Source organism: Thamnophis sirtalis, unplaced genomic scaffold (genome assembly GCF_051295495.1).
Source record: "Thamnophis sirtalis isolate CommonGarterSnake01/CBP01778 unplaced genomic scaffold, rThaSir2_p1.2 scaffold_15, whole genome shotgun sequence".
Lineage (NCBI taxonomy): Eukaryota > Metazoa > Chordata > Lepidosauria > Squamata > Natricidae > Thamnophis > Thamnophis sirtalis.
The window spans coordinates 38,086,665-38,230,843 of record NW_028261395.1 but is presented as its reverse complement, the minus strand read 5'-3'; positions in this window follow the sequence as shown (position 1 = coordinate 38,230,843).

The window sequence follows — 144,179 nt, the reverse complement described above, 5'->3', positions numbered from 1 at the left end:
ATCTTTCTTTCTACCTACCTACCTGCCTACCTACCTACCTATTATCTATATCTATATCCTCTATATATCATCTCTTTATCTATCTATCTATCTATCTATCTATCTATCTATCTATCTATCTATCTATCTATCTCTAATCTATCTATATCTATTATCTATCTATATCTGTATCCTATATATATCATCTATCTATCTATCTATCTATCTATCTATCTATCTATCTATTATCTTTCTTTCTACCTATCTATCTACCTACCTACCTACTTGTCTGTCTGTCTGTCTATCTATCTATTTATCTACCTACCTACCTACCTTCCTACCTACCTACCTATTATATATCTATATCCTCTATATATCATATCTATCTATCTATCTATCTATCTATCTATCTATCTATCTATCTATCTATCAATCATCTTTCTTTCTACCTACCTACCTACCTACCTGCCTACCTGCCTACCTACCTACCTATTATCTATATCTATATCCTCTATATATCATCTCTTTATCTATCTATCTATCTATCTATCTATCTATCTATCTATCTATCTATCTATCTATCTATCTATCTATCTATCTATCTCTCTATCTATCTATCTATCTATCTATCTATCTATCTATCTCTCTATCTCTAATCTATATCTATTATCTATCTATATCTGTATCCTATATATATCATCTATCTATCTATCTATCTATCTATCTATCTATCTATCTATCTATCTATCTATCTATCTATCTATCTATCTATCTATCTAGCAATAGTTAGGCTTATATACCGCTTCATAGGGCTTTCAGCCCTCTCTAAGCGGTTTACAGAGTCAGCATATTGCCCCCAACAACAATCTGGGTCCTCATTTTACCCACCTCGGAAGGATGGAAGGCTGAGTCAACCTTGAGCCTGGTGGGATTTGAACAGCCAAACTGCTGAACTGCAGTGCTGCATTTAACCACTGCGCCACCTCGGCTCTCTATCTCTATATATCATATCCCTACCTACCTACCTACCTTTACTTTGGTTTACTTTGTATCTATTGTTTGCCTGTGTATTATTGCGGTTGAAGATGAAGTTGTCGTTGACAGGTAGGACGTTGTAGCAGACAATTTTGTGTATTATGTTTAGATCGGACTTTAGTCGCCGTAGTTCCAGGTTGTCCAAGCCCAAAATTTCAACCCTGGTGGCATAAGAGATTCTATTGTGAGCAGAGGAGTGGAGGACCCTTCTTGTGAAATACCTCTGGACTCGCTCAATTGTATTAATGTCCGATATACAGTGTGTGGATTCCAGGCACTGTATTCGAGGCTTGGTCTGGCAAAGGTTTTGTATGCCCAAGCTTGCAGGGCAATGTTACAGGAGAAGAAGCTTCACAAAATTCCACAAAATTTTGTAGGTCCAAATATGCCTGTGGCCTTCTGAGGCCTCCATTTCAGTGCAGAAAATATGACATAAAAATGGAGGTAGGCCACAGAAGGGCCCAGCTCCTGCTCCTTTAAACTATTATCACCGAATTGGGGGGGCCACCAAGGCCATCTAGGCTACCCCCACCCCCTCCGAAATGTGTGCAAGCCGCCTGGATGAAGCGTACGTCGTGCGAGCCTTCCGATCGCTTAAAATATTTCCTTTTCGCGTAGCTGTTGGCTTCTCTGAATCTTTCACTTGAAATGAGTAATTTCCCCCCACAAATTTTGGGCTGACAGTTCGAGACCTGCCTCTTTATGGCCGGCTATAAATTATTTTAGCGAGACCCTCGTGCAGATCGTGATAACTTTGCCACCGCTGCCATTATTTCAAAATTTTTCTCTTAATTTGATTAAGCGTGGGCAAGGGTGGGGTGGGAGAACGATTAAGTGCTTAAGAAGGGATTTAATTAAGGGGCCTGATCTTTGCAGGCGAGCGAAGAGGGGGATAGGCCTTGCCTGTCTTTGAGGGTGGGGGTCTTGAGGGGTTATAAAAGGTCCCCCCTTTCCTGAAAATCATTGCCCCAGCTGTTTTGCTGCAGATCGGAGGAAGATGATCCAAAAGTAACTTTTGCTGGCAAAAAGAGTAAAATGCCATTTAAAAAAAAAACTTCTTCACAACAAGGAAGTATCTATCTTGGCTAACAGGATACCATCCTGAGAATATTTGGGGGAGAAAAAAATCTCATTTTCTCAAGTTTCATCAAATAAAAACAGAACAGAATAACAGAGTTGGAAGGGACCGTGAAGGTCTTCTAGTCCAACCCCCTGCTTAGGCAGGAAACCCATCACTACTTCAGACAAAGTGTTATCCAACATTTTAAACACTCCTAGTGTTGGGACTTTCACAACTTCTGGAGGCAAGTTGTCCCACTGATTAATTGTTCTCACAGTCAGGAAATTTCTCCTTAGTTCTAAGTTGCTTCTCTCCTTGATTAGTTTCCACCCCGTTGCTTCTTGTCCTGCCCTCAGGTGCTTTGGAGAATAGGTTGACCCCCTCTTTTTGGTGGAAGCCCCTGAGATATCGGAAGACTGCTATCATGTGGTGAGATTGTTGATCAGAAGGTTGGCAGTTCGGCGGTTCGAATCCTTAGCATTGCGTAACAGTGAGCTCCCATGTCAGCTTCTGCCAACCTAGCAATTTGAAAGTAAAAAAATGCCAGTAGAAAATAGGAACCACTTTTGGTGGTGTTGGAAGAAATGTCCTTCTGGGTTCGGCTCCAAGTGGGGAAAAAGACACTGGAGACATGGAGGCTGCTTGGAAAGATGGTTTTAATGGTGGACAGGACCACATGGCTTGAGTCCTGAACAGAAAAGGTGATCACATGCTTCACTGTTGATGGAGAAGAGAAGAGAAGAAGAGATGCTGAGTCCCTGGTTTGTCATCTCTGGCCTTTGATCTTGATCTTGTATTCTGATTGATTGTCAGACTCCTATGGGCCCATGCAGGGGCAACTCTCTAGGCTGCGTTTTGAATCCAGGTTTGGTTGAGTTCTCAGATGCCATGTGACGAGTTGGGAAAAGTGCCAATATTATCATGCCTTAATCCCATCAATCAGCAGCTGAAGGGGAGAACTCTTTATTATGTAAAGTGGACTAGCACAGGCTTTAACGGCTCATTGACAAAGGAAGCTGTAGGGAGCTATTCTGTCTTTTAAAACATGTTTCTTCCTTTTCACATCCAGAGAAATATTCTGCCTTTTCAATATTTCCTAGAATATTTCATTTTTTCTGGGAGAGGGCTGGGTGATAACTTCCTACAGTGGGAAGGGAACAGCGTTGAAACGGAGAAGAGCAATGCCCCCTAAAGTCGGGAACGACTAGCACATACGTGCGAGGGGAACCTTTACCTTAAGATGATGGCTCACCGAGGAAAGACCGAGGGACCCAATTTATCTTGATTTGAGAGAGGCTTTTTAGCCTGCCCAGCCATAGGGAAGAGCTTTCCTCTCTCGCTGATTGATTCTGATCAGGCAGAAAAGGAACATGGGCCGGTCACAGACCCCATTGTGCCAACTGGGGATAAAATCGGCTTTCAAGTGACCTTTTGTTTTCCCTTATCTCTTGCTGCCAAATTGGGCGGAAAGTCTGCCCTTTGAATGCCAGAGGCTTCCATAGGGGTTCTGGCGCAGAGGGGGTGTAACCAAACTATTGAGGACTTAAAAGGGTTTAAAAGTGGAGTTTAAGCCCAGAGTGGCAGGCTCTGAATCTGGAGTTTTTTGCCTCTTAAGATCTGCCTGCTTTCTTCTCTTCCCAGGGAGAACATGTTTAACAAAATAAGTCATATTTCACTGCTGTTTATTTTTCTGTTCCTTCCCTTCTCTTTCTTTCTTTTTCTCTTCCTTCCTTCCCTGCCTTCTCTTCTTCCTTTTGCTCCTCTTCTTTCCTTTTTTCTCTTCTTGCCCTTCCTTTCTTCCTTCCTTCCTTCCTTCCTTCCTTCCTTCCTTCTCATCCATCTTCCTTTTGCTCCTCTTCTTTCTCTGCGTTTCCTCCTCCTTCTCCCCTTTCTTCCTTCTCCTCCTCCTCTTCTTCCTTTTGCTCCTCTTCTTTACTTCTCTTCTTACCCTTCCTTTCTTCCTTTCTTTTTTCTTCCTTCCTTCCCCTCTTTCTCTTCTTCCTTTTGCTCCTCTGCTTTCTCTCCTTTTCCTTCTTCTCCTCCTCCTCCCCTTCCTTCCTTCTCCCCCTCCTCTTCTTCCTTTTGCTCCTCTTCTTTTCTTCTCTTCTTACCCTTCCTTTCTTCCTTTCTTTTTCCTTCCTTCCCCTCCTTCTCTTCTTCTTTTTGCTCCTCTTCTTTCTCTCATTTTCCTCCTTCTCTTTCTCCTCCTCCCCTTCCTTCCTCCTCCTCCTCTTCTTTCTTTTCCTCCTCTTCTTTCCTCTTTTCTTCCCTTCCCCTTCCTTCCTTTCTTCCTCCCGCCCTCCCTCTTAGCCTCATTTTTATCCTTATCTTCATCCTTTTTTCTATTTTAATCCCACTTTCCTTTCCTCTGATTCTGAATAGGCCCTGATGAGCTGCATCACAGAAGGCCCGTTCCATTCCTCACCATCCAGTCAGAGCTGAAGAAGCTTCTCGGATGAGAAGCGAAACGTCTTCGAAGGAAAAACAAGGAAGCCCAATTGCCTCCCGAGAAAGCACCTTTGGGACAGAAGACTTGTTGCATCTGCTGATTCCAAGGAAGGAATTTTCCTTTGTTTAGAAGATCTCTGAGGGACTTTTCATGGACAACCATCAACAGCCACCAGGTAAGATATAATTAGCAATTGGTGTTCCTTCCGCAGACTTTTGCGACACGATATTTAAATTAACCATTGACACAGTGGTAGTCAACCTGGTCCCTACCGCCCACTAATGAGCGTTCCAGCTTTCATGGTGGGCGGTAGGGGTTTGCTGTAACTCTGCTTTATAAATTTTATAAAGTAAAGTTACTTCCCTAAGGGGAAAGGAAGGAGAGAAGGAGAAAAGAAAGGAGGGAAGGAGGGAAGGAAGGAGAGAAGGAGGGAAGGGGAAGGAGGGAGGGAAGGAAGGAGGGAAGGAAGGGGAGTAGGAGAGAAGAAACGAGGGAAGGAAAGAGGGAGGGAGGGAAGAAGAAGTAGGACCGTTGTAAGATGGATCTATGGGATGTTAAGAAAGCAATCTTCAAGTATATAGTCAACTGTAGGGAAAAATTGTTATAAATACATATTATTAATAACAGTTATGAGATCATATAATTGTGAATGTATATATGTAATTGATAAAATAAAATAAAAAAATAAAAAAAGTTACTTCCCTACTTTATAAATCACCATTACTATGGAACTCAGTGGGCGGTTAGAAAATGTTACTACTAACAGAGATACAAAAGTGGGCAGTAGGTATAAAAAGGTTGACTACCCCTGCATTAACAGAAAACATTAACAGAATAACAGAGTTGGAAGGGACCTTGGAGGTCATCTAGTCCAACACCCCTCCCAAGCAGGAGACCCTATACCAGGGGTGAAATGCTACCAGCCACAATCAGCTGTGTCACGGAACTTTTTTTTTAAAAAAACTTTAACACATTTTTTTACTACCTATTCGCCCAAACTGATAGCAAAAAAGTGCTAAAAAAAAGTTTAAAGAAAGTTCCGAAGATCAGCGGTGCAACAATCAGCTATGCCTGATTGTTTGTGAGGTTCCTGCTTGTTGCGGAGTGGGGGCTTTTGTGTGAAGTCCAGCTGCTTTTACATTGTGCGCGAGTCGGTTGTGTGGCTTTTGTGTTATTTTTGTGTAAAGTGTGATGGTTTTTCAGCTCTCTGTGAGGTTTCTACTTGTTGCGGGGGGGGGGCACTTTGCGTGAAGTCCAGCTGCTTTTACGTTGTGTGTGTGAGTCTGTTGTGCAGCCACACATACCTGGTGACATGACCACCAAGCCACGCCTGGTCACATGAGAGTCACAGAACCGGTAGGGGAAAATTTTGAATTTCACCACTGCCCTACACCATCAGAAAGTAGTAACTGTGAGAGGAATCTTGGAGTCCTAGTGGACAACCATTTAAATATGAGCCAGCTGTGTGCAGCAGCTGCCAAAAAAGCCAACACAGTTCTAGGTTGCATCAACTGAGGGATAGAATCAAGATCACGTGAAGTGTTGATACCACTTTATAAGGCCTTGGTAAGGCCACACTTGGAATATGGCATCCAATTTTGGTTGCTATGATGTAGAAAAGATGTGAAGACTCTAGAAAGAGTGCAGAGAAGAACAACAAAGAGGATTAGGGGACTGGAGACTAAAACATATGAAGAACGGTTGCAGAAACTGGGTATGTCTAGTTTAATGAAAAGAAGAATTAGGGGAGACATGATAGCAATCTTCCAGTATCTCAGGGGTTGCCACAAAGAAGAGAAAGTCAAACTATTCTCCAAAGCACCTGAAGGCAGAAGCAATGGGTGAAAACTAATCAAGGAGAGAAGCACTTTAGAACTAAATTTCCTGACAGTGAGAACAATTAACCAGAGAAACAGAAGTTGTGAACGCTCCAACACTGAAAGTTTTTAAGAAGATGTTGGATATCCATTTGTCTGAAGCGGTGTAGGTTTTCTGTCTCGACAGGGGGTTGGACTAGAAGACCTCCAAGGTCCCTCCCAACTCTGTTATTCTATTCTATTCTAAACCATACCTTCTGAAGAGTCATTTCAACGGATGCTTTATGAACTTGTAAATTGTGCCTTTTTCACCTCCTGTGCGGAAATATTGAATTTCATTTCAATTCCGCGCAGCAGCCTTCTGCGGCCGCCGGCTAGATGAATTCCTTGATCCTGCCTGCGTGTGGCGCTGTGCTATGAGCAAAGCTGATGAGTGGCTCTTGGAGGGTGGACGTAGGGGGGAGGGGGGGGAGAGATACTGCAGAGGAGAAATAGCCAGAAATTATTAGTCTAATTACGCTTCCCTTATGCAGCTGACCTTAGCTGTATGGCAGCGCGTCGATCAAAGCTGCAAGGGCCCCAACATTATTGGAGTTTTAATAAGAGTTAATTGGCGAGAGGCAACTCTGAAGCTGGAGCCTCAGCATGCGCTCTGGACTTCCATTGGATGGATGGGGAGAGAGGAGGCTACAGTAATATGGATGTTATTATGGGTAGTTAGCTTCCGGAAGTGTTTCCGTACTTCGGCGGCCACGAGAAAATCCGCCTTGGGATGCGGCTCCGATGGCTTCCATTTCTTCTGCAGAGGGAGAAAATTGACACGGTTTATTTCAACATCTGCTCATCCCTTTCTCATTTTCCCTCCTCCTTAAAAAGGGATTCTTGCAGGAATCTGAAATGAGTGGGTAGGTTTTGCTGATGTTGTGGCCCACCAGTGGACAGTGGAGCTGGGAGCAGATTCGGACAGTGAGAAGGTTGGAGAGGAACATGGGCCGGTCCTGGAGTCTGGGGAAGGCTCTGATGAGGGCTCTGTGTCGGAGGCAGAGAGGGGGCCAGGGCCGTCTGACAGTTATCAGCTGCCTTCAGAGTCGGAGATCAGTGAGGCAGAAGAACAGCTGGAGCCTGTTCCCAATGTGCACATGCGCAGAGTTGCCAGACGAAGGGAACAGCTAAGGAACAAGGGTCGACTTGGGAGTAAGGCCACAGGTGGACGATGAGTGGCCCCTCCCAGAGGACATAAAAGAGGAGCGAAAGGGGAGTGGAGTTTGCAGGAGACAATGAGTTCATTCCTGCATTCTTGCCAAGTATTGCGGCATCTGAAAAATATCGTCCCCTTCCCCTTTTGCCCTCTATCATTTCCAGCATGGGGCTCTTCTCAAGGGAGTCCTTCTTCCTTCTCATCAGGTGGCCAAAGTCTAGTGGTCATGTGACTAGATGGGCGTACCCAACTCGATGTCACTCACGTCAAGGGGAGCCTCGTCGGCCTCTACTCGCCCCTCTCCTGTCAGTCACTCCTCGATTTGAGTTTCTTCTTCAGGATCTGGCCTTCTAAAGAGGAGCCAGGGTTGATCTCCTCTAGGACTGACCAGTTGGATGGCCTTGCAGTCCAAGTGACTCAATGCAGGAGTCTTCTTCTCCAGCACCAGAGTTCAAAGGCCTCCATTCTTTGACACTCAGCCTTCCTTATGGTCCAACCTTCACAGCCGTCCATTGCAACTGGGAAAACCATCGCCTTGAAGAGAGTAGCAGCTTCTTAAATACCGAAGAGGGGGCTCGAAACGTGGCCACTTTCAGACCTGTGGACTTCAACTCCCAGAATTCTCCAGCCAGCCAGGGGAATTCTGGGAGTTGAAGTCCACAGGACAAATTTGGAGATTCCTGACATACAACAGGGAGTAAATACTTTTCCTTGATTCTTTCCCTTGGGGGGTTCAATTAGGCAACCGTATCTTTTCTCCTTTCTTTGTTTTTTCCCCTGTAGTCTTTTTTTTTTAGCCTTCCACATAAAAGACACACAATCTCTCTCACACATATCTTTGTGCCTAAATCATGCTGTTCCCCAGACACTTCAGATCCTTTATCTTTCTGCTTAATGAGATTAATTATATTAGAGATTTTTGTCTCCTCAGTGGCATTCTGTAACTTCCGGCCAGAGATTGGGAGCCTTTATTTAATTATTTTAAAAACTTCCTTCTTCTTGAGCTGAGCTTTACAGGGGAGGGAATTCTGAGAATTTCCCCACAGGTAGTAGCGCCTGAGGAGGTGTCTAGCTGATGGAGCCTCCTTATCCAGAGGCAGTGTATCTTCTTCTAGCAGTTTTAGTAGATCAGCGGCTCTGATTTGTTGTTCCATATATAGACTTCCGTGCATATATATATATATATATATTCCATATATATTTGTGTGTGTGTGTTTATGTATATATATACTCACACACACACAAACACATCTGCTTGGGACACTGCAACCGTCCTAAGTACATGCCAGTTGCCAAACATCTGAATTTTGATTACATGACCATGAGGATGCTACAAAGCTTGGGCATCCTAAGTCCCCTTTTTCAGTGCCGTCGTGAACGGTCGCTAAATGAACTGTTATAAGGCGAGGACCAGCTGTACGGCTTTCCTACAATGCACGGAGCAGGGGTATTGCAACACACTGCTTCAGAGGTAGCCCTCAACTTACAAGCATTCATTTAGCAACCAAGGTCGTAAAACCGGGCTTGACTTACTTTGCAACTGCCTTGGCTTGCCCCGCTTGTGGCCGTAAGCCGAGGACTACCTGAAGTATCCCCCTGAAAGGCACACCTGTAAAAGCAAAACCTTTTGGGTGTTAATTAAGTCCGTCTTCTTCGTTATCCAAAGTGCGACCTTATCGAATGCAGCTTCTGTTCATGCCATTAAATTCTCCTTGCAATATGACTTTCCCCATAAATTGATTAAATTACCTCTCGGGGAAGTTGATATGCCGCCTTATCTGATGCTGTTCTTCCTGCCATCTCTGTTCCCCCCCCCTTTCTCTCTCCCCCCCCTCCCGGTTTCTGTTTTATCTGTTCTTAATGGAGCGTCACATTGATCGATCAGTTTGGTTGTGGTCCTGACGTTCCCCCCCCCCACTGATACGATCACAGCCAAGCGCGCTTAAAATTCAGGCCTTGGCGCTGGCGTCTCTTTTGGAAGCCGATTTCGTGGCTTCCAGTAGAGCGTATCTTTTCCTAAAAATCTCTCTTTGGAGATGTCACGACCCCAGGAAGGAGCAAAGGCTGATCCAGAAGAATACAGAATGGAATGCAGAATGCAAGGGAATGGAATGGAATAGAATAGGAGAAAGAATGGAATGGAATGGAATAGAATGAGTAGAATAGGAAAAAGAATGGAATGGAATGAAATGAAATGGAATAAAATGGAATAGAATAGGAGAAATAATGGAATGGAATAGAATAGAATAGGAGAAATAATGGAATGGAATAGAATAGTAGAAAGAATGGAATGGAATGAAATGAAATGGAATAAAATGGAATAGAATAGGGGAAATAATGGAATGGAATGGAATAGAATAGAAAAGAATAGAATAGGAGAAAGAATGGAATGGAATGGAATAGAGAGAATGGAATGGAATAGAATACAGAATGGAATTGAACAGAGAGAGAGAGAATGGAATGGAATAGAATAGGAGAAAGAATGGAATGGAATGAAATGAAATGGAATAAAATGGAATAGAATAGGAGAAATAATGGAATGGAATAGAACATAATAGAATAGGAGAAAGAATGGAATAGAATAGAGAGAGAGAATGGAATGGAATAGAATAGAATAGAACAGGAGATAAATAGAATGGGATAGAAGATACGAGAATGAGAATGGAATAAATAGAATAGAATAGAGAACAGAACAGCAAATGGAATAGAATAGAATACAATAACGAGAGACCATAACAGAACAGACTGGAAGGGACCTTGGAGGTCTTCTAGTCGAGCCTCCTGCTCAAGGAGAAGAACCTATACCATCTCAGACAAGTGACTGTCTAGTCTCTTCTTAAAAAACTCCAGTGATGGAGCTCCCACGATTTCTGAATGCAAAAATTATATGTCAGGGCCTTGGCTCAATGGGTCCAGGGCTGGGCCTCCACTTGGGAAGACTCAGGTGTGTGCTCCCTTCCCACCCCATGGATAAACCCCAGACCTTCAGACCTTCTAGCAGATCTGAAGCCCCCTCCTGTCATTCCCTTTCGTTCAACCGTTGGCCCACTGAGCTTACAAACAGCCACAAAAGTCATAAAACAACAACGGCCACCTTCTTTCAAGAAGATTCAGTGGAGGTTTCTCCCAACCCTACTTGAAAGGGATCGATTGAACCGGGGATCTTTTGAATCTGGTGGCTGACCTCTAGATCCTCTTCTAGAAAATCTAGAACTCGCCCTGGCCAGGTTGCATCTTTAAGGGGAGCTCAAGGCTGGTTATGCAGCCGCACTAACTGCACTATTTAAAATTACAGGTAGTTCTCAACTTACAAACATTTAAAAAGGGGCGTAACGTCGTTTTTCACTCTTACGACCGCTGCAGAATCCCCACGGTCAAGTGATTAAAATCCAGATGCTTGGCCACTGGCTCACATTTACGACGGTTGCAGTGTCACGGGGGTCAAGCGACCCCCTTTTGCGACCTTCCGATGTCAACGGGAAGCCAGATTCACTTAACATCTGTTGCTAACTGAACAGCTGCAGCGATTCACTTAACAGCAGTGGCAGGAAAAGTCGTAAAATGGAGCAAAATTCACTTACATAAATGACAGTTATTTGGGGCTCACTTGTAGTCATAAATAAAGGACTACCTGTGTTCCTTAGGATGGGGAGAGGTCCCCCTGCATGGCGCTTTGAATTCCCCTTTTCTGTTGTTGGTTCCCCCCCCCCTCATTCATTCATTCATTCATTCATTCATTCATTCATTCATTTATTTATTTATTTATTTATTTATTTATTTATTTATTTATTAGACTTATATTCCGCTTCATAGAGCTTTCAGCCGTCTCTAAGCGGTTTACAGATTTTTTAGCAAATTGAGTCAGCATATCGCCCCCATAGTCTGGGTCCTCATTTCACCCACCTCGGAAGGATGGAAGGCTGAGTCAACCTTGAGCCGGTGAGATTTGAACCGCTGAACTGCAGATAACACAGTCAGCTGAAGTGGCCTGCAGTACTGCACTCTAACCACTGCGCCACCTCGGCTCCTCCATTCCTGTAAACGTTGCTTTCCACGGACTTTGAACTTTTCTAAAGATGAAACAGCTGTTTTCTACGATGAGAATGATTATTATTGTGGCACTTTTTACAAGAAAGGTTTAATTTGTAAAGCCACCCAGGGAATGTGTCATTTTTTTTGCAAGGAGTTGTGCGGCCTTGATGATACCAAATCCATCGAAAGCGGTTGTCACCTGTTCTGAACTAGGCTTCCCAAAAAGCAGGAGGCAGAGTCCTGGTCCCCCTTTATTAAAACAAATGGAATTCCTCTTCTTCACGTTCAGCAAAGGCCTGGCAAACAGTCTTTACTTATGACCACAGACCTTATCTGTCTTGGAAAGCTGCCATGTCAATATTTTTTCCCAAATGAGGTGCTGTGCAAGGAAAGACTAGGCACAGAGTCTCTGAGATTCACGGACAGATCTTCACACTCCTGAAATGAATCTAAGGAGCGAATTAATGAATTGTTTCCTGCAAAAGCCCACTCCCCTTTCACTCCTCTTTTATTCCCTATGGGAGCGGCCAATCACCTTCCACCTGTGACTTTACTCCCGAATTCTCCCTGATTTCTGAGTTGTTCTTTTCTTCTGGCAGCTCTGCGCATGTGCACACTGGGAACAGGCTCCAGCTGTTCCTCTGCCTCATTGCTATCTAGCTCCATAGGCACCTGATCACTGCCAGAGGGCCTCGGCCCTGTCTCTGCCTCCCGACGCAGAGCCCTCATCCAAGCCTTCCCCAGCCTCCAGGACTGGCCCATGGTCCTCCCCAACCTCCTCACTGTCCGACTCGGCTGCCACTAGCAGGCCACAACATCACCTGTATAGTATTGCAGATGGAGAATTGCACCCACCTCCCTGGAGCTCTCCCCCTGCCTGCTCCCCCCCCAACTCCCATTTTTTTTCTGTTAAGACCTACGCAGAAATTCACTCCCCCCCCCAAACAATCACCTGTAGAAAAATACACTGTGGTCGAAGGACCACAAGGCAGCATAGCATCCGAATTTTAATTTTGATTCCTGAATGCAGCATTCAGGATGTTTTATTCATGATGTCTAACTTTGGCTCTAACAAATCTTGGTCTATATATAACACAGTTAATCACTGTTGACTCCTCAAGGGGGCTTGGATCCCTGATTAGCCATGCCGAAAAAGGTGTATGTGTGTGTGTCTGTGTGTCTTTGTGTGTGTGTGTGTAAAACCCTCTTTGGAAGCTGAGTGCTTTAGAATCTTTAGAACAGAATAGAGCTGGAAGGGACCTTGGAGGTCTTCTAGTCCAGCCCCCTGCTCAAGTAGGAGAACCTATACCATCTCGGACAAGTGACAGTCTAGTCTCTTCTTAAAACTTCCAGTTAATTATATTAGCTATTAATTCATTTTCTATATTTTACACAACATCTTGTTAGTATTAATTCTTATGTCTATTCTCTAACCATCGGTAAAATGATTCCCAAATTGTATAATAATCAGCTTGTTCTTCCTCTTGGATAGCCAGTGTCAATCTATTCATTTTTGCACATTCCAGTATTCTAGTATTAATGGTAAAAGAGGTTGTATAAAGTATAGAAAATGTATTAATAGTTAATATAATTTACAGTGTTAAATAAATCATGATAAGGATCGTTATAGTATCAAACATTTAAGGTATTGAAAATTAAGCTAAGAATAGATTAAAGAATGTTTAATTGTTGCCACAAAATACACTATATTGCCAAAAGTATTTGCTCACCCATCCAAATAATCAGAACCAGGTGTTCCACAGGTGTATAAAATGAAGTACCCAGGCATGCAGTCTGTTTTTACCAACATTGGTGAAAGAAGAGGTCGCTCTCAGGAGCTCAGTGAATTCCAGCGTGGAACTGTGATAGGATGCCACCTGTGCAACAAATCCAGTCGTGACATTTCCTCGCTCCTAAATATTCCACAATCAACCATCAGCTGTATTATAAGAACGCGGAAGTGTTTGGGAACGACAGCAACTCAGCCATGAAATGGTAGGCCATGTAAACACGTCCAACATCAGTGTGTGACCTCACAAATGTGCTTCTGGAAGAATGGTCACAAATTCCCACAAACACACTCCTGAACCTTGTGGACAGCCTTCCCCAAAGAGTTGAAGCTGTTATAGCTGCAAAGGGTGGACCGACGTCATATTGAACCCTATGGATTAGGAATGGGATGTCACATACAATAAGTTCATATGCGAGTAAAGGCAGGTGAGCGAATACCTCTGGCAATATAGTGTATTTGTACCCACAGGACACACTGTTTAATGGAAAATGGATTGCTTATATATAAAAAAAAAACCTCTAGTGATGGAGCGGCCACAATTTCCAATGGCAAGCTGTTCCATTGGTTAATTGTCCTCACAGTTAGGAAGTTTCTCCTTAATTCCAAGTTGCTTTGATCAGGTAGTGTCAAGCTGTTCAGGATAGAATATACAGAGAAGGTGCTGAGGCTGTACAACTGGAGGCTGAAAGATTGGATTTTGTGTGAAAAGGCAGACAAAATGGGTGCTGTTTAGAAATATCTAATTATGGCTTCCTTTTTTTAAAAGTCCAGCCTACCCTTTGCCTAACTGGCGTGTTTTGAGGAGTTATAGAAATGCACGAGGGACACAGTGGCTCAGTGGCTAAGACGCTGAGCTTGTCGATCAGAAAGGTTGGCATTTCGGCGATTCGAATCCCTAGCGCCGCGTAACGGAGGGAGCTCCCGTGGCTTGTCCCAGCTTCTGCCAGCCTAGCAGTTCGAAAGCAGGTTAAATAATGGAAGTAGAAAAATAGGGACCACCTTTGGTGGGAAGGTAACAGTGTTCCGTGCGCCTTTGGCGTTGAGTCATGATGGCCACATGACCATGGAGACATCTTCGTACAGCGCTGTCTCTTCGGCTTTGAAAAGGAGATGAGCACCGCCCCCTAGAGTCAGGAACGACTAGTACATATGTGCGAGGGGAACTTTTACCTAGAAATGCACATATTTTTATGGAAGTGAGTGTGACCTTGAGTTACTTAGATGAAAGTGATACATAAACGAATAAATAACATTGGTCACCTGTTCCAGGCCTGGATGTCCTTAGTGTTCCTTAAGTCCATTTAAGGATGTTGCATTAGTGATGCTCACACATAGCAACCGTCACAGCATGAGATCAAAACTGGCAACTGGCATTTATTTATGAGGGTGGCAGTGTTGCCACTTGTGACTTCCGGCAAGCAAAGTCGATAGGGGAATCTGGATCTGCTTAACAACTGTGTGACTCACTGAATGTCCACTGTAATTTACTTAACAGTCACAGTGATAAAGGTAAAAGTTCCCCTCGCACATATATGCTAGTTGTTCTAGGTGCTCATCTCTGTTTCAAAGCCGAAGAGCCAGCGCTATCCGAAAACGTCTCCGTGGTTATGTGGCTGGCATGACTCAATGCCGAAGACACACGGAACACTGTTTACCTTCCCACCAAAGGTGTTTCCTATTTTTCTATTTGCATTTTTACATGCTTTCGAACAGCTAGGTTGGCCGAAGCCGGGACAAGTCACAGGAGATCACTCCGCGGTGCTAGGGATTCGAACAGCCGAACTGCCGACCTTTCTGATCGAAAAGCTCAGCATCTTAGGCACTGAGCCACCACGTCCCACTAGCGGCAGTAATACAGGTGGTAAAATCGAGTGCCATTCAATCCCACTGCTTAATACCTGTACGGATTTGGGGAACGAGACTCGAATTTGCATTTGTTTCTACAGGTGATAGGTAACGACGCAATTTGAACGTCTCATTCCCCAAATCCATACCGGTAGTCCTCAATTTACAACCTTCTCTTCTTCTCTTCTCCCTTGCTCTGAGCCTTCGTTCCACCTTATCTGCTGCCTGGATCTTATTAGCCGTGTTTACATGGCTGGATGTCGACTGATTAATTTTTAATAGCTCGGCTTATTGCATGTTTGAATGGTTTATTGAGTAATTCCCGCATCTTAAGATTAATTCCCCCTTGAGTTTGGGAGGGCTGGCAGGCCCCTCATTAATCAGCCTTTCTCAGCACCCCGGAGGGGAGGGATCAATCCATTGCCCCTGTCAGGCAAAGGTGTGTTTAAAAGCCTCAGGTGTGACCAGGTGAAGGAGTAATTAAACCCTGGTGGAAACCACACACATTGGAGATGGTGTGGCCATACACGGCTGCCTTTCTCCATGCTCCAGGTGTGAATTTGGGGGATCTGCAGGATACCTGGGTCCTAGAAGGGGGGGCAAAGAGTTTCACGCAGCTAGCAGAGCTGACACTCATAGAAAAGGCTGTTTGTATTTGCACGATTACAGATTAACCAAGTTGGAAGGGACCTTGTTGGTCATCTAGTCCAACCCCCCACCCAAACAGGAGACCCTACATCATTTCTGACCGATGGCAGCCCAGTCTTTTCTTGAAAGCCTCCAGGGATGAAGCTCCACCAACTTCCGAAGGCAACTTCTGTTCCATTGGGTTGATTGCTCTCCTTTTGAGCTCTCAGCAACCGACTTACGACCGTCACAGTGTCCCAGGGTCACAGGATCCCCTTTTGCGACCTTCTGGAAAGCAAAGTCAATGAGGGGAAGCCAGATTCACTGAACAACGTGTTGCTAACAACTGCAGTGATTCGCTAAACAACTGTGGTAAGGAAAGTCATAAGATGGGGCAAAAACTCACTTGCTTAGACATGTAACTTTTAGGACCAATCGTGGCCATAAGCCGAGGATTATCTCTGTGTCAGGGAAGACGCTAAATGTTTTCCTGACAGATTAACAGAGTTGGAAGGGACCTTATAGGTCATCTAGTCCAACCCCCTCCTGCCCAAACGAAAGACCCTACACGATTTCTGACGAATGGCAGTCCAGTGTCTTCTTGAAAGCTTCCAGTGATGAAGCTCCTACAACTTCCGAAAGCAACTTCTGTTCCATGGGTTGATTGTTCTCCCTGTCAGGAAATTCCTCCTTATTTCTAGGTTGAGTCTCTCCTTGGTCAGTTTCCATCCATTGTTCCTTCTCTGGCCTTCGGGTGCCTTAGAAAATAGTTTCACCCCCTTCCTCTCTGTGGCAGCCCCTCAAATATTGGAAGACTGTTATCCTGTCTTCCCTGGTCCTTCTCTTCACTAGACTAGCCATGCCCAGTTCCTGCAACCGTTTTAACCTCCAATTCCCCAATCAACCTGGTTGCTCTTCTCTGCACTCTTTCTGCACTCTTTCTAGAATCTCAACATCTTTTTTTATAGTGTGGCAACCAAAACCGGATGCAGTACTCTAGATGTGGCCCTACTAAGGCTTTATAGAGTGGCATTAGTACCTCCCTTGATCTTGATTGTATCCCTCTGTTAATGCAATTTGGGATTGCGTTGGCTTTTTTGGCTGCCCTGCACACTGCTGGTTAGCGAGAGAGACTCCCTGTTCTCTGTTTGCACATAATTTTAATCTTGAGGTCCTTTGAAACAGTTAGGTCTTCAACTCATGCCCGTCTATGGGTGGATGGTTCTGTCAGAAAATTTCTCCTTATTTCTAATCTCTCCTTGGTCAGTTTCCATCCATTGTTCCTTGTCTGGCCTTCAGGTGCTTTGGAAAATAGCTTGAGCCCCTTCCTCTCTGTGGCAGCCCCTCAAATATTGGAAGGCTGCAATCATATTTCCCCTGGTCCTTTTCTTCACTAGACTAGCACAGTTCCTGCAACCGTTCTTCGTATGTTCTAGTCTCCAGTCCCTTCATCATCCTGGTTGCTCTTCTCTGCACTTTCTCTACCTTCTGTTGTAGCACCTCTTGCTCATTTTAAACTAGGCTGAAGATCACAATGTACGCTCCCCTGCATGGCAAAACCAGGTTAAACATGTTGCACACGGACCAGCCCTTTCCGCTGCCCATCAAACTGGTTTAATGAGGGGTTCAACCAATCTGAACCGTCATGCACCTAAGGGATGTGTCTTGCATTAAGGAGAGATTCAACCTGGAGTTAAGGAGAAACTTCCTAACAGTGAGGACAATGAACCAATGGGACAGAAGTTGCCTCCAGAAGTTGTGAATGCCCCAACACTGGAAGTCTTTAAGAAGATGTTGGATAGCCATTTGTCTGGAACGGTATAGGGTTTCCTGCCTAGACAGGGGGTTGGACTAGAAGACCTCCAAGGTCCCTTCCAACTCTGCTATTTTATTATCACTGAAGGCTTTTAGGAAGAGACTGGACAGGCACTGGTCTGGAATGGTATAGGGCCTCCTGCTTAAGCAGGGGGCTGGACTAGTACAGGGGTCACCAACCTTTCGGACCTCAGGGACCACTAAATTTATAATTTTAAATCCTGCGGACCTCTAATATGATCTGCCTAATGAGCGGTTGGGTGGGCATGACTAGTGGTCATGTGACTGGATGGGCGTAGCCAACTCGATGTCACTCACGTCAAGGGGAGCCTCGTCGGCCTCTACTCGCCCCTCTCCTGTCAGTCACTCCTCGATTTGAGTTTCCTCTTCAGGATCTGGCCTTCTAAAGAACAGGGTTGATCTCCTCTAGGACTGACCGGTTGGATGGCCTTGCAGTCCAAGGGACTCAGTGCAGGAATCTTCTTCTCCAGCACCAGAGTTCAAAGGCCTCCGTTCTTTGGCGCTCAGCCTTCCTTATGGTCCAACCTTCACAGCCATCCATTGCAACTGGGGAAACCAGAGCCTTGACTAGACGCACTTTTATTGGCAGGGCGATGTCTCTGCTTTTTAGGATGTTGTCTAGATTTGCCATAGCTTTCCTCCCCAGGAGGAAGCCTCTTCTAATTTCTTGGCTGCAGTCCCCATCTGCGGTGATCTTGGAGCCCAGGAAAGTAAAATCGGTCACTCCCTCCATTTCTTCCCCATCTATTTGCCAGGAATTGAGAGGGATGGATGCCATGATCTTAGTTTTTCTTAATGTTGAGTTTCAAGCCAACTTTTGCACTCTTCTCCTTCACCCACTTGAAGAGGCTCTTCAGTTCCTCTTCACTTTCTGCCATGAGAGTGGTGTCATCTGCATAGCTGAGGTTGTTGGTATTTCTCCCGGCAATCTTAATGCCAACTTTTGATTCGTCTAGCCCTGTCTTTATGGCTCCTTAAACTCCCCCCCCCCTTTTTTTTTAAAGTTGTGTTTAATTTTGGCTGCAAAACAAGCTGGCCCTTTCTTAGTAGAGAGGAGAAATTTTCCCCCCCTGTTTTGCAGAGGTTTATTAACTCATCTTGATGGGCCCAGGTGTGTGTCCAGAAGTACCTCTGTTTTCTCGCTTATTAAAAATACGGCGCTTAACCTTTCGCGTCTAAGTGTCGACTTGAGATAATCTCGTCTATAATTAAGAGGTTGTATTTCGGAGCTTCAAATTGCTTCGCTGTGTCACGCCTATTTTTGCTCTTGACTTTCCAATTTAATTTCCACTTACTGTTTCCTCGACTGCAGTGAGGGTCTGCGCCAGGTATCATATTTATTATTATCTTTTTGGCCCCCCTCCTGCTGCCGAGATCTACCGATGGGGGAAGATGGTGAATTTATCCCCCCTTTTTTTCCTCCGTAAGGATTTGTCGTAGCCAAATCTTTGAACAAGATTTTCTGTAATGAAGCCGGCGTTGATTTAAATCGCTGGGGTGTCTCACTTGCTCCCGGTTGGCAACCAAGAGAGAAGATTGCTGTGCTATCTGATTTTATTTAATTGGAAATAAATAAAACGGAGGAAATTCTGGAGGGCAGGCAGAGGAGGTGGACTTCTCTGTTAGTTGTCCACCGCCGAAGACACTCCAGAGGGGGGCTCCCTGTGGTGCTGAGTCCAAGAAAATACATTTTCTGAGAATTTTCTCTGCGGGAGAATCAGTGCTGAACTGACCCACTTTAAACTCTGATTCATCACGTTTTTTAACTAATGTGAACCTATAGTCACCACAGTATAAAAAAAGACGTTGAGACTCTAGAAAAAGAGCAACCAGGATGATGAGGGGACCGGAGGCTAAAACATAGGATGAACAGTTGCAGGAACTGGGCCTGGCTAGTCTAGAGAAGAAAAGGACCAGGGGAGACAGGATAGCAGCCTTCCAATATTTGAGGGGCTGCCAGAGAGAGGAAGTGGTCAAGCTATTCTCCAAAGCACCTGAAGGCCAGAGAAGGAATAATGGATGGAAACTAATCAAGGAGAGAAGCAACTTAGAAACGAGGAGGAACTTTCGGACAGGGAGAGCAATCAACCCATGGAACAGAAGTTGCCTTCGGAAGTTGTGGGAGCTTCATCACTTGAGACTTTCAAGAAGAGACTGGGCTGCCATCTCTCAGGAATGGTGTAGGGTCCCCTGCTTGGCTGGGGGGGGGTTGGACTAGATGACCTATAAGGTCCCTTCCAACTCTGTTAATGTGTCAGGGAAACATTTAGTGTCTTCCCTGACAAAGAAGATAATCCTCGGCTTATGGCCACAATTGGTCCTAAAACTTCCCTGTCTTAAGCAAGTGAGTTCTGCCCCATCTTATGACTTTCCTTACCACAGTTGTTAAGCGAATCACTGCAGTTGTTACCGACACGTCGTTCAGTGAATCTGGCTCCCCCTCATTGGCTTTGCTTTCGTCGCAAAAGGGGATCCTGGGACACTGCGACCGTCGTAAGTCGGTTGCCGAGAGCTCGAATTTTCACAAACTGACCATGGGGAATGCTGGAATGCTAATAAGTGTGACCATTGGTTACAATTCACTTTTTTCTCAGCGTCGTCGGAGTTTGGAACGGTCACTAAATGAATGATTGCAAGTTGACATTTAAGAGTTCATTTAGTGACCATTCAAAGTTGCAATGGCACTGAAAAAAAAGTGAATTACGACCCTTTTTCACACTTACGACTGCTGCAGCATTCCCCACGGTGACGTGAGTTACTTTCAGATGCTTGACCATTGACTCGCATTTACGACAGTCGCAGTGTCCCGGCGTCATGGGATCCCCTTTTGCGACCTTCTGACAAGCAAAGCTGATGGGGAAGTCAGATTCATTTAACAACCGCGTTACTAATTTAGCAACTGTAGTGATTATGAGCCGAGGTGGCGCAGTGGTTAGAGTGCAGTACTGCAGGCTACTTTTGCTGCCTGCCGACTGCCTGCAATCTGGCAATTTGAATCTCACCAGGCTCAAAGTTGACTCAGCCTTCTGTCTTTCCGAGGTGGGTCAAATGAGGACCCAAAATTGTTGGGGCCACGAGGCTGACTCTGTAAACCAATTAGAAAGGGCTGTAAAAGCAACTGTGAAGCGGTTTATAAGTATAAGTGCTCTTCCTTCCTTCCCTCCCAATGGCTAGAATGCAGTATTGCAGGCTAACTCTGCCCACAGCCAGCAGTTCGATCCTGATCAGTTTCAAAGTTGACTCAGTCTTCCATCCTTCCGAGGTGGATAAAATGAAGACCCAGATTGTAGGGGGGCAATAGGCTGACTCTGTAAACCGCTTAGAGAGGGCTGTGAAGCATTGTGAAGTGGTATATAAGTCTAAGTGCTATTGTTATTTTTCCTTCCTTCCTTCCTTCCTTCCTTCCTTCCTTCCTTCCTTCCTTCCTTCCTTCCTTCCTTCCTTCCTTCCTTCCTTCCCTCCCTCCCTCCCTCCCTCCCTCCCTCCCTCCCACCCTCCCGTCCCAGTGGTTAGAATACAGTATTTCTGGCTAACTCTGCCCACTGCCAGCAGTTCGATCCTGACCTACTTCAGGTTGACTCAGCCTTCCATCCTTCCAAGGTGGGTCAAATGAAGACCCAGATTGTTGGGGGGCAATAGGCTGACTCTGTAAACCACTTAGAGAGGGCTGTAAAGCATTGTGAAGCGGTATATAAGTCTAAGTGCTATTGTTATTTTTCTTTCTTTCCTTCTTTCTTTCCTTCCTTCCTTCCTTCCTTTCCTCCCTCCCACCCTCCCATCCCAGTGGTTAGAATACAGTATTTCTGGCTAACTCTGCCCACTGCCAGCAGTTCGATCCTGACCTACTCCAGGTTGACTCAGCTTTCCATCCTTCCAAGGTGGGTCAAATGAAGACCCAGATTGTTGTGGGGCAATAGGCTGACTCTGTACACCGCTTAGAGAGGGCTGTGAAGCATTGTAAAGCGGTATATAAGTCTAAGTGCTATTGCTATTTTCCTTTCTTCCTCCCTCCCTTCCCTCCCAATGGCTAGAATACAGTATTGCAGGCTAACTCTGCCCACAGCCAGCTGTTCGATCCTGATTGGGCTCAAGGTGGACTCAGCCTTCCATCCTTCCGCGGTCGGTAAAATGAGGACCCAGATTGTTGGGGGCAAGAGGCTGACTCTGTCAACCGCTTAGAGAGGGCTGTAACAGCAACTATGAAGTAGTATATGTATCAGTGCTACTGCTATTCACTTAACCAATTCACTTAACACTTTACAAATGTCTCACTTAGCAACCTATGTTCTGGGCTCAATTGTGGTCATAAGTTGAGGACCATTTGTTATTTTAGACCCTTGGCAGAGAGATGCTAAGATGAGGTTCTTTCAAGAGAACTCGCCCATAAGTGGCCTGCGGTAGTATCAGCTTAATTAATTTTTATCCCTTTTCTTTTTTTGCAGACTGGAATCTGCAAAGAAATCTCCATGTTGGTTTAAGCTGGGCCTTGGGAACAAAATCAAAAAAAGAGAGAGAGAGAGAGAGATTCTTTTCTTTGTATCTCCGGAGAATGCCTGTACTAGGTAAGCTCCCATAAAAAGGTCATAAATTAAAAGGGCTAAATTTATTCATTCCTGTGCATGTTTTTTTCCCCTTCCTAATTTAAAGAAGACTTCATTTAAAAAGCAATCTCTTTTTTTAGTGAGAGGCATTAAAACCTGGCCTCAGCCACATTCATGAATCTTTTCATGCTCTCCTGCAGAAGGAAGGGACTTGATTTATTTTCCTTCCCTGCCTCTTGGATCGGGGCGCTCGGGAGAGATGGGTCCTACAGATCTGAATCCCCGCGTGGCCTGGGGATAATGGGAGCTGGAGTCCACCTGAAAGGACCCACGGATGTTCGTAATCCGAGGACGGCCAGTGTCTGTTGGACTGCATTAAATTCCCTGTGGAGAAAGTTTCCATGACTTTTTCAAATCATTCTGATCGGTTGACTCAGCCTTTCGTCCTGCCAAGGTGGGTAAAATGAGGACCCAGATTGTTGTTGGGCAAGAGGCTGACTCTGTAAACTGCTTAGAGAGGGCTGTAAAAAGCACTGTGAAGCAGTATATAAGGCTGTGCCCTTCCTCCTTCCCTCCCTCCCTCCCTCCCTCTCCTTCCTTCCTTCCTTCCTTCCTTCCTTCCTTCCTTCCTTCCTTCCTTCCTTCCTTCCTTCCTTCCTTCCTTCCTTCCTTCCTTCCTTCCTTCCTACACTGTGCCCCTGCCAGCAGTTTAATCCTGATTGGGCTCAAGGTTGATTCAGCCTTCCATCCTTCCGAGGTGGGTAAAATGAGGACCCAGATTGTTGTTGGGCAAGAGGCTGACTCTGTAAACTGCTTAGAGAGGGCTGTAAAAAGCACTGTGAAGCAGTATATAAGGCTGTGCCCTTCCTTCCTTCCTTCCTTCCTTCCTTCCTTCCTTCCTTCCTTCCTTCCTTCCTTCCTCCCTCCCTCCCTCCCTCCCTCCCTCCCTCCCTCCCTTCCTTCTGGTTAGAATGCAGTATTGCAAACCACTGCCAGCAGTTCAATCTTGTCTGACCAGCTCCAGTTTGACTCAGCTTTCCATCCTTCCGAGGTGGGTAAAATGAGAACCCAGATGGTTGGGGGCAAAAGGCTGATTCTATAAACCGCTTAGAGAGGGCTGTAAAGCGCTGTGAAGCGGTATATAAGTCTATTCTATTATTCTATTGCTTGCTTGCTTGCTTGCTTGCTTGCTTGCTTGCTTGCTTGCTTGCTTGCTTCCTTCCTTCCTTCCTTCCTTCCTTCCTTCCTTCCTTCCTTCCTTCCTTCCTTCCTTCCTTCACTGTGCCCCTGCCAGCAGTTCGATCCTGATTGGGCTCAAGCTTGACTCAGCCTTCCATCTTTCTGAGGTGGGTAAAATGACGACCTGTATATGGGGCAATATTCTGATTCTGTAAACCTCTTAGAGAGGGCTATGAAGCACTGTGAAGCAGTATATAAGTCTAAGTGCTATTTGCTATTCTCTTTTGTCCACAGACAATTTAATATAACCCAACCGATATCGGTCGTCCTTGACTTACGACCATAGTTAAAGCTTGAATTACAATTGTAAGCCATTGCCGTCGTAAGTAGCTGTGGGTAGGTCCGTTGTAACACTGAACAACTGTAAGTCAAAGACTATCTGGACATGAAGGAAGATGCCCTCAAAATAGCAAGCTCTATTGTACAACCAAGATTTCCTTCATTTTTTTTCTTTTATTAAATTTATTTATAGAATGTATAGAATAACAGAGTTGGAAGGGGCCTTGGAGGTCTTCTAGTCCAACCCCCTGCTCAGGCAGGAAACCCTACACCACTTCAGACAAATGGATATCCAACCTCTTCTTAAAAACCTCCAGTGTTGGAGCATTCACAACTTCTGGAGGCAAGTTGTTCCCCTGACTAATTTTTGTTTAGTTTAAACGAATAAAATTTATTTATTTGGATAGTAGAATGGGGCTTCCGTGCCTCCCTCCAGCCAGTGCTATTCACTTTGCCCCAATGCAGAACTCTTGACTACGCTCAGAGGCACTCTTTTCAGAGCCAGCCCTGTTGGATTGGTGGGAGGAACCAATCCGACATTACACCTCCCGTTGGCCTCTTCGCTCTGCATTCATAAATGCACTGAAAGACAAACTACTCCCTATAAAAAAGAATTTAATTAGCTTGTTATGCGAGACTAACTAGCCACCAAAGATTTGGTTTTTCTGGATGGTTGTTTTTCTTTTCAGCAAAAAATTAAATTAATTAATAAGTGCCAAAAAAAGGGAGAAGAGTGATGACCCACCATTAAAATTAATTACGTTTCCTTCCACTTAATTACATTGTTCTTTAAATAGGACGGCCTGGCTTTTCAGCCGTAAAAGGAGGAAACAAGCTGCACAAGCTTTGGGGGCATCAAAGCCATCGGAGACAACGCTGGGCAAGGAAAGTGGGCATGAATCAAGGTATTTGGTGCCCCTTTAGATCTGTGAACTCTGGTGGAGATAGATGCCTGTTCTGAACCTGCTCCCCAAACACAGCAGACCCTCTGACATGAACTCAAAATATTAGGCGCGCCAGCAGCCTTGGCAAAAAAATTATCTTGCCGGCTAACAAGTCCATCTGTCCGGAAGATGAATAGTTGTCTGCCACATCAATTCATCTCCGCCCCCTGCCTTTTATCCCCAGAGCTAGGGTGGGGCTTCGCTAGTAGCAGTGGCTCTTCCGTCCTGAGGACCGGCCCATAGATTTCCACTGCTCTCCTCTCCTCTGCCTTCTGCGTATCCGCACGTCAGGCTCAGCTATTCCTCCTCTTCCTCATTAGCCACTTTCAGACCTTGGGGTTGTTGACTCCACCTGAGGGCTGACGGATGGATGGCCCAGGCTCTGCCTCAATGTCTCTCTCTGTGTCTCTCTCTCTCCCTCTCTCTCTCTTCCTCTCCCTCTCTCTCTCTGAAATCATTTGACATCTCACTTCTACATGTGAAAAAAATGGCCTGGATGGAGGCCAACCCATGCCCTAAACCCAGCCTGGCACAGTGATGCCCTTGCTTAACTGACAAAATCCCCCAGTGCAGAAGGTGAAACGAGAGATTAAAAATTAAATCTTCCTTCCAGGCGGTGCCCCAGGGCGGTCCCCATAACTACGTTAAATACAAAGTTTGTGAAAATGTTTTATTTATTTAACATAAAACAGCAGTAAGCCTGCTTAAGCACATTATTTACCAATTAGGGCAACAGAAAAAAAACAACAACAACAACCACACAGAATGTCAAGAAGCAAAATTGTTAGAAGGGAAACCGTGCGAACAGAAAATGTGCTATAAAGTAAAGATGATTAAGGGAATGAAAGTAGGTGATATGTATGATAACTAGGTGATACATCTCCGGCGCAACCTTGATGCCCTCAACCTCAGTGGTTAACCCATGATGGGCAGGGCTAACCTGCTTGTTTCTCTTTCTCACAACCCCATCACGCAATGGAAGAAGGTATAAAAATTAGGAGGACTCTCTTGAGTTTTAGAAGATTGAAGAACTCAGTCCTTTATTGATGACTAGATGATAACCTTGGGTATTTATTTTATAGGGGGGAAATATCCGGACTAAATGCAATTTCTAATATTGGAGTTTCCCCCTTATTAGAGGAAGCCCCCTTGTGGAGTACTGTGAAGCCATTTCTATGGCAACTCCACTGCGCTGTATAGTAGAAGCCATTTTACGGCAGTGCAGTAGAAGCCATTTGAAGGCACAACAAGCTGTATCTTAACAGAACACATACCCCCGAGGGGCTTTAGGGGTGCCTTACCCCCACAGTATTTATTTCCAGAGAGTACGTCATCTGTGTACCAAGTTTGGTTGAAATTGCTCGAGGCGCTCTAGAGGTATGCTGGAACAGACACACACACATTTACATATATTTATTGATTTCATTAAAAGAAGGTCTCTGGGAGCTTTGAAGTCTTTTGTTTACATGATGGGCTAAGAATCCATCGCTTTGATAAAGTAGGAATGGTCTCTCTCACCTGGTGATGAATTGTATCTGCAGAAGGTCCCTTTCCACTCAAGGACCCTCAAGAGGAATCAAAACGGAGGGGATGTAACAGCCCATGCCATCCCTTCCCTAACCCGAGTTAGCAATTTAAGAAAATGACTTAGGAAGGTCCTTAAGAGCTTGTGTTCCCCATCCAGATCAGGAGTTGTATTCACTTACTTTCCCTACCGGTTCGCAAATGTGATCCCCCGCGCGCTAGTTTTGCTCGCACCCGCCCTGTCCATGCAGGTACTCAGCCTTCCGCTCATGCGCTATGATCACGCGTGCAGCTTGAAAACGTGTCTAAATAGGACTGCTTAGAGCTGGGCCAAGTGGGCAGGCGCACCCATGATTTCCGCTACCCGTAACCGGCTGAAAACCACCTCTGATACAGATGTTGCACCAAGGTGGATAAATTCCTCGGTTGCATCCTTGAGGAACAACGAGAAAGGATTTCTTGCGCGTGGCTAACCAATTACGATACCTCTCTTTTTTCTGCAAATTCCTTTTGGGTCTACAATCAAACTCGGCCAATAAAGAATTCTATTCTATTTAAATCAGGAGAACGGGGGGGGGGGGGGGCAGGGCAGGGGCATCGGAGCTCAGTTTCTCCCCCTCCTCTATTCAGCCGGTTCTCCATCCCTGCTTCCTAACTCACCCCCCCCCTCACACACACACACACACCAGTGCTCACCTGCCCGCCTTTGGCTTAAGTTACTTTGCCATCCCTGCGATGGATGCCAAAGCCTGCAGGCTTTGAGCCTTAAATCTGCCAACGGGCAATAATTAATAATAGTTCCAGATAGCAATGAGAGTAAAAACATGAAATGTGCTTGATAATAAATATTTCACGAAAGAGAAACTGATAGATGGGCAGCGCAGACTTGCCGGGGTGCCTATCAGTAGATGGTTTTTGAAGGGTTTCTGAAACGACAAATCGGATTTGGAAATAATATACCTTTTATGCTACCTCCAAGTCTTGTACGGAATGGAGGGAACACGGCTTTAGATGTTCTCGTTGCTTTATTGATATCTCGCTATCCTTTACACTTTTTTTGTCCTTTGAATATTCTTGCATGCCGGTATGGGGTGTATTCCCCCCCCCCCCGCTGCCTCCTGCCTGCATCCCACATGTTCTTTTCATGGGTGGGCCCCTTCAGAATGATCTCAGAAGGGTGGTTTGATATTGGAGGTTGCCCTGATAAATAGTCTTCATGTGCTGCCTTCAGCCGTGCAAGCTGCATGAAATTTTGAAGGTGGGTTCTCCATCACAAAGCCATCTCCTTGGATTTCTGTGATCCTAACTTGCAAACCTTCTCCAGATCTTTTCGAGCGACCAGAGACTTGGATTGGTAGGAGATGTCATCCATGGCTGTTTTGTATCCTCAAATTGAAGCAGTTGCTTTCAAAGCCATCTCCTTCAATTTCTGTGATGCTTACCTGCTTTTCCTGCCAGGCAAACCTTTTACAGAATTTTTGAAGGACCAGAGGCTTAGATTGGTAGGAGATGTCATCCATGGCTGTTTTGTATCCTCAAATTGAAGCAGTTGCTTTCAAAGCCATCTCCTAAAATTTCTGTGATGCTGACTTGCTTTTCATGGGAGGCAAAACTTCTCCAGAACATTTGAGGGACCAGAAACTTGGATTGGTAGGAGATGTCATCCATGGCTGTTTTGGATCTTCAAATTGAGGCAGTTGCTTTCAAAGCCATCTCCTAGAATTTCTGTGGTGCTCACTTGCTTTTCCCATGAGGCAAACCTTCTCTAGAAAGTTCAAGGGATTAGAGCAGGGGTCGGCAACTTTAAACACTCAAAGAGCCACAAAGGCCCTAACCGGAAACCCCCTGTTCAATCTGGAGCCAACCGGAAGTCCAAATCCCCCATCATAGAGTTTCCTTCTAGCATGGCATCCTTTTTCCTCTATCTGTCCTAACCGAAAGCCCTATCAATTGTGGAGTCGACCAGCTACAGGGAGTTGCAGCAGAGGGATGAAAGAGCCACATGCAGCTCCAGAGCCACAGGTTGCCGATCCCTAGACTAGAGACTTGAATTGGTAGGACATGTCTTCCTTGGTTATGTTGGACTCGTAAATTGAGGCAGTGGCTGAGCAGGACAGGTTCCCATTCCTGCAGAGACAATGCGTCAAATTTGCAAATGGCTGCACCCAAGCTAGCGCCTAAGTCGTCACTTTGGTGGCTAAATGAGAACTACCTGTACTTAAACCCCATCTTATCCAAAGCTTAAAGGAAACAGAACGGGTTACATTGCACCGAAGAATGCTTTTTCCCCTCAACTATCCAGGGGAAAGATGGGAAAATGACTGGCGATGGTGGCCAGGAGTCTCCAAGAGATCTTTCATTTGTGGTGGCTCCACTGTTCATGTTTGGAGATCCCAGCTGGTGAAATCGGTCCTCCTTCAGAGGCTGGCAGAGAGATCCATTCTGAATCCAGAGAAGGTTGTGAGTTCAGTTCAGTGTGTCCAGTGCATAGAGCCAGCCAGCAACAGAATAACAGAGTTGGAAGGTGTTAGAATATTCATGACTGGGAGGGACATGGGAACAAGGACAGCCAATGAATAGGCCTAGCAACTAAGTCAGCCAATGGCAGCTTAAACAGATCTGAGTCTGTGCAGAGAATTGAAACAGAAACTTAAGAAGAAATCAGTCTGCTGCTCTGAGAAGTAAATTAGCAGTCAGTCTGTCTGGGCTTGTCTGCTGAAATGAAACTAACTATTTGTGTCCGCCTGTAACTCTCCTGCCTTGTGTTTACTTGGAAGAATCATCTGTTGGTATTGTTCATTTATTCATCTATTCTTATGTATATAAAGAAGTTAATGAATCCTGCTGCATCAGTTATCTGTCTGTGCTTTCTGGATTTGAATTTATACAACAATCTCTGTCAGAAGGGACCTTGGAGGTCTTCTAGTCCAAACCCCTGCCAAAGCAGGAAACCCTATATCATTTCAGACAAATGGTTGTCCAATCTCCTCTTAAAGAACAACCTCTACCCACAACTTCTGAAGGCAAGTTGTCCCACGGATTAATTTTCTCACTGTTAGCAAATTTATCCTTAGATCATAGAATCATAGGCCTGGAGGGGACCTCTTGAGGTTTTTTAGGTTAACCCCCTGCCCAAGCAGGAGACCCTATGTCATTTCAGACAAATTGTAGTGCACTCCCTTCTTGTAAACCTCCCGTGTTGAAGCACCCACAACTTCTGGAGGCAAGTCCTTCCACTGATTAATGGTTCTCATTGCCAGGAAATTTCTCCTTAGTTCTAGGTTGTTTCTCTCCTTGATTGGTTTCCATCTGTTGTTTCTTGCACTGCCTTCAGATTCTTTGGAGAATCTCTTCTCTGTGCAGCCCCTCAAAATATTGGAAGACTGCTATCATGTTTCCCCTGGTCCTTCTCTTCACTAGATTAGCTATAATTCCAGAAACCGTTCTTTATATGTTTTAGCCTCCAGTCCCCTAATCATCTTTGTTGCTCTTCTCTGCACTCTTTCCAGAGTCTCTCAACATCTTTTTTACATCGTGGCGGCCAAAACTGGATGCAATATTCCAAGTGTGGTCTTACTTAGATGATGAGGACTCAAACATATGATGAACGGTTGCAGGAACGGGGCCTGGCTAGTCTAGTGAAGAGGAGGACCAGGGGAGACAGGATAGCAGCCTTCCAATATTTGAGGGGCTGCCACAGAGAGGAGGGGAGGTCAAGCTATTCTCCAAAGCACCTGAAGGCCAGAGAAGGAACAATGGATGGAAACTGACCAAGGAGAGATTCAACCTGGAAATAAGGAGGGATTTTCGGATAGTGAGAACAATCAACCCATGGAACAGAAGTTCCCTTCAGAAGTTGGGGGAGCTTCATCAGTTGAGACTTTCAAGAAGAGACTGGGCTGCCATCTGTCAGAAATGGTATAGGGCAGTGATGGTGAGTCTTTTTTGGCTCCCGGGGGAGCTCATGGGGGGTCTTGCATGGCCGTGACCTATCCATAATGCTATGCACGCAACCACCACTACCCCATGCCCATGACCAGCCCCTCCCTCGCTTTTGGCATCTTTTTTTCGCCTTCCCGAGGCTGCAGATATTTTCTAGGCTTCCCTAAAGGCTCCGGAGGGCAAAAATCGGCCTTACGAGCAATAGGTCCGTTACTATAGGCCCGTTTATCCTAGGTCCGTTTATCGCCCTACGAAGGCTCTGGAGGGCGAAAAATGGCCCTCCGAAGCAAGCAGGAAATCCATTTCCAAACTTCCAGTTTGCCCATAGGGCCGGTTTTTCATACTTCAAGGAAGCCTCCGGAGGGCGAAAAATGGCTTCAAAAGAAGGCCGAAATCAGCTGGCACTTGTGCCATAGGTTTGCCATCATGGGTATAGGGTCTCCTGCTTGGGCGGGGGGTTGGACTAGATGACCTACAAGGTCCCTTCCAACTCTGTTAATCTGTAAAGGTGTTATAAAGCGCTACTAACACTTTGTGGTCCTGTTCCTGTTAATTCAGCCTAGGATTGCATTGGCCTTTTTGGCATTTGCAACACACAGTTGGCTCATATTTAAGTGAATCAGTAGAACAGGATTTCCCTCCAGAAGCTGTGAATGCTCCAACACTGGATGTTTTTAAGAAGATGTTGGATAACCCTTTGTCTGAAGTGGTGTAGGGTTTCCTGCCTGAGCAGGGGGGTTGGACTAGAAGACCTCCAAGGTCCCTTCCAACTCTGTTATTCTAATCTATTCTAATCTCCCAAATCAAATTGCTGCTCTTGAGCCAGGTGCCACCAATTCTATACCTGTATACATTTAGTTTTTCTTGCCCTAAGTGGAAAAAAAACCCTTACTTTTCTCACCTTGGAATCCGCCAGCTAAACGTTTGGCTGGATGTCTTCCATCTCAGAAGGCAGAAGCGGGCCAGAGGCAAATTCAGTGTACATGTCACGCTCCTTAGGAAATAGATTCTCCAAGAAGTAAACCAGCCGTCTGGAAATCATTGCCTTGCTCACAGTTGTAGCCCTTGTGACCCACCCCGAAGGCAGCTGCGCATCGCATTAGTTCGATGCAGGCATCTCTTTTAGGGCCAAAGACATCTGCAGGGGAGTGGGGTAGAGAGGGAGAGAAAAAAACCTCCCAAATCGAGCCTTTTTAATATATGTTTTCGTAGATTTTCACGGGGGTAGATACGCTGGTCGTGTTGTAATCGGGTCTTTTCCCATGTAAGATTGAGATTGTCTTGGCAATGATTCAGCGAGGTCTCACTCATCATCTTCAAGCTGGATTTTGGGCTTAAAGTGTGATCGGAGCTGCCGTCTTTGTATAAATCATGGTGGGGGTGTGTGGAGTGCTGCCTTTGTTTTAGTAAGTGGAATGATTGGTTGTGTGGTTTTATCATGATTGGTGCTGATTGGTGCTGGCTGTGTGTCTGTTGTTGTTTCGTGTTGTAACGGCCTGGGTGGTGGGTGGGGCTTGCAACAAACAACACGTTACAACACGAAATTAATTTCTTGTAAATTTCTTATATAAAAATAAAAAATTTCTTCGTTTTGTATCACAATTTCAATCTTTACAATACTCCAGTATTGCTTTATCTCATATGTACATACAGGTTATTTACATTATTCTTCCTTTCCTTTTTTTTAACGTACGTATCTATACAGTACGCCATTATTATAATCACATCACTATATATGCTACATTTTTGTCACCTTAATTTACTTTCATGTTCTTGATCTTTCCTTCTATTCTCTACAGTGGTGGGTTTCCATTTTTTTTTTACTATCAGTTCACTTGTGCATGCGCGCAACAACTGGGCACATCTGCAGAAGCATCCCAGCAGGTGGGCGCAGCCTCCCGCCGCTGCCATTACTTGTTCGCCCGATCTGGGCCAAACCAGCAGAAACCCACCTCTTTATTCTCTGACCAATTATACCATGTGTTCAGGGGTGGGATACGGCACTCACTACTGTTGGTTCGCTTGTGGGTGTGCCCTGTGTGCGTGTGCGCTTTGATGTGCGCTGTGCGGGCATGCACAGTACAATACAAATTGCTCTGCGCATGCGCAGAAGCAAAACACAAGATGGCGCAGCCTGGATGACTGGTTTGGGCGGCGTAGCAGGCCTGGGTCACTGCTGGTTCCAGTGACCCAGGCCACCAAACCACTACCAGTTTAGCTGGACTCAGCCAAACCGGTAGGAACACACCACTGCATGTGTCCCAGATCAAATAGTATTCTGTTTCTCCTCTTTCTTTTATTTCCATTGTTAGCCTATCCATCTCCAAACATTCTAACACTTTTTTAATCACCATTCCATCCGAGGGAAAGCTATCGTTTTCCCCAGTTTTGTTCCTGTGCGATTCTGTCTATATATCTGTAACATGATATATTGCAGGTTTTTTAAACAGTAATTTCCTCTTAATATAGCGAATAAAAATAAATTCCGGTTTTAAATCTATTTGTTGTTTGGTAATTTCCTCTAGCCATTTTCTTACCATTGTCCAAAATTTCTTTGCTTCGGGGCATGTCCACCACATGTGAAAATATGTTCCTTGCTTCTGTTTACATTTCCAGAATTCCGCTGGACTTTTTGGGAACATTTTCGCTATTCTTGCTGGGGCCAGGTGCCAGCGGTAAAACATTTTACATAAATTTTCCAGTGGTGAAATTCAATTTTTTTTTACTACCGGTTCTGTGGGCGTGGCAGGGGAAGGATACTGCAAAATTCCCATTCTCTCCCCACTCCTTGGGGAAGGATATTGCGAAATCTCCATCCCCACCCCACTCTGGGGCCAGCCAGAGGTGGTATTTGCCGGTTCTCCGAACTACCCAATATTTGCGCTACAGCAGGTCAGAACCTGCTGAATTTCACCCCTGAAATTTTCTTTATATGCTGCCGACATTGTTAGTTTATCATTTCCCCCCACAGTTTTTCCCGAATCGAGCCTTGAAGCAGGGGGGATAGGAGCTGATCTTTAAATCGCCACGGAGTGGAGTGGTGCCTCTCGTAGCGATAATTCAGATTTAAAGGAGAAAAAGGGCAGATTTCTTTCAGAGCAGATGGCGAACGAGCTTGAGAAATCCAAGAGATGAGTCAAAGGAGGCATAACCTCAGCGCAACTCAACAGAACCGGGGAAAAAAGAAAGAAGAAAGGAACATCTCCCCTACCTATTTCATCTCTGAGTCTCTTTGTTTGAGTTTGTCCTACGGTGTTTTTTCCCCCGATGACTCCTGCATACAGTGTCACAAAACCATTAATCAAGCCTGAAAGCAACCTGTGCTTTCTTTCTTTCTGTAATTCTGCTTTTTTTTTTTTTAACCACGCTTGGCAATTTCAGTAATAAAACAGTATCCGTTCCCCAAATCTCGCTGAATGGATTTCACACCCGAGGATGTGAAGGACTCTGACCGTCGTCTGATGATGGGCATCAGCATATTGGATTCTTTTTTCAATTTTTCCTGCCTGCCGGATGTGGCAAACACACACACACAGAGACACAGACACACACACAGACACACACGCACATACACAAAGAGAGTAAATTTCTCAATGGTTTTAACTCCACCAAGGTTTTTAAATAACACCCTGGAAAATTAAAGCTCTCCATTAACCTTGAAGAGGCAACCTCAAAATAACAGAACAATGTTAAGTGATGGACTTAAATACACACACCGAGCGGGCAGAGGTATTGAAAGGCGAAAATAGAGGAGAGGAAAAACCTTTTCTTTTTTTTTTAATTTATGCCACAGGACTTTAGGATTAAAACGTAGAATCAACGAGATAAGTGGGGTGAAAAGGGGGCAGTGGAAACTACCTGTTAACCCCATAGAGGATAATGCAAAACAGCCATAATTGTCTGTAGGGTTTATATAGCTAGCTAACTAGCCGATAACCCGTATATTCACAGGGGGGAAACGTCCGGACCAAACGTAATTTCTAATGTTGGATTTTCCCCCTTGCTAGAGGGAGCCCCCTTGTGGATTACTGTGAAGCCATTACCATGACAACTGCACTGCGCTGCACAGTAGAAGCCGTTTTACAGCAGTACAGGAGAAGTCATTTTAAGGCACAACAGGCTGTATCTTAACAGAACACACACCTTGAGGGGCTTTAGGGCTGCCTTACGCTGACAGAATTTGTTTCCAGAGAATAAGTCATGTGTGTACCAAGTTTAGTTGAAATTGCTCGAGGCGTTCCAGAGTTATGCTGAAACAGACACACAGCCATTTTTATATATACAGAAGAAGAAAGAAGGAGGAGGAAGAAGAAGAAGAGTGAGGAGGAGGAGGAAGAGGAGGAGGAGGAAGTGGTGGTGGTAGAGGAAGAAGAAGAGGAGGAGGAGGAGTTGGTAGAAGCGGAAGGAGGAAGAGGAGGAAAAGAAGGAGGAGGAGGAGGCTACCTTAAAGGTCCCACTGTTTGTAAACCATGTTACATGTAAGACAGATGAGGAGAATTGATTAGGGTCACAGCTGTCTGAGTTGAAGGTCAAGAGGGAAAACCATTGATGTCAAGATATGTCCTCATCTATGACGGTGCAGATAGTTCTCGACGTACGGCCACAATTGAGCCCAAAATTTCCATTGCCAAGTGAGGCAGTCGTTAAGTGAGCTTTGTGGCCTATTTTTTCTGCCTTTCCTGCCACAACTGTGAAGCAAATCCCTGCACTTGTTTTGTAACACGGTCGTTAAGTGAGTCCGGCTTCCCCGTGGATTCTGCTCGTCAAAGGGGATTGCGTGACCCCGGGGGCACTGCAACCGTCGTAAATATTGGGTCAGTGGCCCAAGTGTCTGAATTTTGATCACATGACAACGGGGACACTGCAACGGTCGTAAGTGTGAAAAATGGTCATAAGTTGCTTTTTAAACGGTGGTTGTAACTTTGAATAGCCACTAAACAAACCCTTGTTAAGTCAAGGGTTACCTTTAAATGGTAGCTGCGGGCATTGGGCCTGTATCCTTGTCTTACCTAAGGCAGGATTGGCAGTTCTTTGGATTTTTTTTTTTAGGAGTGGTGGAATGGAAACCTCGGGCAGGACAACTTTGAAAACTTTCCTTGGTGAGTTTAGGGCCACCAACTGTCAATCCTCAGAAGCATCCTTCCATCCTCAGAAGCATCCTTCCATCCTTCCACCTTTTTTTTCTCGGAAGAAAAAAGAGTTTTCTGCCTGAGCAGAGGAAGGATGGAAGGCTGAGTCAACCTTGAGCCAGTCAGGATCAAACTGTTGGCAGTGGGCAGAGTTAACCTGCAATACCGCATTCTAACCACTGGGAGGGAAGTAAGGAAGGTAGGTAGATAGGTAGCAATAGCACTTAGACTTATATACCGCTTCACAGTTGCTTTCACAGCCCTCTCTAAGCGGTTGACAGAGTCAGCCTCTTGCCCCCAACAATCTGGGTCCTCATTTGACCCACCTCAGAAGGATGGGAGGCTGAGTCAACCTTGAGCCTGGTGAGATTTGAACTGCCGAACTGCAGCTAGCAGTCAGCCTGCAGCTCTAACCACTGCGCCGCCTCGGCTCTTTAGAAGAAGACCTTCTAAACCTTACATCCTGATGGGGCCACCTTGGAAGGCCTGAAGCTCCAGAGCAAAAGTGAGACTTCCTAGGTGTCTGGAAGTGGTGGTGGTGGGGAAATGTCTGCCCCCTTTTTCCGTGCCATCCCCATGGATGGATGCCAGGAGGCTGGCTTTGAAGGCCACCATTGATCGGGCCTTTCCTTCTTCCCCTTTCTTCTCCTCCTCCAAGCTGTCTCCCTCCTCTTTAAGTTTCACTTTTAATGAAATTATTCAGGACTTTGAGGCTCTTCAAAGCGGGAGAGGAGAGATGAACAAGCAGAGGAGGGGGGCTTGTTTCCATGCTCCTTTATGGCTCCCCTGGCTTTTATCTTCCCTTCTCTCCACAAAGCCTTACGCTGAGCGTCCCCAGCTGTAGCCGCTGCTCTTGAACTTGCAAAATTCCGGGATGTAATTTCTTGAAAGGCAGTTCTGTATGTCTCTGAGATGATTAGATCAGAGATTCTCCCCCCCCCGCCCGCTTTTTAAAAAAATTCTCTCCTCTTTTGACCCATTCCTTCGGGGAAGGAGATGATTTTTCCAAAATGCTCTTCTTTATCCTTGACTAGAGTTTGTTGCAGCATCACATCCCGAAAGCACGCACAGCAGGGGTGGTATTCCACTTACCTTCCCTACCGGTTCGCAAATGTGAGCGTGGTCCCGCCTTCTGTGCATGCGCTTTGCCTACAAAAAAGGGCCTAAATGGGACGCCGTAGAGCCAGGAGGTGGTGGCTAAGGGCCACCTGCGATTTCCATTACTAGTTCGGGCGAATGCGTCAAAATCGGCAGAATAGCATCTCTGACACCCAGGTAACTGATTCAACAGGATTCATTAATTTCTCTTTATATACAATATAATACATGGAATAAGTATGCATTACCCAAAATAGGTTTTTCCAACCTGGTAGCAAATACAAGCACAGGCCGAAGGAGGGAACAGTTTCCGTTTCAGTTCAGAGCAGCAGACTAGTTTAGAGCTCAGCACAGACTCCGAGCTTGAGTACAGAACAGTTGAACTAAGCCACGCCCAGGCTCCTTGTTGCTCCCACAGCAAATACTGTTTCAGTTTCTAAACAGCCCTCATTGGCTGCCCCAGTTGCCATGTCTATTCCAGTCTATGAACATTCTCTGACATATTTCCCTCTTCCTGCGAACGAGACGGGAAACTCTTGCTTCGTGGGTGCCATCATCATGTGGGTCGCTTTGCCACAATACAAGGAGTCCTCGACTTACCACCACAATGAAGCCCCAAATTTATGTTCTTAAGTGAGGCATTCATTAAGTGAGTTCCCCTCACTGGTAGTCTTGCCACGGTTGTTAAGCGAATCGCTGCAGTTGTTCAGTTAATAACACGGTTGTTACGTGAATCCGACCCCGGGGCACTGCAGCCGTCATAAATATGAGTCAGTTACCGAGCGTCTGAATTTTGATCACGTGATCAGGAGGAGGATGCAGTGGTCATAAGCGTGAAAAACAATCGTAAATCGCCTTTCTCGGTTCCATTGTAACTTTGGGCGGTCACTAAATGGACTGTTGTAGGTGGAGGACTTGTGGTAAAATTAGGTGAAGGTTTTCTTGGTGGTTCCTAGCTGAGCTGCCTTTTAACAGATTAACAGAGTTGGAAGGGACCTTGTAGGTCATCTAGTCTATCCCTCCCGCCCAAGCGGGAGACCCTGCACCAGGGGTCGGCAACCTTAAACACTCAAAGAATCATTTGGACTCATTTCCCACAAAACTCTTCCCATGCCTGACTATTTCCTAAGTGGCCCCAAAACTAGTTTATATGCAGTTGAATTAAACATTCTATTTGTTTCTGAAACTTTGCTTTTCTTGGATTTAATCATTCGTCAAGAAATCACGTGCCAGCGAGTCTCGCACATTGGTGGCCTTGACAAAAAGATCTCGACAAACTTGAACCATGGGCCCTATCCAACAAAATGAATTTTAATCTGGAGAAAAGCAAAGTTTAAACGTTTAGGTAGGAAAAACCAGAGATACAAAGTAGAGATTCGGTGAGAAGGACCTTGGAGTCCTAGTGGATGATCATTTGAATATGAGCCAGTCGTGTGTGGCAGCTGCCAAAAGAGCTAATAACAATCCGGGTTGTATAAACAGAGGCATAGAGTTATGTGAAGAATTAGTACCGCTTTATAAAACCCTAGTAAGGCCACACCTGGAATACTGCGACCAATTTTGGTCACCCTACTGCAAAAACAGATGTTGAAACTTTGGAAAAAAGTTTCAGAGAAGAGCAACTAAGGTGATCAAAGGCCTGGAGATTAAACCATACGAGAAGAACGGCTGCAGGATTTGGGTCTGGCTAGTGTAAAGAAAAGAAGAATTAGAGGCGAACATGATAGCAGTATTCCAGTACTTGAGGGGCTACCACAAAGAAGAGGGGGTGGGGGTCAAATTATTCTCCAAAGTACCAGGGAATAATTTGACCTGGAGGGCAGGACAAGAAACAATGGTTGGAAACTAATCAAAGAGAGTAAGGAAGTAAGGAGAAACTTCCTAACAGTGAGGACAGTTAGCAATAGCAATAGCAGTTAGACTTATATACCGCTTCATAGGGCTTTCAGCCCTCTCTAAGCGGTTTACAGAGTCAGCATATTGCCCCCAACAACAATCCGGGTCCTCATTTTACCCATCTCAGAAGGATGGAAGGCTGAGTCAACCTTGAGCCGGTGAGATTTGAACCGCCGAACTGCAGCTAGCAGTCAGCTGAAGTGGCCTGCAGTACTGCACCCTAACCACTGCGCCACCTAGGCTCATTAACCAGTGGAACAGAAGTTGCCTCCAGAAATCGTGGGCGCTGCATCACTGGATGTTTTTAAGAAGAAACTAGACAGACACTTGTCTGAAATGGTAGAATTCTCCTGCTTGAGCAGAGGGCTGGACTAGAAAACCTCCAAGGTCCCTTCCAGCTCACTCTATTCTAATCTAATCAGTTTGGAATAATGAGTGCTGGAGATGGTTGTTTCAGCCTTTCCTGGAGATATTTCTTACTTGCTTGAGGTCAGAAGTAGCCGATAAGCCTTCTGTAAGCGTTTGAGAGTCATTTGGGTATAGGAATAGTGATGTTAGGTAAAGAACAGTATTTTCTTCTGCTAAACCATAATGACGCCCAGTGGTTCTTCTGGAGCGCAAAATAAATCCCGTTCTCTCTAATTCTAGCACATGTTTCAATCCCATGCGTCCGCCTGGCTTATTTCTGTTCCTGGTCTGAGTTGGGAAGTGATTAAGTTCTCAAAAAAATGCCATGCGTGATTCGCAGAGGTGGTATTCAGCAGGTTCTGACCAGTTTTGGAGAACCGGTAGCGGAAATTTTGAGTAGTTTGGGGAACCGGTAAATACCACCTCTGATTGGCCCCACCCCCATCTATTCTCTGCCTCCCAAGTCCCAGCTGATTGGGAGGGATTGGGGATTTTGCAGTATCCTTTCCCTGGAGTGGGGAGGGAATGGGCCAATCCTGGAGTCTGGGGAAGGCTCTGATGAGGGGGTCAGATCCGTCCGACAGTTATCAGCTGCCTTCGGAGTCTTATATCAGTAAGGCGGAAGAACAGCTGGAGCCTGTTCCCAGTGTGCGCATGCGCAGAGTTGCCAGACGAAGGGAACAGCTAAAGAACAGGGGTCGACTTGGGAGTAAGGCCACAGGTGGACGATGAATGGCCCCTCCCAGAGGAAATAAAAGAGGAGCGAAAGGGGAGTGCAGTTTGCAGGAGACCATTAGTTTGCTTCATTGGTTCCTGACTCTCCGAGACTCCTGGCCAAGTTCTGCAGATATCGGCCTGGCAGCTCTCCAAGCCAGATAAGGTCTGTGACTGTAAATCCTCCCTCCAAAGACTTTGCTGGATGTGAATGAGGAGAATTCACAGTCAATTAATAAAAGGGTTTTTTGTCAGGATGAGGAGTTTGCTTCAGGCTCTTGGGAAGCCTCAGTCAGAACATCCTGAGCTACTAATATTTTCCCTTATTAAAACCAGCAACCTTATCCTCACTCAACTTTGGTATGTTCTCTGCCTTTAGCTCTACCCTTCCGTTCACACAATCCATTCCTTTTTTTGGTTCAAACATGACCTGCATTCCTCCTCCTGATTTCGTGTCTTGCCTTTCTGGTCCCACAACAACCCATTGAGGATGTTCCTTACAACAGAAGGACGGCTTCTGACAACCATTGAGCCTCCCGAGCAAAGAAGCGTGCAGTATTTTGTGTGTCTCTGGAGAAAAGACAGGAGGGCAATTGAAGTGTGAGACACAACCTGAGGACCATCATGGGATGAGCTGTATGACACCCTGGGCGTCGAACAACACAAAACAGGAAACTGCAGCCTGGGGAGGCCATCTTCTTGATTTGCAACCTGTTATTGACGAGGTTATTGGCAAGATACTTCCAAGAGGGATTTGGGAGAGTGTGTGTGTGTGAGAGAGAGAGAGGGAGAGAGAGAGAGAGGGAGAGAGAAAGGGAGCAGTCTTCCCACTGTAACGTCTGTGCAGGAAAAGGAAGATGGACTCGTTGCACTGCTGCCAGAATCAATGGCTTTTAGGTCTAATGCCCCCTCATTTCCTTGTCAGAGTGGCAAGAGGTTGGGTTGGGAAAACAGCTGGCAGCTGTACAACCCAGCAGGGTATGTGCTCTTTAGGTGGCCCCCAAGCTGCGTCTGTCAGGAGAGGAGGAAGACCCACTTCTATCACCATACTAGAAGCTCTGGCAGAGCAGAAAAGAGAAGAGGAGGAGGAGGAAGAAGAAAGGAGGAGGAAGAATAAGAAAAAAGAGGAAGAAGAAAGAAGAAAAAGGAAGAGGAGGAGGAGGAGAAGAAAAAGGAGGAAGAAGAAAGGTGGAGAAGAAGAAGAAAAAGGAAGAAGAAAAAGGAGGAAGAAGAAAGGAGGAGGAGGAAGAAGAAAAAGGAGGAAGAAAGGAAGAGGAGAAGAAAAAGGAAGAAAGGAGAAGAAGAAAAAGGAGGAACAAGAAAGGAGGAGGAGGAAGGAGAAGGAGAAGAAGAAGAAGAAGAAAGAAGAAGAAGAAGAAGAAGAAGAAGAAGAAGAAGAAGAAGAAGAAGAAGAAGAAGAAGAAGAAGAAGAAGAAGAAATGATCCTCCTCTTCCGTCTCCCAGGACATTTTCCTATTATCTCAACGGGGCAGTTCACGTTCTCATCTCAAGAGATGGACATCTACCATGAAAGATGGTCCTTCCAGAGCAGATCTGGAGTGGAGGGTCCTCTCTTACTGGGGACCTAAGGAGTGTCTTAAAGAGAGAGGATTTTATCTCCTTTTTGGATGAAGAATGATTTCTACCGTCCTTTTGAGTCCATGTCTTTATGGAGACTTTCTACTAAGATGTTCCTCTAGGATGCCATGACCCCAGTCAGGATGTTCTTCCTAACTGGATGAAGACTCCTGACAACCAGTGAGTCTTCCTTCCTCCAGCCAAGAAGCTCGCAATGTTTTGTGTGTTATCTGGAAAGGAGAAGGAGGGGATTTGGGATGTGGGACAATAACCCCAGGACCATCACAGAATGAGCAAAATTCTGGGGGAGCTAAATCTTATCTATCTAGGAAAGAGACTTTGCACGATTTCTGTGCTCTCCTTTGCAACAAACGATTTGTGAAAAGGGTGTGTTGTGGCCCTCCAATGGCCAGCAGAGCTGGCAGCAGAGTCGGGCAGTGAGGAGGTTGGGGAGGACCATGGGCCAGTCCTGGAGGCTGGGGAAGACTCGGACGAGGGCTCTGCGTTAGAGGCAGAGAGAGGGCTGAGACCGTCTGGCAGTGATCAGGTGCCTATGGAGTTAGACAGCGGTGAGGCAGAAGAACAGCTGGAGGCTGTTCCCAGTGTGCACAGGCGCAGAGCTGCCAGAAGAAAAGAACAACTCTGAAATCAGGGTCGACTTGGGAGTAAAATCACAGGTGAATGTGAATGGCCCCTCCCATAGGGAATAAAAGAGGAGCGAAAGCGGAGTAGGCTTTTGCAGGAAACAATTCGTTCGTTCTGTCGTTAGATTCATTTCAGGAGCGTGAAGATCTGTCCGTGAATCTCAGGTACTCTGTGCCAAGTCTTTCCTTGCATAGCACCTCATTTGGAAAATATTTACATGGCAGCTTTCCAAGACAGATAAGGTCTGTGGTCATAAATATTCCTTTGAAAGACTGTTTGCCAGGCCTTTGCTGAATGTGAAGGAGAGGAATTCACATTTGTTTAATAAAAGGGGGACCAGGACTCTGCCTCCTGCTTTTCGGGGAAGCCTAGATCAGAACAGGGTATCCCTTCCCACATTCAGATGGGGAGTGCTGAATGAAGATGGGTGTCTCTTGAACACTGATTTTCCTCCCTACCCTATTTTGAAGCAGAACCGACCTCTGAAGGAAGTTGAGGCTTCAAGTCTCGAGAATAGATCTGCCCTGCTGTTGTGTTTTTTAAAATTAGAAAAAAAATATGAATGGGGCTGCTGATCACAGACAGCTTAATAAATATTTATGCCACGGTGAGAATTCATGACGGAAATAAATAGCGGTTATTTTCCGCGCTTAGGACAGAAAATGTTTCTGAAGTGGAATTAAATGCGTGATTTATACATCCAAGAAGGATGTAATTGGATTTATAATAAACAGGTGTTTACATCGTTATCGGCAGTGTAATGATGTCATAACAAGGGAGCGGAGGCAGCCAAGATGTCTTAGGATTGCAGTCGTAATGGGGACCTGGTGGAACGTATGGCGCGATTGTCATTCCAGGCGAACCGGAGAAGCAGCTGCATAAACTTTGACGGAGAGCAGCAAGACGTAGAAGGAAAGGCTCTCCGGCAGCGCCTCGGGGTTCAGAGCTACAGTTCCCCCCCTTTTTCGGCTGCAGGCAAGGATTTATAGTGCAGTGTGTGGATCGCTTGGGAACCTCCCTGAAGCCAAAAAAAAAAAAAGGACTCCATGCAATAATGTGTGGTATGCAGGCATTCATTCCTGGAGCTGTGGATCAAAAGCAGGGGTGAAATTCAGCAGGTTCTGACAGGTTCTGGAGAGCCAGTAGCGGAAATTTTGAATAGTTCTGAGAACTGGAAAATACAACCTCTGGTTGGGCCAAGAGTGCGGTGGGAATGGGGATTTTGCAGTATCCTTCCCCTGGAGTGGGGAAGGAATAGAGATTTTGCCGTATCCTTCGGTTGGAGTGGGGACAGAATGGGGATTTTGCAGCATCCTTCCCCTGGAGTGGGGGGTGGGTGGGTAGAGATTTTGCAGTATCCTTCCCCTGGAGTGTGGAGGGAATGGAGATTTTACAGTATCCTTCCCCTGGAGTGGGGATTTTGCAGCATCCTTCCCCTGGAGTGGGGGGGGGAGAGATTTTGCAGTATCCTTCCCCTGGAGTGGGGAGGGAGTGGAGATTTTACAGTATCCTTCCCCTGGAGTGGGGATTTTGCAGCATCCTTCCCCTGGAGTGGGGGGGGAGAGATTTTGCAGTATCCTTCCCCTGGAGTGGGGAGGGAGTGGAGATTTTGCAGTATTCTTCGGCTGGAGTGGTGAGGGAATGGAGATCGGGAGGGAATGGGGATTTTGCAGTATCCTTCTCCTGGAGTGGGGGGAGGGAATGGAGATTTTGCAGTATCCTTTCCCTGAGGTAGGGAGGGAATGGAGATTTTGCAGTATCCTTCCCCTGGAGTAGGGAGGGAATGGAGATTTTGCAGTATCCTTCCCCTGGAGTAGGGAGGGAATGGAGATTTTGCAGTATCCTTCCCCTGGAGTGAGGACAGAATGAAGATTTTGCAGCATCCTTCCCCTGGAGCAGGGAGGGAATGGAGATTTTGTAGTATCTTTCCCCTGGAGTGGGGAGGGAATGGGGATTTTGCAGCATCCTTCCCCTGGAGTGGGGACAGAATGGGGATTTTGCAGCATCCTTCCCCTGGAGTGTGGGGGGGGAGAGATTTTGCAGTATCCTTCCCCTGGAGTGGGGAGGGAGTGGAGATTTTGCAGTATTCTTTGGCTGGAGTGGTGAGGGAATGGAGATCGGGAGGGAATGGGTATTTTGCAGTATCCTTCTCCTGGAGTGGGGGGAGGGAATGGAGATTTTGCAGTATCCTTCCCCTGGAGTAGGGAGGGAATAGAGATTTTGCAGTATCCTTCCCCTGGAGTAGGGAGGGAATGGAGATTTTGCAGTATCCTTCCCCTGGAGTAGGGAGGGAATGGAGATTTTGCAGTATCCTTCCCCTGGAGTGGGGACAGAATGAAGATTTTGCAGCATCCTTCCCCTGGAGTAGGGAGGGAATGGAGATTTTGCAGTATCCTTCCCCTGCCACACCCACCAAGCTATGCCCACAGGTCCAGTTAGTAAAAACATTTGAATTTCACCACTGATCAAAAGTGACAACAGCCACCATCCCAACCGGTGGATACGGCAGATGTGCATTTATGGCTGGGACTTGGCAACTTGCAGCTGTGCATCACTTTATAGGACTTCATCCTAAATTGCGATGGGTTGCACGGTTCAGAAGCCGCTGAGATGACTGTGCTCAATTCTTCCTCGTTGCTAAGACTGGGGGTCTCCATCCACAGGCCCATATTAAAAGATGAGCGTCGAGGTTGGCCAATAACTCGCGTCTCATATTCTCCACCCCGCAAGGAAAAGAAAAGAGAGCATTCAAAATACAATTGCAGTTTGATTTATCAGTGGATTTTCCTACCACGCCGTCTCTCTTTAAGTTTCGCCCATTTCCTTTGAGCGGTTTTTCAACTTCGTTTTTCCTACCAACTGTTTGAAAATTGCTCGGAGCCCCAGCAGGCCAGCCAATAAACGGTTTTGGGGCCGTTCTGCAAATCAAAGCAGCCATTCTGCTGAAATAATCACACTTCTGCTTCTCGGATGCGATGGAAGACCCCATTCGGCAAAATCAAGTTGAGTTTTTGTCAGGCCCAGCTTTTGCAAAGGTCTCTCGTCCTCAGGGGTGGGAAAATTAAAGGGGAGGGGGGGGAATACCATATTTTTCAGTATATAAGATGCACTTTTTTCCCTCCCAAAAAGAGGGTGAAAATCTGGGTGCATCTTATACGCTGATTACAGCATTTTTGGCCTACCAAAATCCTGCCCCCTTCACCAAAATGGACGTGCATAGCCTTATGGAGGCTTCTAGAGTTCCTGGAGGCTGGGGAGCGCAGAAATGAGTGACAAATGACCAGTTTTTGCTCAATGTTGCCCCCCAACCCCCAGGAACACTCTATAAGCTTCCTAAAGGCTATCCATGGCCTTTTTTTGGACAAAAAACAGGACTTTTTTGCTCATTTCTGCCCCCCCCCACACCCAGAAGCATTCTACAAGCCTGCTAAAGGCTATCCATCCTTTTTTTTTTTTTTTTTGAAAAAAAAGGGCCCATTTTTGCAGGAAATGGGCCGTTTTGGGGATGTTTGCAGAGTGCAAAAACATTTTTTTTAATTTGCCTCTTCAAAACCTTGGTGCATCTTATGCTCTGAAAAATACAGTACCTTCCGCATTACTGCTGGGGAGGAAAACAGTTGCGGTGCGGCAATTTACTCTGCTGCACAACTCAACTGAGAAGATATAGGTGAGTTAAGCGCAGGGGCGCACCAGTTCGCTCCCAGATGATGATTGGAGCTACTGATTTGCCCGAACCAGTCCGAAGTGGTTGAATCCCACCTCTGGGTTTCAGAGAAGATGTGGGAGAACTTGGGAGACGATGTATCTTCAGCCCAGTGTAAAGTCCTCTGTTTGGAGCTCTCCAAGGTGCTGAGCTCAGAAATTCTCCTTGGTACCAAAAACTTTATTTTATGGGTCAAAGCTGGAGGGAAGTCCCAAACATCTGCATCTCTGCTGGTATCTCATCACACCTCTGATGTCTTTTCCCTTGCATCTAATATTGGTGTGCTAGATTCAGTGTCAATTCCAGTGCAGTTGATACAGGAACCCTTTTGGGATGCGGAGATGGATACCTTCCCCGATGTTCATTTTTAATTTGGAGACCCTTTGCCCTTGAACATTGACATTCTCAAGAGTTGGGTGAGTTAGAATAGAATAGAATGACAGAGTTGGAAGGGACCTTGGAGGTCTTCTAGTCCAACCCTCTGCTTAGGCAGGAAACCCTGCACCACTTCAGACAAATGGCTATCCAATCTCTTCCTAAAAACTTCCAGTGTTGGAGCATTCAAAACTTCTGGAGGCAAGTTGTTCCACTGATTCATTGTTTCTAACTGCCAGGAAATTTCTCTTTTGTTCTAAGTTGCTTCTCTCCTTGATTAATTTCCACCCATTGCTTCTTGTCCTGCCTTCAGGTGCTTTGGATAATAGTTTGACTGCCTCTTCTTTGTGGCAGTCCCTGAGGTATCGAAACACTGCTATCATATCAAGGTATATAAGGGTAAAATGAGGAGCCAGATTGTTGAGGGACAAGAGGCTGACTCTGTAAACTGCTTTGAGAGAACTGTAAAGCACTGTGAAGTGGTATATAAGTCTAAGGGCTATTCCTTCCTTCCTTCCTTCCTTCCTTCCTTCCTTCCTTCCTTCCTTCCTTCCTTCCTTCCTTCCTTCCTTCCTTCCTCCCTTCCCTTCCCTTCCCTTCCCTTCCCTTCCCTTCCCTTCCCTTCCCTTCCCTTCCCTTCCCTTCCTCCCAGTGGGTAGAATACAGTATTGCAGGCCAACTCTGCCCACAGCCAGCAGTTCGATCCTGATCGGGCTCAAGGTTGATTCAGCCTTCTGTCCTTCCAAGGTGGGTAAAATGAGGACCCAGATTGTTGGGGGCGAGAGGCTGACTCTGTAAGCCACTTAGAGAGGGCTGTAAAGCACTGTGAAGTGGTATATAAGTCCAAGGGCTATTGCTATCCCTTCCTTCTTTCCTTCCATCCATCCATCCATCTATCCACCCATCATGCACAATGGTTAGAATACAGTATTGCAGGCTAACTCTGCCCACTGCCAGCAGTTCGATCCTGACCAACTGGCTCAAGGTGGACTCAGCCTTCCATCCTTCCGAAGCTGGGTAAAACAAGGACCCAGATTGCTGGGGACAACAGGCTGACTGCTTAGAGAGAGCTGTAAAGCCCAGTAAAGCGGTATATAAGTCTAAGAGGTGTTGCTTTCTGTCGCAGACATCCATGTTTTACGTGGAGCCAAAGAGGTTGGCCTAACCCTTTTGTGGTTGTTGCGTTTCCTCCCCAGAGCGATGTTAAGGAATACAGACTTTTAAAATTCTGTACATTTCTTCCTTAGCAGAAAGGGAGAATTCATGTTGAAACAGGGTTAATGACTTGCAAATCAGGTCAGCAGGAGCTTCCAATAACCCTTCTCTAATTCTCTGTGCTGTGTCTTTCCAAGCTGGCAAGACCCCGGCACAGGTCGTTAGAGCTTAATTGCTGTTTAAGTGGTTTCATTTGTTCTCCTTGCCGCCATCCCCCTCCCCGGCACCCCCGTCAGTGCGAGGAACAGGAGCAGAGGGGGCAAATCGTTGGGTCCAGCCAAAATCTCTTTTCTCTACCCCACCTCTCTTTGCCTTGAAAGAGCACCAGGGGTCAACCGCGGCTCTTTCGGAGTCAACGGTGTCCTGTTGTCCTTTTCTCTGGCGCTCCTGATTGATGGCGACGCCGTCCTCCCCCGTTTAGCATGCAAGCGAGATACCCCGGGTTTAGCAAGAGCGAGATGGCTGTTCTGCTGGAGGAGCAAGATACCAAGCGCAGTCATGGGAACGTGCCAAGACCAGAGGAAGATAACGGGCCCAGGCTTAAGGAGAAGGCGGCTTGATAAATTATTCATTGGGTATCATTCTTCCTGGGTAGAACCGTTGTGGCATGCATCAGCAGCGGGGTGGAGTAGTAGAGCCTCACCTTGGAGTAAGTCCTTAGCTTCAGGCTGCAGGTATGGACCAGAGGCACGGGGCTGTTGCGTTCTCACAGCTCGTAAAGCAGTGGTGGGATTCAATTTTTTCCCCCACTACCGGTTCTGTGGGCGTGGCTTTCTGGATGTGGCTTTGTGGGCGTGGCTGGGGAAGGAGACTGCCAAATCTCCATTCCCTCCCCACCCCACTGTTCTGCCACCCATTTAGCCTGTTCCAAAACTAAAGTCACACAAAGCTTGCCAAAAGAAAGCCTTTATCAGTCTCGGCTCACGCTGGCTGCGAGCCCAAAATAAACATAGATAAAGTCTCTGGCAACAAGGCTTACGCAGGAGAATGCAGAAACAAAACTCTTACAGCACCAGGTTTTCAGGAAGCAAAATCACTTATCCAAGTGTCTCACAAACTCAAACAGGAACGGAACTGAATTCTCCATAAACGAACAACGAACCACGAACGAACGTTGACTTCTGCAACCAGGGCGTGGCACCATCCGTCCTTTTATCTCCAGAAGACGACACTAACGAGCTGCATTGTTATTCCTGCATCCCGACTCAACTCACAGCAAACTTCTGCTTAGTCACAACACCCCACTATCCTGCTTTCCCGCTCCGTTCTCCTGTGCAGGGCAACAAAAGAAGATTGGCTGGGAGGTAGCGGGGGCGTGGCCAGCCTGTCAGCTGTTTCTCTGAACTACTCTAAATTTCCGCTACCGGTTCTCTGGAGCCTGTCAGAACTGGCTGAATGCCACCTCTGTCATAAAGCATAAGTGAGTCAGTGGTCTTGTCATTGTACAACACCATTTTGGCTGGTTGAATTCATTGTGAATCCAAGGATTTGAGTCATAGAACATAGAATAATGAGCTTGGGAAGGCCGTGTGTGTGTGTGTGTGTGTGTGTGTGTGTGTGTGTGTGTCGACTAAAGGTAAGTCTCAGGACCCCAATTGAGCCCCAAATCTATGTGACTGCGTGTGAAATGTGCTTGGTGAGTTTTGCCCCATCTTATGACTCTACTCGCCACCGTTGTTGAGTGAATCGCTGCAGATCTTGAATTAGCAATATGATTGTTAAGTGGATCCAGCTTCCCAGTGGTCAGGTGGTCGTAAAAGGGGAATCACACGACCCTGTCGTAAATATGAGTCAGTTGCCAAGCATCTGAATGTAAATCGTGCGACCATGGGGTTGCCGCCATGGTCGTAAGTGTGAACAATGGTCATAAACCACTTTTTTCAATGTCGTAACTTCGAACGGTTGCTAAACAAACTGTCGTGAATCGAGGACTACCTGCAATCCAACACACACACACACACACACACACACACACACACACACACACATCCCTTGTTCATGCACAATATACCATCCCGGTCAAATGTTTTTGAAAACCTCCAGTGATGGAACACCCATAATTTCAAGTGGCAAGTAGTTCCCCTGATTAATCGTTCTCACTGTCAGGAAATTTACTGTTTTTCGCCATCCACAGGCTCCGGAGGCTTTCCTGAAGCCTGGGGAGGTTGAAAACGGTCTCCCCTCACCCTCCGGAAGGATGAAAATCAGCCGGCCAGCACACGCATGCCTGCTGGAGCTGACATAGGGCAATGCCTCGTGTGCCCACAGATATGGCTCACGCGTGCCATAGGTTCGGCATTACAGGATTAAACCTACCCAGTTCCTCAGTTGTTCAATAGCCTTTATTAATCATAATAGCAATAGTACTTAGACTTATATACTGATTCTCAGGGCTTCACAGCCCTCTCTAAGTGGTGTACAGAGTCAGCCTCTTGCCCCCAACAATTTGGGTCCTCATTTTACCTACCTTGGAAGTATGGAAGGCTGAGTCAACCTGGAGCCTGAGCAGGATCAAACTGCTGGCTTGCGGGCAGAGTTAGCCTGCAATACTGTATTCTATCAGGAAGGAAGTTCTTTGTCTCTTGGTGAAGGCAGAACCCCAAATTCCTCCCACCTGGTGGATCTCAGGAATTGCCATCCAACGGATATACCGTATTTTTCAGAGTATAAGATGCACTTCCCCCCCCTAAAAGAGGGTGAAAATTTGGGTGCGTCTTATACAATGAAAGTAGCCCCGCCAACCAGCCCACCCGCTGGCCTCCACTCTTTGGCTTCTGCCTCCCAGCAACTTGCCTCCTTGCAGCAAACAGCAAACAGCCTGTTTCAGCTTCAGCACAGCCTGATTAGCACAAGCAGCTGATTGTTGGTTGGATCTGCCTCCCGACCATCAGCTGTTTCAGACTGCAGGGATTGCCATTGCCTATTGCCACCTCTGTGTGCCCCTTTTTTGACCTTCGCGTCCCATTTTTAGCCTCTGTGTGCCCCATTTTCGGCCTCCGTGCGCCCCATTTTCATCCATTCTTCTCCATACTGCCTGGAACAGGCGGAAAATGGGGCACCCGGAGGCTGAAAAAGGGATGCGTGGGCCGAAAATTTAGTGCGTGGAGGCGGTAATAGGCAATGGCAATCCCTGTAGCCTGAAACAGCTGATCGTGGGAGGACGATCCAACCGACAATCAGCTGCTTGTGCTAATCAGGCTGTGCTGAAACTGAAACGGACTGTTTGCTGTTTGCTCCAAGGAGGCAAATTGCTGGGAGGCAGATTTTTTCCCCTTGCTTTTTTCCCCAAAAGCTAGGTGCGTCTTATACTTCGGAGCGTCTTATACTCTGAAAAAATACGCTAGTTGTCCTTCTTGCATCGTTCACCCGGAATTATTTAATCAGGCCCAACTATTTTCTAAGCGATGTTTTCGGTTTGTAGGTAAACCGGGGAAGGTGGCAGCTTGTAATGAATAATCTTCCAATTGTAGGAGAAGAGATTAGTCTTGGGTGGCTGAAAATACGGGGCTGTTTCCCCCCCTCCCCTGCTTTTCCTCTTGCCGCGTGAGAGTCGGTGAGTGTGTGCTTCTGCACGACCGACATAAATGTATTTTGTCACTCCTTGGACAGCGTGATGAAAGGCGATCAGGAGGAGAGGCACTGGAGATATATTTCTGCAGACGGAAGGAAGGAAGGAGAATGTGCTGGGGAGAAAAAGGGAGAAAGATTGATGCTTTCTTGGCATCGTGATGTGAAGCCCTAGATTCCTTTTTTTTGGGTACGTGGAAGGCGGATTTGCCAACTGAATAAAGAACGAAATGAAGGAATTAGAAGACCCGATATCAGCAGAGGCGGTCCTTGACTTACAGCATTTCGTTTAGTGACCATTCCAAGTTACAACGGCACTGTAAAAGTTGACAGGATCGTTGCACTTCCCCATGCTTGCGGGATCAAAATTCAGATGCTTGGCAACTGACTCATATTTATGGCGGGGGGATCCTGGGATTCCCTTCTAACAAGCGAAGTCAACGCGGGGAACCAGACTCACTTAAGAAATTTTGGTGGCTCGCTTAACATCTGTGGCAAGAAAGGTTGTAAAACGGGGCAGTGCACGCTTAACAAATGTTTTGATTAGCAATATAAATTTTTGGACTCAATTGCGGTCGTAAGTCGAGGACTGCCTGTATACAAGATTGGGGGTACCCTGGTCCTTAAAAGACAAGGCTGTTTCTTTTGAAACTTTTATTTGGATACAAGTAGTCCTGGATTTACATTTGGCGAACATTTGAAGTTACAGCGGCAGAGAAAAATGACTTGCGACTGGTTCTCGCACCTATGACCATTGTAGCATCCTCACGGTCCACAGGATCGAAATTCGGGGGCTTGGCCACCAGCATTTGTGATAGCCATTTCTGATCTTTCTGACAAGGACACTGGGAAACTCTGCTGTTCTGTCCCAGCACTCCAAACACGACAAAGTTAACTCAATGATTCCTTTATGAGGAGCGCCGGCAGCCCTGGCAAAAAGTTTCTCTCTCAACGCAGGCTAACAAGTCTGTCCGGCAGGGAGATGAATAGTTGTCTGCCACATCTATTCATCTCCCCCCCCACCTGCCTTTTATCCCCAGAGCTAGGATGGGGCTTCGGTAGCAGTGGTGGCTCTTCTGTCCTGAGGACCGGCCCATAGAATTCCACTGCTCTCCTCTCCTCTGCCTTCTGCGCATTTGTGCGTCAGGCACTGGACTCAGCTTTCCTCCTCTTCCTCATCAGCCACCTCCAGACCTGGGGGCTGTTGACTTTCCATCTGAGGGCTGATGGACAGCCCAGGCGCCGCTTCTCTCCCCCTCCCTCCCTCTCTCCCTCTCTGTCCCTCTCTCTGTCTCTCTCTCTCCCTCCCTCCCTCTCTCTCCCCCTCCCTCTCTCCCTCTCTCTCTCCCTCCGTCTCTCTCCCCCTCCCTCTCTCTCCCCCTCCCTCTCTCTCTCTCCCTCCCTCTCTCCCTCTCTCTCTCCTGCTCTCTTCCTCTCCCTCTCTCCCTCTCCCTCTCTCCCTCTCCCTCCCTCTCTCCCTCTCCCCCCTCTCTCTCCGTCTCTCTCTCTCACTCTCTCCCTCCCTCTCTCCCTCTCGCTCTCCCTCCCTCTCTCCCTCTCCCCCTCTCTCTCCGTCTCTCTCTCTCTCACTCTCTCCCTCCCTCTCTCGCTCTTCCTCTCCCTCTCTCTCTCCCTCTCCCCCTTCTCTCTGCCAGCTCCATTCCCTCTTCCCCCTCGAAGGTCCCAGGTTGCCTAACTCCCAAACTTCCTCCTCTGATTTGGGGCAGGCCACAACACCAGGCTCGCTTAACAACTGCAGGGATTCGCTTAACAGCCGTGGGGGGGAATGGTCGTAAAGTCAGGCGCAGCTCACGCATCCACCGCTTTGCTCAATAATGACAACCAACCCCCCTTCTCCAAGCCCGTGTGCGGATGTATTTGGCTTTGAGTCTTCCCACCCAAGGCAGAGGCGTCTGTTGTGAAATTTTTGTGCTTGTCTATCTTGGATATTTCTCTCTTTTTCAAAAGCTCCAGCTATAAATAACCACCTAGACAACAGACTGATTCACATATATTCATTCCCTCCCCCTTGTTATAATTTAAAAATCCTCCTTCTGTTGCTGCTGGATTCCTTCTTGTCTTCTTCAAGTGTCCCAGGAGTTTCTCTTTTGGGGAGGGCGGGGGTGCTCACCCAGAAAAACACACGCTGAAAAGTTTGCATTATATTTGGTCGCCTTTTGAGCTGGGAGAAGAATCGGTCCTTAAAAGAAGGGGGCTGCAAGGGGTAGGGGTCCTTTTGTGCCCGGCTTCTTCCTAACTTTTCTCAAGCTGGTGCCCTCAAATATGTTGGACAAGCCTTCTCATCGTCCCCAGCAAGGCAGGATCATGGGTGTTCTCAGTACCTACGCAATTCAGTAGGTGCGCCTTGGTGATTCTGCAGGATTTTAGATAGAGGCAAAAGTTCCCCTTGCACATATGTGCTAGTCGTTCCTGACTCTAGGGGGCGGTGCTCATCTCCCTTTCAAAGCCGAAGAGCCAGCGCTGTCCGAAGACGTCTCCGTGGTCATGTGGCCAGCAGGACTCAATGGCTGAAGGCGCACAGAACATTGTTCCCTTCTCACCAAAGGTGGTTCCTATGTTTCTACTTGCATTTTTTTTACGTGCTTTCGAACTGCTAGGTTGGCAGAAGCTGGGACAAGTAAAGGGAGTTCCCTCCGTTATGCGGCGCCAGGGATTTGAACCGCTAAACTGCCGACCTTTTTGATCAACAAACTAAGCGTTTTAGCCACTGAGCCACCACAACTTGATGATTCTGCAGGATCTTACTTTTCCCATGTATTGTTATTCCTGGATTAGAAATAAGATTTGGAATCTAAAAATGCCACACATTTCTCCAGTTCTTTATGGGTTCTTCAGCGGCCTGGTGCAGAGTGGTAAAGTTGGTAGGTCTCCCTGAGGTTGTCTAGTCCAACCCTCTATGGTGTATAGGAATCTAAGCAAGCACAAGACAGTCTCTGTGGAAACAAGATTAAAAAGATTAAGTTGGCGGGACCTTGTAGGTCATCTAGTCCAACCCCCCGCCCAAACAGGAGATCTTTCATCATTCCTGAGAGATGGCAGTCCAGTCTCTTCTTGAAAGCCTCCAGGGATGAAGCTCCCACAACTTCTGAAGGCAACTTCTGTTCCATGGGTTGATGGTTCTCCCTGTCAGAAAATTCCTCCTTATTTCCAGGTTGAATCTCTCCTTGATCAGTTTCGCTGCGTGCGCTGCGTGCATGCATGTAGGGGACGCCGGGCCCCGTTGCGCCGTACCGGTTGCACCGGGATCCGGAATCCACCACTGTCGCACACCCACACCCACAGCAGCCTCTGGGTGAGCCCAGTCCAGCAAAGCAAAGAAACGGAGGAGAAAGGAGTCCACGAAACAAGGAACAAACAATGAGCCCGCAAAGCCACAACGGCAACTTTTCGTACCGCCACACCAAACTCTACCAATTCAGCACTTGTTCCCGACAAACGCCCCTCCCGACAGCGGCTCCTTTAATCTCAGTCCCCAGGTGTGCCTTGTGAAGGGCAGCGGGATGCTCTCCTCCTGAGTTGTCGGGTCTGCCTGCACTATTCCTGTCCCGAGTTTTGTTATTTGGGCAGCATATCCAATTGGCACACAAATAAAAATGAACTTCAGCAAGATTCAATTATATATAAGAAATGTTCTTTCTATACAGTATGAAATCACAGGATTCAGCATGCAATATCAGGAATGCAGAAGCAATATTCATAGACGCAAGTTATTACAGAGTAGAGAGATACAGAGGCCTATATTACACAGAGACGGAGGTAAAGTTACAGAGGCCGAAACCGACTTATATATACAGTTCAGCAAGTCTAAGCTACGCCCAGACTTCAAATGGTCTCTTATGGCCCCATACAAACAAATAGCGTATTTTTCAGAGTATAAGACCCTTTTCCCTCAAAAAATAGGCTAAAAATCTGGGTGTGTCTTATACACTGAATACAACACTTTTTGTCTCCTGAAACCCTGCCACCTTCACCAAAATGGCTGTGCAGAGCCTTTAAGGGGCTTATAGAGTGCTCCTGGGGGCTGGGGAGGGCATGAATGAGCGAAAAACGAGGCATTATTTTGCTCAATTCCCCCCCCCCCTCAGCCCCCAGGAGCACTCTATATGCCTCCTAAAGGCTATTCATGGCCTTTTTTTTGAAGAAAAAAAAACCGAGGTCTGCAGAGTGCAAAAACTTTTTTTTAATTTGCCTCTTCAAAATCTTGGTGTGTCTTATACTCCGGTGCATCTTATACTCTGAAAAATATGGTACTATGTTTCAGTTTCCAAACAGTCTCCATTGGCTGACCTGTTCCTATGTCTATTCCAGTCTATGAATATACTCTTGACAGTTCCCACCTTCTCTCCACTCTCCATGCTTGGGGATCAGGAGGAGGCAGTCCTTGCTCATTGCCTGAGCTCCATCGCGTCTCATGTCCACTGCTTGTCCTCTCTGGGTCATCCTGTCTCCATTCCTCCCTGCTAACAAGCCGTCTGAATCCTGATAGGTTCTGGACTGCCCCAACCTGTTCCTCCCCACATTCCTCCGAAGGCAACGAAACCGCCCCCTCAATCTCCATTGGCTCCAGCTCCGGATTCAGGCTTCGACAGGGGCATGGCACAACCTGTAGGTCAAGAGCCCATCTATTCTCCATGCCAAAGGCTAAGGGATAACCACCGAGGAAATTCTGTCCCTTGATTCTCTGGATTCTCACCTGTTTAGCTATGAGCTCAAGTCTTCGGCTGCTCATCTGTACCATAAATTGCCAGGAGAACATCTGGAGCATCTAAACCGCTTTGCAACATTGCCAGACAATCCTTCAAGAGGTCCATCCTAACCATGACCGGGTCCTTCTTTGGCTTCAGCCTACAGGAAGGACGCCGGCCTTCCTCTCTGCTCAAGACCTATAAAACCAGATTTACATGGCTTGAGCTGACAAGTGATGAATCACCTGACCCAGGTTGTGTTTGACAGCTCTGTAAAATATCATGATTTCTAGCCGGGGTGAGACGGTCGTTCTTTCTTCTGGATGGCAGAAATGTGGACACACGAAGAAGGAGCTTCTCTCAGCTCCCTCCAAGGTTGGAGGGTTGCTCGGCTGATTCAGGCCTGATCTGGCGCCTTGCTTAAGAGATAACAGAGTTGGAAGGGACCTTGAAGGTCATCTAGTCCAACCCCCAGTCCGAGCAGGAAACCTTAGACCATTTCTGACAAGGGGCAATCCAATCTCTTCTTGAAAGCCTCCAGGGATGAAGCTCCCACAACGTCCGAAGGCAACTTGTTGATTGTTCTCCCTGTCAGAAAATTCCTCCCTATTTCTAGGTTGAATCTCTCCTTGGTCAGTTTCCATCCATTGTTCCTTGTCTGGCCTTCAGGTGCTTTGGAACATAGCTTGACCCCCTCCTCTCTGTGGCAGCCCCTCAAGTATTGGAAGACTGCTATCCTGTCTCCCCTGGTCCTTCTCTTCACTAGACTAGCCATGCCCAGTTTCTGTAACCATCGTTCATCGTATGTTTGAGCCTCCAGTCCCCTCATCATCTTGGTTGCTCTTCTCTGCTCTTTTTCTAGAGTCTCAACATCTTTTTTACAGTGTGGGGACCAAAACTAGATGCAGTACTCTAGCTGTGGTCTTACTTTATAGAGTAGTGTTAGAACCTCCCTTGATCTTGATTGTATCCCTCTGTTAATGCAACTGAGGATTACATTGGCTTTTTTTTTGCTGCCGTGGCACGCTGCTGGCTCCTATTTAGCTGGTTGTCCACTAAGACTCCAAGATCCCTCTCACAGTCTCTGCTATTAAGCCTGGTTTCACCCAGTCTGCAGTTTTTCTTATCTAAGTGTAGGACTTTACTTTTCTCTACATTGAATTTCATTTTGTTAGATAGGGCCCAGTGTTCAAGTCTGTGAAGATCCATCTGGATCTTGAGCTTATCTTCTAGGGTGTTGGCTATTCCTGCCAGTTTAGCATCATCTGCAAATTTGGTAAGTTCCCCTTCTATTCCCTCATTTTTGCTGGAGGGCACAGGTTTTGAAACTCACAGTCATTTGAAAAAAATAATCACGCAGAATGCTGTTTTCCAGCCTCTAATCCCTTAATCATCCTGGTTGCTCTTCTCTGCACTTTTTCTAGAGTCTCAACATCTTTTTTTATAGTGTGGTGACAAAAACTGGATGCAGTACTCTAGGTGTGACCTTACTAGGGCTTTATAGGATGGTATTAGTCCCTCCCTTGATCTTGATTGTATCCCACTGTTAAAGCAACTTAGGATTGCATTGGCTTTTTTGGCTGCCTCCTGCACACTGCTTGCGACTTTCCATGCGTCTGTTATATTCCCTCAAGAGTTTTTGGTCCTGTCGCCCAAGGGGATTTGAAGGTGGGATATCTTGCAAAGCTCTTTTTTTTCCCCTTCCCCTTTTTCTTTTCCTCCAGCTGGCTGGAGATGTTGGGTAATAAAATGCAAGTCACTTCCCGTAATGAACTGCTGGGAGAACTCACTTTTTCTATCGCTCCTAGCAAATTAGATTTGGATTATTGGAGCAACGAGAATTGAATGATCGGCGATGTTATCAACAGAGAGTCGGGGACTCGTTCCCGCGCCTGGCGGCCCCAAGCTGCTTGTGTTTAATTACCTGGCATTAAACGACCCCCTCCCTCCCCGACGGAAGAAGCAAGCGAACCCAAGAACAACGGCGCAGAGCCACGTCAACGCCGGGGACGCCAGAGGTGTCTTTTCTCCCAGCTGGGAACCAAGGCAGGAAGGCAGCTGGAAACCTTGGTGAAAAGGGTCAGGTGAAAAGGATGTCCATTGGCTTGGGGAGGAGCCACAAACCAGGTTACATTACAGTTTCCCATTAATTTGAAAGAGGGGTCCTTGGCTCGCTTTGCAGTAGAATAGAATGACAGAGTTGGAAGGGACCTTGGAGGTCTTCTAGTCCAACTCCCTTCTTAAGCAGGAAACCTTCCACCACTACAGACAAATGGATATCTGGCATCTTCTTAAAAACCTCCAGTGTTGGAGTATTCACAACTCCTGGAGGCAAGCTATTCCACTGTACCTCAGGTACTTTGGAGAATAGCTTGACTCCCTCTTCTTTGTGACAGCCCTTGAGATATTGGAAACCTCTAGTCTTTCTTTAGAATAGAATAGAATAGAATAGAATAGAATAGAATAGAATAGAATAGAATAACAGAGTTGGAAGGGACCTTGGAGGTCTTCTACTCCAACCCCCTGCTCAGGCAGGAAACCCTACACCACTCCAGACAAATGATTATCCAACATCTTAAAAACCTCGAGGGTTGGGGCATTCACAATTTCTGGAGGCAAGTTGTTCCACTGGTTAGTTGTTCTCACTGTCAGGGAATTTCTCCTTAGTTCTAGGTTGTTTCTCTCCTTGATTAATTTTCAACCATTGCTTCTTGTCCTACTCTCAGGTATTTTGGGGAATAGCTTGACTCCCTCTTCTTCGTGACATCCCTTGAGATATTAGAAACCTCTAGTCTTTCTTTAGAATAGAATAGAATAGAATAGAGTAGAATAGAATAACAGAGTAGGAAGGGACTTCGGAGGTCTTCTACTCCAACCCCCTGCTCAGGCAGGAAACCCTGCCCCACGACAGACAAATGGATATCCAACATCTTCTTTAAAAACCTCCAGTGTTGGAGCATTCACAACTTCTGGAGGCAAGTTGTTCCAGTGATTAATTGTTCTCACTGTCAGAAAATTTCATCTTAGTTCTAGGTTGTTCTTCTCCTTGATTAGTTTTCATCCATTGCTGCTTCTTCATCAATGATCAAACACGTAGTTGAATCAGCAAAAAATAGGAGTTTTCCTTTGTCTCTTAGGCATCCCTCCTCCCTCCACCCTGTAAAACAGGCCACTAATGCCACTCCTGCACACAAAATATATGCAGTCCTCATAAGAGCCGAGGTGGCGCAGTGGTTAAATGCAGCACTGCAGGCTACTGCTAGATCAGCAGTTCAGCGGTTCAAATCTCACCAGCTCAGGGTTGACTCAGCCTTCCATCCTTCCGAGGTGGGTAAAATGAGGACCCAGATTGTTGGGGGCAATATGCTGACTCTCTGTAAACCGCTTAGAGAGGGCTGAAAGCCCTATGAAGCGGTATATAAGTCTACTGCTATTTAGCAATTAAGGGACACGGTGGCTCAGTGGCTAAGACGCTGAGCTTGTCAATCAGAAAAGTCGGTAGTTTGTCAGTTCGAATCCTAGCGCTACGTAACGGAGTGAGCTCCCGTGACTTATCCCAGCTTCTGCCAACCTAGCAGTTCAAAAGCACGTAAAAATGCAAATAGACAAATAGGAACCACCTTTGGTGGGAAGGGAACAGCGTTCCATGCACCTTCAGCATTGAGTCATGCCAGCCACATGACCATGGAGACGTCTTTGGACAGCGCTGGCTCTTTGGCTTTGAAACGGAGATGAGCTCCGCCCCCTAGAGTCAGGAACGGCTAGCACATATGTGCGAGGGGAACCTTTACCTTTACCATTTAGCAGCCGCAATTGGGATTCAGTCAACTTGGCTGTTAAGCCAAACCAAGACTGCGCCAATGCCCTTACCCCAGTTCTCCCTTTGCTTTCCGAGACCTGCGTAGGTCATAAACGCGAGGATCGGTTTCAAGTTGTCCTTTCTTTCATCGTGTGAAGAGCTGCCGAATGCGGTGATAACTAAACAAGGATTACTGTACATCCAAGAACTTTGCTCCTGTTTATAAGATGGAAGCCTAACTTTTTAATATTCTTTTTTTTTTTTTGGCTGTGTCTTATCCACCTCCTCAATATTGTCCTTGAGCTTTCACGGATCTCTTTGAACGCCTGATACTCATCTCTCTCTCTCATCTTCTTCTCCCTTCTCACACCCCCTGTCCCCCCCCTTTATGGTTGCATATATTTTGCTAATTATGCCGCAGTGCTTTCTTTTTTTAAGTAAGTGTCACCGCGGAGAGGTGAGTTAATTTTTCCACCCTGTCCCCTCTCTTCTTCCGAACTGATGTATTCCTAAGTGGCCATGAAAAGTTAAGACAAACAATGTAGTTACAGGTTCATTTCCCTCCCCCCCCTTTCTTTCTTTCTTTCCAATTTGGGAAGGGTTTTAATCAATTCTGTACGGGGCGTACACTGATTAAGCCCCGTGGATGCGGCTCACGCTGTGAACCGAGATGAATTCCTGGAGAGACAACGGTGTGTGTGTGTTTGTGTGTTTTGTGTGTCTTGTAATCAGAAATGAGTTGGGGGGCTGTGCCTGGCATCCCCTTGCAGTTCCGCCCATTTTCTTTTAGCTCCTTGGCCCAAACTGTGCTGAAGACGCACCTCTGCCCAGAATAAATGCTTCTGGAGGTACCCTCACCTTTTTAAATATTAAAGCCAGGAAAACATACCGGACTAATAATAATAATAATAATGGTGAAGATATATAGTCCAAATAACATCATCTGCACAAAGCAGAATTGATGCAAATGTGGCAGCTTGGTGGCACAGATACTGTGAGAAAGGACAAGAAAGCCCACGAAAGCCATGGAGTAGAGCCTCCATATTCAAGAGCAGACACCTTTTGGATGCTTGTTGTAGCGAGATAATTTCAGTTGATGTTGCTTTCTTTTGCATTTTCGAATTCTCCTTACTCTTCCGTTTTTAAAAATAGATTGGATTAGATTGACAGAGTTGGAAGGGACCTTGTAGGTCATCTAGTCCAACCCCCCCCCCCAGCCAAGCAGGAGACCCTACACCATTTCTTACAAATGGCAGTGCAATCTCTTCTTGAAAGCCTCCAGGGATGAAGCCCCCACAATTTCCAAAGGCAACTTCTGTTCCATGGGTTGATTGTTCTCACTGTCAGAAAGTTCCTCCTTATTTCTAGGTTGAATCTCTCCTTGGTCAGTTTCCATCCATTATTATTCCTTGTCCGGCCTTCAGGTGTTTTGGAAAATAGCTTGACCCCCTCCTTTCTGTGGCAGCCCCTCAAATATTGGAAGGCTGCTATCTGTCTCCCCAGGTCCTTCTCTTCACTAAACTAGCCATGCCCAGTTCCTCCAATCATTCATCGTATGTTTTAGTCTCCAGTCCCCTAATCATCTTGGTTGCTCTTCTCTGCACTCTTTCTAGCATCTAAAAATACTATTTGCCTTTCAGACAATTCCAGGAAGTTTCCTCCGATTCAGACAGAATTGGTATAAATTGGATGCCTGGCAGAAAGTTACTGAAACTTGTAATCTTTTAATTTGTCTGTTCGGTGGCCTTTGGGGGAAGGCGAGTGGAAAGATTTATGCAGACACCACCTTAAGATTACAAAAAGGATGCATATCCTGCAGTCAAAATTGAGTTTTCTATGGTGGGAACAGCAAGGCTGGCTCCTGTCTTGGATTAAGGATCAGATGGGAGACTACCAAAGAGCCGAGGTGGCGCAGTGGTTAGGGTGCAGTACTGCAGGCCACTTTAGCTGACTGTTATCTGCAGTTCAGCGGTTCTAATCTCACTGGCTCAAGGTTGACTCAGCCTTCCATCCTTCCGAGGTGGGTGAAATGAGGACCCGGATTGTTGGGGGCGATATGCTGACTCTGTAAACTGCTTAGAAAGGGCTGTAAAAGCACTATGAAGCGGTATTTAAATCTAAGTGCTATTGCTATTTTCCTTTCTTCTGTCAGCATTCCAAATATCATCCAGAATTAAATCAGAGTCCAAGACATAGCTTTCATTAAAGTTCCAATTTAATAAGAAAGACATGTCTTGGACTCTGATTTAATTCTGGATGATATTTGGAAAGCTGACACCTTCCTTCCTTCCTTCCTTCCTTCCTTCCTTCCTTCCTTCCTTCCTTCCTTCCTTCCTTCCTTCCTTCCTTCCTTCCTTCCTTCCTCCCCCGCCCAGTGGTTAGAATGCAGTATTGCGGGCTGATTCTGCCCAGTGCCAGCAGTTCAGTCCTGACCGGCTGCAGGTCGACTTAGCCTTCCATCCTTCCGAAGTGGGTAAAATGGGGACCCAGATTGTTGGGGGGCAAGAGACTGGCTCTGTAAACCGCTTAGAGAGGGCTGTAAAAGCACTATGAAGAGGTCTATAAGTCTAAGGGCTATTGCTATTCTGATGTTATTGCAGAAATGCTTAACTTTATTCAGCACTGTTCTTGCTAGAGTTAATTTATGTTAATGCAGAGTCAGAAGTGATATGGGCGGAAGAAAAAAATTGGATAACTAACGAAATAAGAATAAAATGCAACCCCTAGGACCTTTTTCTGTATGGGGAAACGCTTTGGGGTTATGCCCTCTCCGTTTCCAAGATGTGGGGCTCGGAAATTGGAAGCTTTGGAGGAGACAGGGCTGCCCCCCCCCCCCGGCAGCCCGTTTTGGAGCCGGGTTAGACAGTTTTTCCTCTGCTCTTAATTGCAGCTGAAAATTGAATTTTTGCAACCAGTCGTGGCTTTAGCTCCTGCAGGGAAGTTTTATCTGCCTGCCCCTCCTTTGAGCTTGCCAACGGGGTCTGGAAAACTGATTTAAAATCCTGCCCTATCGGCAGAGAACAAACAGGTTTAATTAAACATAACCTTCCCCTTAGCAACAAAATAAAACACGTCCTCCTGATAAAACAATTAGGATTTACCACCCAGGCCCCTCACTTTTTTTTAGGTCCCCTGTCCTCTGCCCTTCCAACCCCACCTAATGTGGCTTCATTTACTGCAACAGGGCTCAGGTAGTCCTCGACTTAGGACACCAAGCGAGACTCCGGATCTTCCTTGACAGGTGACATCTCAATGCTCTTCCTGCATTTTATTTTTGACTTCTGGTTTGTTCCCTGGAGTCAGGCCTCTAAGTTTCTTCTTCCCATATTTTGTTCTGACCGAGGCTTCCCAAGAGCCTGAAGCCAACTCCTGGTCCTGACAAAAAACCCTTTTATTAATTGACTGTGAACTCTGCTCATTCATATCCAGCCAAGTCTTTCGAAGGAGGATTTCCAGTCACAGACCTTATCTGGCTTGGAGAGCTGCCAGGCCGATATCTGCAAAACCTGGTAAGGAGTCTCGGAGAGTCATGAACCAATTAAATGAACTAATTGTCACCTGCAAACTCCACTCCCCTTGCATTCCTCTTTTATTTCCTCTGGGAGAGGCCATTCATCATCCACCTGTGGCTTTACTCCCAAGTCGATCCTTGTTCTTTAGCTGTTCCCTTCGTCTGAAAACTGTGCATGCGCACACTGGGAACAGGCTCCAGCTGTTCCTCTGCCTCACTGATGTCTGACTCCGAAGGCAGCTGATAACTGTCAAATGGCTCTGGCCCCCTCTCTGCCTCCGACACACAGCCCTCATCAGAGCCTTCCCCAGACACCAGGACTGGCCCATGTTCCTCCCCAACCTCCTCACTATCCGAATCTGCTGCCAGCTCTGATGGCCACTGGCGAGCCACAACACATTTTCAGATTGTTTCTAGCCAAGGAATTGTTTTATTGCATTATACGATGCAAACAAGGCGTGACAGAATACAAACATTAGCTGGTGCACAGAGATGTTCGTGGAGTACAAGTATCCCTTGACTTAGGACTGAAGCCCAAAATTTCTGTTACTAAGCAAGACAGTCGTTAACTAAGTTTTGTCCCATGTTACGACCATTCTTACCATGGTTGTTAAATTGAGAACACGGTTGTTAAGTGAATCTGGCTCCTCCATTGACTTTGCTAGACAGAAGGACGTAAAAGGGGAACATGTGACCCCGTGGCACTGTGACCGTCATAAATATGATTCAGGGACTTGATCTGGCCTGCGGGGCGCTTAGATCTGGAAACAGTGAAGGACCGGAACACACAGTGCCTCTGACAGCAAAAAATGGAGTTCCGGAGGGCCTCAGACGGCCCATCCAGGCAGGGATGGTGGCTTTGAATTGCCATCTTATTTCACTTAATCCAGACTGCATTTTGCGTTTGCTCATTTCTTTTTAACGTGTGATTTTTCTCCCAGCTGCTCCTGATTATTAATAGAAAGACGTTGCGCTTGATGTGTTCCACATTGGGAATCGTTGTGCCTCTTGCGGCGTTTCTCAACATGTGTGTACTCCAACGCCCAGAATTCCCCAGCCAGTATGAATCCTGGGAGTTGAAGTCAACTCCTTCTGGCAGGAGATTTCTGGCCGTTGACGTCCACTCTTCTTAAAGACGCTGATGAGATTGATCCGCGTAAATATTGGCTTAACTGCACTTAGCTGGTAATCTCATCTGAGAATTTCAGTGGGGTTGTTTTGGTAATGCAGCATTTTCCAGCGTTCAGCCAGTTCTCCAAGTGAAGGAGGAAAGAGAATGGAGTTTTATAAATTTGGGGGACCCCAGAGAGCCAGCTTGGGGTGACTTGAGACAATTTAGCGGTCAATTTTGTAGCACGCCAAGAATTGTTGTCCCTGCGAACTCCAATCAGCAGCATCTCAGACAGTGATAAAATTCAATGTTTTTACTACAGGTTCTGTGGGCGTGGCTTGGTGGCAGGGGAAGGATACTGCAAAATTTCTATTCCCTCCCCACTCCAGGGGAGAGATACTGCAAAATCTCCATTCCCTCCCCACTCCAGGGGAAGGATACTGCAAAATCCGCATTCCCTCCCCACTCCAGGGGAAGGATACTGCAAAATCTCCACTCCCTCCCCACTCCAGGGGAAGGATACTGCAAAATCTCCATTCCCTCCCCACTCCAGGGGAAGGATACTGCAAAATCCGCATTCCCTCCCCACTCCAGGGAAGGATACTGCAAAATCTCCATTCCCTCCCCACTCCAGGGGAAGGATACTGCAAAATCCCCACTCCCTCCCCACTCCAGGGGAAGGATACTGCAAAATCCCCATTCCCTCCCCACTCCAGGGGAAGGATACTGCAAAATCTCCATTCCCTCCCCACTCCAGGGGAAGGATACTGCAAAATCTCCATTCCCTCCCCACTCCAGGGGAAGGATACTGCAAAATCTCCATTCCCTCCCCACTCCAGGGGAAGGATACTGCAAAATCCCCACTCCCTCCCCACTCCAGGGGAAGGATACTGCAAAATCCGCATTCCCTCCCCACTCCAGGGGAAGGATACTGCAAAATCCCCATTCCCTCCCCACTCCAGGGGAAGGATACTGCAAAATCCCCATTCCCTCCCCACTCCAGGGGAAGGATACGGCAAAATCTCCATTCCCTCCCCACTCCAGGGGAAGGATACTGCAAAATCCCCACTCCCTCCCCACTCCAGGGGAAGGATACTGCAAAATCCGCATTCCCTCCCCACTCCAGGGGAAGGATACTGCAAAATCCCCATTCCCTCCCCACTCCAGGGGAAGGATACTGCAAAATCCCCATTCCCTCCCCACTCCAGGGGAAGGATACGGCAAAATCTCCATTCCCTCCCCACTCCAGGGGAAGGATACGGCGAAATCTCCATTCCCTCCCCACTCCAGGGGAAGGACATAAATTTCCACTACCGGTTACCCAGAACCTGTCAGAACCTGCTAAATTTTACCCCTGATCTCGGGGCCACCTTTGAACCAACCTCCTTGAAAATGGAAGACATCATTGGAGGAAGAGAGGGGTGGTGGGAGCATATATTTTTTCTTCACAAGACAGAAAATTGGGAGGGGGGAGGAGAAAGGTTGAGGGGGGTAATTATGCTGTACAAAGTTCAGCAGGCCACCCCCCCACCCCCCCGAGGCTCAACAGAAGCAGTTGTGCCAGGCTGGGCAGAGCACCAACCGTCGCCGTTTGCTTGAACGTGATTTAAAATACAACCTGAATGGGAGCTGCTGTCCGTCTGCCTTTCTTTGCAAGGAGGGGAGCGGCCTGGATAAAATGCTACCCCTGAGTGTGAAAGTGAGGGCACTGACTGGGAGCTAAACCTTTTCTCCTCATGTGCCGAAATTGCACACGTGCCCACACCAATAACAGCCTGCCCCCTGTGTATGTGCATATGAGCCTCCCATGCACATGCATGAGCCCCCCGTGCTGCCCCGTGCATGCGCATGACCCTCCTGCGCCCTATCTTGGGCCTAGCAGGCCTCCCTGAAGCCTCCTGAACTACAAAATGGGAAGCGTGGGAGTGTTGCACTCCCCCATGGCCTGTTTTGGGCCTAGCAGGCCTCCCTGAAGCCTCCTGAACCAAAAAATGGGGAGCGTGGGAGTGCTGCACTCCCCCATGGCCTGTTTTGGGCCTAGCAGGCCTCCCTGATGCCTCCTGAACCAAAAAATGGGGAGCATGGGAGTGCTGCACTCCCCCATGGCCTGTTTTGGGCCTAGCAGGCCTCCCTGAAGCCTCCTGAAACCAAAAATGGGGCACTGAGTGTGCTGAACCCCCTCATACCCCCTCATACATATGCGCCCCCCTGTGCATGCACATGTGCCCCCTGTCCCTCCCCCACATGTGCACACATCTCCCGCATGTGCGGTCAAAGACCCAAAAATCAGCTGGCCCCTGGGAGGCGTGCACGTGCATGCGCGGTGTAACTGTGCTGGGCAATGGCTTGTCCTCTGTCCCACCAGGGATTTGGCAAGCTTGTTGAAGGCCAGCGAGGTCTGCTTCTCCAGAGGCCAAGTCGCCTCTCCAAAATTTGAGAGGCTCTTTTCCCATCTTCAGTCAAAGGGGCTGAAGACCCCCTAGCTTCCTGGGTTTTTCCTTTTCAAAGGAGGAAGCAAAATACCTTTGCCAACCAAGCGCCAGCTTCAAGCATCTCCTTTAAGAAAAAAACATCCTTCTGAGTTTCATCAAAGTACCAACCTCTTGCCAGAAAGTTTTTTAAAATGGGCTGCTGCGTCGGCCTTCATCTGATAGAGGAAAAACAACTTAAAAAAAAAAAAAGCTAACCCAAACTCAATTGTCCTTCATATGTCCTTGTTTCAAGCCAACGTTCTTGAAAAGGCCTGCCGATTGACAAGCAGAGAATTCGAGACACTGCTAAACTTGGTTCTTGGGTACAAAGAGGCTTTGGAAAATAGCTTGACCCGCTCCTCCTCTCTGTGGCAGCCCCTCAAATATTGGAAGGCTGCTATCCTGTCTCCCCTAGTCCTTCTCTTCACTAGACCAGCCATGCCCAGTTCCTGCAACCATTCATCATATGTTTTAACCTCCAGTATCCCTCATCATCTTGGTTTCTCTTCTCTGCACTTTTTCCAGAATCTTTTTTATAGTGGGGGACCAACTAGGTGTAAGGCCACACCTAGTGGGGACTAGGTGTGACCTTACTAGGGCTTTATAGAGTGATATTAGTACCTTTGATTTTATGTTGATTGTTTGTATGTCAGACAAATGGCTGTCACATCACTTCTTGAAGACCTCCAGTGATGAAGCACCCACAACTTCTGGAGGCAAGTTGTTCCACAGCTTAACTTTTCTAACTATCAGGATATTTCTCCTTAGTTCTAAGTTGCTTCTCTGCTTGATTAGTTTCCACCCATTGCTTCTTGTCCTGCCCTCGGGTGCTTTGGAGAATAGCTTGATTCTCTCTTCTTTGGGGCAGCCCCTGAGATATTGGAAGACTGCTATCATGTCTCCCCTAGTCCTTCTCTTCATTAAACTAGACATACCCAGTTCCTGCAACCGTTCTTCATATGTTTTAGCCTCCAGTCCCCTCATCCTCTTTGTTGCTCTTCTCTGCCCTCTTTATAGTCTCCACATCTTTTTTATAGTGTGAGGATCAAAACTGGATGCAGTACAATAGGTATGGTCTTACTAGGGCTTTATAAAGTGGTATTAGCACTGCCCTTGATCTTGATTGCATTTGTTGATTTTATTTGATGTTATGCTGATTGATTGTATTTCAGACAAATGGCTGTCATTTATCTTCTTGAAGACCTCCAGTGATGAAGCACCCAGAACCTCTGGAGGCAAGTTGTTCCACAGCTTAATTGTTCTCACTCTCAGGAAATTCCTCCTTAGTTCTAAGTTGCTTCACTCCTTGATTAGTTTTCACCCATTGCTTCTTGTCTTGCCCTCGGGTGCTTTGGAGAATAGAATAGAAAACAGAGTTGGAAGGGACCTTGGAGGTCTTCTATTCCAACCCCCTGTTTAGGCAGGAAACCCTACCCCACTTCAGACAGATGGATATCCAACATCTTCTTAAAAACGTCCAGTATTGGAGCATTCACAGCTTCTGGAGGCAAGTAGTTCCACTGATTAATTGTTCTCACTGTCAGGAAATTTCTCCTTAGTTCTAGATTGCTTCTCTCCTTGATTAGTTTCCACCCGTTGCTTCTTGTCCTGCCCTCAGGTGCTTTGGAGAATAGCTTGGCTCCCTCTTCTTTGGGGCAGCCTCTTTTGGCTCATGGCCTTGGCTTAAATTTCTGTCTTGTTTTGGCTTTTCAAGTCATTTAACAGATGGAATTCCATTTCTGTTCTTGAGAGGTAACCCTATTGAGGAGGCCCAGCAGCATCGCCTTCCATCTCTCTTCCTGAGGGACAGCCCTATAGAGGAAGGAGGCCCATGTGCCTATTCTAAACTTACACCGGTGTGATAGGCAGCTGAACAAAACCCGCCAAGCTTTTTAGCATCCCTGTCTTTCAGATCAGCGGTTCCCCATTTTCTCCGGCACAAAAAAAAAAGCCCCCCCCCATAATCATGTTATAATTATAACTTAATTAAAGCCGAGGAGATCAAAGCCACTTTAGACAGATTAATGATATGCCCAATGCCATGGATTTTACCGGCGTGCGCATTAGCGTCAGTGCCGGTTCGTTTGTTTTTATTTTATATTTCATTTTCAAAAGCTTGTCAATGCCTTTTGCCTTTCATTTCCCTTCTCTCTCTTTTTCTTCGCTTCTCTTGACGGATGAAGGATTTTTGAAGCCTAACAGCTGTAGGGATTTGTGTGCAGAGGAAAAGAAACATTCCGAGGGATTATCAGGCGGAGGGGGTGAAAAAAATAATAAAGAGAAATCAACATACACACACACATACACACATATATATATATATTTTAAAAAAGGAGAAGATTGGATGTGAGAAGCAAAAGATCCACGAAAGAGTCAAAGCTCTAAATTATAGGACAAAAAGGAGCCAGCAGAAAACTGTTTGAGGGATGGTGGGGACTTTTATACATTTTTCTTAGCTGGTGTGTGTGTGTGTGTAGAAAATAATTCAGGAGATACGTTGAGTTAGACGACTGCAAATTCTAATTATTAATATTTTAAAATCTAGTGGTAGAAACACCTGAAGCCATGTTCTTCCATCTCCATGATGGTGGTGCTATGGGAAAAAGAGAGATAAAATAGCTCTCTCTCTCCAAAAGAGAGGTGTGTGTGTGTTTTGTGTGTGTGTAAATGTATGCAGCTTCAGTTGTTCCAATTCTGTTTCCCCAACTTGAGGCAGCCTCATCTGCATATTATGTAAAAACGTTTGATAATTAAGTGCACGTTGGTCTTGCTTGGCATGGGGGGAAAAATGTATTTTCTTTTTCCAGAAGTGCTTTAGAACCTCGCCTGCCCAAATTCTTAAAACAATTGTTTAGTGGAGGAACAAAGTGGCAGGAAATTCTCCCGTTCCTTCAATTTGCTTTGCCTGCTTTTGGACCTGTTAAGGCCGTGATGGGGGAACCTATGCCACGGCAGGCGTATTGCAGCTGGCACGCAGAGCCCTCTTGGCAGGCACGCCAGTCGTCCAGAGGTGGGTTTCAGCCAGCGTAACTGCCGGTTCGCACGCTACATGTGCGTGCACAATTCAATGGAAATTGTTCTATGCATGCACAGAACTAAAAATAAAATAAAATATGGCGACGGCAGCAACTGGGGAAACCAGTTTGGGGGCGTGGCCAGCCTGGGTTGCTGCTGGTTCTGCAACCGAGGCCGCCATACCACGACCGGTTCGGCCGAACCGGTAGGAACCCACCTCTGCAGCTGTCACCCCAGCCCAGGTAACTGTGCATGCACACACACCTCCTGCTGGTCAGCTGGTCTTTGGGTCTCTGACATGCATGCACGGGGGTGGAGCCTACCCCCACTCCGCAGTTCCTCCCCCCCGCATACCCTACCATTCTTTCCCCCGCAGCCCGCCCTAGCTTTCTCCTGCATTTCTGCTGCCCGTGCCTTCCCCAAACCCCTCAGGTGCCACCCTCCACAGGTGCCTCTCCATGGCAGGAATGCAGGAGGAAGCTAGGGCGCGCTGGGGGGAGAAACTATGGAGATCATGAGCCCACCCCCCCACCTCCTGTTTTGTTTGCCTGAAAAGCCTCCTGAACCAACTTGGAAGCCAAAACAGGGGCCAGGGTTGTGGGGCTAATGCGCAAGGGGGCAGGGAATGTGCGCGTGGGGGGGATGCGCAGAAAAGTGCTCGCATTGCATTTTGGGTGTTGGGGCATGTGCATTCGTGCATGTGTATTTTGGCCACTCGGCGGCAAAAAGGTTAAATCATCCCTATGCTAAGGTGAAATGTTTTTCCTTTAAGAGTGAAAACGGGGCAATTGCGCCGCGGATAAATTCAACACGTTTGACGTCCTCCGCCCATCGGTTAAACCCCAAGAAAGGGGCGAACGGCCTCTGCACGACATAATGAGAAAATCACCAGAGAATTTATTTTTATTTTTCTGCAAACTGGTTATCTTTTTTTTTTCCTAGTTAGGAAGGAAAAGAAAAAAGAAAAAAAACCCCAACCAACCAGCTCAGCAGTTTTCAAGAGAGGGAAAAAGGGCTCTTGGTTAAAAGACGGGGAAAAAAACCCCTGAGTTAAAGCTTTGCAAAGCTGTTTGAAGCAGTTTTATTAAGGGCAAGTGGGAATAATGAACAAATACACGGAAAAGCGCACATCGGATGTCTGTGTGGTAGATAGGAGTTGAGAAAATTGTACGGAATTGGGGAGGAGGGCTTATTGGAGGAGGATGGGCAGAGGGAGCAAGATTCTCCTTTGTTAGGAAGACGGGGATAGTTATATTTACGTTAACCCCCTACATTATTATTTTTTTCAAGATAAGCTTTTCTTCTGAGGAGAGGCCGCCTGTCAGGCCTGCAGCCCTCTTTTCTTTTGGATCTTTGGCCTGCCACACTCTATTATTCTACTTTGCATTTTCTATGGTGGATTGTAGGAGTGAGATGCGATGTGGCCATAACAAAATTCTTTTTAGAAAGCCAAGGTCATCCTTTGTATTTGCACCTCTGCACCTGACCGGAACCGGATGGGTGGAAACTGCCAGAATGGCAGTGGAAGATTGGACCATGTGATGGGCTTGTGGGTGTGGGGGGCAACATTGTGAACTTTCAACTGGGTGGGGGAAAACCGGGAAGCTTTCCGATTCGGTTTTCCCAGATGTGTCAACATGGCTCTCTTAATAAATTGGAACTCTGAGCAATACTTTTGCCTTGGACTCTGATTTACTTTTGGATGCTATTTGGAATCCTGAAATGTATGACACACACAAAGGTGTTTGCGTGTCTGTGTGTCACCCCCCCAATGATCTAACTTCTCACCTTTGGAAGCATGCTGCTGTAATTTAGCAGTTTCCGGGGTGTGGAAATGTTCAATTGCTTGGAAAGTGGAATAAAAGGAAGGTAGAACAAAAGGAAGAGAAGAAGGAGAATCTGAGAAAGGTTCCAAGAATCTAAGTGGATTGCAAAATCCCACTTCTCCTTCAGAAGATCTTCTCCAAGCTTCTTTCACCTGTGCTTCCAGCTTAATATTGGTTGGCTTTAGGGCAGTTTAGGTGTTCAATCACACCTTCTAAGGAAGCATCTGGGGAAGGATGGCAAAACTATGGCATGCGTGCCAGAGGTGGCACACAGAGCCCTCTCTGTGGGGGTGTGCGCCATCGCACCATCTGGTTTTTGGCATGCATGCTGGCCAGCTAGTCTTTGTGGGCGCCGGAGCGCTGGAAAACAGCCTGAAAATGGCCTGAAAAACGGCTGTTTTCAGGCCATTTTTCGGGCTGTTTTCAGGACATTTTTCGGGTCATTTTTAGACCGAAAATGGCCTGAAAATAACCAGGAGAACAGCCAGAAAACAGCCTGAAAAATGGCCACAAACGACCAAAAAAACAGGCATCTGTGTGCTGGCCAGCTGGACTTTGGTTTTCCAGTGCTCTGGCACACACACATGGATGCGCGTTCTGGTTTGAGCTCTTGGTGCCAAAAAGGTTCGCCATCACTGAAAAAAAGGACTAGGGGAGACATGATAACAGTCTTCTGATCTCTCGGGCTTCCACAAAGAAGAGGGAGTCAAGCTATTCTGCAAAGAACCTGAGGGCAGGACAAGAAGCAATGGGTGGAAACTAACCAAGGAGAGAAGCAACTTAGAACTGAGGAGAAACTTCCTGACAGTGAGAACAATCAAGCTGTGGAACAACTTGCCTCCAGAAGTTGTGGGTGCTTCATCACTGGAGGTCTTCAAGAAGAGATTGGAGCATCATTTGCCTGGAATGGTATAAGATCTCCTGCTTGAGCAGGGGGTTGGACTAGAAGACCTCCAAGGTACCTTCCAACTCTGTTGTTCTATTAGTCTTGGTAAGGATTTCTCGTAAGGAATTACATTTCCTTTGTCTCCCTAGTAACATTTTCTGAGTTCTCCTGACACCAGTTCTTCTCTAGATTTAAAGAGGCTGGAGATCTAATTTATTTATCAAATATACAGAGCTGCCCATGGGGACATGGTGGCACAGTGGCTAAGATGCTGAGCTTGTCGATCAGAAAGGTAGGAAGTTCAGCAGTTCAAATTCCTAGCACCGCGTAACACAAGCGAGCTCCCATTACTGGCAGGGTTCCAAACAGCATCCAAAATTAAATCAGAGTCCAAGGCAAAGTATTGCTCAAAGTTCCAATTTATTAAGAGAGTCATGTTGGCACATCTGGGAAAACCCAAATCTGAAGCTTCTTCTGTTTTCCCCACCCAGTTGAAAGTTCAAGATCCTGCCCCCCAACACTCACAAGTCCATCACATGGTCCAATCTTCCACTGCCACAAAGGCAGTGTCCATTCATCCAGTTCCGGCCAGCTGCTGAGATAAAGGATGACCTTGAGTTTCTAAGAAGAATGTTGTTATGGCTACTTATCACCCAACTCCATGTAATCCCCCCTTCCATTTCCCCACAGTAGAAAATGAATAGTAAGAAGTGTGGCAGGCCTGAAGTCCAAAAGAAAAGATGTCTTGCAGACCTGACCAGTTACTTGTGCCAGCTTCTAGCCAAGCTGGCAGTACGAAAGCACGTTAAAAAATGCAAGTAGAAAAAGAGGAGCCACCTTTGGTGGGAAGGTAACCGTTTGTGCACCTTTGGCGTTGAGTTATGCCGGCCAAATGACCACGCAGACGTCTTCGGACAGCGCTGGCTCTTCAGCTTTGAAACGGAGATGAGCACCGCCCCCTAGAGTCAGGGACGATCCGCTGGAATAAAAGAAAGTCCTTTTTACTGGTTGAGACCCACCCTTCATTTTTTCCCCAGCTCCTTTAAGGAAACTATTTTCCAGCCCTTCGTAGAAATACGAAGAATTGAAATTTGGGCCAGCAGAATCTTCTGCTGGAGACTGATAACGTCAAGAGGATCCGGTTATTGTCCCCCTTCTCCAACAGCTAGGGAGGTCCTTTTATCTCCTGGCACATTAAAGTGGACGCCTCATTCAACATCTTGTAGACTCGGTGGAAGGGAGGCTCAAAAAGGACCCCTTTGTTTCTCCTCCCTGCCTCCAATCAGCCACCGCGGGAATCAATACATCAGCATGAAATATGGAGCACAATCATCCATTGACTTATGACAAGGGGGTAGAAAATGAGTCGATATACCCCAGGATACCGCGGCAAGCATTGACGTACGTAGGGAGAACAATGGAGCCAAAGGGAAGAATGGAAGAGAACTTTCTCAGCTGGGTCGGTGCGAGTTTTTGCCTGCTTTGATTCAGCTTGGTACTCCTCCTGGTCGATGCCAACTTAGTAGCATTACAGAATAACATGGTTGAAGGAGATTTTGGAGGTCTTCTCGTCCAATCCCCTGCTGAAGCAAGCAGGAGACCATATACCATTATGGACAAAAGACTGTCCAATCTCTTCTTAAAAACCCCCAGTGATGGAGCCGTTTTGACCTTGGCTTCCCGAGAGCCTGAAGCAAACTCCTGGTCCCGACAAAAACCCCTTTTATTCGTTGACTGTGAATTCTGCTCATTCACTTCCAGCAAAGTCTTTGGAGGGAGGATTTACAGTCACAGACCTTATCTGGCTTGGAGAGCTGCCAGGTTGATATCTGCAGAACTTGGCCAGGAGTCAAGAGAGTTATGAACCAATGAAGCGAACTAATGGTCTCCTTCAAACTCCACTCCCCTTTCGTTCCCCTTTTATTTCCTCTGGGAGTGGCCATTCATCGTCCACTTGTGGTCTTACTCCCAAGTCGACCCCTGTTCTTTAGTTGTTCCCTTTGTCTGGCAACTCTGCGCATGCACACAGTGGGAACAGGCTCCAGCTGTTCTTCTGCCTCACTGATCTCCGAGTCCGAAGGCAGCTGTTAATTGTCAGACGGCCCTGGCCTCATCTCTGCCTCCAACACAAAGCCCTCATCAGAGCCTTCCCCAGACTCTAGGACTGGCCCATCTTCCTCCCCAACCTCCTCACTGTTTGAATCTGCTGCCAGCTCCATTTCAGAGGAGTCCAAGGGCCCCTTCCAGTTAATTCAAGGCGCTGCCACACCCTGGCTCTGCTCACTGTGGCTTCCCATCACTGCCTACGTCTCCGGTGTATGTGTGTGTGGGTGTGTTGCTGCACTGTGCCATAGCCGTCTCTGTTCCCCATCCAGCCTTTGCGACGCGCCTGGAATGAATGAGCAAAGCTTAAAATACCTGACCTAATTTTCTTTGGATCTGCTTCCCACCTAAACCCACCTTGCGTGTGGGGGTTGCGGTTGTTGTTGTTTTTTCACATCGTGCACCTCAAAAGCTGAGAGAGGGAGAGGCATCGTTCGGGCTCAGGTGGAAAAGGTGGAAAGATGGAGAGATGCTGGGCACAGTGAAGCCGAGACCCTCTATGGCCACGATGGCGAATCTATGGCATTGCCTGTTGCTTTTCCGGTTTCCGGCACACACATGTGCTCTTCGTGCATGTGGGAGCACAGCACACCGGGAGAGCATCTCCCTGGCACGCATGCGCCCCTGGGAACCTGAGTATCATCCAATGCACACATGCGCCATGGCTAGATGGCTTTCGCACATGCGGGAGCTCTGCAAACCAGAAGAGCAGCTTCCTAGTGCACATGCGCCCCTGGGAACCTGAGTTTCCAGCACACACATGCACCACGGCCAGCTGGCCTTTGCTCACGCAGCATGACGGAAGGCAGAAGCTCAGCTTCCTGGTGCGCGCATGCCTGGAAACTGCTCTTCCGGTTTCTGGGGCTCTCCCGCGTCCGCACGCTCCCGTTTCGGCACTCTATGGGGAATGCTTGGAAGGAGCCCCACCCCTTTGGGGGGAAGGACAGGCGGTGGGGCTCAGCTCTTGGTTTGTGAGTAGAGGGACCGTCCCCTCTGGCTTGTCTGCAGGGTGGAAAGGGAGCAGAACACAGGGTCTCCCATTTGTGGCGAGTTGGAGATAAAGCCTCCATGCTCTGGAGTAGTATACCCCTGCATAATAGATGCAGAGAAACAACACCCTGGGGAAGGCTGCCTTTGTTTCTCGATTGAGGGTGAATTCTGGTCCCAGGGAGCTCATTTTGCTCATGTCCTTATGCCTCTGTGTCTCCTCCTCCTCCTCCTCCTCCTCCTCCTCCTCCTCCTCCTCCTCCTCCTCCACCACCACCACCACCTCCTCCTCCTCCTCCTCCTCCTCGCCTGGCTGTTGTCATTGAGACAAAAATAGTCTGTGCCTCTGAATTTCATATTGGGAAGAAGCAGATGGTTTTATGCATCATTGCTAATGCTCCCTTCCTTCCTTCCTTCCTTCCTTCCTTCCTTCCTTCCTTCCTTCCTTCCTTCCTTCCTTCCTTCCTTCCTTCCATTCTTCTTTCCTTCCTTCCTTCCCTCCCTCCATCCTTTCTTCCTTCCTCTTCATTTTCCTTCTTCCCTATTTTTTTCATTCTTTCTCACCCTTCCTTCCTTCCTCCCTTCCTTCCTCCCTCCATTCCCTCCTCCCTCCCTTCTTCTTTCCTTTCTTTTCCTCCTCTATTTTTTCTTTCATTCTTTTTCACCCTCTTTTTTCTTTCATTCGCTTTCCTACTTACTTCCCTTCTCCTTCTTTTCCTTCTGTCCCTCCCTCCCTGAATCTCTTTGTCTTTCTTCCTTCCTTCCTTCCCTCCCTCCCTCCCTCCCTGAATCTCTCTTTGTTTTCTGTCCTTCCTCCCTCCCTCCTTCCCTGAATCTCTCCTTCCTTCCTTCCTTCCTTCCTTCCTTCCTTCCTTCCTTCCTTCCTTCCTTCCTTCCTTCCTTCCTTCCTTCCTTCCTTCCTTCCTCTTCATTTTCCTTCTTCCCTATTTTTTTCATTCTTTTTTTCATTCTTTCCTACTTACTTCCCTTCTCCTTCTTTTCCTTCTGTCCCTCCCTCCCTGAATCTCTTTGTCTTTCTTCCTTCCTTCCTTCCCTCCCTCCCTCCCTCCCTCCTTCCCTCCCTCCCTGAATCTCTCTTTGTTTTCTGTCCTCCCTACCTCCTTCCCTGAATCTTTCCTTCCTTCCTTCCTTCCTTCCTTCCTTCCTTCCTTCCTTCCTTCCTTCCTTCCTTCCTTCCTTCCTTCCTTCCTTCCCTCCCTCCCTCCCTCCCTCCCTCCCTTCCCAGGCCAAAAAGCCAGAAAGGAAATGTCCTTTGCAAAGTTTTTCTCCGTGGGTGGCAACCTAACAGTGTCTCCCTCTCCTCTCCTCCTCCTCTTTCTTTCTTTCTTTCTTTCTTTCTTTTCTTTCTTTCTTTCTTTCTTTCTTTTTTTCCTTCCTTCTTTTTCTTCCTTCCTTCCCTCCATCCCACCCTGAATCTCTCTTTGTTTTCTGTCCTGCCTCCCTCCTTCCCTGAATTTCTCCTTCCTTCCTTCCTTCCTTCCTTCCTTCCTTCCTTCCTTCCTTCCTTCCTTCCTTCCTTCCTTCCTTCCTTCCCTCCCTCCCTCCCTCCCTCCCTTCCTTCCTTCCCAGGCCTAAAAGCTGGAAAGGAAATGTCCTTTGCAAAGTCTTTCCGTGCGTGGCAACCTACCAGCGTCTCCCTCTCCTCCTCCTTTTTCTTTCTTTTCTTTCTTTCTTTCCTTCTTTTCCTTCCTCCCTCCCTCCCTCCCTCCCTCCCTCCCTAGGCCTAAAAGCCGGAAAGGAAATGTCCTTTGCAAAGTCTTTCTCCGTGCGTGGCAACCTACCAGCGTCTCCCTCTCCTCTCCTCCTCCTGGAGATCAACACCGTGTGGATAGATGTGCATTTAATCCGCGCACAGCTGTCTTTCCGGCGCCTCCACCTGTTCTCTGTGCCAGTCAGCCGGTGGGTGCTGCGTTCCTGCGACCGAAAGCCAGCAGGGCAGGTTTCCATGTCGGCCAGGGTGGCGGTGATGTGCCAGCCGCTTGGCAAGGCTGGCATCTCCTCACAGACCCAGAGGAACAAAGAGGCAGCATATGGCCACCAGGTTGTTAAACACCCAAAACGAACCCTGGAAGCAGGGAGGGCTTGTGATGTTTCCAACATCAGTGCGGCTGTCTCTGTTTTTGTAGATAAAAAACGGAAAGGACATTTTTTTTTTCCTTTCTCCTCCAGGAATATTTCATGGCCAACCTAGGTGCAGAAAGAAAGGGGCAAAATTTCAGGACAGGTATAAAAGAAAAACTCTTTTGCATGCCTTTATAAAATTGCATGCCTTTCAAAGAGAGAGAGAGAGAGAGAGAGAGAGAGAGAGAGAGAGAGAGAGAGAGAGAGAGAGAGAGAGAGGAAAGGAAGGAAGGAAGAGAAAGAAAGAAAGAAAGAAAGAAAGAAAGAAAGAAAGAAAGAAAGAAAGAAAGAAACCGGAAAAAAAGAATTCTATCCACAGTTTAAACAGTTTACAAAACTTTACAGATGCTGGCTCAGTGGCTAAGATGCTGAGCTTGTCAATCAGAAAGGCTGGTGGTTCGAATCCTGAGCACTGTGTAACAGAGTAAGCTCCTGTGACTTGTCCCAGCTTCTGCCAACCCAGCCGTTCGAAAGCACATAAAAAACTGCAAGTAGAAAAATAGGAACCACCTTTGGTGGGAAGGTAACAGCGTTCCCTGTGCCTTCGGCGTTGAGTCATGCCGGCCACATGACCACGGAGACGTCTTCGGACAGCGCTGGCTCTTCGGCTTTGGAACGGAGATGAGCACCGCCCCCTAGAGTCGAGAACGACTGGCACATATGTGCGAGGGGAAACTTTACCTTTATAAAAGAAAAACTCTTTTGCATGCCTTTATAAAATTGCATGCCTTTCAGAAAAAGAAAGAAATGATGAACTGGGGGGGGGGGGGAAGGATTCTGTCCACAGTTTGCAAAACTTTGCAGATGCATTTGTGGTGTCCTCCTTCTGTCCTCTGTGAAAGGGCAGCTGTAATTATTAAAATGTTCTCATTTTCCTTAAGAAAATGCTGAAATGAGACACTGGAATTTCTATCCAGGGGATGGAAAGGCAGGCTTGTTTCAAACCACGTGTTGGGGAGAGATTAGCTGAGCCGGCGGCATTCAGAAAGTCATAGGAAAAGTAGAAAAAGAGAGGATCTAAGAAATACATTCATGGAAAAAGAAATATTTCCTATAGGGGGCGCCCTTTGCTTTTCAGGTCAGCTGTGGATTAAGTCTGCCCCAGAATTGATTTGAAAGGAGGGGCATCCATTTTTATGGTTATTGTACCTCTCCTGACCCACATAATTGGTCCGCACAAGATGCTTATTAAACTCATCAGTTCCCCAACTTGGCTTGTCTTAGGTTGTTCAAGGTAGGCTTAGTGTGATGGGCTGATCTGTAGGTGGTGGAATATTTTAGAAGCCAACCAAGGGGATTATTCAGTCGCTAGATGAAGAATATCATCTGAATGCAGTGTATTTCTGGGACTTCTCCTCTTCCTCTTCTTCCCTTTTCTTGTCCTTTTCCTTCTCCTTTCCTTCTCTTCTCCATCTCCTCTTCCTCCTCCTCCATTACGCCTTCTCTTTCTCCATCCTCTCCTCTTCCTTGCCTACTCTTCATCCTCCTCCTCTTCCATCACACCGCCTCAATCTTTATCACTTCCACCTCCTCCTCCTCCATCCTCTCCTCTTCCTCACCACTTCTTCCATCACACCTCCTCTATCTCTATCATTGCCACCCCCTCCACCATTACACCTTCTCTTTCTCCTCCTCTCCTTCTCTTTCTCCTCCATTACACCCTCTTTCTCCATCCTCTCATCTTCTCCTCCTCCTCTCCTTATCTTCCTCCTCCATTATGCATTCTCTCCTCTTCCTTCTCCTTCTCTTTCTCCTCCTCCTCCTCCTCTTTCTCCTCCATTAGACCCTCTATCTCCATCCTCTCCTCTTCTCCTCCTCCTCTCCTTCTCTTCCTCCTCCGTTACACCTCCTCCTTCTCCATCCTCTCCTCGTCTCCTCCTTCTTCTCTTTCTCCTCCTCCTCTCCTCCTCTTTCTCCTCCATTACACCCTCTTTCTCCATCCTCCTCCTCTTCCTTCTCCTCCTCTCCTTCTCTTTCCCTTCCTCCTCCATTACACCTTCTCTTTCTTCCTCCTCTCCTTCTCTTTCTCCTTTTCCTCTCCTTCTCCTTCTCCATTCTCTTCTCCTCTTTCTCCTCCTCTTTCTCCTCCTCCATTACACCCTCTTTCTCCATCCTCTCCTCCTACTCTTCCTCTTCTTCTCCTTCTCTTCCTCCTCCAGTACACCTTCTCTTTCTCCATCCTCTCCTCCTCCTCCTCCTCTTCCCAACCATTGCAATGTCAGAGACTCAGGAAAACGGTGCCCCATGTGAAATTATGTGTCACGACAGCCCCAAAGGTAGTTTTTCCTGGCTGATAATGCTTCTTAGCCCGCTGCCGCTGTTTCGCATCCTGCCTCAGCAGTATAGAGAAATCATCCTCCGTGAAAGTTGCCGGGATCAACAATATTTCTATCTGCTCTCCTTCCCTCGCCCAGCGATAGAGCCATCCTTCACCGCATCCTATTTTATGATGTTTGGGGACGTGTAAATCAACCGAGCTGAAAGCCTGGTTGGCTGATTTCCACATCCCAGCTGCTGGGGGCTCAAGCTTACATCTTTCGGCCGGCTGTGTTGCACGTTCGGTATGGCACACCCACCCATCCCACTCGGGATAATGATTCACACCTTCTCCGCACGTGCCCCAAGAGGAGTTATTTTGTGCTGCTGAAAAAAAGCATGTTTTCCTGCAAATCTTTTGCCTCTCCTGGGACCAAGCTGTGATCCTAGACTCATAGGGCTGGAAGGGACGTTAGAGGTCTTCTAGTCTAACCCACTGATGTCTGTTTGCAGGACTGAAATGGCTTCACTTTAATAGCACCTCCTTCAACCCGCAGTTGAGGTGCACCTTTAAGATATTTTCTTAGTGTCTCTCATTACTTTAGGATTTAGCATCTTGCAGGGGACACGGCGGCTCAGTGGCTGAGATGCTGCGCTTGTCGATCAGAAAAGTCGGCAGTTTGGTGGTTCGAATCCCTAGCGCTGCGTAACGGCATGAGCTCCCGTTTCTTGTCCCAGCTTTCCCAGTGGGGAAAAAATAAAGGATGTTGGCTATAAACCTGGAAAGATGGTTCAAGAGCGGTCAATAAAACAAGGAAGGTCGAAGGCTAGATGTGATGTTGTTTTGGGGATCTGCCCCTTTCCCAATTCGATAGGATGGGTGGAGAGTTCAGCTCCCTTTTTGGCACATGCTTTGTTCATTTGCAAAGCTGTGGATGATGGGACCTACGAAAGGGCCACTGAATTCATTTGCATCAAAATCACTTCAGGGGTCAGCCGAGTTGACCTTCAGAGGTCCCTTTGGACCCTCTGCTGAGGGTCAGTTAAAACCTGGATGGCTGCATTTAGTTAACTTGCTTTGTGGGGGGGATGACTTGACACCCCCCTTCAAATTGTCCCATTCCTGATGGGCTTCACCCACCCCCCAGCCAAAAACAGGCTGAATTCCCCCCCCCCAAAAAAGGGCAAAGAGCATTGTGTAAATAACAACATTTTTTAAAATTTTACTAGATTTTTTTCCCCAAATAAAAATGCAACTATTAAATTCACTTTTGCGATGAGCCCCCTAATGGGGTGATGGGAGGGGGGATGATTTGGAGTCCAGGTGAGGAGGAGGAGACGTCACCCGAGTGACAGCCCCTTTATGCAAATGCTGGGCTCCATTCCAGCCAATGGGAAGATGGTGCCTTGCAGGTCTAGGGCTCCTACTGGCCAGCGAAGCCCCAGGTGGGCAGCCTCAGGGCTCATTAGCCACGTTTTGGCGGGAAAAAGAAGGGCAGCCGCTGAGGGGAGATGGTTGAGGGGGGATACCTGAGGCGCGAGGGGCAGAGGGCAACCTTGGCCTCGCCCTTTAGGTTCGGGACTCCGCAGGTGCCAACCTGCCATGCCAACCTGTCCTGCACCCTCTGCTCTCCACTGCTCTGGCTTTGCGTGAGCCCCACAGGCAGCGCCCCAGAGAGGCATCAGCGCCATTTTTCCAGCCAAAGACGAGGAGGGCATGGCAATGGCGGCCTGAGGGGAGATCCTGCCCTCTTCCTTTCCTCCCAGGCCGGACTTTGAAGATTGCTTCTCCAAAAGAGCCCCGGTTGGCCTCAGCTGCCTCCATGGCAGAGCTGGCATAGAGCGATGTGACAATAAACAAAGCCGGGAGCATTAATAACTCATCAGCACGCGCCTTCTTCGGAGGTGGCGCGGCGAGACATTTTTAACCAATGCTTCTGAAATGAGCGATCGCCCAGCCCATTAGGCCTACACGGGGATCTATTGATTACTGGGGCCGCCAGCGTTATTTAAACATCGCCACTGAGGCAGGGAGGGAGACGGGCAGCCGGCTCCTTGCAAACGGCTCCGAACCAGCTTTCTTTTTGTCCATCTTGCTGCAGTGCAGAGAGGAAGATGAGCTGCGGACAGGCCAAAGAGAAGCCCACCCCTCCCGCCTTCTTTCCGACTTTCATAGATGTTTGATTCGGTGGGAAAATGCCCCTCAAAACGTTTTAATAATAGAAAAGTGTAAATGCCACTTTACAAGGCCTTGGTAAGGCCACACTTGGAATTCTGCATCCAATTTTGGTCGCCACGATGTAGAAAAGATGTGGAGACTCTAGAAAGAGTGCAGAGAAGAGCAACAAAGATGATTAGGGGACTGCAGGCTAAAACATAGGAAGAACGGTTGTAGGAACTGGGTATGTCTAGTTTAATGAAAAGAAGGACTAGGGGAGACATGATAGCAGCCTTCCAATATCTCAGGGACTGCCACAAAGAAGAGGGAATGAAACTATTCTCCAAAACATCTGAGGGCAGGACAAGAAGCAACGGGTGGAAACTAATCAAGGAGAGAAGCAACCTAGAACTGAGGAGAAATTTCCTGACTGTTAGAACAATTAATCAGTGGAACAGAAGTTGCCTCCAGAAGTTGTGAATGCCCCAACACTGGAAGTCTTTAAGAAGATGTTGGATATCCATCTGTCTGAAGTGGTGTAGGGTTTCCTGCCTAAGCAGAGGGGTTGGACTAGAAGACCTTCAAGGTACCTTCCCACTCTTGTTATTCTATTCTAAATGAAAGACACTCCTCAAAAGGAGAAGTGTGGAAAATTTAGAAGCATCCTTTGCCCTCCCTCTGAATTGGCTTTGTGACTTCGACCTAAAATCAAGGCAGATAGGTAACGCCTACTGTGATGCCACCACGCTGGACCTTCAGGATGTCTGATTAGCTGCACTGTCTAGTTGACATTCTTAAGAAAAGTGTTAAAAACAACCTGAAAATGCCCCATTTTTCAGGTCTTCCCCGACAATTTTGAAAGTGCTTAGCTGCTGTGGCTTTCTCTATCTTTAAGGCAGAAGGTCCAATGGACCAGCATTCACCAACTGGTGGTCCGTGAGAAAATGTTGGTGGTCCACAGAAAAGTTATTTGAATTTTTTATATTGCACTAAATCAGGGGTCCTCAAACTATGGCCCCGATACGGCCCCTGGGACGGATACGTGCAATGAATGCTTGTGTTGCTGCAGAGAGTCTCCCCCTTCGGGGTCTTTTCGTGCAGGTCGGAGGGGGGCAGAAATTCTGATTTGGGGTCTGCTTTGGCTTCCTGGTGTGGGGCTTTGGGCGAAGGCTGGAGGGAAGTGCCGCTGGTGGCAAAGAGCCGGAGGGCCTCGTTCCAGTGGGGCTGCATCATGGCCTGGAACTGGCTGATCATCTCAGCCTGCTGAGCCTCCAGGCGCCGGTCCCTGGCCTTGCACTCCCGCAGGTCTTCCCTCTGCTTGGAAAGCCTATGCTCCCAGTCCTCAGTGAGGTGCTTCTGCTGAGCCTCCTTCTTGGCCAGATCCAATTTGAACTGAGCTGTTTTGCCAACTCTTTCTCCTGGTGGCTGCTTAACTCCAGCAACTGCTTCCTGTTGGAGCTCTAAAGAGCCCGGGCAGGTAAGCGAGGAGTGGGTGGGAGGGGAGGGGCAAGAAGAGGCTGGCGAGGTGCCCCTCGACGTGAGTGACATCAAGTTGGCCACACCTACCCAGTCACACGACCACGTAGCCACGCCCACCCAGCCTGTCATTAGGCAGATCATATTAGTGATCCATGGGATTTAAAAGTATGAATTTAGTGGTCCCTGAGGTCCGAAAGGTTGGGGACCGCTGCTATTGACTGTCCTTTTAGATGGTTGGGTTGAGGAAGACTCTTCAAGAGCAAATTGTGCAAGATGGAATCCGTGGTATGTAGGACCATGCGGGAGCTTCTTATAAAGTGGAGTCCATGGTAGGTAGGAGATGTAGAAGTTCCTCGATCTTGAGAAGTCTCATTTTGGTGTCTTAGACATTCCTCAGATACTTCGACTCGAAAGGATGTGCCACACCACCATCCAAAAATATATATTTTTTACAAATATTTGGGGGGGGGGAAGCTTGATGACTTCCTCCCTGGAGGATGAGGCCACGCCTCAGAACTTTCACTAGTTTTAATCCAGAGGAAGGTTGATGGATAAATAAATTGAGATGCCTGAGAGTCCCTCTGTTCTCGTGTTTCCCTGTTCTTCCCTTTTTAATTCTCCCCTCTCACAAACACATTTGTGGTGGCTAAACAAGAATTGATGAATGTGCAGCATCTCTGAATTTATTGCTTTATCTACCGGGTGTGTTCAATGAACTGAGATATCTATCTTGCTGCGCTGGGATTGCTACTGGTAACAATCAAACCGAGGTAGTCTGATCTCCCTCTGGCTCTAGTTCAAACCCAGCTCCCCAAATAAATTAGGAGTAAATCTGGGGGGTGGGGTCCCTCCCTTTCCCCCTAGGACCAACGCCTCTGATTCCTTCTGCTATCCTTTGCAAATTCTACTTTTTAAAGCCTAAAAGTCTAAATCCAGGATTTTTTCGGTCATTGTAAGCCTTGCTCATCCCTGAAAATTGCAAGCAGGAAAAAAAAATCTTTCCTTTTCAAAAACGCATTCCCCTAAAATGTAGATCAACAGAGTTGGAAGGGACCTTGTAGGTCATCTAGTCCAATCTCCCCCCACCCAAACAGGAGACCCTACAACATTTCTGACAGATGGCTTCATCCCTGGAGGCTTTCTTCTTGAAAGCCTCCAGGGATGAAGCTCCCACAACTTCTGAAGGCAACTTCTGTTCCATCCATTGATTGTTCTCACTGTCAGAAAATTTCTCCTTGTTTCTAGGTTGAATCTCTCCTTGTTCAGTTTCCATCCATTATTCCTTGTCTGGCTTTCGGGTGCTTTGGAAAATAGCTTGACCCCTTTTCTATGTGGCAGCCCCTCAAATATTGGAAGGCTGCTATCCTGTCTCCCCTGGTCCTTCTCTTTACTAGACTAGCCAGGCCCAGTTCCTGCAACCGTTCATTGTATGTTTTAACCTCCAGTCCCCTAATCATCCTGGTTGCTCTTCTCTGCACTCTTTCTAGAGTCTCCACATCTTTTTTATAGTGTGGTGACCAAAATTGGATGCAGTAATCTATTTGCCTGTCTGAAGGTCGCAAAAGGGGGAATCACATTATCCTGGGACACTGCAACCGTCATAAATGTAAGTCAGTTGCCAAGCAGCTGAAACGCTGACCACGTGGCCATGGTGGATGCCTCAACGGTGTGAGAAATGGTCCTAAGTCGCTTCCCCCCCCCAGTGCAGTTGTTAACTTTGGTCACTAAATGAACTGTTGCTAAGCCTGGGCTGGTCTGCGCTTCCATCACCTCAAAGGAACTGTAGTTTTAACTCACTTTGCAGATGGCTGGGCCTGAGAACACAGTCATGGCAAGGAAGCAACACACACGCACATACACAGTCACACACAGACACATTTCCGTCCCGCCCCTATCTTTCTTCTCTTACACACACAGTTCAGCATGCCTTGAGCTTGCCCTGCAAGTTTTAGAAAAGGGAGATTGATTCTGAAGCCCCTCGAACAAGGAGACCATTGCTTGGTACTGATGGGAAAGAGAGCTATATTTGAAAAGTGGTGAAGTTCAATTTTTTTTTACTACCAGTTCTGTGGGCATGGCTTGGTGGGCGTGGCAGGGGAAGGATATTGCAAAATCCCCATTCCCTCCGCACTCCTGGGGGAAGGATGCTGCAAAATCCCCATTCCCTCCCCACTCCAGGGGAAGGATACTGCAAAATTCCCATTTCCTCCTCACTCCATGGGAAGGATACTGCAAAATTTCCATTCCTTCCCCACTCCATGGGAAGGATACTGCAAAATTTCCATTCCTTCCCCATTCCTGGGGAAAGGATACTGCAAAATCCCCATTCCCCCCACCACTCCTGGGGAAGGATATTGCAAAATCCCCATTCCCCCCCACACTCCAGAGGAAGGATATTGCAAAATCCCCATTCCCTCCCCACTCCAGAGGAAGGGTACTGCAAAATCCCCATTCTTTCCCAACTCCTGGGGCCAGCCAGAGATGGTATTTGCCAATTCTCCGAACTACTCAAAATTTCCGCTACCGGTTCTCCAGAACCAGCTGAATTTCACCCCTGGTATTTTCCCAAATGAAGAATACAGCATCCGTTCCGTTCCCATGGCTAACCTTCCTTTCTCGCTGGAGTCAGAAACCTCCTGATGTCCTGTGGTCAACCTTGTCCGTTCTCCCTCCAAGCGCTTGTAAATCTCCTTGAAAGCCATTAACGGGATCTTGCAGCCCTGAGACAAATTAAGAGAAGGCCAAAAAAGAAAAAAAAAAGAAAAAAGAAACCGGGAAGATCAATGCTGGATTTGTTTTTTCCCTAAGTCACATTCATATTTTTCCCCCTATTCATTTAATGGCAAAATCAATGCAAATCTTTGTGAGTAAAATGGGGGTAGGAATATATTAAGGGATGCATCTATCAAGGGGAGGAATACACTTGTTTTGAAGGCTCTTAAACGGCGAGGGACCATGCTATTTATAATTTCGTTTTCGTAGTGCTTGTGGCTGCGTTTCGGTGCTTGGTGCAATCAATCGTTTTGTGGGTTTTTTTGGTGCACTTTTTCAAACTTGCTTGTTCCTTGGCTGGTGTTCTTGGTTTATATTTATAGACCACTCACGTAGCATGTAACATTTGTTTTTGCCTATCGTCTGGAAATGAAAGTGGTCTTAAAAGATAGCGCCTAAAATTCTCAAATAAGGTCAGGTCAGTTTTCTCCTTGTTTCTCCTGATCTTCCTTGACAGGTGACATTATCTCATTCTCATCCTGCGTTTTATTTTTGACTTCTGCTTTGTTCCCTGGAGTCAGGTCTCTTAAGTTTCTTCTTCCCATATTTTCAGAGGGTTTTTTTTTAAGCCAAGGAATTGTTTTATTGCATTATATGATGCAAACAAGGCATGATAGAATACAGATATTAGCTGGTGCACAGAGGTATCCGTGCAATGCAGGTAGCCCTCGAATTTTCTGTTGCTAAGCGAGACAGTTGTTAAGTAAGTTTTGTCCCAATTCTTGTCACGGTTGTTAAGTGAACCACCACAGTTGTTAAGTTAGTCACATGGTTGTTAAGTAAATCTTGACTTTGGCAATAGAAATAGCACTTAGACTTATATATCACCTCACAGTGTTTTACAAACTTACAGTTGTTTACAGAGTCAGGCTCTTTTCCCCCCAACAATCTGGGTCCTCTTTTATCCCACCTTGGAAAGATGGAAGGCTGAGTCATCCTTGAGCCTGGTGAGATTCAAACTGCCAAACTGCTGGCAGCCGGTGATCAGAAGAAGTAGCCTGCAGGACTGCACTCTACTACACTCTAACCCAGTGTTTCTCAACCTTGGCAATTTGAAGATGTCCGGACTTCAACTCCCAGAATTCCCCAGCCAGCGAATGCTGGCTGGGGAATTCTGGGAGTTGAAGTCCGGACATCTTCAAGTTACCAAGGTTGAGAAACACTGCTCTAACCACTGCGCCACTGTGGCTGACTTTGCTGGTCAGAAGGTCGCAAAAGGGGATAAAATGACCCTGGGACCCTACAACCATCATAAATATGATTCAGTGGCCAAGTGTCCGAATTTTGATCATGTGACCAGGGGGATGGTGCAGTGGTTGGTTGCAAGTGTGAAAAACAGTCATGTCACTTTTTTAATGCCGTTGCAACTGTGAACAGTCACTAAATGAACAATTGTAAGTTGAGGACTACCCCAGAATACAAATATTAGAGGGGTACAGAGATATTCATAAAATAAAATAAAACATACAGTAAAAATTGTGAATGCTATGGGGTTTAGACAGCTTAAACCAGGGGTGTCAAACTCAAGGCCTGGGGCTTAGATCTGGCCTGCGGGGTCACCTTGGAAACAGCAAAGGACCGCCCTGTTGTGCCTCTGCCAGTGAAAACGGAGCTCTGGAGGGCTGCATTGCAGGAGGCCGTCCCAGCCGAAAACAGAGCTCAGGAGCCTGCTTTCACTGGCAGAGGGCTCAGGCCACCACAGGCATCCCCGACATGAGTGACATTGAGCTGGCCATGCCCACCCTGGCCCCCTGAAGTCAAACACAACCCTGATGCGGCCCTCAATGAAATTGAGTTTGACACCCTTGGCTTAAACCTTTAAAAATAAGGAGAATATCGCTTATAATTTCTAAAACCCATTGTTGTGGCCCACTAGTGAGGAGGTTGGGGAGGACCATGGGCCAGTCCTGGAGGCTGGGGAAGACTCGGACAAGGGCTCTACATCGGAGGCAGAGATGGGGCTGAGGCCATCTGGCAGTGATCAGGTGCCTCTGGAGCTAGACATCAGTGAGGCAGAGGAACAACTGGAGCCTGTTGCCAGTGTGCGCATGCGCAGAGCTGCCAGAAGGAAAGAACAACTCAGAAACCAGGGTGAACTCGGGAGTAAAGTCACAGGTGGAAGGTGATTGGCCGCTCCCATAGGAAATAAAAGAGGAGTGAGAGGGGAGTGGGCTTTTGCAGGAAACAATTCATTCGTTCATTCATTAGATTCATTTCAGGAGTGTGAAGATCTGTCTGTGAATCTCAGAGACTCTGTGCCAAGTCTTTCCTTGCACAGCACCTCATTTGGGAAAATATTTACATGGCAGCTTTCCAAGACAGATAAAGTCTGTGGTCATAAATATTCCTTTGAAAGACTGTTTGCCAGGCCTTTGCTGAATGTGAAAGAGAGGAATTCACATTTGTTTAATAAAAGGGGTTTTGCTGGGGCCAGAATCTGCTTCGTGCTTTTTGGGGAAGCCTAGTTCAGGACACCCATGCCTTCTGATTCTAACCTCCCAAATCTCTTGAAAATCCCCTCCTATCGGGATGATAATATTGATACGGCTTTTATGGCTTCTTGGTACACCGCCCAGAGTCAGTGCAGTATCTAAAATGTGATAAATAAATTATTTAATTAAGATAATTTAATTGAGAGACTTAGCAACGTAAATTCACAGGCTTGTAAGAGTGCTGCATGGTTCAACTCTCCGGTTACCGGTGGGTCGATGATGGCTATAACCTATTAATTAATTCCCTCCCTTCTCTCTCTTGTTTATTTTTAATTAGATATTGATAATGAACGCAGGTGGGAGAACCTCTTGAGCGGGCAGGGATCTGCAAATCAGCAGGGAATGAAGAGAAAACATGATCAAGGTAAGATCCGTAAAATATATTGTCCATACAGAAGTCTATGGAGGTTCTCAGTCATCCAGATCATGGTTGGCCCAAAAGTGTTTTTTTTCAATTGGCCATTGGACTTGTTTTTGACATTTCGTTCTCATCCAAGAAGCTTCTTCAGCTCTGACTGGATAGTGGGGTGTTCTGACCCCCCACGTTCCACACCAAAGCACGTTCCGAGCCAAAGATAAGTTACGGCATTTAATTAACAGACAGACAGGTCCTTGGCAGCAAACCGGCACAGGCAAACTTGGGCAGCAATAAACACAGATAAGGCTTGGCAGCCTTCCAGCCTGCCAAGCTCATAACAATGTTATCCAACATTCGTTCCTGCGTTGACTTCTGCAAGAAGGGTGTGTGCACAAGTAGTCTTTTTATAGTCCGGAGAGGAGCCTAATGACCACCAGCTGAGTGCAATTACCTCCAGTAACTGTGCAATTGTTCCTGACGCCTATTAGCTCTTTGGTGCCGTGCATCCAGGAACAACTCACTGCTGGCATCCGGCTCACTCTCCCTTGTCTCCTCCCCACTGGTCCAAGGCTCAGGCGCCTCCTGGTGGCCAACCAGCCTCTCTGAGCCCTGCTCGAAATCGGAACCCTGTCCAGGGTCTTCCACATCCTCCAGAGCCTACTCATCGGGCCCCTCGCTGTCGGAGTCTGGTGGCAGATCCAACGGCTCCTGCTGGGCCACAACAGTGGGGGATGGAAGGATTTATATTCCTTGCAGACCGCTGGTCATTGGCATCCTTTTAGAGAGCTGTTGAGGCCACCTGGAGGTTTGTCTATGTCCTCAGGGTCACCTGAATGGTGCAAATGGTTGCACTTTTCCCCTCTGGAAATCCACCCCTACTCCCACACCATTCCAAGGGTCTTCATCCCAAATTGTATAGCTAAAGGTCTGTAGAGCTTCTCAAGTCATCTAGGTCGTGGTTGTCCCAAAGGTGCTTTTTTCAGGAGGCAACTGGACTTTTCTTATTTTTTTGTTTGTCTGTTTGTTGCCTCCTTGCCTTTTATCCCTGTGAACCCGCTTTCCATCATCCCCCCCCCCTTTATACACAGCTGTTCCTGAGATACTCAGCTCAAGAAATTTTGGTCAGCTCCTTTCTGGTTGGGATCTGCACTGGTTTCACTTAGGGGCAGTCAGGCATAACACAGGTTACGTAGACAGTAAACACGGGGTCAATCAAAATGGACTCAAAATGTCTATACACCAATGCACAGGGTATGAGGAATAAACAGGGTGAATTGGAAATTCAAGTAAAAGAGGGCAGATGCGATATTGTTGTCATTACAGAAACTTGGTGGGATGAAACCGACAAATGGAACATACAGGTAGAAGGATTTAAATTCTTTAAAAGAAATAGACCAAATAAAAGGGGAGATGGAGTTGCACTATATATAAGAAATAACTACATCTCTACAGAAATAGAGCACAACAATGATGAGAACTAGCTTGAATGCATTTGGGTCAATACTAAAGGTTTGGGGGAAATGACATTGCCATAGGTCTATACTACAGGCCACCCAACCAAGCAGAGGAAGTAGATGGACTTTTTGCTAGTCAGCTAACTAAGGTATGTAGGAAGCATACCACAATAGTAGTGGGGGATTTTAACTACCCTGACATCAACTGGGAAACAAATTCTGCACCGTGGAAGATCCAACAGGTTCCTAACAAACCTAGCGGACATCTTTGTTTCCCAAAAATTAGAGAAGGGAACAAGGGGATCGGCCATATTGGACTTAATTCTCACTAACAGAGAGGTAATGATAGAAGGTGTTGAAACCACAGGAACCCTGGGGGCAAGTGACCATTCCAATATTGGAATTCAACATTATGCAAACACAAGTAGTAGAACAAAGTCAAACTAGAGTCTTGGACTTTAAGAGAGCTAATTTCAATAAACTTAGAGAGAGCTTGGGAAGAATTCAATGGATGCGAATCCTCAAGGGGAAAACAACTCAAGAAGCTTGGAAAAATTTTGAAAAATGAGATTACAAAAGCCCAGTCTAACACAATACCAATGAAGAAGAAAAATAGCAGCTCCCAAAAGAAACCAGCATGGCTGCATAAAGAACTCTCTGACAAATTGAAAGGCAAAAAATATGTCTAAAAAGTGGAAAGAGGGGGACATAACTAAGGCAGAATATCAGTAAATAGCCCGAGCCTGTAAAGATGAAGTGAGGAAAGCTAAGGCTCACAATGAAGAAAGGCTTGCCACAAAAGTAAAAAATAATTTAAAAAGCTTCTTCCAATAGGTCAAGAACAAAAAAAAAAGGTTAAGGAAACATTTGGTCCATTGCTGGGAGAAAGTGGCAAGAAGGTGACAAGCAACAGGGAGAAAGCAGAACTATTTAACTCATTTTTTGCATCTGTCTTTTCACAAAGGGATAAAACAGTCCAATCTACCAAAAACAGCACCACACAAATCAGATTAGGAACACAAGTTGAAATAGGGAAGAAAATGGTAACTGAGTACCTGTCTACCCTAGACGAGTTCAAATCACCAGGACCGGATGGATTACACCCCAGGCTTCTGAAGGAATTGGCAGATGAGATCTCAGAACCACTGAACTATATCTTTCAGAGATCCCGGAGCACAGGGGAACTGCCAGAGGACTGGAAAAGAGCTGATGTGGTTCCCATCTTCAAAAAAGGGGGAAAAAATAGATCCAGGAAACTATAGACCTATCAAAGTTTCAAAGTTTAATAACATTTGTATGCTGCCCAATCCCGTAGGACTCCGGGCGGCTAACAATACAAATAAATCAAAAGGAATAGAAGAAAGAAAAGATAGATTTAAAAACACACCATGCACTCCATTCCAAGTGGGGCTGGACCATATTTTGGGGTCAACAGCCCCAGGCCTACCAGAACAGCTAGGTTTTAGTGGCCTTACGGAAGGCTGAGAGAGTGGGAAGGGTCCGGATCTCTGCGGGGAGATCATTCCACAGGGGCGGAGCAGCTACAGAGAAAGACCTCCTCCGAGTAGTCGCCAACCGGCATTGCCGGGTCGACGGTACCCGAAGGAGGCCCGATCTGTGAGATCGTATAGGTTGTTGGGAGGTATGTGGCAGGAGGCGGTCCCGTAGGTATCCAGGTCCTAAGCCATGTAGGGCTTTAAAGGTAACGACCAGCACCTTGAAGCGCATTCGGAGACCGGTGGGAAGCCAGTGCAGCTCACGGAGGATAGGTGTAACATGGGTGTACCTAGGTATACCCGATATCGCTCATGCGGCTGCATTCTGGACCAATTGTAGTCTCCGAACACTCTTCAGGGGCAGCCCCAAGTAAAGCGCATTACAGTAATCAAGCCTAGAGGTGACGAGAGCATGAGTGACCATTTGAAGTGCCTCCCGGTCCAGGTAGGGCCGCAACTGGTGCACCAGGCGAACCTGGGCAAAAGCCCCCCTGGTCACAGCCGACAGATGGTATTCTAATGTCAGCTGAGGATCCAGGAGGACACCCAAGTTGCGGACCCTCTCTGAGGGGCGAAGGGTTTTGCCCCCCAGGCTAAGAGATGGAATATCTGGTTTGTTCTTGGGGGGCAACATCACCAGCCACTCGGTCTTGTCGGGATTGAGTGCCAGCTTGTTTACTCCTATCCAGACCCTAACAACCTCCAGGCACTGGCACATCACTTCTACCGCTTCGCTGAGTTGGCACGGGGCGGACAGATACAACTGAGTATCGTCTGCATATTGATGATATTTGATCCCATGCCGACGAATGATCTCACCCAGCGGCTTCATGTAGATGTTAAATAGGACGGGGGACAGGACCGAGCCCTGAGGCACAAGGACTAGGGGAGAGATGATAGCAGTATTCCAATATCTCAGGGGTTGCCACAAAGAAGAGGGAGTAAAGTTATTCTCCAAAGCACCTGAGGGCAGGACAAGAAGCAATGGGTAGAAACTAATCAAGGAAAGAAGCAACTCAAAACTCAGGAGAAACTTCCTGACAGTGAGAACAATTAATCAGTGGAACAGAAGTTGCCTCCAGAAGATGTGAATGCTCCAACATTGGAAGTCTTTAAGAAGATGTTGGATAGCCATTTGTCTGAAACGGTATAGGGTTTCCTGCTAGGCAGGGGGTTGGACTAGAAGACCTCCAAGGTCCCTTCCAACTCTGCTATTGTATTGTATTGCATTTTGCCTTAAAGGGAATGAATCTAGGCAGCCGTCAAAACGAGGATCCATAAATCTCATTTGAAAACCAGGGAAGGGGAAAAGAAAAGGCGTGAAAAGTATTTTTGTGTACTATACACACACACACACACATCACCTTTACCTTTCTGAGTGAGGTTGTGTGGTTCCCCCCCCCCCGCTTCCTCCTTTCCCTAAGCAAATTTCCCAAAACAAATTTTAAATAAAACTCGCAGAGAAAAAAAACCCCACAGTTCGGTGGTTCTAACCAAAGAGAGACGTGCCTGGGTGATATTAAATTCGTTCTCAGCAGAATGAGTTTCATTTCGGCTCTGAATTGGCACAAAATCAAGTTTTGAAGTGTAACCGGTTTTCCTCCTCCATCCTCTCACTCACAACTCCATTCGGACAACCAGCGTGAAAGTTTAATTTTCTTCGGTTGTACCAACAGTCACTGCTGCAACCCAGTGAAATCTTTATTTTCAAATGAAGGGACTGCCAGAAAGCGCTGGCAGCTCTGGGCACCAAATCTTTACTTGCAAGCCTCCTTGTGAGCCAAATCCATATTCTAAATTAATCCATTTTTGGGGGGTGGGTGGGTGGAGAACTAAACATCATCTATTCCTCCTTTTTTTTACAACGAAAAGCATATTCAGGATTAGAAACACGCTTCTTTCACAGCTAGAGAAAAAAAAACACTTTTTAAAGAAAATAACTGGAAAAGGTGCAAAACCTTTGGTTAAAATGACGAACTATCTGCCAAATGTATTTTAAACATACATTTTCTTGTATATGTTCTGACCGAGGCTTCCCAAGAGCATGAAGCAAACTCCGACAAAAACTCCATTTATTAATTTACTGTGAATTCTGCTCATTCACACCCAGCGAAGTCTTTCAAGGGAGGATTTACAGTCACAGACCTTATCTGGCTTGGAGAGCTGCCAGGCCGATATCTTTGCAAGGAGTCTCGGAGAGTCACGAACCAATTAAGTGAACTAATTGTCTCCTAATTCGCTCCTCTTTTATTTCCACTCCCCTTTCGCTCTCTTTTATTTCCTCTGGGAGGGGCCATTCATCATCCACCTGTGGCCTTACTCCCAAGTCGACCCCTGTTCCTTAGCTGTTCCCTTCGTCTGGCAACTCTGCGCATGCGCACACTGGGAACAGGCTCCAGCTGATGTCTGACTCTGATAACTGCTGATAACTGATAACTGGCACCTGCCTCACTGATGTCTAACTCTGAAGGCAGCTGATAACTGGCATACGGCTCTGGCCCCCTCTCTGCCTCCGACACAGAACCCTCACCAGAGCCTTCCCCAGACTCCAGGACCGGCCCATGTTCCTCTCCAACCCCCTCACTGTCTGAATCCACTGCCAGCTCTTTTGGCCACTGGCAGGCCACAACAGTATGTTTCTAAAAGAAGAGGAAGAAAAAACATGTAATTTTTCAATTTAGGAGTGAGGTGAGTGGGCAGATAATAGAATTTGATAATATTCTTTAGGGTGGGTGAGAAGGAAAATTGGGTAAGTGTTTCCCTTTGCATTAAGGAACCTTACAGGGATATTAAACTACACTTCCCATCGTCCTTGTTCAACATCATTGTCAATGGAATTATAGCTGAATGCATCTGGAAAAGAATGCTTTTAGGGAAAGCTTTTTTTTTTTTTCCAAACGTCCGTTTATGAAAACAGGCCATTCTACCTCAGAAACAGTACTCTTTCCACTGTTTTATTAATTACTTATTTATTAAGCAGATTTATATTTTTTATTCATTTATTTGCACCGTTCATTGACCCAGCTGGGCCTCACTTCTCCATGTAGATTATTTTATCCCTTTTTTTTTTTTAGTAGGGTTGCAATGCATCCTTTGAGGCCAAGAATGCGGGGGAAGGGTTAGACGTGAGTTTTAAAGATCAGGCTGCATTCGGGATTTTCTTGGTGAATTGCAGGCAAACCATGCTTGTTCTATTCCACAGAATAATAGAATTGGAGGGGACCTTGGAGGTCTTCTAGTCCACCGGCCTTCAAGGTTCCCCCTCGCACATATGGGCTAGCCGTTCCCGACTCTAGGCGGCAGTGCTCATCTCCGTTTCAAAGCCGAAGAGCCAGCGTTGTCCGAAGACGTCTCCACGTGGACGGCATGACTCAACACCGAAGGCGCACAGAACGCTGTTCCCTTCCCACCAAAGATGCTCCCTATTTTTCTACTTCCATTTTTAGATGCTTTCTAACTGCTAGGTTGGCAGAAGCTGGGACAAGTCACAGGAGCTCACCCCATTACGTGGTGCTAGGGATTCGAACCGACAAACTGCAGACTTTTCTGACCGACAGGCTCAGCGTCTTAGCCACTGAGCCTCTGCATCCCTCACTGGCCTTCAACCTTTTGGGCACCAGGGACCAGTTCCGTGGGGAAAGGTTTTTTTCCCACCGACCGGAGGGGGCGTAGTTTTGCATGCTGCCTACATCCCACGGATGGGGCTTCGCTTGTTTGCATGGGCCAGTTTCTGGCATGCCACGGCCTGGTGCCAGTCCACGTACCAGGGGTTGTGGACCCCTGTTCTAATCCAACCCTGCTCAACAAGGAAACCATGTTCCATTTCAAATAAATATGCCACTTCAGACAAATTCCAGCGTTCATTGCAACCGAAGCTTCTTGTCGTGAAAACGAGGATCACAACGGGTCTCACTTCTTGTCCATTAGCGTATGTCTTACCAGAGTTGCCCACCCCCATATCTGGAAATGGGGCCAAAGAATGGAGGCCTTTGAACTCTAGTGCTGGAGAAGAAGACTCCTGCACTGAGTCCCTTGGACTGCAAGGCCATCCAACCGGTCAGTCCTGGAGGAGATCAACCCTGACTGCTCTTTAGAAGGCCAGATCCTGAAGAGGAAACTCCAATACTTTGGCCACCTCATGAGAAGGAAGAAGGGCTCATTGGAGAAGAGCCTCATGCTGGGAACGATGGAGGGCAAGAGAAGAAGGGGACGGCAGAGAAGGAGGTGGCTGGATGGAGTCTCCGAAGCAGTGAGCTTCAGTGGACTCCGGAGGATGGGAGAGGACAGGAAGGCCTGGAGGAACATTGTCCATGGGGTCACCATGGGTCTTCGCAACTAACAATAACAACAATCTCTGGAAATAACGGGCTCCTTGCCGGGGACTTACCCAGGTGGCCATCTCTACGTGATGGAGCCCTGATGGGAGACCACGGAAGGAAAAGCGAGAGGTTTGCAGCCGCTTCCAAGAAACAACATTAGCAGGCTGTGCAAATTGGGGGGGGGGAAGTGTTAGTGATACAGATGAAAGATGCATGGGGCTTAGCCTTTAAGTGGTGCCTTAATGCATTAGCAGCAGCCGCTCTGGAGAAAGCCAGCACGAAATGACATCGGCTTAATGTAATCTTCGTGATGTGGTTGCACTGTGCCAGCCGCTGTAAAATTATTGGCTGTCGTTTTGGGGGTGACCTCCTCTTCCTAGCTGCTCTGGGCTCTTCGCTTTGATATTTTTAAAAGGGCCTTAAGAAGGATCATCTCACACCTATTTTAGGGTCTTGGCAGCCAGCAGGCTTTCTCTTGTCACACACACATGCACACACCAAGGTTCTAGTCCTCAATGTTAAACCCTACCTCTGTCCTTTCATTCCTCTCACTGAATAATAACAATGATAGGTGGATAAAAATACCAAATCTGATCAAAACATCTGGCTGACTGAGCAACTCATCATCATCATTATCATCATCACGCGATTATGGATGAAATATGTAACAATGATGCGCATTGTCATTGGGGCACTAGGTACCATGTCCAAGAATTTTACAAAATACATCAAGAAACTGCAGCTTCCTGCAATAGCAACAGCAGAAGGGCAAAAAACTGCACTACTCAGAACATCGTACATCTTAAGAAGGTATTTGGTTGATACCTAGGATGCTGGCAAAAACCCGTGTCAACCATCAGTGCCAGTCAATTTTTGATGCATTTTTAAATGTTCAGTTGACTGAGTTTCATGTAATAATATATATATATATATATATATAAACAGCAAGAAAAAATCATAAAGTACCAGGACTTGCAAATTGAAGTTGAGCAACTGTGGAAAAAGAAGTCGTGTGTTATCCCGATTGTAATTGGAGCCCTTGGAGCAATACCTAAAGGGCTACCTCGCTATTTGGAAATTTTAAATTGATCAGACTTGAACATTCTGACTCTACAAAAAACCACCCTACTTGGAACAGCTTATATCCTCCGACGTTACCTTAACAGTTCCTAGGTCCTTGGTTAGGACTCGAGCCGTTGAGCTACCAACCAGCCCCAAAGGCTATGAATCTCACCAAAGATTAACCATATAATAATAATACAGACGGATTGTCATTTGGAACACAACACAGCAGATATTACAGTTATAGAGGGCCGAATTTTACAAAACACATCAAGAAATTGCAGTTTCCTGCAATAACACCAACAGAACTGCAAAAAAACTGCGCTACTCAGAACATTGTATATTTTAAGAAGGTACTTGGTTGATGCCTAAGATGCTGGCAGCAAACCGTATCAACCATTAGCACCAGTCAATGGTATTTGTGACACATCTTTAAATGTTCAGTTGGCTGAGTTTCTTGTTTAATGAATAAAGGATAATAATAATGATGTTGGGAGCAGCTTACATCTTGTGATGATACCTTTAACACCATCAAACAACCACATCTGTCCACCCCAGGTCCATGGGAAGAACTCAGGTGGATAAAAATACCAGTCGAAACATCTGGCTGACTCTGCGGTGAACCATAGTAGTAACTTATTAAATTTACATGCTGCCCGACTCTCAGCAACTCTGGGCATAAAGAGGTTGCTTTTCAGCAGAATAATAAAACAATCAGCTTTTTCATTTTTATACTTTTTCTGTCAGCTTTAGGAGACCTGGAAATGGGAGGTTTTAACCTTTCTTTTTCCCTCGGACTCTGAAAATAAAAGACAGCACACCTGAGCTTGCATAATAATGTAAGTGAGCTATGAGTATTTCAAAACACATACAGATGGTTTCCATGAACTCTGAGTGGTTAGAAACTGATCTGTTTTTATTTTGCTTGTTTGTTTATATGTGAAATTTAGAGACGCCCCACTCCCTGTCATTCAGAGAATGTTGATCTATGCTTACGTAATTAACACTGGGGTTTTTAAAAATTAAGGCTTAGCGTCTCTCCTTCTCAAAAAAGAACGTGTGCCATTTGGGATAGTTTAAAGGAACATTTGTATACCCAATCTGTGAAGGTTACAGTATTTACGACAGAATATCCTTTCCTTCCATTTTTGGCTTCTTGACTATAAAAAAAAAATAGCATTTTGGAATTCTCCTTTCTAGGTGAAAAGAAAGCATGGAAGATTACAAACGAAGAGACGCCCATGCTGCTGGGGACCATGATCACCAGGCGAGGATACGCCACGTGTGAGGACAGTGAGGTAAGCGAGGACAGAGGCAACACACTCACCATCACAAGCACAGCTGTTGAGTTTCTAATGGAGAAAATACCACATTTTTTTGGAATATAAGATGCACCTTTTCCCTCCCTAAAAGAGCTTGGAAATGTTGGTATGTCTTATACGCTGAATACAGCTATTTTGCCCCCACCGAAGCCTCACCCCCGCATCCCATTTTTGTGAAGAATGGGCAAAAAACGGACTGTTTTTTGCAAAAATGGGGGCGTTTTTGCCTCCCCCCCCAGAAGCACTCTGTAGGCTTCAGCAGAGCTGGGGGAAGGGAAAAACGTCCCCGTTTTGGTGAAAGACAGGCAATAAATGGGCCATATTTGCCTCCCCCCCACCCCGGAGCACTCTGCAGGCTTCAGCAGATCTGGGGGAAGGGAAAAATGGCCCCATTTTGGTTTTCCTGACTTACCCCTTTGAAATCTTGGTGCGTCTTATAGTCTGAAAAATATGGTAATTCTCGTGATGCCCAACTTGGAAACATCCGTCTTCGTTGGGTGAAATGGGCCTCATGAACCTTTCAGTATCCCCAGCAAACCTCTTTTTACGCGACAATATTATTGGTCCTTGATTTATGACTTCAATTGAGCCCAACATTTCTATTGTTAAGCGAGACATTTGTTAAGGGAGTTTTGCCCCATTGTACGACTTTGCTTTCCACGGTTGTTAAGTGAGTCACTGCAAACGATAAGTCAGTAACATGGTTCTTAAGTGAATCTGGCTTCTCCCTTGACTTGGCTTGTCAGAAGGTTGCAAAACGGGATCACGTGACCCCGGGGCGCAGCAGCGGTCGTAAGTGTGAACCAATTGCCAAGCCTCTGAATTTCGATCACATGGTAACAGGGATGCTGCACATGCTACATTATATATCAAAAAAGTTAAGTTTAGAACGAATTCCAAATGATTTTTTTAAAGTTTCTAACATCCATTAAAATGTAGCTTTTTTACTAAAATGTAAGAATTTTTTTTTTTTTAAAGTAGCATCTAAACAAGACAAATAAAACAAACCGGAATGAAAAAATCTACAGGTGTCATCCCCCAAGGTGCAACTGGACTTCCTTGTTTTTTTTCTTCCTTTTGAAGACATTTCGCTTCTCCTCCAAGAAGCTTCTCCAGCTCTGACTGGTTGAGGGTGGGGAAAGGAAGGATTGATCCTCCTTGCAGACAAATTGCAGACAAATCCTTCCATTCCCCACGATCCTGTCAGAGCTGCAGAAGCTTCTTGGAGGAGAAGCGAAACATCTTCAGAAGAAAAAAACAAGAGAGCCCAGTTGCCTCCTGAAAAAGTATAGAGTATAGAATATAGAAGTTTATTTGTATGCCGCCCTTTTCCCTGGGGGGACTCAGGGCGGCTCACAACCCAAAAGGGAGGGGGAGACAAACTTTTAACATATAAGACAATACATAATTAAAAACACAACATTCATACCATTCGGGCGGGTTACAGTCTTAGCCCCAGGCCTGACGGGATAGCCAGATTCTGAGGGCTGTGCGGAAGGCCTGGAGGGTGGTGAGGGTACGAATCTCCATGGGGAGATCGTTCCAGAGGGTCGGAGCTACCACCGAGAAGGCTCTCCTCCGCGTAGTTGCCAGTCAGCATTGACCGGCAGATGGGACTCGGAGGAGGCCTAATCTATGGGATCTAATAGGTCGCGTGGAGGTAATTGGCAGTAGGCGGTCTCTCAAGTACCCAGATCCACTACCATGTAGGGCTTTATGGGTGACAAGTAGCACCTTGAAGCGTACCCGGAGATCGACAGGTAGCCAGTGCAGCTCGCGGAGGATAGGTGTTATGTGGGTGAAGCGAGGTGCACCCACAATCGCTCGCGCGGCCGCATTCTGGACTAGCTGAAGTTGCCGAATACTCTTCAAGGGCAGCCTTGACCTGGATGACTGAGAATCTCTACAGACTTTGAGCTACACAATTTGGGATGAAGACCCTTGGAATGGTGCGGGAGTAGAAATGGATTTCCAAAGGGGAAAAATTAAGACTACGGGAACCATTTGCACCACTCAGGTGACCCTGAAGACACGGACAATCCTCCAAGTGGCCTCAAGGACTCTCTAAAAGGATGCAAATGACCAGCTGTCTGCAAGGAGGATCAACCCTTCCATTCCTCCACCAGCCATTCAGAGCTGAAGAAGCTTCTTGGATGAGAAGCGAAACGACTTCGAAAGAAAAAACAAGGAAGTCCAGTTGCCTCCTGAAAAAGCACCTTTGGGGACAACCAGGACCTGCATGACTTGAGCATCTTAGCAGTTAGACTTAGCAGTTAGACTTATATACCGCTTCATAGGGCTTTCAGCCCTCTCTAAGCGGTTTACAGAGTCAGCATATCGCCCCCACAGTCTGGGTCCTCATTTCACCCACCTCGGAAGGATGGAAGGCTGAGTCAACCTTGAGCCGGTGAGATTTGAACCGCCGAACTGCAGATAGCAGTCAGCTGAAGTGGCCTGCAGTACTGCACTCTAACCACTGCGCCACCTCGGCTCTTACAGACTTATACAAGTCACATACAATGGGGGCTTAAGAAGGAATTGTGGGATGTCTTCCAACACAATATAACATCCCACACTCTATACTCTGCTCCATTTTCTAAAAAGAGACAGCTTTAAAAAAAAAAAAAATAGAGCATATAGACCTTGCCACAGTTAATGACATCCATTATTTCAAAAGGATTGTGTTAATTTCAGGAAGCAAAAATACACCTTTCAGGGTTACAGCGAACGCAACACGAACCCCACAATTAATGCTCTGATGTATTGCATCGTTGTTGGGTGTTTTTTTTTTTCTTTTCAAAATGCACCTGATTGACGCGACATCATTGGAAAAGACGGTGTGTCTCGTAAGAGAATTAATTTGTCGGAAGCTTAGCGTGGGTACTGTATTTCTCCTGGCACACGCAGACACATCAAAGGTGAGGAGAAGGGCTGCGAGTAATTTTTGCATTAATCAATCTCTTTCTTAACGAAGGCACCAGCCGAAAGGACACCCCAAGGCCATGGAAGAAAGGAAATCTGCCACTTTCTCCTGCCGACAGCATTTCTTTTTTTCTTTTGCAAAGAGAGGTGCGCTCCAAAATTCAGGATGAAATACTTTTAAGATACATAGTTATCATGATTAATGTATGGCAGTTTAGAAATACGTCCCTCAGCATTGCATGGGGCTTAACTGCTAGGTAAGCAAGAATAGGTTTCTTAGCATCTTTATCATTGCAATTTGAGACTTGAGTGTGGTTGCCTGTGTTCAGTTGAACCCTAAAGTGACGAAACCCACACCCAGGAAAAAATAGCTATTCTGTTGGAGATGTGCTGATTACTTACCTGAAACAGAGAATCCTAGCAATTTCTATTTATTTATTAAGAAAATTGTAGGGACGTGGTAGCTCAGGGGCTAAGACGCTGAGCTTGTCGATCAGAAAGGTCAGAAGTTTGGAGGTTCGACTCCCTAGTGCCGCGTAACGGGGTGAGCTCCCGTTACTTGTCCCAGATTCTGCCAACGTAGCAGTTCAAAAGCACGCTAACAATGCAAGTAGAAAAATAGGAACCACCTTTGATAGGAAGGTCAAAGCGTTCTGTGTGGCTTCGGCGTTGAGTCATGCCAGCCACATGACCACAGAGACGTCTTCGGACAGCTCTGGCTCTTCGGCTGTGAAATGGATATGAGCACCGCCCCCTAGAGTCAGGAATGACTAGTAGATAAGTGCAAGGGGAACCTTTACCTTTACCTATTAAGAAAATATACACAACCTCCCAACTCATTCACAGTGACTACAGGGTAGCTTATGGAAACAACACCCCATATATAAAACCCAATGCCAACCCCTGGGTGGCAACAATCAAATCAATCACAATGGGTGCCTACCAACCTGGAGGACCCAGGCCCACTGGGAAAATCAGGTGTTGTGGTCCACCAGCACCCTGCAAAGCTGGCAGCAGAGTTGGACAGTGAGGAGATTGGGGAGGAACGTGGGCCAGTCCTGTAGTCTGGGAAAGGCTCTGATGAAGGCTCTGTGTCGGAGGCAGAGAGAGGGCCAGGGCCGTCCGACAGATATCAGCTGCCTTCAGAGTCAGACATCAGTGAGGTAGATGAACAGCTGGAGCCTGTTCCCAGTGTGTGCAGGTGCAGAGTTGCCAGACAAAGGGAACAGCTAAGGAACAAGGATCTACTTGGGAGTAAGGGCACAGGTGGACGGTGAATGGCCCCTCCCATAGGGAATAAAAAAGGAGCGACAGGGGAGTGGAGTTTGCAGGAGACAATTCGTTCATTCCTGCATTCTTGCCAAGTATTGTGGGCGTCTGAAAGATATCAGCCTGGCCACTCTCCAAGCCTGACAATGGTCGGTAATTGTGAACTATCTTGAAAGACTGTGGGAGAGGAAAGACTTTGCTGGAAAGGAATTCACTGTCAATTAAATAAAAGGGGTTTATCGGGACGAGGACTCGGCTTTGTGCTGCTGTGGAAGCCTAGGTCAAAACACAAGGCCTTGAAAAGGGTGATAAGGTGGGATACAATCTTATCTACATGGGGATGATGTTCCACAGGGAGAGAGCCACCACAGAGAAGGACCTCCTTCTTGATCCCATTAGATAGACCTCTGCAAATGTGAGGAGTCATAGCATAACTTGTCTCCCTGCACTGATGGGTTGGGATGATGTAACTGGGAAAACACCATCCTTCAAGAAATCTAGCCCCAGGTTTAATTCACACCAGAGGTCTACCTCATGTAGTTGGTCCCATTTCCAACGAAGTCAAGGGGTGCTCACAGTTTTCCTTTCTGGAAACTCTGTTGATGTTTGGTAGAATCATGTTGGAGCAATCGAAGTTGGTCGCGATAACAAATCCAAACCAGGCCAAGTTTTAGGATCATCCATGAGGGGAAGCCAATGTGGAAACCAAATAGGGAGAGGTTCCTTCAGAAGGGTTTGTGATACAAACCAACAAGATTTATAGGGTGATTGAAAAAGGAGTGGTTTGTTTTTGTTTGTTTAGTTTGTCAAACATGTACGAGATCACAGGTATAAGTATAAACGCGGACATGAACACAGGAAATGAGTACAAATAAACGGGGACAATAGGACAAGGACTGTAGGAATGCTGGTGCGCTTATGCACGCCCCCTATATGGAACTCTTAGGAATGGGGGTGAGGTCCTTGGTGGACAGTTTGAGGTTGAAGCTGTGAGGGTTTGAGGATGTAACTATGGAGTCAGGCAGAGCATTCCAGGCGTTGACCACTGTTGCTGAAGTCGTATTTTCTGCAATCGAGTTTGGAGCGGTTTACCTTGAGTTTGTATCTATTGTTTGCCCGTGTATTATTGATGTTGAAGCTGAAGAAGTTGTTGACAGGTAGGACGTTGTACCAGACAATTTTGTGTAGATGGTAGAGATCACTTTTTTGATTAACCAAATCAGTCTCCTCGTTGGGAAGATCCCGAATAAGGATCTAGAAGCTCTTCGTTTGGGTAGGCAAGGCTGAACTTCTTTCTCTTGAGTTCTGTGACAGAGCTCTCAGCATAGGGTTGATAAAACTGGAGATAGGGACCCCATCTAAGCCAGGTGGAAATCTCCCCTTCCTCAATCATCTGTTCTAAAGGATCTGTAGTTGATAGCTAGATTGGCACTGGCAGTGGAGATTCACAGAAGGCAGGGGCTGGGATAACTAGATGGGCTAGGAGGTGTTCATTTGAAATGGAATTTATAGCAAGGGAAAATGTATGCGTTGCTTGCAAAAAAGAAACCTATGTGTGTTTGAAAGGACAGATGTGAAATATTTATTACAGCCATAGAGCAACATAAAAGAGATCTTGGATATATATATATGTTACTCCAAAGTGCAAATATTCTGCTTTTTCTTCTGTTTGACCATTTCTCCATAGCCTTGGGAAGTAGCTGAGATATCTTTTATATCAGTGGTCACCAACTGGTGCTCCGTGGACCAATGGTCCACAGAAAAACTATTTGCATTTTTTATATTGCACTAAATCAGGGGTCCTGAATCCATGGTCCCTGAGTCGGACACGTGCAATGAACGCTTGTGTTGCTGCAGAGTCTCTTCCTTCGGGGTCTTTTTGTGTGGGTCGGAGAGGGGCAGAAATTCCGACTTGGGGTTTTCTTCAGCCTCCTGGTGGGGGGCTTTGGGCGAAGGCTGGAGGAAAGCACCGCTGGTGGCGAAGAGCTGGAGGGCCTCGTTCCAGTGGGATTGCATCACAGCCTGGAACTGGCTGACCATCTCAGCCTGCTGAGCATCCAGGTGCTGGCACCTGGCCTTGCACTCCCACAGGTGTTCCCTCTGCTTGGAAAGCCTATGCTCCTAGTCCTCAGTGAGGTGCTTCTGCTGAGCCTCCTTCTCAGTCAGATCCAATTTGAACTGAGCTGTTTTGCCAACTCTTTCTCATGGTGGCTGCTTAGCTCCAACAACTGTTGAGACCCTAAGGAGCCCGGTGGGGAGGTAAGGAGTGGCTGGGAGGGGAGGGTTGAGTAGAAGCCGGCGAGGTGCCCCTCGACATGTGGAACATCAAGATGGCCACACCCACCCAGTCACATGATCACCTAGCCACACCCACCCAGCCGGTCATTAAGCAGATACTATTAGTGGTCCACGGGATTTAAAATTATGAATTTAGTGGTCCCTGAGGTCCGAAAGGTTGGTGACCCCTGTTTTATATTAACCTGAAAACCTCTGGTTGCCTTATCAGATCTAACGCTTAAATCCACCATCCTGTCTCCTTTTAGGCATTTGGTATTTTCCTAACCCATTCCTTGGTTATTTCCAAGAGCTGATTGCCAATGATCATGGGACCATAGCCAGTTTCTGAAGTTTTTAAATGCAAACCAGAGATATCACTGAATTTGCTGTCTCTATAGAGTATGTATAGTTGGGTCGGTGTGTGAATTCAGAATCCAACTTGTATTCTTACCAGCCATGTCTTGGTCTTGCAACCATCTTATAGCCACCTCAGTTGTGTTTCAGTAGGGAAATTATGTCATGCTCTGCATCAGACCAGAATATTATAGGAAAGCAATAGTGTTAAGCGCATGAGTCAGCAATGTGTTCTTGATATTTTTTTTCACCCCCTGGCATCATTAATTAGCAGGATGGAGCTTGAATGTTCTCCTTGGAGAACCTTAAAATCTGGGAAGATAGGAGGAAGAGAAGGGACAAAGCCAACTATTTCAGCTATTGTCTTTGATGGTCTCCATCATTTCACATTTCCAGGTGGATTTGGAGTGGGGGAAGTAAGGGTGAGAAGTTATCACCTGCTGTCTACAAGATTAAATCACATTTCTGCCCCCAGTGTGAAGATGGATTTGTGATTTATGACCTTACTTCAGATCAAGGAATCATGAGGTGGTCTTGAAGGGACTTCTGTAAGGTCTACGTGGTGGGCTTTTTGTAGAACAGGGGTCTTCAAACCTGGCAACTCTAAGACTTATGGACTTCAACTCCCAGAATTCTGGGAGTTTGGGGACCCTGTTGTAGAAGATGCAAAAAGTGGGACCCCTTTTCAGTCTTCCTGGGGATGCAACTGAAGTGGTGATCTGTCTTCATTCCCAACTTTCTCTCCTCTGATCCTTGATATATGGAAGGAATGTTCCAATATTTAAGGGGCTTCCACAAAGGATCAACCTATCCTCCCATGCGCCTGAAGGCAGGAGGAGAAGCAACGGGTGGAAATTAATCAAGGAGAGAAGCAACCTAGAACTAAAGAGAAGTTTCTTGACAGAACAATTAATCAGTTGAACGATTTGCCTTCGGAAGTCATCACTGAAGGTTTTTAAGAAGATATTGGACGACCATTTGTCTGGAATGGTAAAGACTCTTGAGCAGGGAGTTGGACTGGAAGACCTCCAAAGACCCTTCCTCCCTTGTGTTATTCTGTTATATCTGTTCGGAACAAAGAGTGACTTCTGAAAAGGAGCTAGCATTGGTGTGCAAAGAGACTGGGTGTCCTTTTTTCTGTGTTCCTGAATATTCCCCTCCACATAGGCTGCCAACTAGATTTGCCAATTAAATAGCTGTTTAGAAATCTTTGGAGCCACTAATCAAATCTGCCAAAATCCTTAATGAGGACTTTTTATTTCCCTTTTCCATTTTTTAAAAGCACACTTAAAGGTTCATTAAAGATCCACAGAGGGATACAGAAAGAACCACGCAGACTTCTTCTAAGTCAGTGAAGGGTTGCTGGCTTGCTTTGGCCTTCCTGGTTGATAAATGTCCAGGTTCTATTTTTGCTCTTCCAAGTTAGAAGCGTGTCCACCCTGGCCATCTTCCCTTGACCAGCTGTGGTTGATGTCTTTCCCCCTCAGTTATTCCCACTTCTGGATAAACTTACATTTTTGAACTTCAGAGGGAGAGACAAGAGATAGGTCGAAGGAGCGCGGCGGGGAGGCAAGGAGTGGCTGGGAGGGGAGGGGCGAGTAAAAGCTGCCGAGCTGTCCCTCTATGTGAGTGACATTGGCCATGCCCACCCATTCACATGACCGCCTAGCCACGCTAGGTGCCTAAACCAAATCTGATCCCTCAAATGGAAGGACAAAAACTTTCTTCATCAATTTAAGACAGCAAGCTTCTTTGCTTCTTTTCTGCCCAAAATCTATTCTCGACTTCTAGTGTTTTTCAAAAGCTCAGGTAGGTCTATCTCCTGGTGTGTCTTGATTGAGTTTGGAACCCAAATTCAAAAGCCATTCCACTGATTACTGTATTTTTCAGAATATAAGATGCACCGGAGTATAAGACACACCAAGGTTTTGAAGAGGCAATTTAAAAAAAAAAGGTTTTGCACTCTGCAAACCTCCCAAAAATGCCCTGTTTTTTGCGAAAAAGGGGCCCGGTTTTTTTTTTCCAGAAAAAGGGCATGAATAGCCTTTAGGAGGCTTGTAGGGTGCTCCTGCCCCCTTCCCCCAAACAAGCAAAAAAACGGCCCATTTTTTGCAAAAATGGGCCCATTTTTTGTCAAAAAAGGGCATTGATAGCGTTTATAAAGCTTATAAAGTGCTGCTGGGGGGGGGGGGAATTCATTTCTGCCCTCTCCAGCCTCCAGGAGCTTTCTGAAAACCTCCTACAAGCTATGCATGGCCATTTTGGAGCGGGCTTTCAGGAGGCAAAAATATGCTGTATTCAGTGTATAAGACGCACCCAGATTTTCAGCCTCTTTTTTGAGGGAAAAAGGTTCGTCTTATACTCCAAAAAGTATGGTAATTGTTCTCGCTATAAGGAGGAATTTCCTGCCCCTGAGAACAATTAATCAGTAGAACAGCTTACCTCCAGAAATTGTGGTTGCTTCATCACTGGAGGTTTGCAAGAAGAGATTGGACAGCCATTTGTCCAGAATGGTATAGGGTCACCTGTTTGAACAGGGATTTGGACTAGAAGACCTTCAAGATTCCTTCCATCTCGGTTATTCTGCTATTCTGAAAGACATTGAATTGCATCCATTTCTAGTGTAGCGTCTTCCCCTGTGGTTGGGTTTTTTTTTAACAGCTCCTAAGAGCTTGTTTCTATTGGCTGAAAGCTAATTCGTGGATTCAAACCCTGGGAATAAAACATGCCCTGGCTGACTACAAAACCCACGAGGGTGTCGGCGTGGAGCCCAAGGCGCCAAGAGAGCAGCCAGCATCTTTTAGAAGTACCAATCCGTGATGCGACAGGGATGTAAAACCATCCCATTTACGGTTCTCGCGGTGCAGTACCGGTGCAAAAATAGGAATTTAAAAAGCATGGAAGTTGGGGAGCCCGCCATGATGGCCCCCTCCTCAGGATTTTAACTAAGCGAATCAATTGGTTGCGTTTAAGAACCGGCAGTCACACATGAGCAAAATTAGAATAGTCAAGCAGATTGCAAATCACTGCTCAGGGACGGGAGCGAGCCGCAAATGGGATTCCGTCTTCCTGCCTGCGGCACCAGTTGGGTCCTTCCATTGTAACTCAGGCGCCTGGACTGCAAGTTATCTGCATGCAGCGTTTTTTGTCAGCAAATCTTGGCCTGAAATAAAAGCACGCGGCTCAGCCAAGAATAACGGCTCCCCGGCATTTTTGTAGAAAGAGAGAAGGCGAACGTGTGGGTCGTGAAATTTGTTTCCGCCTGTGTTTTTACCTGGAAACTTCTCTTTGGGTCTTACCCGTTTACAGCCGCCGCAAGCAAATAAACTTTGCAACTTAAGACGTTTGCAAAAAAAAAAAGGAAAAAAAAGGATAAACTCAAGTTAGAGAACGAAGGCTGTTTGGAAAACGTCTGGGGTTCTTTTATCATTCCAATTGCTGGATTTGCAAATATAATCTCCCTTTTCGTTTGTTTTTTTTAAAAACCAATGCTTTAAAAGCGTGACCCAACAAATGCGCGCACGACAAAAGCGTGCCGACGAAACTGTGCCGCGAAAACCGTGATGTCATCAACACGCCCACAACAGCGTGATTTAAGTTAAGGTAAGGGTTAAGTTTAGGGTTAGGTTCAGGGTTAGGGTTAGGGTTAGGATTAGGGTTAGGTTCAGGGTTAGGGTTAGGGTTAGGGTTAGGTTTAGAGCGCGCTTCTATTGGCGCGCTGTTGTCGGCGCGCTTCTGTGCTCATTCGTCGGCGCGGTTTAGAACTCACAGTTTTCGGTGAACCCTTTAAAAGTGATTCTTCTTGGCTCCTTACCTGATGCGGGGGTAAAATGCTACCAGTTTGGACCAGTTTACCTCAACCGGTAGTAAAAATGCTACCGGTTCGGACTGTTTTGCCCAAACTGGTAGTAAAAATGCTACCGGTTCGCCTGAACCGGTAGTAAAAAAAAATGCTACCTGTTCGGGTGATGAGCAGCTGTAACGCGCGATTTATATCTAAATCGCATGGCACAGCAGATTCCCTCCCCTTCGCTGTTGGCTTACCTTTGCAGGTGCGCTCGGTAGCAGGCTCCGCCCACCAGTCTGTACATCATTTTGATCCTCTGCGCATGCGCAGAAGGTCCTATGCGCACATTCACATTGCTACCGTACCGGTAGCAAAAGTAAGTGGATTTCACCCCGACCTGACGCAAATCTTCCCTATCTATAAATAAATGCGCCCAGATTGTAAGCTGCCCAGAGTTACTCTGTGGTAAGGTGGGCAGCAAAGAAATTTAATAAAATGAAAATTAAATAAATGTCAACCTCGTCCCTGTGGGCAAAAGGAAAGAAAATAGTTTGTCCTCTGCTAAGATGCTTAACATCGGTTAAAAGCCAATCTCTTGAACAGGGAGCCTGCAAAAGGCTTTTTATAAAATTCATGAATTCACCAAATAGTTTGTCCCTGTAGATGCTCAGTCAGTGACGAACGTATTGTCTTGAATCTCAGTTCTGGAGGACTGTGGATTAAAATCTGGAAAGGTTGGCTGGGATATTGTCGGATAAAATACCCAAATTGGAAGACACAGTGATTTTGGGGTGCAGCAGTGTGTTCTTTAAACGCCTCTCTTCACACCTTCCGTGTCCTCTCCTCTGCCTCTCCTTATCTGCTTTGAAAGAGCAAATAAGAAGAACAGTCTCTGCCATTATCTTAAAACCCGTGCTCGACTTACAGCAATTTAGCAACCACTTGATGTTACGACGGTGCTAGGCAAGGTGACTTATAACCAGTTCTAACATTCAGGACGATTGCAGCTTCCCCTGGCCAAAATTCAGGCACTGGACGATTGGCATGTATTTATGACAGTTGCAGCATCTGGTGTGTTTGTGTTTGTGTGTGTGTGTGTGTGTGTGTGTGTGTGTGTGTGTGTGTGTGACCCAGTCACCATTTGCAAACAAAGTCAGCCTGACGAAACCCTGAAGTTTGCGGGCATTTTGTGAGGGCAAAATTCACCTCCTCTCCTGGAAGATTTCAGATGTGGAGGGTGGCCTGCCCTGTGGGAAATGGGGAAATTTTGGGGAAATATGGTACTAAATGCGTCCCTCTGGTTGACAGTCATAACTGGGGCTTATTTTTGGGATAGGGCTCACATTACGAGCATCCTGAGAAAAAGCATGCTAGGGCCTATTTTCCAGTCGGGTCTTATTTTCAGGGAAAGACTATTGCTATTGCTCTCTCATCCCTCCTTCCTTGCATCTCTAAGCTGTTTCCTCCTTCCATCAAGGTTATTCATCCATCTCTTTCTCTGTCGCCCCTTTCAGCTCTGTCCAGCCCTTCCAACCAAAAGGCTGGCTGCATCTGGGCATCCTTTTTAGAATGCCTTTGTGTGGTGAGAAGCAAAAAAAAGCATGGACCGGCCTTTGGCCAGGGCTTATTTCATTCTCAGGACCCTGGACTTGAGTTTGAGAGAGGGGGAAAGGGAGGGAGGGAGAGATGAGAGAGGGGGAGAGAGAGAGAGAGGGAAAGAGAAATAGAGAGATGGGGAGGGGAAGAGAGAGAGATGAGAGAGAAAGGGAGGGAGAGGTTGGGAGGGGTGAGAAAGGGGGAGAGGGAGAGAGGGGTGAGAAAGGGGAAGAAAGAGCTGAGAGAGGGAGGGAGAGAGAAATTGAGATATGAGAGGGGGAGGGGGAGAGAGGGAGAGAGGAGGAGAGAGAGATGAGAGGGGGGAAGAGAGGGAGAGATGAGAGAGAGGGAGGGATGAGAGAGGGGGAGGGATGGAGAGATGAGAGGGGGTGAGAAAGGAGGAGGGAGAGGGAGGGGTGAGAAAGGGGGAGGGAGAGATGAGAGGGGGAGGGGGAGATAAATAGAGAGATGAGAGCGGGAGGGGAAGAGAGAGATGGAGAGATGAGACAGGGAGGGAGAGAGGGAAAGGGAAGGGGGAGAGATGAGAGAGAGGGGAGAGAGAGGGAGATGGAGAGATGAGACAGAGGGAGGAATGAGAGGGGGAGGGAGAGAGAAGGCGGGAGATGGAGAGATGAGAGAAAGGAAGGGAGAGAGAAACAGAGGAAAAAAAGAGAGAGAGAGAGACGGCAGCTGGGGCTCACCCCACAGGTTACGTCTCTGTGCAAACCATGTCCTTTTACAAGGTAAACAAAGCGGCATGCCGAGAATTAACCTAAATGCAACTCAGCATGTCGCTTTGCAAATCCCTGGCAAAGAAAAAGATTTTCCTGGAAGATGCACCAGTTCCAGGGTGCTGAAATCATCTGGACATGTGCCAGCCCCCACCTGCCAGCCTGGTACCAATTAAGTAAAGGAATGGTCGTTCTTGCCACCACCTCTTGCTCTAATGGCTCCCAGCCCACCCTTGGGACTTTCGCCTTTATGCTGACAGAGATGCAGCTTCTCTGTTACGCTTGGAGAGGATTTCATACTGCAGTGGGCCATTCTTGCAAGTTTACGTCTCGGAGCTGAACCGGGAGACCCACTTTCTGCAAAACCCTGAACTGTCGCCTCTTGGCTCCCCACCCAAACTCCGCCGGTGTGCCTCGCCTTTCCATTCGAAGATGCACCGTAAATAGACACTCCCCCCCCGCACACTTTTTGCAGGGAGAGAAAAGAGAAAATAAAGAGAAGGGGTTGGAAAAAAGAATTTTCCCCCTGAAAAGCACTGAGAAATAATTAGTAGCACATTGTGTCATTAAACACTAGACTTTAATTAAATTGCGTGGAGATAACTACCTCTCGCAACGAGAAGACCGGGAAGCGATGGGAAGCAAAGTACTTGGCGTAATAGAGTAATAGACCCCATAAATAGAGATATCAACATCCGATGCCTTGATTTAAGCACCTGAACGCTGTTTATTTTCCTATTCTTGGATCCGAGGTGTTGCATTATCTTGATCCACGTTTGACCTTCCTGAAGAGTTGAGGAATTCCCGACGGTCCTCGTCCACCTTCCTTTGAATGCATTCTTCTCCCTTATTTCCTTTTTCCTTTTGTCATTTTGCCCCACGTTTTCAGAAATTTGGGCCTTTTTGTATTCAAAACTACCGAGCTGTGTCTTGCCTGGTTATCTTTCTCAGACGCTCTTTACCATCCTTCCCTTCTAGAGGTCTTTCAACTACAATTCCCAGCAGCCCCCGGCCAGGACTGAGAGGGAAGCTGGGAGTCGTAGTTCAGCAACATCAGGAGGTCTTGGCTGTGTCAAGACCTAGTAACTCTTTCACTACATTCGGCTTTGACAATAAAAGGGAGGTGGCTGGAATGGAATGCAAGGTCAGGAGGAGTGGCATCCAAGCATCCATCGGTTCCCAGGAGCCGTTGCTGCCATTTCAAGGACATACTGAGCAGGTGACTCAGAGAGGCTGGCTGGTTCCCATAACAAAACAAACAGAAGTGATTGGTGGACGTATTGGATTGTGGGCGGCCCGTAGGGAAAAGAGAGAATTAACTATTCTTGCTTTTGCGCAGGAAACCCAGAACTGGTTTTGCTTCTTCTGTGCCAGTGTGGTTTATTCAGGAAAGTTTTATAATCTTGGTAAAACAACGTCCCAGGAGTACCTTTTTCTGGATTTGCCAACGGGACAATCGACAGGCTGGTTTTAGGCTAGGAATGCACTTTCAAACACCAGGATTCGTGACTCATTACAAACCCATGCGGTTACTCTAGCAATAATAGTGAGTTTTCACAGTTCTTCTTCCTTGAGAGCTCAGGTAATCCTTAACTTGTCATCAAAATTTCTACTTTTAAGCTTGGTGGTTATTTAAGTAAGTCACGGCCTGATTTTACAGTGTGTTTTGCTGCATTTAAGTGAATCACTGCCGTTGTTAAGTGAGCCATGCAGTCATGAAGTGAATCTGGCTTCTCCCAGTTGATTTTGCTTGTCGGAAACAAGCAGGGAAGACTACAGATAGCAATAGCCCTTAGACTTATATACCGCTTCACAGTGCTTCACATCCCTCTTTAAGCGGTTTACAGAGTCAGCCTCTTGCCCCTCAACAATCTGGATCCTCATTTTACCCACCTTGGAAGGATGGAAGGCTGAGTCAACCTTGAGCCGGTCAGGATTGAACTGCTAGCAGTGGGGCAGAGTCAGCCTGCAAATACTGCACTCTAACCACTGAGAAGGAAGGAAGGAAGGAAGGAAGGGAGGGAGGGAGGGAGGGAGGGAGGGAGGGAGATAGCAATAGCACTTAGACTTATATACCGCTTCATAGTGCTTTACAGCCCTCTCTTACATAATTTATTTAGTAGATTTTATTTATTTGTCCCCTCTTGTCCCCAACAATCTGGATCCTCATTTTACCCACCTCGGAAGGATGGAAGGCTGAGTCAACCTTGAGCCTGGTGAGATTCGAGCTGCCAAATTGCAGGCAAATGCCATCAAGTGACCCTGGGACACAGCAACCATTGTAAATACATACCGGTTGCAAGTGCCCAAATTTTGATGGTGGAAATGCTGCGACGGTCATAACCCTGAAGACCAGTCTTAAGTCACTAAGCAAACGATTGTAGGTCGAGGACTCCCTCTATCCTACTCCGGTCACACCAGACGTGATGACTTAATTCAGCCTGATCAGAGGGTCGCAGACAGTGCTCCAGCTTAGCTCCACGCGCAGATAGAAAGTGATTACGGCGTTTTTATAATCGAACATTTAACCTTCCCAGACGAAACGAATTATTCAGTTCCTCCAGTCTGGGAGAACGTTTCAAATGAGTTAATTATCCTTCCCCCCCCTTCCCCTCCTTGTATTTTGGATTAATTCCATTAGCTTCCTCCTTAGCTAAGGCAGTGTTTGAGGTTCTCCCCAACTCAAGCCTTATCCAAACGATAAGAAAACTGCTTATTCTTTCTCTTTTAAAAGAGAGAGAGAGGGAGAGGGAGAGAGCTGTAGGTAGCGTTTTTATAGCCCCTTCCTCTCCCTGAGAGGAATAGAAATGATCAGACTAAAATGCCTTGATTAAAATGCGTGTTTCGGCTTTGTTTTTTGCAATCAAGACATGGCAGTACCGAGACCACCTGTCTAATTTCATCAATATCTAAGGATTGCCTTGACCCTTCCGCTGCCTCCTTGTTCTTTGCCTTTTCCACCATCCTTCTGGGGGATGGAGAACAGCCTTGCTATCATGGCTCCATTGGGAGCCTAAGTCCGCGGAGGAGGATGAGCCGGAGCTGAGGCTGACGGAGGTCGAGGGAGCGGCCTCGTTGGCTCCGGAGGAACACGGGGAGGAGCAGGACGAGGCAACCCCCTTGAGAGGGGGGAAGAGAGGGCAGGAAGTGAAGATGAGGAGCAACAGAGCTCAGGCAAGGAGCAAGGACCACCCCCTCCTGATCCCCGAGCACGGAAAGTGGAGAGAAGGTGGGAACAACATAGGCTGACCTGACGACTCAGGAGGCGAGCACCCCACCCATCTTCACAAGGCACACCTGGGGACTGAGACTTAAAAGAGGGGTACTTGTCGAGAACAAGAACACTGAATTCATAGAGTTTTGTGTGACGTTGCCGATGTCCGGAGTTCGCTGGACTTCTTACCTTATTGCTGCCTTCTGTCAGGGTTCCAATGGATATCCTAATTAAACCATGAGTCTCGAGCCAAGCTTCAAAAGAAATCCAGTTATTTATTAGGAGCAACATGTCCACACGTACCCATGTGAAGCCAGCTCTGACCCCACGAAATTTATGGCCCAATTATGACCCCATTTCTCCCCTCTCCCCCCAGGTTGTCACATTCTCCCAAAGAGCACTTTTTTGGGCTTTAGAGAACACTCCTGCCCTGGGTGCTATGGGTAACCTGGGAGACAGCCTTGAGAAAGATATACGTGGAATGTTCTTCTGCTTGTGGCCGCCATGCTGTGTCGTCAGTTCCCCATCCTCCTTGCCTATGGCAACTCGAAAGCAGGCCAGGGATACTTTGCGAGTTGACACCTTGTTCCTTCGCCTCGCTGGATTCCTTGCCTTGAAGGTGTTGTGCTAACAGTGTTGTGCTGGACTACTCTTAGCCAGAGGCTGCTGGAGGTGTGGGTGTGAGCATTTTGTTCCGGGACTTGCCAGAAACGTGGGGGAAAGTTGGAGCAATAAAGGGGTTTTTCGAACTATCGGCTAGCTGTGTTACCTCCGTGCCTTGCCCCGGGTCATTACACTTGCTGTTGAGGCCCACTTAAAGGTAAAGGTTCCCCTCGCACATACAGTATGTGCTAGTCGTTCCTGACTCTAGGGAGCGGTGCTCATCTCCGTTTCAAAGCTGAAGAGTCAGAGCTGTCCGAAGACGTCTCCGTGGTCATGTGGCCGGCATGACTCAACGCCGGAGGCTCACGAAACGCTGTTTCCTTCCCACCAAAGGTGGTCTCTATTTTTCTACTTGCATTTTTTACGTTCTTTCAAACTGCTAGGTTGGCAGAAGCTGGGACAAGTCACGGGAGCTCACTCCGTTAATGTGGCACTAGGGATTCGAACCGCCAAACTGCCGACTTTTCTGATCAACAAACTCAGCGTCTGAGCCACCGTGGGAGGCTCAGGAGGCCCGCATAGGATGCCTCTTAAATGCCAGTTGCAGAACATCCAAGCACCATGCAATTAGTGCAAACCCAATAAGGGTGTTTTTTTGGGGGGGGGGCGGTTATTAAGGAGAACCGTGCTTGTTTACCATTGCCCCAAATCAGGAAGAGTGCCTTTTCAGGCGAACAAATTTTCTTAAACGGCATCAGCATCCGAACGTTTCATCTTTGAATTGCTTCTTCCTCCTAAGCAAGAAATGGTTTTTTTCCCCCTGCTTTGATTTTCTCCGTCTTTGTGAGATGCCTGCCGGCTTCCCCCATCGCTAATCCGTTCCCTTTTTGTGGCTGCGGTTTCATTACGGGTGGGTGACGTGTAGAAGGACTGGCATAGCTGCGTGTGATGCCAGTGATGGAGCTGGCATGGAAGGCCACGTGACTCTTAGCTGCGGGTTGGCCAAAACCTCCTTGGTCTTCCACTTCCTGAAGGTGGAAAGTTGCTGAATGGATTAGCTTGATCGTGATGGAATTGGCATTTAGCTTGATCGTGTTAGAATTTTGGACACATTCTCCCCTCTTAAAAGCCTGCGTAATTAAAACTGAAGATGCCAGGCAGGTGTTTGCTGAAAAAAATAAATAAACTTAGACGGAAATACAGATCTTTATACCCTTTAGTGCTGTGATGGTGAACCTATGGCATAGAGCCATATCTGCTGGCACTCGAGCCATCAGCATTTTTGGCCTTTCAGAGGGCCGGGGGAGGCCGTTTTCCCCCTTTCCAGGCTTCAGGAAAGTCCCCCGCCTCCCCGGAGGTCCTCCAAAAGCCAGAAATGGGTCATTTCCAAACTTCTGGTAGGCCTGTTGGGTCCATTTTTTGCCCTCACCAGGCTCTGCAGGCTTTCCTGTAGCCTGGGGAGGGCGAAAATGCCCCCCCTCCCGGAGGAAATACCAAGCTCAGCTTGAGGTGAGGAGTGCGGTGTGCAAGGGGGGGGGGAAGTTGTGTGTGTTGTGAACGCATGTGCATGTAGGGGTGCACTTTGCATTACGGGTGCCAGGACACACGCACATGCTATTGTGCAAGCGCATTTTTTGCACTCAACAACAAAAAAGTTAGCCATCACTGCTCTGGTGCAATTCTGGAGACATCAGAGTTGAAAATTCAGAAATGTCCAAGGGAGGGCCTTTTTTAACAGATTGACAAGAGTTGGAAGGGACCTTGTAGGTCATCTAGTCCAACCCTCCACCCAAGCACCATTCCTGACAGATGGCAGCCCAGTCTCTTCTTGAAAGCCTCCAGGGATGAAGCTCCCACAACTTCCGAGGGCAACTTCTGTTCCATGGTTTGATGGCTCTCACTGTCAGAAAATGTCTCCTTGTTTCTTGGTTGAATCTCTCCTGGATCTTCCATCTATTATTCCTTCTCTGGCCTTCGGGTGCTTTGGAAAACAGCTCCCCCCTCCTCTCTGTGGCAGCCCCTCAAATATTGGAAGGTTGCTATCTCCCCTGTTCCTTCTCTTCACTAAAAAGTATTTTTTTCACTATAAAATATTTTGCACCCACAAGCGGAAGAGAGAACATGCTTAGGATGTATAAAACAGATAGAAGATGGTCGACACCATTCAGTTCTGGGTGGCAGCAAACTCTGCTCTGTGGCTCAATCTGTTCTACCCCACAAAGCTATTGTGGCTGTTGGTGTTTAGACCTCTAAAAACATGGCTTCTCCAGAGAACCTGTGTGTGTGTGTGTGTGTGTGTGTGTGTGTGTGTGTGTGTGTGTGTGAGTGAGAGTGAGAGAGAGAGAGAGAGAGAGAGAGAGAGAGAGAGAGAGAGAGAGAGAGAGAGAGAGAGAGAGAGAGAGAAACTGGCAGGGGGAACACACATTTTGCTTGACTTCCTGAAATTCATCCCCCTTGGAAAAACGAATGGGTGATATATACATAAGCAGAATTTGAAAGAGGCTCAAGTGAGAATTTGGAAGGCTGTGTAGCAGCTGCATTTTGCATGGAGGGGTTGACTCCGTAGATCATTTTTGACTGTTCTTGGGCCATGTCTTTTGTGATTTGGGTCGATGAATCCCCACTCCTGGTGTTGCGTAGCTCCACAGAGTAAAAGGCCAAGTAACACCCTTTGCATTCAACCCAACAAGCCAGCAATTAGAGATTTCATTGCTGTATTTTTAGCTGCTTCCCTTCTGCCGGTGCAGGCATTCATCTCCCCCCGCCTTTCCCCCCCAAACCGAGCAGCGCCTATTCTTCATTCGGTTCTCTTGCCAACAAATAGATTTAATACTTAACTACAGTCCTTTCTGCTGCGTACACGCTCTCCTTACCTGCCTGAGGAGACGAGGCAAGTGATTTGCATATTTATTAAATATCTTTTAGTAGGATACACAAAGCGCAATGCTACATCTCGCTCGCTGTACACCGTTCAGGTGGCGCGGGGAAAGAAAAGGGGACAAGGATGGGGGGTCTCAGAGGGGAGACGCTGAAAAGGGGTTGGGATATCAGCAACCAGGGGGTGAGGTAGGGAAGGGGAGAGGAGCCTGGGCAAGCAAAGATCTGGGATCCAGGCTTTGTTCTTGATTGGAAAGTGGGTCAAAGGATTGCAGTGGATCGAAGCCCAGAACAGCGGTCACCAACTGGTGGTCCGCGAGAAAGTTTTGGTGGTCTGCAGAAAAAGTATTTGCATTTTTTTATTGCACTAAATCAGGGGTCCTCAAATTACAGCCCCTGGGACGGATACATGCAATGAATGTTTGTGTTGCTGCAGAGAGTCTCCCCCTTCGGGGTCTTTTTGTGCGAATTAGAGGGGGGTGGGAATTCTGACTTGGGGTCTGCTTCAGCCTCCTGGTGGGGGGCTTTGGACGAAGGCTGGAGGGAAGCACCGCTGGTGGCGAAGAGCCGGAGGGCCTCGTTCCAGTGGGACTGCATCATGGCCTGGAACTGGCTGACCATCTCAGCCTGCTGAGCCTCCAGGCGCCAGTCCCTGGCCTTGCACTCCCACAGGTCTTCCCTCTGCTTGGAAAGCCTATGCTCTTAGTCCTCAGTGAGGTGCTTCTGCTGAGCCTCCTTCTCAGTCAGATCCAATTTGAACTGAGCTGTTTTGCCAACTCTTTCTCCTGGTGGCTGCTTAGCTCCAGCAACTGCTTCCTGTTGGCGCCCAAAGGAGCCCTAGCAGGCAGGCGAGGAGTGGCGAGTAGAGGCTGGCGAGGCGCCCCTCGACATGAGTGACATCGAGTTGGCCACACCCACCCAGTCACATGACCAGCTAGTCATGCCCACCCAGCCAGTCATTAGGCAGATCATATTAGTGGTCCACAGGATTTAAAATTATGAATTTTGTGGTCCCTGAGGTCCCAACAGTTGGGGAGCCCTGGCCTAGAGAGTAGAAGATTCTTAGGGGTGGAGGAATATGGTCTTGGTGGTTTTAGGAAAACATCTCCCCAGAAATGTTTTGGGGTCTGGCCGTCACTCGAACCAAAGTCCAACATGTCTGAAAAGAACTGGATTCTGGATGATGGACTTCCTGACCATCAACAATTGACCTCCTCCTCTTCTCTCTCCAAGAGACGCCATGCTCTCCATGTTTGCCCAGGGCCTCCAAGAAGCCAAAACCAAGCTGGCCAGGTTGTGCACTGAGAAGTGTTGCCACTGTGAAGTGCGTTCTGTGCACACACCCAGCTGCCTTGCAAATTGCCGCTGTGGAGAGCTATTTAGGCCGTTTCACCCGTCTCTCAAGACCCTTCCTTTTTCTCCTAAACGGGGCTTGTGCTTGAGGATTCCGACAATTGTTTGTGAGTGGAAACACTCGGCGCTCTCAATGGAGGCTCTTTGTGAGCGCCAGAGAGGTCCCTTGTTAAAGACACATCAAGGGCTTTCTTTCTTTCTTTCCCGACTGCCAATCAAAGCAAGAAGCACCTAAGGAGATGTCCTTCGGAGAAGGCAAGACAATGCCATATAGCGATGACGGTGAACTGTGGCCCATGTGCCACAGGTGGCCCACACAGCCCTCTCTGCAGTCACGGCAGCCATCGCCCCATCCGAACTCCACAGTGCATGCGCACACGCCTCCCGATGGCCAGCTGGACTTTGGGTCTCTGCTGCAGATCTGGGGGGGGGGGGGCAGGGCCTTCCCCAATCTCCCCAGGTTCCCCCCTCCCCCAATCATGCCCTACCTTTCGCCTTCATTTCTGCCACCTGCACCAACCTGGAAGCCAAAATCGGCTGTATGGGCGCTGCACGAGCCCCCCCCGCACCCCATTTTGAGCCTGGAAAGCCTCCTGCACCAACCTGGAAGCCAAACTGGTGCAGGGGACGGGGAGCATGCGCAGGGGCCCCTCAGGATGCATGCATGGTGGATGCACACACATGCGTGGGGGCGATTGCATTGCATTTTGGGGATTTGGGCACTCGGCACCAAAAAGGTTAACCATCACTGCCGAATAGAAAAGAATAGAATAGAATAAAATTAATAATGAAAGGAATAGAATAGAATTAAGAATGAAAGGAATAGAATAGAATTAAGAATGAAAGGAATAGAATAGAATAGAATTAAAAATGAAAGGAATAGAATAGAATTAAGAATGAAAGGAATAGAATAGAATTAAGAATGAAAGGAATAGAATAGAATTAAGAATGAAGAAAATAGAATAGAATTAAGAATGAAAGGAATAGAATTAAGAATGAAAGGAATAGAATAGAATAGAATTAAGAATGAAAGGAATAGAATAGAATTAAGAATGAAAGGAATAGAATAGAATTAAGAATGAAAGGAATAGAATAGAATTAAGAATGAAAGGAATAGAATAGAATTAAGAATGAAGAAAATAGAATAGAATAGAATAAAGAATGAAAGGAATAGAATAGAATTAAGAATGAAAGGAATAGAATAGAATAGAATTCTTTATTGGCCAAGTGTGGTTGGACACACAAGGAATTTGTTTTTGGTGATATGCTCTTCATGTACTTAAAGAAAAATAAAATAGAATACATTCATCACGAATCATAAGATTCATTTTATATTGTTTATACATATCAATGTGTGAATAGTGTGATACCTGAGTATCATACATTTCAGTACAAATAGACATCGTATTATTACTCATAGTTATTACATTTCATTTTTGGAACAAATAAACAATATAAATTGTAAAGATACAAGCAATACGGTTGTAGTCATCACCGGGAAGAGATAGGTACTAGGAAGGAAGAGTAGAATAATAGTAATACAGTCTTAGTAAATAATTTGACAGTGTTGTGGGAATTAGTTGTTAAGGAGAGTGATGGCATTCGTGAAAAAGTTGTCCTTGTCTCTAGTTGTTCTGGTGTGCAGTGCCCTATAGTGTCGTTTTGAGGGTAGCAGTTAAAACAATTTATGTCCAGGATGTGATGGGTCTGTAGATGGGTCTTGCCTCAATGGAAGGCAAGTTGGTGGCAATATTTTGGTCCACTCAGGACATGTAAAAACCCTGGTAGTTATTAGAAGAGAAAAAAAAAACCTTGGTTTCTTGCAACAGTTGTGGATGGGAATGATCTGGGGGTGGGGGGGGAGAGCCCTAATTTGAAACCTCTGAAAAGCTTCCACGGATGACGTTAAGCGTCGGCAGGCATATAAATTCAGCTTCACGAAGCCTTCAAAATTTTTGCTTCTCTTTCATCTTGCCAGATATCCAGGGGCCCACAGCTGTCACGTTTGGAAGGCTGTAGATAAAACTAGTCCTTTCTTTGAAATCCTGATGGAGGATTTAAGAGATTTGGGGGCTTTTTTCACCCCCCCTCCCCTCCATAAGCCTCCCCCTCTTGTGTGCTCCTTTCTAGCAAATTCTTGGATGGATTTCCTCTTTGACCTTGAGCATCGCTAAGAAAATCCACTCGATTTAAATGCAAACTGACAGGTATCAAGTTATCCCATTGATTTTTATTTATTTATTTATTTTGCCTAGTTTTTCAACTACTTGTCTGCTGCAGCCTACATGGGGAGTATCGGAGTATCGGAGCCCATGTGTTTTCCTACGTGCTTGCTTTTCTTCACCCAGCTTTTCACCCTCACTCAATACCCGACTATTTTTTTGAATACAGAAGGCAGGCAAATAGAACATCATTTCGGAAGCCTATTCTAAAATCAGGACTATCCAATAAGGAGCAGTTAAAAATTCAGATTACCCCTAGGTGGCAGCAAACATACGTCTCTGTCTCCCTTTGCCGTACCCTGCTGGTTGCATATAGCATTGCAGCCCAGATTTGGTAGCCTAGTTTGGAAAGGATCATGTGAATGTCAGTTTTGGGCCTACAGCTGTTTCACAGCAGCCTTCTGTTCTGAACTAGGCTTCCCAAAAAAACATGAAGCAGACCCCTGGTCCCAACAAAACCCCTTTTATTAGATGAATGTGAATCCCTCTCATGCACATTCAGCAAAGGCCTGGCAAACAGTCTTTCAAAAGTGAATTTGTGACCACAGACCTTATCTAGCTTGTAAAGCTGCCATGTAAATATTTCCCAAACGCAGTGCTGTGCAAGGAAAGACTTGGCACAGAGTCTCTGAGATTCACGGACTGATCTTCACACTCCGGAAACAAATGAATGAACAAATGAATGAATGTTTTCCTGTCAAAGCCGACTCCCCTTTTGTTGCTCTTTTATTTCCTATGGGAGGGGCCATTCACCATCCACCTGTGGTTTTACTCCCAAGTCGACCCTGATTTCTGAGCTGTGCTTTTCTTCTGGCAGCTCTGCGCATGCGCACACTGGGAACAGGCTCCAGCTGTTCCTCTGCCTCACTTCTGTCTAGCTCCAAAGGCAGCTGAGAACTGCCAGATGTCCCTGGTCCCCTCTCTGCCTCCGACACAGAGCCCTCGTCCGAGCCTTCCCCAGCCTTCAGGACTGGCTCATGCTCCTCCCCAACCTCCTCACTGTCCTACTCTGCTGCCAGCTCCGCTGGCTGCTGGTGGGCCACAACACCTTCCTTCCAAAGCAAGCAGGCACTTCCATTAAAAAAAAAATAGCCAGGAGGACAGGTTAGGCCGAAACTTTGCCCTTCTTCCCATTTGTCATAAGAAATCTCCAGAGGAAGAGTGGTAAATTTAGGCAGGTGGCAACCCGGCATTGCTAGGGATTATTTTTCTTCCTTGCTCCATAGCCCGCACGCTCGTGTGTCATTCCCTCGCAGGAGTCTGCCTCAGACGTGAGAACCGATGCAGTGATGTAGGAGACAAATTACTTTGCAGGGGAAATATTGCTGGATTTATCCAGATGTGACTCAGCAGGTATTAGCGGGAGCTGGCAAGAGAGTGGAGGAGTAGAGGAGGAACACACACACACACACACACACACACACACACACACGTTCTCTCTCTCTCACACAGAGCTCAGTTGGAGGTTTTCTCCCACTCTTTATTGTCGCTACAGTGGAGGGATTAGCTCAATCCACCCTGGATTCTGTGCCAGGGAAGAGGCGAGGAAGTGAATGCTGCCTGCCCTTTGCTCCTGGGGTGGCCGTGCCTTTGGTTGTGAGTTGTGCCAAGGTGGAAGGGGAAACTTGAGGGAACGAAATACTGTATTTTTCGGTGTATAAGACTCTCCGAAGTATAAGACGCACCTAGATTTTGGGGAGGAAAACAAGGAGGAAAAAAAAATCTGCCTCTGCCTCCCAGCAATTTGCCTCCTTGCAACAAACAGTACAGGCAATATACACTGTTTGTAGTGTTGTATTTCAGACTAGTACAGATGCTGTTAAAATTGATGTGCTTTCTGGAAGTATAGTTATTCTCTGCTATTTAAAAGAATAGCATTTTTAAAAACAATAGCAAGGGGCCTCTTCAGACCAAGCATTTATTTTAAAAAGCTTCATTTTGTTAAGTTGTCTAGAATAATAATAAAGCAGTCTTTAAAAAATAAGTCTAGTAATTTGAACATTCTATAGGCATTTATAGTTGCTGACTTACCTCCTTGCAGCAAACAGCCTGACTGGCACAAGAAAAAAATATCTGCCTCCCAGCAATTTGCCACGTGGAGCAAATAGCAAGTTTCACTTTCAATTTCTCCCGATCATCAGCTGTTAGAGGCTGCAGGGATTGCTATAGCTTATTGAAGCCCCCCATTTGCTCCAAAGAGGTAAATTGCTGGGAGCAGAGGCCAAAGGGTTGGGGCCGGTGGGTGGGTGGGCTACATTCAGTGTATAAGACACACCCAAATTTTCACCCTCTTTTAGGGAGGAAAAGGTGCGTCTTATACTCAAAAAATATGGTAAATAAATGACGTACAATGTGCTATGTCAGGTTTCCCATCTTCGGCCTGGTGCCTTGCTGACAGCCTGCTATCAAAGGCTAAAGTGGGAGGGGGTGGGCATGTGTGGGAAACAAATGAGCCATAAACCTGTATGGGGATGTGATAGGAAATAGGGAGTGGGGGATGGCAGCTTGACGAGGAACAGAAACTGAGAAACAGTTTGTGCCAGCACTCAAGGCCATGCGTCCTGAGAAGGAATGTGGATTACCCCAAACACCTCGGCCTTCTCAAAACACCTAGGCGAATATTTATTGGCTGAAGACAAAACTGGGGGGGAAGGCTGGGATGAGGGGAAACATTCTGCATCTGATTAGCACGGGAAATACATCTCTAGCCTGGCTTTACTGCAACTGACATTCTTTAGTAAAAGAACCAATCACTTCAGCCCAATGGAGTTGAGGGTCTTTCTTTCCTGAGAGATCAGACTGAAGCAGGTCTGACACATGTTGGATCAAAGCTTCAGCAGCCCACAATGTCAGGGTTAAGTAGAGACTTCTCCAGCTGAATAATGCAAGGATGAAGTGCTTATATATCCAAAGGATATTCGGTTGTCATTGACGTTGGTTAAGGTCTGATGCCGGGCGGTAATTCCTAGAATAAATTGTTAATAGTCTTAGGATGGGGGAGGAAACTCTCCACAGCTACATTTCTTAACCAAACTAGAAGGGAACTGTTTTTCTGCATTTCCTTGAAGAGAAAAATGCCAGATTCTCACATTGTCGTGGTCTCCATCGTCAGCCTGGCACCCTGCTAGCATCCTTGTTTTTGCCCTGGGTGTGAAATTTCAGCAGCCTAAAGAACCCAGGCAGGGACGCGGTGTCTCAGTGGCTAAGACGCCGAGCTTATCAATCAGAAAGTTTGGCAGTTTAGAGGTTTGAATCCCTAGCGCCACGTAACGGAGTGAGCTCCTGTTGCTTGTCACAGCTTCTGCCAACCTAGCAGTTCGAAAGCACATAAAAATGCAAGTAGAAAAATAGGGACCCCCTTTGGTGGGAAGGTAACAGCATTCCGTACGCCTTCGCCGTTGAATCATGCTGGCCACATGACCACGGAGATGTCTTCGGACAGCGCTGGCTCTTTGGCTTTGAAACAGAGATGAATTCCCCTAGAGTCGGGAACAACTAGCATATATGTGTGAGGGGAACCTTTACCTTTACCTTGAAAGAACCCAGAGTTTCCCCACAACATCACAGCAAACCTGGATAGGATGGCAACGAACCGGACATTGGAGGGAGGGATGGAGAACGTGGAGTTTGGCTCTTTGTATTGGTGAGCGGGGACTTTAGATTCCGCCTCCCCTTTGCTTTCCTAAATGATTGTTTTGGGGCAGGTCTGACACACACGGACAAAGGAACAGGTGGCCATTGGAGTTGTGCCATGCTGGGCAACAGAGACTAATATCTTATATTCTGCAGCCCTAAGAAGAACCACTGTCTGCTGGCTGGAGAAGCAGGAGAATCTTAGGTTCCCCCTCCCCTTCCCCCAGATCTTCATGGACTCTTGAGTAGTGTCCATTTTTCTCGCCTGAAAGGACACATGAAAAGCTTTCAGACATAGATTAATAGAGTTGGAAGGGTCCTTGGAGGTCATCTAGTTCAACCCCCTGCTTAGGCAGGAAACCCTGCACCACTTCAGACAAATGGTTATCTAACATCTTCTTAAAAACTTCCAGTGTTGGGGCTTTTACAACTTCTGGAGGCAAGTTGTTCCACTGGTTAATTGTTCTAACTGTCAGGAAATTTCTCCTTAGTTCTAGCTTGCTTCTCTCCTTGATTAGTTTCCACCCATTGCTTCTTCTCCTACCCTGAGGCGCTTTGGAGAATAGCTTGACTCCCTCTTCTTTGGGGCAGCCCTTGAGATATTGGAAGACTGCTATCCTGTTCTCCCCTAGCTCTTATTTTCATTAAACTAGACATACCCAGTTCCTGCAACCGCTCTTCGTATGTTTTAGCCTCCATCATTGATTCTTCTCAAGTTTCAGATTCATATTAACAGAGTTGGAAGGGACCTTATAGGTCATCTACTCCAACCCCCCCCCCTCGCTCAATCAGGGAGACCCAACACCATTTCTGACAAATGACAGCCCAGTCTCTTCTTGAAAGTCTCCAGTGATGAAGCTCCCACAACCTCTGAAGGCAACTTTTGTTCCATCGGTGGATTGCTCTCACTGTTAGAAAATTTCTTCTCATTTCCAGGTTGAATATCTCCTTGATCAGTTTCCATCCATTATTCCGTATCTGGCCTTCAGGTGCCTTGGAAAACAACTTGACCCCACCACCATTCGGCGACTCCAGCTAGTCCAGAATGCGGCCGTGCGAGCGATTGTGGGTGCACCTCGGTTCACCCACGTAACACCTATCCTCCGCGAGCTGCACTGGCTACCTGTTGATCTCCGGGTGCGCTTCAAGGTGCTACTTATCACCTATAAAGCCCTTCATGGTAGTGGGCCTGGGTACTTGAGAGACCGCCTACTGCCAATTACCTCCACTAGACCGATTCGATCGCATCGATTAGGCCTCCTCCGAATTCCATCTTCTAGCCAGTGCAAACTGGCAACTACCTGGAGGAGAGCCTTCTCGGTGGCTGCTCCGTCCCTCTGGAACGAACTCCCCGTAGAAATTCGGACCCTCACCACCCTCCAGTCCTTCCGCGCCGCTGTAAAGACCTGGCTGTCCCGGCTGGCCTGGGGTTGAGATCCTAGCCCCACTCGAATTGTGCGATTGTTGTGTTTTCTGTTGTTGTTTTTTAAACATGCTGTATTGTCTATTGTTTGTCTTTCTCCCTCCCTTTTTGAATTGTGAGCCGCCCTGAGTCCCCTTAGGGAAAAGGGCAGCATACAAATAAAGGCAAAACAAAACAAAAACAAACCCTCTCCATCAGCTGAAAGAAACCATTGATTTGTAGCTGCACCATCTTCTGGAGGCTGGACTTTCAACGTCCCCTGAAACCCTGTTGAGGGATGGTGTTGATGGACCAGTGGGTTGGCCTTGAGTACGCTCTGAGTTCAGTTCCCCTAGAAAGATCTTGAGGAACACTACCAGAACTGACAAGACTCAACATGACAAATTCCATAGAAGACCGTGTTGCATGCATGGGGAAGACTGCCCCACTGCAAATTAGGGGGGAAATGAAGCAATGGTGGCCCACAAGCCCATGCACCCTCTAATGTCCCTTGTGAAAACTCAAGAAGTCACGCTTTTTTGTGCAGGCTTCTTACGGGCAAAAGGGTCGGCTCCCTTTCGTTGAGTCTACTTTTTGAAATAACTACCTACAAGATTAACCTACCTCTCCGCTCCAGAGAAAGACTCTGGAAGTCAAGCAAGGCAGTTGGCTTTGTATTTAGGCAAGTTTTGTGGTGTGCACCACGCATAGGATTTTCTCCCTTGGTGAGAAAAGGACAAGGTGTTTGTTTTTTTTTACTAATTATGGCAAGTTAGCCGTAATAACAATAATAGCGATAGCAGCAGCAGCAACAACAACAGCAACAACAACAATAATAATATTCTGGTAAATAAAATCCAGCAGTCACAATGCTGGTGCAAAGTATGGAGAGCTGTATTCTGCTGACCCAGCAAACATTACTACCTGAAGGGAAAAAGCCCCCATAAAATATTGAAGGGAAACTAATAGAAAACGAGACAGCATGACTAATGGAGTGAAGTCCAGGCACCGCACAGCGCTGGGTGACTTCGGCTAATGCAGCTTGTGCTCCCCTTGGTAGACCCGAAAAGGAATCTCACAATGCATTGCTAGGGACCGCGGAAGCTGACAGCCATCCAGGGGTTGGTAGAAAACGATGGACGATGCGGAACCAGCATGGTTTCTAATGCTGGCCACATTCTCCTCTCACCCGTCTTGCAAAAATTAGCTTTGCAGTGTTGGCTTCGCCAAGCCCTGGGTGGTGGAGGGAGCACGCAGAGCAAGGACGAATGGACTTGAACCCAAATCTTAAGAAGAGGAGGAGAAATACCTGTTTGATCTAGCATGCCTGATATGTGGGAATGGATTTGGGAGGCAGGAGGGATGGCTGCAGACTCAGCAACCGCCATGACAAAAGTATCTCAGCCCACGCAAGGAGGAGGGTGTAGGAAGCCTTTCAGAAGGGACCTTCTCTAGTTTTCTCACGAGTAAAAGGAGAGGAAAGGAAGAAGTTTCAGACCTGCAATGTTCTGTTGATGTCAGCTTGCAGTAAAGGAAGAAGATAAGCTCAAGATACAGAAGGATCTTGACAGACTTGAACATTGGGCACTATCTAATAAAATGAAATGCAATGGTGAAAAAAGTAAGGTTCTACATTTGGGCAAGAAAAACGAAATGCACAGGTACAGTATAGGTGGTACCTTGCTCAATAGTAGTAACTGTGAAAGGGATCTTGCAGTCCTAGTGGACAACCATTTAAATATGAGCCAACTGTGTGCAGCAGCTGCCAAAAAAGCCAACACAGTTCTAGGCTGCAGAAACAGAGGGATAGAATCAAGATCATGTGAAGTCTTAATACCACTTTGTAATGCCTTGGTAAGGCCACACTAGGAATACTGTGTCCAGTTTTGGTCACCACAATGTAGAAAAGATGTGTAGCCTCTAGAAAGAGTGCAGAGAAGAGCAACAAAGAGGATTAGGGACTGAAGCCTAAAACATATGAAGAACAGTTGCAGGAACTGGGTATGTCTAGTTGAATGAAAAGAAGGACTAGGGGAGACATGATAGCAGTGTTCCAATATCTCAGGGGCTGCCACAAAGAAGAGGGAGTCAAGCTATTCTCCAAAGCACCTGAAGGCAGGACAAGATACAATCCATAGAAACTAATCAAGGAGAGAAGCAACTTAGAACTGAGGAGAATTTCCTGACAGTGAGAACAATTAACCAGTGAACAACTTGCCTCCAGAAGTTGTGAATGCTCCAACACTGGAAGTTTTTAGAAAGAGATTGGATAGCCATTTGTCTGAAGTGGTGTAGGGTTTCCTGCTTAAGCAGGGGGTTGGACTAGAAGACCTCCAAGGTCCCTTCCAACTCTGTTATTCTATTCTAACTCACCCAACTCTTGAAAAAATGTTCAAGGGCAAAGGGTCTCCAAATTAAAAATGAACATCGGGGAAGGTATCCATCTCCGCATCCCAAAAGTGTTCCTGTATCAACTGCACTGGAATTGCCACTGAATCTAGCACACCAATATTAGATGCAAGGGAAAAGACATCAGAAGTGTGTTGAGGTAACAGCAGAGATGCAGATGTTTGGGACTTCCCTCCAGCTTTGACCCATAAAATAAAGTTTTTGGTACCAAGGAGAATTTGAGCCCAGGACCTTGGAGAGCTCCAAACAGAGGTCTTTACACCGGGCTGAAGAGCAAATATCAGCCGAGATCACCTTGAAGGGCCAACACACACATTGTTAAGGAATGTGACCTCAACAACCTCTCTTGCAAACTTCACTCTAGGTGGAAATCCACCTGGAGTAGAAGACCGTAGAACTTTACAACACCGCCTTCAGCTCTGCACGCCGGTCTATCTATGAGAGCATCACCAGTGAATGCGCCTCCAGCGTTTCTTCACAGATACAGCCTTGCTTGACCCACTCTTATCGATTTCTTCCACATGTTTAGCAAAAACCAACAAACAGAAAAACAATTATCTTGTGGATTTGAACCTTCGTGTTATTCCTGTCCTCGGGTTCTGAGCGAGAACTCTTGATCTGTTTTCTCCCCGTGAGAACTTCGAAAACTGCTAATCAGGGCAGGCATTCAGCTAATGTCCCAGAAATTGATCCTCACTTTTTTGGGGAGGGGGGGAAGGGATAAAGAGAAGCCTAGACAAATATTCCTCTGAGCATATCCAGGGTTCCTTGCCTGGAGAGAATCTAAATCAGTGAGGGCTAAACGTTTTGTTGTCACGTGCCGAAACCGTGCGAGCACACGCCTGCACTCATAATACAATGTGTCTGCAGCCACTCTTGACCCCCTTCCCCCGTGAACGTGCCCCCAGCGTTCCCCCCTACAATTGCGCGCGTGCCTCCTGCGCCCCCTGTTTTGGGCCTAATAAGCCTCTCTGCAGCCTCCTGGATGCAGAAACAGGCCACAGGGGGGCCGCATCCTGTTTTGGGCCTAGTTAGCCGCCCTGCAAAAACGAGCCATGGAGGGCCGCACTGCACCTTCCCTGCACCCCGTTTTGGGCCTAGTAGGCCTCCCTGCAGCCTCCTGGGAGCAAAAACAAGCCATGGGGGTGGGGGGGTGGACCACACCCCCTGTGTCCCGTTTTGGGCCTAGTAGGCCTCCCTGCAGCCTCCTGGAAGCAAAAACAAGACATGGCGGGGGTGGACCCTGTGCCCCGTGGAGCTGAGCTGGGATGGTGGCTGGCATGCCTGGAGAGAGGACTCTGTGTGCCCCCTGTGACATGTGTGCCATAGATTTGCCATCCCAGATCCAAATCAAAAGATTCCAGGCCTTTTTTTCTCTGTTTCACTGAGTGTTTTCCACGACTGCCTTCATCCCTGCGAAAGGAGGCAAAGAATTATACAGAAGTCTTTCACAGAACTGCTGAATTCCTTCTGTTTTTCTTTGGGTAGAGAGTTGTGTTTTTGCCACAGCAATCCAGCCCTGGTCAGTTGATCAATCCCCTCCTTAAATCAGCTCCATCAGAGCAGGAAATTCATAGCTGGAAGGTCTTTCTAATCAGCCCTTGTTGCTCCATGGAAGCTGTGTTGAACTCCAAGCGACGTCCATCTGTCAAGCAACGGGTCAGTGGGCCATTTCCCACCTCCTTATTTTTTCCCACTCACACCTGACAAAGATTTTTAAATGTTTGAAGCCGAGTTTGGCAAGGAACGTCTGAAGTTCTGACCTGACTCTCTTCGTCCTTGTGGGGAAAACTTTGCTTTCAGAACAAGGACCAAACCTACGAAGGTTTTGTGGCCCACCAGCAGAGTCAGGCAGTGAGGAGGATGGGGAGGAACATGGGCCAGTCCTGGAGGCTGGGGAAGGCTCTGATGAGGGCTCTGTGTCAGAAGCAGAGATGGGGCCAAGGCCGTCTGGCAGTTCTCAGCTGCCTTCGGAGCTAGACAGCAGTGAGGCAGAGGATCAGCTGGAGCCTGTTCCCAGTGTGCGCATTTAAGAAATCATGGGAGTAAAGCCACAGGTGGATGGTGAATTGCCCCTCCCATAGGAAATGAGGTGCAAAAGGGGAATGGGCTTTTGCAGGAAACAATTCATTCGTTCATTTGTTAGATTCATTTCAGGAGTGTGAAGATCTGTCCGTGAATCTCAGAGACTCTGTGCCAAGTCTTTCCTTGCACTGCACTGCATTTGGGAAATATTTACATGGCAGCTTTCCAAGACAGATAAGGGTCTGTAATCATAAATATTCCTTTGAAAGACTGTTTGCCAGGCCTTTGCTGAACGTGAATGAGAGGAATTCACATTCGTTTAATAAAAGGGATTTTGCCAGAACCGGGAATTTTGCTTCGTGCCTTTTTGGGAAGCCTAGGTCAGAACAGAAGGAGAGACCTGGAGTAAGGGCCGAGAACTACTAGATTAATTGCAACAATTTTCTTCTGGGTGAAGGTTGAAACTTAAAAAAGGTTACCCTTGTGTGGATTTCCATCAGTTTTGCCCAAAAATATTTGGGGAGAGCTGATGATTTCGTTCTCCAAGACGCCTTTAACTCAGTTTAGTCTGCGGTGGCCAAATTTTGGATGCAAAACCCAACTAAAGACGACTTCATCTCGGCTTCCCATTTGCACACAAGGGAATAAACCACATCTCCCCTTCAGGGTGCCTGCACACCGTCCGTCCATCCGTGTGTGTATGTGTGTGTCTTTGTGTGTGCACATTCTGCAATTAAGGGTGCCTGTTTCTGGCACGGAGGAGAAAGCTGGTACTTCAACTCAAGTTCCTCTTTTGAGCTCCTTTTCCCTTGTTCAAGAAAAAGCCTTAGAAGTCTTCTAAGAGAACAAGAGGTCCGTTGCCAACTGCCTCTCCAGAGTCCTCTCTTTGTGGCTGCCTTTATCTCTTTCTCCTTGCTCCGGTTTCCCTTTGACGCTGCCTTCATTGTCTCCGGGCGCGTGCCCCGTGCCGTTTCCTCTTTTGTCGTCTCTGCCGGCCTATTGTTACCCATCGCTTTGCCGTCTCTTGTCTTCCCTTCGATCCCCTGCCGTGCCAGAGACTATTTGTGTCGGTTGCTATATAATTAACCGCAGCGGCAGCCTGAAACGGCTCCCCGCGATGGATGAGGGGCAACGGAGGGTCGCGGCAACGCCGTCCTTACCTGCGGGGTCATCACGAAGGTGGCCCTGGAGAGGGCAGATGTTGACAGCAGGAGGTTTGAAGGAAATAAATAAATCAAAATGCAGAAATAGATTACAGGTAATCCTCAACATAACGACCGCAACGGGGACCTGAATTTTCGTTGCTAAGCAGGGTCATTGTTCAATGAGTTGCCTCTGATTTTATGACCTTTTTTTTGCCTTTGTGTTTAAGTGAATCACTGCAGTTGTTAAATGAACCCTGTGGTTGTTTAGCAGTTTTTTCTTACTTATTTGAAATATTTCTATATTATCCAAAGCCACCAGAAAGCAAGATAAGAAACGAAGGATGGAAACTAATCAAGGAGAGAAGCAGAATGGAATTAAGGAGAAATCTCTTAAGAATGAGGACAATTAACGAGTGGAACAGAAGTTGCCTCCAGAAGTTGTGGATGCCCCATCACTGGAGGCTTTTAAGAAGAGAGACTGGATAACCACTTGTCTGGAATGGTACAGGGTCTCCTGCCTCAGCAGGGGGTTGGACTAGAAGACCTCCAAGGCCCCTTCCAGCTCAATTCTGATTGATGTACAACAGGAGGATCTGCTTTCACTCAGCACAACTCCTCACCTGTTTGACAATGATCCACCCTTACTCCTAGGAGCAGAAGGTGAGATCTTTTGCTCAGAGCTCCCCCTGAAAATTTTATCCGCCTCTTGACGGATAAAATCTCCACCAAGGTCCTTCAGAAATGAAAAGGGCCCTTTCCTGGCAGCTCCATCTGTACGAGACGACCATGTTCCTGGTTCCTTCTTTGCATGTTGCTCTCGCTTTCTGCCTTCGCTCTTTTCAATTACCCACTGCCGAACCTTTAAAAATTGCCTGTGTATTCCTCGGATAATTCCTCCTCTCTTACGTCAACCTTCTTAATTTATTTTTCCAGCTCCCCCCTCCTTTTTTTTTTCTTTTTTTTTTTTGGCAACTGGTGCACTGTAGCAAATTCTACTTCGTAGAGCAAAGGTTCGGCGTTTGTCGCGGCGTGGTGGAAATAATTGGGAACGGCTGATCCTTACCGGTGGGCCGTGGCACGCGCGCCCTTCTCTTCATGTAGTTCCAATCACAGCTGTGGGTTTATTCCAGTCACTGCCCGTGGCATGGAGGAGTGGGTAGAGCTTCAGGGACGGAGGGGAGAACATGGCTTCTGGTTTAATATGTTGATTTGACTCTATTTCTGCAATGCTTTGCCTGCCTTAATAGAATTTACTCCGTCTCCAACTGAATGGCTGGCGTGCATTCATATTAGGCAAGGACAAGGGTGTCAAACTGGATTTGTTCAAGGGCCGGATCAGCATTATAGTTCTCCTCCACACAGGTGGACGGGAGGGCGGGGAGCGAGGGGGAGACAGGACGGATGCCTCCTGCAGCACCCTGCTGGCCAAAACGGGGTGTGGAGGCCACACGTGATGGGTTCAAATCCCCATTCCCCCCGATCTCCATTCCCCACCCCCCACTCCAGGGGAAGGATACTGCAAAATCCCCATTCCCCCCGCTACTCCTGGGGAAAGGATACTGTAAAATCTCCATTCCCTGCCCACTCCAGGAGAAGGATACTGCAAAATCCCCATTCCCTCTTCACTCCTGGGGAAGGATACTGCAAAATCCCCATTCCCTCCCCACTCCAGGGGAAGGATACTGCAAAATCCCCATTCCCTCCCCACTCCAGGAGAAGGATACTTCAAAATCCCCATTCCCCCCACTACTCCTGGGGAAAGGATACTGTAAAATCTCTATTCCTTGCTCACTCCAGGAGAAGGATACTGCAAAATCCCCATTCCCGCCCCACTCCAGGGGAAGGATATTGCAAAATCCCCTTTCCCTCCCCACTCCAGGGGAAAGGATAGTGTAAAATATCCATTCTCTGCCCACTCTGGGAAAAGGATACTGCAAAATCCCCATTCCCTGCCCACTCCAGGAGAAGGATATTGCAAAATCCCCTTTCCCTCCCCACTCCAGGGGAAAGGATAGTGTAAAATATCCATTCTCTGCCCACTCTGGGAAAAGGATACTGCAAAATCCCCATTCCCTGCCCACTCCAGGAGAAGGATACTGCAAAATCCCCATTCCCTCTACACTCCTGGGGAAGGATACTGCAAAATCCCCATTCCCTCTTCACTCCTGGGGAAGGATACTGCAAAATCCCCATTCCCTCCCTACTCCTGGGGAAAGGATACTGTAAAATCTCCATTCTCTGCCCACTCCAGGGAAAGGATACTGCAAATCCCCATTCCCTCCCCACTCCAGGGGAAGGTTATTGCAACATCTCCATTCCCTCCTGATCAGCTGGGACTCAGGAGGCAGAGAATAGATGGGGGCAGGGCCAGCCATAGGTGGCATTTAGCGGTTCTCCGAACTAATCAAAATTTCCGCAACTGGATGCCCACCGGACATGCTTTGACTACAACTCCCATTGCTCCCAGGCCTACTGAAGCTGGAACGGATTTAAGTGTGAGGACTGGTCGTTAGTCACTTTTTTCCCCAGTGCCGTCGTTACTTGGGAGGGTTGCTAAGTGGATGGTCGTACTTGGAGAACTACCTGTACATGTTTGTAGGTACGTATCCTGGAACACATAAAGTGCGTTTTTGTGGCCAGCATCCTTTTTGGCCACAAGGAGTCAACTGAAAGCTTCCAGGAGACTCCCAGGTGAGGGTCAGAGAATCCTTAGCCTGGCTGGGGATAATGTGATCTGTAGTACAGTGCATCTAGAAAAAAAGAGTTAGAAAAGCCCGATTGTTCTGACCCTATATAACAAAATGAAGTTCAATGTAGAGAAAAGTAAAGTCCTACACTTAGGTAAGAAAAACCAAAAGGAGACACACAGACTGGGTGAAACCAGGCTTAATAGCAGCAACTGTGAGAGGGATCTTGGAGTCTTAGTGGACAACCAGCTAAATATGAGCTAGCAGTGTGCAGCGGCAGCCAAAAAAAGCCAATGTAATCCTAAGTTGCATTAACAGAGGGATACAATCAAGATCAAGGGAGGTACTAAAACCACTCTATAAATCCTTAGTAAGGCCCCACTTGGAATACTGCATCCAGTTTTGGTCACCACAATATTAAAAAAAAGATGTTGAGACTCTAGAAAGAATGCAGAGAAGAGCAACCAAGATGATTAGGGGACTGGAGGCTAAACCATAGGAAGAACAGTTGCAGGATTTGGGTTTGGCCAGTCTAGAGAAAAGAAAGAACTAGGGGTGACATGGTAGGAGTGTTCCAGTATTTTGAGGGGCTGCCGCAGAGAAAAAGGGGCTCAACCTATTCTCCAAAGCACCAGAAGGCAGGACAAGAAACAATGGATGGAAACTAATCAAGGAAAGAAGCAACCTGGAATTCAGGGGAAACTTCCTAACAGTGAAAACAACCAGTGGAACAGCTTGCCACCAGAATTTGTGGGTGCTTCCTCACTAGAGGTTTTTAAGAAGAAACTGGACAGCCACCTTGTCTGAAATGATACAGACAAGTTGGACTAGAAGGGGGTTGGACTAGAAGACCTCCAAGGTCCATTCCAGATTCTATTTCTATTTCTATTTCTATTCTATTCTATTCTATTCTATTCTATTCTATTCTCTGTCTATCCTACATTCTATTCTATTCTATTCTATTCTATTCTATTCTCTGTCTATCCTACATTCTATTCTATTCTATTCTCTGTCTATCCTACATTCTATTCTATTCTATTCTATTCTATTCTATTCTATTCTATTCTATTCTATTCTCTGTCTATCCTACATTCTATTCTATTCTCTGTCTATCCTACATTCTGTTCTGTTCTATTCTATTCTATTTTCTTATTTTGGTGTGCAAACATATCCTCGCCATTCACCTCCCTATTACTCTTGCGGAGAACCACTCCTCATCATGAGGGGTTTGAGGCAGAGCCTGCATCCATGGGCATTTTGGGAGCGTTGCACGTAGAAGGGGACCACCTGAGGTCATCCAAACAGCAGAGCTAAACTAACGTGCTTCAGGAGATGCTGCTTGTCCTCCGGTTTTGGCTTTGGCTGAAAAGGAGAAGAATTGCAGAAGATGCAGGCTGAGAAATTCAGAGAGAGACAGGGAGAGTCACCATTATGCAGGGACCGATGAAAGAAAAGATCAGAACGAAAGCACTGAATAGAAATCAGCAGCATCCAGATTTGCCAAATGTCAGTGGAATTCTCTCTCCCCCCACCCCACTTCCTTTTTTAAATAAAAAAAGAACCAAGCATCTCCATCCTTATCACTGGTGCACAGCGTGTGTTTCCAGCTAGGGAAATGCAGGGATCTTGGAGGGCAACAGAAGGAAATTTGAAAAGGGAAAAGGGAGAAAATCAGGGGAAAAAGGGGGAAAGGGAGGATCTCGTGTTCCGGATTCTGTCTGGAGGCCAATCAAGACCTTGCAACCTTCAAAAAGATCGTCGGGTTGAGGTGGCATCTAAATACACTATATTGCCAAAAGCATTCGCTCACCCATCCAAATAATCAGAATCAGGTGTTCCATGGGTGTATAAAATCAAGTACCTCGGCATGCAGACTGTTTTAACCAACATTGGTGAAAGAATGGGTCGTTCTCAGGAGCTCAGTGAATTCCAGCGTGGAACTGTGATAGAATGCCACCTGTGCAACCAATCCAGTCGTGACATTTCCTCGCTCCTAAATATCCCACAGTCAACCGTCAGCTATATTATAAGAACGTGGAAGTGTTTGGGAACGACAGCAACTCAGCCAAGAAGTGGTAGGCCACGTAAACTCATCCAACATCAGTGTGTGACCTCACAAATGCGCTTCTGGAAGAATGGTCAAAAATCCCCATCAACACACTCCTGAACCTTGTGGACAGCCTTCCCGGAAGAGTTGAAGCTGTTATAGCTGCAAAGGGTGGACCAACGTCATATTGAACCCTATGGATTAGGAATGGGATGCCACGTACAATAAGTTCATATGCGAGTAAAGGCAGGTGAGCGAATGCTTTTGGCAATATAGTGTATGTCCAAATGAGAAGTCCCCTTCAGGCTCAAGATGCACATCTTGGAGTAACTAAAAGGGGGAGAAATTACGGCTGGTTGACCCAGGGAAGATCTACTGATGGTGGTAGTAAGGCTGATGCAAGGTAAAAGGACAATTTTGCCACGCTGAGAAAAGTCCTTCTTCATGAGTCCTTCTAAAGAGTCCCATCTACTTTCATCCAGATTGCTTTACAAATGAACGGAATAAAAGCAATGCTGAGCTTTTTTTGGGGGGGGAATAATAAAAGCAGGGGGGGAAATGGCACCTAAACCTTAGGAGCTAGTGTTGCAAATTAATATTGCTGGGGAAAAGGGGCCCAAGAAAGGTCTGATTTAGGAAAATGCTTCTCCTGTTATCCTGTTTTCTCAGCTGTTTTAATCCCCCTCCCTCAGTTTATTTCAAACCATGACTTGTTCTCCCCCTTCCCCCCCCCCAAAAGCCCCTCACAGGTAGATATTTCGGAAATGCAGATGGTTATTGCAGTGTAAAATGGGCATTTATAATGCAGCATGAGAAAAAACAATGCTTCTGAAATGGACTTTTGCAATTGTGTGTGTGTGTGTGTGTGTATGTGTGTAAGTGTATATATATACACACAGTGGCTCAGTGGCTAAGATGCTGAACTTGCCGATCAGAAGATCAGTGGTTTGAATTCCCAGCGCCGCGTAACAGAGTGAGCTTCTGTGACTTGTCCCAGCTTCTGCCAGCCTAGCAGTTCGAAAGCACTTCAAAAAAATGCAAGTAGAAGAATAGGAACCACCTTTGGTGGGAAGGTAGCAGCGTTCTGTATGTCTTCAGCATTGAGTCATGCCGGCCACATGACCACGGAGATGTCTTCAAACAGCGCTGGCTCTTTGGCTTAGAAATGGAGATGAGCACCGCCTCCTAGAGTCTGGAACAACTAGTCACTTATGTGCGAGGGGAACCTTTACCTTTACACACATACATACATATTTCATAAATCTTTTATCAATTATAACTGAATCAAAGTGTAGTTAAAGGTAGCCCTGGCCTTACCAATTACAACCTTTTTTTGCCATGGTTGTTAAGTGTATCATTGCAGTTGTTAAGTGAACCAAGTAGTTGTTAAGCAAATCTTAGGTGTGAGGACCAGTTGTAAGTCCCTTTTTCAGTGCCATTGTAACTTTGCACAGTCACAGGACAAGACAGAATAGAATGCAGGATAGCATAGCATAGCATACGATAACAGGACAGGACAGAATGCAGGATACGGTCGCATAGCGTAGAATAGCATACCATAGACAGGACAGGACAGAATGCAGGATAGGGTAGAATAGCATAGACAGGACAGGACAGAATGCAGGATAGGGTAGAATAGCATAGACAGGACAGGACAGAATGCAGGATAGGGTAGAATAGCATAGACAGGACAGGACAGGACAGAATGCAGGATAGGGTAGAATAGCATGGACAGGACAGGACAGAATGCAGGATAGGGTAGCATAGCATAGAATAGCATGGACAGGACAGGACAGAATGCAGGATAGGGTAGAATAGCATAGACAGGACAGGACAGGACAGAATGCAGGATAGGGTAGAATAGCATGGACAGGACAGGACAGAATGCAGGATAGGGTAGAATAGCATAGAATAGCATGGACAGGACAGGACAGAATGCAGGATAGGGTAGAATAGCATAGACAGGACAGGACAGGACAGAATGCAGGATAGGGTAGCATAGCATAGACAGGACAGGACAGGACAGGACAGAATGCAGGATAGGATAGCATAGCACAGCATACCATAGGACAGGAGAGGACCGGACAGAATAGAATAGAATGCAGCATAGCATAGCATATTAGAATTAGAATAGAGAAATGGGAATAGAGATAGAACAGAACAGAGAACTCGAAATACTAATAGGAACAGGATAGCATAGAGAATTAGAATAGAGAATTAGATAAGAATAGAAATAGAATAGAATAATTAGAATTAGAATAGAGAATTTAAATAGGAATAGGATATAGGAATAGAACAGAACAAGATATTAGAAATAGGAACAGAATCGAATAGAGAATAAGAATTTGGAATAGTAGAAATAGAATAGGACAGGATAGAATAGAATAGAATTATAATTAGAACAGAGAATTAGAATTAAAAATAGGAACAGGACAGGGGAGAACAGAGAATTAGAATTTAGGACAGAACAGAACAGAGAATTGGAATCAGAACAGAACAGAACAGAACAGAACTCTTTATTTGGCCAAGTGTGATTAGACCCACAAGAAATTTGTCTCTGGTGGCAGAAGCTCTTAATTGTACCTGCAAAGCAACAGAGTAATAATCATCATCATGATTAAATGAACGGTTGTAAGTTGAGGACTACCTGAAAATGCCCACCGAGGGGTAGAGAAAGTGGTGGCCAGTTGGTGGAATGGCCACTTGTGAACCCATGGTGAGGGGATGGATCAGCTGCAGTTGAGCAGGGCTAATCGGAAAAAGAGCTTATTTTATTCTAGTTTATTTTAGTTTCCCAGCTCTCGATGCTTGGCTTGCAGACTCCTGGGAAGCCCTTGTGAGGTGTGCTTAATTCCCCGCGAAGGGCAACAGGGAGACCGAAAGGAGGATGGGGAAGCTGCAGAAAGCCCCCCCACCCTCCTTGGCCATTGTCATTAATCTTGATTATAGCGCCTCGGCGCTGGAGTTAATTTTTGTGTAGATGCCTATCAGTCATGTTAGCCGAGAATCTCTCTCCATCTAATGAGGAAATAGCATGGTTTGCTACTCTATTACGCCCCTAATTAGCAGCCTGATGCTTATGGGGTATGGGGTGGGATGGGGGTGGGGGGGGGGAGAGATCAGACAAGAGGCCTAGTCGGTCGAGAAGGGAGCATGTTGGCTGCCAGAACTGGGCAAGGAGACTTGGAAGTCCTTGCTGGGCTTGGTTGGGCCAGATCGTTTTCATGAGAACCCAGCCAATGTTTTTCTCCCAAGTCCTCATTCTTCTGGGGAAAAAATGGTCTCTCTGGGTTTCTGTTCTGGTTGCAAGGAGATAGTGGGTGACCTTCCAGGTCCGGGAGTTAAATGTGGTACCACCTTTTGGATAAGAAGCTACCATCAGGTAGTTCCGTATCCCTTCCCTTGTCCCTTCCCTTCTCATCCCTTCCCTTCCTCCATCCCTTCTTCCTTCCCTTGCTCCTTCCCTTCCCTTGTTCCTTCCCATCCCTTCCCTTCCCTTGTTCCTTCCCTTCCTCTGTTCCTTCCCATCCATTCCTTTGTTCCTTCACATCCCATCCCTTCCCTTTCCTTCTCTTGTCCCTTCCCTTTCTCCTTCCCTTCTTCCTTTCCTTGTTCCTTCCCTTCCCTTGCTCCTACCCTTCTTCCTTCCCTTCCCTTGCTCCTTCCCTTCTTCCTTCCCTTCCCTTGCTTCTTCCCTTCCTTGCTCCTTCCCTTCCTCCTTCCCTTGCTCTTTCCCTTGCTCCTTCCCTTGCTCCTTCCCTTCCTCCTCCCCTTCCCTTCCTCCTTCCCTTCCTTTCTCCTTCCCTTGCTCCTTCCCTTCTTTGCTCCTTCCTTTCCTCCTTCCCTTGCTCTTTCCCTTCCCTTCCTCCTCCCCTTCCCTTCTTCCTTCTCTTCCTCCTTCCCTTCTTCCTTCCCTTGCTCTTTTCCTTCCCTTCCTCCTCCCCTTCCCTTGCTCCTTCCCTTATTTGCTCCTTCCCTTCCCTTCTCTTGCTCCTTCCCATCTCATCCCAACCCAACCCAATGTATACATCCATTGTCTGGATATCAAGGGGAAGTTGTGTTGGCTCCATTCCTGGTTGGCCTGTAAAGGGATTTAGAGCTAATATCGGGGAAGACGTGGAAGAGCCATGAAGGAGAGACCTGGAGAAGAGATTAGAGGGTCCAAGGACAGAAGGAAGCATGAGAAAGAAACTCAAAATAACCTGCCTTGTTTTGTTCAGAAGAGGAACATGGACAGGCTCCCAAGCATCTTCTACCTGACTCAGGGGTGAAATTCAGCAGGTTCTGACAGGTTCTAGAGAACCTGTAGTGGAAATTTTGAATAGTTTGGAGGAACGGCAAATACGTACCATATCTGGCTGGCCCCAGGAGTGGGGAGGGAATGGAGATTTTGTACTATCCTTCCCCTGGAGTGGGGAGGGAATGGAGATTTTGCAGTATCCTTCCCCTGGAGTGGGGAGGGAATGGAGATTTTGCAGTATCCTTCCCCTCGAGTGGGGAGGGAATGGGGACTTTGTATATCCTTTCCCTGGAGTGGGGAGGGAATGTGGATTTTGTATATCTTTTTTCTTGAGTGGGGAGGGAATGGGGATTTTGCAGTATCCTCCCCCCCCCCAGGAGTAGGGAGGGAATGGGGATTTTACAGTATCCTTCCACTGGAGTAGGGAGGGAATGGAGATTTTGCAGTATCCTTCCCCTGGAGTGGGGAGGGAATGGAGTTTTTGCAGTATCCTTCCCCCAGGAGTAGGGAGGGAATGGGGAGTTTGCAGTATCCTTCTCCCAGGAGTAGGGAGGGAATGGGGATTTTGCAGTATCCTTCTCCCAGGAGTAGGGAGGGAATGGAGATTTTGCAGTATCCTTCTCCTGGAGTGGGGAGGGAATGGAGATTTTGCAGTATCCTTTCCCTTGAGTGGGGAGGGAATGGGGATTTTGTATATCTTTTTTCTTGAGTGGGGAGGGAATGGGGATTTTGCAGTATCCTCCCCCCCCCCCAGGAGTAGGGAGGGAATGGGGATTTTACAGTATCCTTCCACTGGAGTAGGGAGGGAATGGAGATTTTGCAGTATCCTTCCCCTGGAGTGGGGAGGGAATGGAGTTTTTGCAGTATCCTTCCCCCAGGAGTAGGGAGGGAATGGGGAGTTTGCAGTATCCTTCTCCCAGGAGTAGGGAGGGAATGGGGATTTTGCAGTATCCTTCCCCCAGGAGTAGGGAGGGAATGGAGATTTTGCAGTATCCTTCTCCTGGAGTGGGGAGGGAATGGAGATTTTGCAGTATCCTTTCCCTTGAGTGGGGAGGGAATGGGGATTTTGCAGTATCCTTCTCCTGGAGTGGGGGGGGATGGGGATTTTGCAATATCCTTCCCCTGCCACGCCCACCAAGCCACGTCCACAGAACCAGTAGTAAAAAAAAATGAATTTCACCACTGACCTGACTACAATATTTCTGGAATCCTTACAGGGTCCGTTTTTTTTTAATGTGGCCTACCTCGCAAGGCTGGTATAGACCAATCTCACATGAATTGTGATCATTCTTCAAAATATCTAGAGGGTATCTATTAATCTGGTCTTGGAGTGAAGCTGTTGTTTGGCCACCTTAAAGGAATTGTTTAATGGAACAGGAGCGTGCCTTGCATAAAAACAAGAAAGAGGAGTCATAAAAATATCTCTTCCAAACGTTTTTGCTTTTTTAAAAAAAATTTCATTTCAAGGGAAAATATATGCCATGCATTTTTTCCTCATTATACTTAAACCTAAATACAAAAACGTATTCTATAGCTTTTAAGGCACATCATGACAGTGCCGTTGAGTTTATTTAAAATTGTAAATGCTTTATATTAGTTTGTATTAGTTTTTATCTTCCCTTTTTTAAAAAAATAAATAAATCTGTAGCCAAAATTATTTTTTAAAAATGTAAATGCCTTAGTTTCCTTCCAGCAATAATTACGTACGTATCCAAGTGTGAAAACTTAGAAGTGCCCCCAAGGTACTTAAGTATATCTTCATATTTTGTCAGTTTGGGGAAAAAATAGGAATACAATTAAAAATGAGAAATAGGAATAATCTATATTGTGGTAGAGAGGGGGGAAATTTTATCACCGTGAGTTTTGAAGTGGTCTCAGCCTTCAGAAAGGAAACTGAATAACCCCAGGGGACAAAGCCATCCTGTAGTGTAATTAAGGGTAAAAATAATGAATTTGAATACGAAGCTCTATTGTGCTTTCTCTCTGTGGCACACTGTAGCAGTGGGGTGGCTGGGAAGGATGGGAGATGAAATCCAATGCATCTCGAGTAGACCATCTTGGAGGTAGGCTGATGTTGTGGTCCATCAGCGCCTGTGGAGTTGGCAGCAAAGCTGGACAGTGAGGAGGTTGGGGAGGAACATGGGCCAGTCCTGGAGTCTGGGGAAGACTCTGATGAGGGCTCTGTGTCGGAGGCAGAAAGGGGACCAGGGCCGTATATCAGGTGCCTTCAGAGTCAGACATCAGTGAGGCAGAAGAACAGCAGGAACCTGTTCCCAGTGTGCACCTGCAGAGAGCTGCCAGAAGGCAAGAAAAATTAAGAAAAGACGGTCGACTTGGGAGTAAGGCTTGGAGATGATTGGCCCCTCCCATAAGACATAAAAGAGGAGAGAACGGGACATGAGCTTTTGCAGGAAGCAATTAGTTTATCCAGTCGGTTCAAGCTTTGAAAAGTTCTGTTTGACTCTGTGCTAAGTTTGGCCTTGCTCTGCATTTGGCCATTAGGTCTCTGGCAGCATTCCAAGAGAGATAAGGTGGATGTTTATCAACATTCCCCTGAAGGACTGTGGCAACTCGAGCAGACATCTGTCGGAATCTTCACCGGCTGTTTGTGAGGCCATGTGGACTGGGAATGACCATAATTCACAGCTGTATAAATAAAAGAGGGTTTTTTGGGACTAAGATTGTGATTTATGCTTTCTCAGGAAGCCTAAGTCAGAGTAGCTGAGCTAGATGTTGGCACAATCCTTGTGCTTCCCCATGAACTAAACATGCATACTTTAAACTCAAGAACACACTAAGGCCGACACTTGTCCACCCCAAGGATAAAACACCCAGACACAAACTGAGCAACGTGATGTATGCAGCGCAATGCAGGGAGCCATGTGCAGATCTGTATATTGGAGAAACCAAACAACCACTCCACAACCACATGGCACAACATAGGAGAACAAACCCATCAGGACAAAATTCAGCAGTCCATCTGTATTTGAAGGACAAAGGCCACGCTTTTGAAGACAGCAAAGTCCACATTCCGGACAAAGAGGACGACTGGTTTGAAAGTGGGGACAGAGAGGCCACCTACATTAAGATTGAACTCCCCTCTCTCAACAGAAGGGGAAGGATACAACATTATCTATCTCCTGTTTACAACACAGTCCTTTCACCAGTTCCAAGAAAGCTGCATACCCATTTGC